General features: G+C 44.7%; 2 protein-coding genes across 4 annotated transcripts; one reads left to right on the top strand and one right to left on the bottom strand.

The window, feature by feature from the left end:
- Positions 1–66,499: 66,499 nt before the first annotated feature.
- On the top strand, positions 66,500–105,246 carry RAB4A (RAB4A, member RAS oncogene family). The gene is made up of 8 exons (XM_075924731.2): positions 66,500–66,761; positions 79,695–79,775; positions 84,240–84,354; positions 89,437–89,499; positions 93,351–93,505; positions 96,090–96,185; positions 98,556–98,717; positions 100,833–105,246. The coding sequence occupies exons 1-7, from the start codon at positions 66,731–66,733 to the stop codon at positions 98,669–98,671; spliced, it is 657 nt and encodes a 218-aa protein (XP_075780846.1). The 5' UTR covers positions 66,500–66,730; the 3' UTR covers positions 98,672–98,717; positions 100,833–105,246.
- A 3,761-nt stretch (positions 105,247–109,007) lies between these two features.
- Positions 109,008–130,336, bottom strand: CCSAP (centriole, cilia and spindle associated protein). 3 transcript variants are annotated; one of them, XR_012902785.2, is made up of 5 exons: positions 129,884–130,336; positions 118,163–118,431; positions 115,449–115,524; positions 114,740–114,853; positions 113,904–114,040 (listed from the first exon to the last, which is right to left on the bottom strand). XR_012902785.2 is itself a non-coding variant. In XM_075924730.2 (4 exons), exons 1-4 carry the CDS (start codon positions 130,212–130,214, stop codon positions 114,033–114,035), a joined length of 684 nt encoding a protein of 227 aa, XP_075780845.2. In that variant the 5' UTR covers positions 130,215–130,336; the 3' UTR covers positions 113,923–114,032. The 3 variants fall into 3 exon arrangements, 2 of the variants coding, with proteins under 2 accessions (XP_075780844.2, XP_075780845.2); XM_075924730.2 differs by lacking the exon at positions 114,740–114,853 and having other exon boundaries at positions 113,923–114,040; XM_075924729.2 differs by lacking the exons at positions 114,740–114,853; positions 115,449–115,524 and having other exon boundaries at positions 109,008–114,040; positions 129,884–130,335.
- Positions 130,337–144,179: the final 13,843 nt, after the last annotated feature.

Below are 144,179 nucleotides of genomic sequence, written 5' to 3'. Positions count from 1 at the left end.
AGCTAGCAGTTTGTTACATCTCTGCTAAGAGCCTGCATCAAGAACTTGGTGATTGATATATGTAATGTGCTCTCCTTGACAATCCTACTCTCAAGCTTTTCTTTCTTTTATTAATAAACCTATAGAGTCTAGATTCAAAAGGATTGGCCCAGCATGCTCTTTGGGTAAGATCTGAGGTATAATTGACCTGGGACTGCGGCAGGTCCTTTGGGTCTGGGAGAACCTGTTTGGAATTGGTGAGACTGGTTTTCATAACCTCTCAGCTGTGTATGGCATGGTGCTGGTTGTGTCATAGGTAAAGCTGGAGTGTCTAAGGGGATTGCTTCTGTAACTTCTTGCTGGCCAAAGTGGCAGCTGAAATGCTCTTTGTGACTGGTTTGGTGCCTTATAGAGGAGGACCCCAGTCCTGGGCTATAAGTAGCTCTGGTCTCAAGCAATTTGCCCTGATTTGACCCTCTCAACAGGGCCCCCAGACCACCTGTTATCTTACAACCCAGAAACCTCTGTACAGCCCTGGCAGCATCCTATGGTTTAGGTAGGCATTTAAAATTTGCCAAATCACAGGGCAATCTGGACAGCGAATACAAATTTAGATGAATTCTGACACCCTCATTCACTTAGGCTACGTCTAGATTGCATCCCTTTTTCGTACAAGCGATGTAAATTAGACGTATCGCAATTGCTAATGAAGCGGGGATTTAAATCTCACCCACTTCATTAGCATAAAAATGGCTGCCGCTTTTTTTTTGGCACGGAGCTTTGCCGGAAAAAAGCGCCAGTCTAGACGCGGATCTTTTGGAAAATAAAGCCTTTTCCAAAAGATCCCTTATCCCTCTTATTTTAAGGCTTTATTTTCCGAAAGATCCGCGTCTAGACTGGCGCTTTTTTCCGGCAAAGCTCCGTGCCGAAAAAAAGCGGCAGCCATTTTTATGCTAATGAAGCAGGGGAGATTTAAATCCCCACTTCATTAGCAATTGCGATACGTCTAATTTGCATCCCTTTTACGAAAAAGGGATGCAATCTAGACATAGCCATATTGTCTAACCTTATTCCTCTAGCCCACTGAAATCAACGAGACTGTTCATGCAGCAGTGCACAGGAGTAAAGGCATTAGAATCTGGTCCATTAGGACTCTGCTGTTTTTTGCAATGGACCCTCGGCCTGCTCTCAGTCCATCATAAGAAATGGCTCAGACAATGAACTAAATCTTCTGCTCCTTTTAAAGTAATGCAGTTGTCTAAGGTGCCAAAGCATCTTCTCTCCTGAAATGCTGCGTTATTATCTCTGTGCTGTTTGATTTAATTGCCATGGCTATGCGTGTAATTCTTCCTCCTCCTGCTTCCCCACTCCCTTTCCTCCTCTCCACCCACGAGAAGGGTCCAGTTGTGCTTTGCGATGAGCAGACGGTCTGCAAAGGTGAATCTTTCATTGTACTCTAAGATAAGGAGAGATTCTGCAGCACTCGTGTCACATCCCAGAAAAATTATTGCCTTCTTTCCATATTGCTTTTAGGGGCTGGGAGAATTCGATGCAACTCTAATGACATATTCTGAGCACCTAGACAGATGAGAGACAGAGAGAGACTAAGGAAAAAAACCAACTGACTTAAATGGTTTATGAGTTTTTCAAGCCATTTTTCCCCTTCATCACCCTTACTGTTAACAATTTGTGCCTAATTTCTAATTTAAATTTGTCTGGCTTCAGCTTTCAGCCATAGGTTCCTGTTAAGCCTTTCTCTGTGGGCTATACTAAAGCACCTTTACTACCTGGTATTTTCTCCCTGTGAATGAAAGTACTTACACACTGCCACCAAGTCACCTCTCAGTCTTCTTTTTCTTAAGCTAACACATTGAGCTCTTGACTTTTTTTTTCCCGGTATGACACGTTCTCCATCTCAAATAATTTTTATGGCTCTTTTCTGACTCCTCTCTAATTTTTCAACATCCTTTTTAAAGTGTGTACATCTTAGCTGGATGCAGCATCCCAGTGTTGGTCTCACCAATAGAAACAAATTCACCCATTGCTGCTACATACTGCTCCCTTATTTATATACATCCAAGGATCACTTACATCCTTTATGCTACAGCATTGCACAGAGAGTTCATCTTGAGTTGCTTATCCACTATGACCTCCTACATCCTTTTCAGAGTCACCATTTTCTTGGATAGAGTCCCCCATTCTCTTGTTATGATCCGATTTCTTTGTTCAGATGTATGTCTCTGTTAAAACACATTGGCTATGTCTACACTGCGCAATTATTTCAGAATAAGCTATTTCGGAATAGTTATTCCGAAATAGCATGTCTACACTGCAGGGAAGCCTCAAAATTAGTCTGAGGCAGGCTTCCCTAGAGTAGATGTGCTATCTCAATTTAGAGCGCCAGGAGGAATAACTTAGATTGGCCCTGGTAAGGAGCTATTTCAAAATAGCAGCAGTGGAGCGTCTCCATATGCCTTATTTCAAAATAACTATTTTGGAATAGGTGTTATTCCTCATAGGATCAGGTTTACGGAAGTCGGAATAAGCTGTCCATTATTTTGAAATTATTTTGAAATAACGGAATGGCTGTGTAGATGCTTACATTGTTATTTCAGAATAACGGCTGCTATTCTGAAATAACTTTGCTGTCTAGACACAGCCATTGTGTTTGAACAGGCCTAAGTTACCAAACATCCAGATTTCTGTATGTGACTTACCCTGTCCTCATCATTATTAACCAGTCCATCAATCTTCATGTCATCTGCAAAAATTTGATCAGCAGTGATGATGTATTTTATGTATTACCAGATCATTGATCAACATGCTGAATAGCATCAGGCCCAGTGCCCCTCATGAGCACTAGAACAATTTGTGCAATAGGGATGCTGAGAGCCACCCCCCAGCACTCTTAGTTCTGGCACGTAGGATGCCCCTCACTGTAGAATCCCACCAAAACCTTCCCCCCATTTGATGTGTTTTCCCATTGTTTTCCCAGAGAGTTAGCCTGCTCTTAATCCATTTCACGTGTGGTTTATCGATATTGTAGGGAGTTAATTTTGTAACTAGAATATCATGAAGTATTAAGTCAAACACCTCAAAAAAGGTTACTACATCTGTGCAGTTACTTCACCACACTGGTTCTCAATCAAGGTTACATGTATCCCTGGGGGGTACTCAAAGCTGTTTGGGAGTACGTCAACTCATCTAGATATTTGCCTCCTTTTACAATAGGCTAGGTAAAAAACACTAGCCAAGTCAGTACAAACTAAAATTTAACACACAATGATTTGTTTATACCATGGTATATGCTATACACTGAAATGTAAGCACCATATTTATATTTCAATTGATTTTTTTTATAATTATATGGTAAAAAAGAGAAAGAAAGCAATTTTTCAGTAATTGTGCAGTGACATTTTTGTATTTTTAAGCCTGATTTTGTGAGGTCAAACTTGGGAGTACACAAGATAAATCAGACTCTAGAAAGGGGTGAGAGCCACTTCTTTAGTAAATTTATAATCCCATCAAAGAATTAAATCGCATGTGTCTAACAAGCCCTGATTTCTATTAAACCATGTTGCCTGGCATTAATTATATTCCTATCCTTTAATTTTTATCCATTAAATTTCCTATCAGCTTTTCCATTATTTTGCTTTGGCTGGTGTCATACTAACCCAGGGCTATTCAACATGTGACCTGTGAGCCGCATGTGGCCCGCGGCCTGTTTGTTTGCAGCTTGCAGTGTGGTTTGGTTTTATAGTGTGGTTTGGGTTGATATGTGTTTTAGTAATTAAGTTCCTGAACTGTTGTGAAGCCAAAACAAAAAAGCAGTAAATGTAATGGTCTTCTGTTAATATACATTTTAGTAGTTATATTCCTGTCAGTGCTCATTAAGTTGATGTCATATGGGTGGAAATCGGGTAAATATTGCATTTTATTAATATCAGCAGAACTAACTTAAATGGAGCCTGCATGTTGTGTAGTCTTTCCTTAATCTTTGTATTCATGTCCCTCAGCGTGAAAGAAGCTATTTGCATATATTTGCATGTATATGCAACCCCACTTAAGTTGCGGCCCTCGGCATGTGCTGTGAATATCATTGTGGCCACTAGGGCTTCCAATGTTGAGTAGCCCTGCACTAACCAGTCTATAGTTATTGTCCTTTTGAATATTGGCATAACATGAGCACTCTTTCAATCATTTGGAATTTCCCTGGTATTCCAAAATGTATTAAAAATTAATGGCAGCAGACCAGAGATCTCCTCAAGCAGCTCTTTTGTACTCTAGGGTGCAAGTTATCTGGTGCCAAAAGATTTAAAAGTGTTTATTTCTTGTAGATATATCCTACTAGGGATAACGATTTGGCAAATACTAAATCATCCTGTTGTGATGAGAGTATATTATGCTGTTTCTTTCAAATACAAAAAAGAAATATTTATTGAACACTTCTACCTTGTCTGCATCATCATTAACAATTTTACCATCTGTCTCTAGTGATGGACCTTTACTACAGCTATGATTTCATTTGTCCCATATATTTTTAAAACTCCTCCTTAATTCCTTAGCCCTTCTGCTATGGATTTTTCCCTTAAGTCTTTAGCTTTCCTTATCAATTTTCTACATTTCATAACTTCTGATTTATTTTGATTGGTGTCTACTTCCCCCTTTTATATTTGTTAAATATTGCTTTTTTATTTCTAATTGATGTTTTTACTTGACCACTAAACCAGGGTGGGTTGTTAGAAGTTAATGGAGCTGAAATAGGGAGCAGAATCTGGACTAGAGAGTTTGGATTAAAAGTAATTCATACGCTGCTTCTGGAGCTGCAAGGACTAGTAATAACAATTATTATGACAGAGCCTAACAGAACATAGCCTTCCAAAATGTCATCCCTTGTTCTAGATATAGAACTTGTGGATTCTAAATTTGGAAAAACAACTCTCTTCATCTCTAATTTCTAATAATTCTGCACCCTGCTGATGTGGATGGGGTGTACTCATACAAGCGAAGAATCCCATTAAAAACACATGTGTGTAATACATGAGACGCGGCTTTCAGCATGGTTTTATATCTCCAGAGCATGAGATATTGTTTCCCCAAATTGCAGCCAGGTAACAAAATGGGAAAGGGATAGGTGCTGTATACAAACCTGAGATGATAGATGAGTTAGGCTAGGGATAAATGCTAGCACCTAGCTGCTTTGTCCAACCAATCTGCAATAATGTGTGGGAAAATAGAGCCTGCTACTGCTCCCATTCAAGCCAATGGAGAGTTTTGTAGCTGACTTCAAGGGGAGCAGCAATGTTTGTGTATCGGCCATAATGGAGACATTGTTGAAAAACTTGTAAAACTGTGAACAGTTGGAAATGTCCCACTTTCCCTCGCTGAAAGCCAAGAAACCATAGTAACAGCAGGGAAGGAAAGGAGCAGCAGCAGTACAATTTGTTTTCAGCAACTTGACAGATTTATTTCAACACAGTCTTTATCCTTTACCCAACACACTGTGCAAATACATCAAACTCTCCATTTTCTCTCATAGGGTCATTGTGCAGGAGCATTAAAAGCATCTGCCTTCTACAGGGCTGGAGCCAATTACTTGCTACATAGTCTGTAGGGAAGACATGTGTGGATCCCTAATATATTTATCAGCAAGAGTTGTTCACAGTAACGAATGGCTTGGCACAAACCCTGGAAGCAGTATGCCCTCCACACAGACAGGCACTGGACAACTGGGAGACTGGACCTTCCCTGAAATGGCCAGCAGGTTTAGAGGCTGATGAATAGGTGGTGAAATCCTTAAAGGAGCTATAGCAAATAGAGTGCATCTTAGCTGAACAAATAAAGGGTTGTTTACTCCATGGTATCTGCTCTCCTCTCCTCAGGGAGCATCATACAAGGGAGTACAGTCAAGCCTCCAGACACCAGGCTGCATGGATGTTAACAATCTGAGATCTAAGCATACTCCAGAGCTGGCAGAATATGCAAGCTCTGTAGTTTGGCTGGCAGCATGCTAGCCAGCCCTGAACACTAGATTGGAATTGTGCATTGGGACTGCTGAGCAGGAGGGGAGAAAAGAGGAAGGGAAGTGAGGAACTGCAGTTAATCACCAGCTTCCTGTCACCACTGCACTGGGCAGAGCTTGCCCCGCAAAGCGTGGCTCTCCTCTGCAAAGAGACTGTGGAAAAATAGCTCCTTCCTACTTACTGCTCTGCTCCGGGGTGAAAAGGACACTTACACAGCCAGATAGCACTAGGTCTATGTATCACAGATAAGTCCCACTTAAAGCCGTGTTTTGACCCTCAGAACTCCTCGGGGACCTTATGCCATGGGAGGGACAGATGTAGCCTACCTTTCTGCCATTCTCCCTCTCTTGCCCAGAGACGGCTCCTAGAGCACCCTGAACATCCTCTTCTTCCCCCGCACTGTGAGAGTGGGGGTTACATAGGAACCTCCATCACCAGTCAGTTCCCCTACAGTGCGAGAGGCTCCACTGGCTACACACAGTTACTCTCAGGCAAACCTACAGTACCCCGTAGACTAAATCCAGGCTCCTGGATGCTTCCATCTTGCCTGCTGCTCCCTCTGCAAACATCAGAGCAATCTGGCCCATGCTAGAACATGTCTGGCCTGCTGCTGCGGAATGATTCACAGCACGAATGGACGTGAGCTAGCTCAGCTCACATAAGCATGCTAAAATAACAGTGTGGACTTTGCGGCACTAGTGGCAGCTGTGGCTAGTCACCTGAACTCAGTCCCAGGGATTTGGGCAGGCTTGGACTCGGGCAGCTGGTCCATACTGCCTGCTGCCCATCCCACAACAGCAACACTGCTGCTGTTGCTATGGCAGCTGGTTAAATAACAGTCTTACATAGGAATCATGTCAGCCACAAAGTTCAGATCCAGATTCAAACTTCCCAAATCTCAGGAATGTTCAGATCCAGGGGTTTCGTTCAGGCTCACCTTTGATGTTTATGGTTTGAAAATATACATATTTGGCTGTTGTGGCCTGCGTGGTACAAAGGCCAAGACAATTGGATGCTTATCTATTCAGCTAATAGACTTGGTAGCAATTGTATCTTAGGGTATATAAAACCTAATGTATATTACTAATAATTATTATTAATAATATGAAATGAGTAATTAAGTAGTCCATTTTTAAATGAAAGAGAGAGAAAACCTATTGCAGTCACACACACACACACAAAATCCCTACTGTCATACTACTGAAAGAGACATAATTTTTAAAAATGGCATTTCTGCATTCCCACTGATCGAGATAATTTCATTTCAGTGTAATTGTGTTTAATCAGGCTGTTGATTAATTTGTTTAATTAGTCACCATCAGGAGAAGGACCTTTAATGTGAATTGATTTTATGGAGTCTTCTGTTGTACTGATTCAAGCATTAGCTTGCTTTAAATGTAGTCCAAGGGGCTTAATTACAGGAGTGGAAAGTGCAGTATAAGTTGATAAATATTCTAATTATTAGCTGCAAGGCCAGGTTTTGTTTCACGTATAGTAGTGTTAAATCTAAAGTAGCTGCAAGGACTTCAGAACAGAATCACAGTTTAATCAGGCTGATGAGCTTTTATTCATTTAAAGAAAGTGAGCTGATCCTCACCTCGTGTAAACTGATGTCATGCCATTAAAATCTGTCTTGTTGACATTACATCACTTTAGAATTAGTGAAAATAATGCCCCTAGGACCAAATTCAGAAGTGAGTCTTACCCCTTCTTCCAGTTCCTCCCCTATGTAATAAACACCAGCTTAGACTCTCTGCCCTTGCTTATCCTGTCAATTGTATGCAGTGTATACATGAAATCATTGGATGTTGCTCATGTAAAATTGATGGAATGGGGCTCTTTCAGCTTTAGCCTCCCACACACTTACCAATTTGCAACTTTATGCGCTCCATATACAAGACATGACTGCTAGAGAGTTTGCACATGGCCCGTAACACCAGAGTAAATCTGGAATAGCTGCTGAGTTACTCTGGATTTACGCTGGTGTAACTTAGACCAGAATTTGCCCCCATGAACAAATATGTTGTTTAAGACAGGGCCATTTTTACCCAGACTTTCCTGAGAGCAGAACTGCTTTGTGAATCAGATGAATGTTAGCATTTGAGCTGGCTGAAATTTTTCACACAGAGATCACTAAACAAATTTTCAAACAGAAATCTGGCTCCTCAAGGGGGAGCCCTGCAGCCTGAACCTGCTCAAGAGGCTGTCAGCTCTGGGAGGCATCACTAGCTCAGAACCGCTCAGCTGGTGAGGGGCTCCAATCCTTGGATAATCCTCACTCTCTCCCAGTCTGGCAGCCCACTCCTGCCAGTTTGCAGTGTTCAGAGCACTACCCGCTCAGCAGTCGCCCACTCATAAGGTCAGCCCTGCCAGAAAGTTTTGGACGTGCTACTTTCTCCATCACCTCACACATATGACACAAATTCTGCTCCCACATTGTTATTCCAGTGATACCCCTTTAATATTATTCCTGCCAATTATTATTGTATTTACGGTTCCCTGCAGTAGCACCCCTTGACAATGATGGAAAAACTCCCATAACTTCAATGGATTTGGGATTGTGGCAAGTGTTAGAGAGGCAGGATGAGTTCCAGAGGACCATATTCATTTTCACTAGAGTTGTTAAAATTAAATATATGTATCCAGTTAAAATAGCAGTGTGGTCCACTACTCTTCCTCTCCAGCAGCAGATGAGGAAAACTAACAAACCATATTCACTAGAGAAGAATCCTGAAACCCATGGCTGTGCAAATTGGTCTGAGTGTTTTGTTATGCATTTCCCTGTTGCTGAAATCCATCTTTTCATAGAAAAACAGAGATATACAGGATCCAATCCTGAAAATATTGATGACGAGTAATTCATCCTCAGATGACTAATCTCTGTGAAATCAATGGAACTACTCACATGAGTAAAGTTACTCATGTCTGTGTTCATTCAAAGTTGTTCATGTGTGTATGTACTTACAGCATTGATTTTTTAAATTTTGTACCACAATTGATAAATGCACAATTGATTGTTTATACAATATAATCCATATTTATTTAATACCTTTGCTAATGATGGGCAGCAGTGTCATTTGCAAGTGGGCCCAAATCAGTGGAAATATCTGAGGACTAAGAGGCTATTCAAAATGACGGGACGTATTGCTTTTTAGACAGGTTTGCATTACTATATATTGGTGATAGTCTGGTTAAACTATCATACAAATCTAGTTTAAAATATATAGCCCAGGTTATCATTAAATAAAAGAACCATGAAGTTTTTTGACCAAGACACTTTTGAAATACAGCTTTTTCAAAAGAGAGAATCTTTTTAAACAGCGAACGACACGTCATTTTGTCAAAGTTCCGTATCTCTGATTTTTTTCAAAATTTCCAAGGAAAATTTCTTTCCTGGTGAGAGATTGCACCTGAAAAATATCAGATGGGAAAGAGGGTTTTTCATTTGAAGAAAGAATTGGCGATGGTGAAAGGGGAAAAAAAAGAAAACAGGCCTGCAATAGTAATAGATATAACCACGTCTCCCTAATTTCTGTCCTAAAATATCTACCACCGCACAATGTGTGTTTCATTTATTCCTGTTCCTTAAAGCAATTCCTGGAGGAAATAAGATTCCCTGCACTTCTACAATAAATTATCTGTGTACCTACAACTTGGCCGTTGAGGGAGTGCAATGTCTCATTTTCCCTTCCTTGTATTTTAATAAAGAAAAATGGGCCTGATTCTCCACTGCCTTGCTGCTTGTATAGTCATCCACACCCGCACAGAAAGTGTTCAAAGTGAATGGAAGATGCTCCCATTCTTGTTGGGTATTATTTTACACCCAATTTGAACAGGTATAAATAACTACACCAGGGGAAGGAAGTGAAGAATCAGGCGTAATTTTTATTCCACAGACTCACTCTTATCGTGTGCTGCAGTCTGGATCCGTGCCAGGAACTATGGGCTGCATGCCTAGAAGTTATTGCAGCTAGCTAGTCCGGTACTGGTGTGGATATAGGGAGGTAAAAAGCAAATCCAGATCAACACATATGTGAGTTCAGCATATCAATGCGCTACATTGCATTAGCTTCCATCAAACTAAGTAATTTGAGTTGAGCTTAGTGGATATTGCTCTGCAGTCTAGAGGTACTCCAAGAGACCAAACGAGAGCAGAATGGATCAATAGCTTTGGCGTCAGTATATACACACCCCTTTTGCATTTTTTAACGGGATCATTTAGAACTAGCTCTGGAGGACTCCAAAGTGCCAAATGCATTCTTTATTTGCCTCAGTGATGTTATTCCTCGAACACGTGATTTGAACAAATAACATTTGCAGTATAGTACCAGCTCTAAAGCTGTTCAAATACTATTTGTTGAATAATTTATGAGACGAATAAAGGCAAAGTTCCTTAAATAATTTATGCAATGAATAATTGGTTCTAATATTTGACTAGCTCTAATTAGAACATTTTTTTTCCTGATAGCTTTCACAGAGTGAGGCTGATGCTGGCCTCCCACCAGATTTGCACCAGGGTAAAACAGTGGAGTTATTCCTGATTTACAGGGGAGAGTAGAGATTAGAATCAGGCCCACTGTAGATAGAATACAGATAAGCCTGAGTCACAAAGTTCCAAATGAGATCAGAACTAGCCTAATGTTCAGGGTGCCATTAACTTTGTCCTTCAATTCTGCAAAGTGTTTGACTAGTGAATCAGATAAGAGGGACACTGTTAATAGGGCTGATAATTTAGCCAGTTATAACTAAGCATTCATAACACAGGCTGAAGAAGGCAGAGAGCAGGAATAAATATAGACCAGTTCTGTCTCCTGCTCCTTACTCCTGTCTTTAACAGGGGGTACTGAAGAGAATATTCCATATAATTTTGATGCTTTTCTGACATGTCTTTTTTTTTTCTTTTTATAACTTTGCTTATGAATCTTGTGAGTTTGTAGGGGGAGAGGAAGTGAAGGCTATTTCATGGCAATAGAATAAATGTGCTGTGGATCTTAGGAGCAGTTGCCAGTGCAGACATTAGTCCCATATTGCCACTGAACAGTGCACTTTTCTGTGCAGCAAGAGATCTCTCCTCTCCAACACCCACACCCTGCTGAAGAATTTCCAATTTATGTTCCTAAAAATAAGCAGTTTTCCTGTCTTGGAAAGGTACATGCAAGCTCCCACGGAGAAGAAAAGCTTCACTGAACATTGTGATGCCTGATAAAGATGTGCTGGATCTCCAGTTGGCCACCTGATTTTTCACAAGTAATTTGTGGGTAGGTGTTAAGGTAAAGTGTCAGCTTTAATTCATAGGCCTCTCTCTTCAAAGCTATACTCACAGGAAGCCTAAATAACCTCTGGTACTCCAGGTCAGGGTTGAGGTCACCTGCAGGGCAATGGAAAGATTGTACTGACACTGCAGCTGTTTGCCCCATACCTGGCCACATGGATAAACAAAGGACTACAATTTGAACAAGATAGCCTTTGCGATGACCTTGCACGTGTTGATACAAACCATATGCCGGGTGAGACCCTCACAGTGCAATAATGTACCCACTTGTACGATGGTACTTCCCATAATACATAGAGATGGACTGTGCTTCAAAATTCAGATCTGGGTTTCAATCCCCTAAAATATAGGGAGTAGGGGGTAGGGAAGAGCTGCAAATAAAATAACGGACTTAACTGTCATAGTCCAACAGCAAATGTGTTTCACAGAAAGAGCTTTCTCCGAAGTGTTTGTTTTCAGGAGTTTATATTTAAAAGTTGAAGAAAATAAATAGATAGTTTTTAAAAAAGCAAAACAAAAGGTTCTGCTCGTGGTACAGCAAAAACAGTAACTGATCATCTCAGGGGTATAACAGAAGTTACCTCTTTTGAGCCTTCTGGGTTAGTTTGCTCCCTAATGATCACAGTTATTTTCCCTTCAGCTTCCATGTAATAGGGTTCCCTTTAGTTCTGATGGCCCTTGGGGTAGACGAAGGAGTAATGCAATTAATGTAGGATTTCTCAAACAGCTTCACCCCAATTTCCTAGAATATGAACAGGGAACCCAGAAGATGTCTCCAGGATGACATAATCTATATCAGGGGCTGCTGCTCAGGACTTCACACAGAAGTAACGCTGTCTCTAGACAAAGTCTGTCCATGCTTTTGGTTAATAAAAGCCGTTGTAGAAGTATTTCCTTTACATACATGTTTTTCTTGCTGCCCTGTACAGATGACATGTTAACATGCATTCAACTTAACCCATTTAATAATCCCCCTGTGGGCCTTGTGATTACACGAGGCATTGTTTTTACATAGGATTTAAGAAAACACTTCTCTCATTTTTCCCATATCTTATCTCTGCCTGCTAGCATTCTAAGAGCAATTTCCAGAGATGAAGGCTGATCCAATGATTTGGGTGCTAACTCAGTATGCCAAAGACTTGGGTTCAAGTCCTTGCTCTAGAGAATGATTAGGCAAGTTACTGGATCTCGTTGTGTGCCTTTTCCCCCATCTGGACAATGGGGATGTTCATCTTTCCTTACCTCATGGAGTGTTATGAGGATAAATACAGTAAAGCCTGTGATATGCTCAGGTACTATAGATGGGGCCCATATAAGTACCCAAGATAAGGAAGAGAAATTTGAAGAGGGAGGGAATCCTAACATGACCACCCTTGAAACGTGCTGATATGCTTCTCTATCAGTCTATGAGGATCAGGAAGTTACCTTGCATCCCGGGAAAACAGTTGGGTGAAACAGGGCTTGTCTGGCAGCAATGTAATTCATCTTTAATTTCCCATCTGCAAGTCAAACACTAAGCACTTGTGACAGTTGTCCTTTGTATCTACAGAAGCCTGCAATAACCCAGGATTTAAATAATAATCAAATTAGGGACTGGAAGGATTTTCCCCCCTCACCTAATATTGACAGCCACCTTTAGAGATTTTTGCTTCCCTCTGTAACACTAAGCAGGGATTATCTGTTAGCATCATTAGGACTTAACGTGACTGAATCACAGTTTCCTATGACTGCCAGGATTGGATATAGCAGACCAAAGTCTTTCCTATCTCCTGTGGCTTTTATGCTGTGTGGTTACGTTTTATGGCTCAGCTGTTCTCTGAGGGTAGTGCCAGGCTCAAGCTTAGTCCGGGTTTTGTGGTTGATTCACCACTGATCATGTGGCTGTTAAGTAAGAACTATGAACACTGCAGAACTGGTTGATGCAAAAATCACTTATAATAATAATAAAAAAAAACCCTGAGTTTATTTCTGAGACTGTCCAAAATGGAAATGACAGCGAGAGCAGCAAGTAAATTACCACTGACTAATTGGGCCTGAAGAAAGTTTAGGGTCTGAAATGTCTCCTTTTATTTCATGCAGGGAAAATGAGAAAGAAAAAGCATATTAGACCCACGTGCATTGATTTTTGCACTCCTTAAATCACTCGTATTTTCTCCTAGCCCCCGAAGAACAGGAAAGGGCTGGTTCACCACAGCTTCTTCTTCTGTTGCGGGAGGTTCTGTGGATTTATGGTTTGATATGTTTACTCTTCATTATTGACTGGAAAACAAACTTGACGGGACTCTTCTCCTCTTCCTGTGAACATTGTGTCAACACAGGAATTCTGCTGTTCAGTGATTCTTCTGTGCAGCTTTTTGGTGTATATTGATCCTGATGGTAAAAAAATATTCAAAACCACTAAGTGATGATTGTTGTGGTTATGAACACAGCTACATTATGGCTACGTCTACACTGGCCCCTCTTCCGGAAGGGGCATGTAAATTTCACTAGTCGTCGTAGGGAAATCCGCGGGGGATTTAAATATCCCCCGCGGCATTTAAATAAAAATGTCCGCCGCTTTTTTCCGGCTTTTAAAAAAGCCGGAAAAGAGCGTCTAGACTGGCCCCGATCCTCCGGAAAAAGTGCCCTTTTCCGGAGGCTCTTATTCTTACTTACTTTGAAGTAAGAATAAGAGCCTCCAGAAAAGGGCACTTTTTCCGGAGGATCGGGGCCAGTCTAGACGCTCTTTTCCGGCTTTTTTAAAAGCCGGAAAAAAGCGGCGGACATTTTTATTTAAATGCCGCGGGGGATATTTAAATCCCCCGCGGATTTCCCTACGACGACTAGTGAAATTTACATGCCCCTTCCGGAAGAGGGGCCAGTGTAGACGTAGCCTATATGTCAGTGACTGCCCCAAATCTTGAATTTATACTATTGAATCCTCGCAAAGCTGTCCTTCAGAATGGTTAGCATAGTCATAAAATTTGTGCGTTTGCCCTAGTGATTGATAATGATCGTTAAATATATAAATTTAACTCACCAGTCAAAAAATACACCAACTCTTTGATCTGGGTGAGGACAAAAAGAATTTTATGGGGCAGCAGAACTGTAGAGTGTAGCATTTTGGACCATTTGAATTTAATCACAATTTTGAAAGAACCTCTTTTAAAGAAGGAAGTTAGCAGATTTGTGGGCTGAAGGGAGATGATGTAAGTATAATTCAAATTATTTGAAGTTCTCTGGAAAAATATGAAACTTTTGGCTATTAAAGGTGTGGGCCCAACAGGAGATTAAATCTCCACTTAGGTTGAGGGGCTGGTTACAAAGAAATGGCCAGCTTGCCTAATAACTGTTGGGTCTACAGCTATACTTTTGGGGAGCTTTGGCGTGCCATGCAACAGAAGTTGCAGAGCCTCGCCTTTCTGGGGAATAAAGCTGTACAGAATTTCCAGTCCTACAGATCTTAGGAGTTCTGCATGTCTGAAGCTTTACCTTCGTGGAGGTCATTGGACTGAAGCTCAGTTCTAGTAGAGCTTAGGAGCTCTGAAATACCAAAGCTTTAATCAATCCCAGACAAAACTGGTGTAACCAGACAAAACCCTAGGCTCACAGGAGCACAGTTATTAAAGATTAGAAGGCAGACCATTTATGTCCACTAAGACTCACCTGAATTATAGTTCCTCAGTAATTCCAAGATAATGAAGTAAAAACAACTAAGCATTAGCACTATTAAAACTAAGGCAGTACAATTAAAGGAAGGGGGATCACATAATCAGACAGCATTGCTCACATTTCAACTTTTGCTTTAATTGTTCTTGTTCACATTTGTATTTTTTTTTTTTGATCCTGCAAAATTTTAATCCACCTGGCAGAGTTTTAAAACACAACTGGTTCTGCACTGTGATGGATAGGAGGAGGGTTGGCTAGCAGTTGGTCACCAAAGGGTTAAACTCAGGTGGAGAGGGGCTGTTAGCAGGGAACAAGGAGAGCCAATGGGAGAGGATGTTGAAATTTGAATTGAAAAGTTATACCTGCCTGCTGTTTTCTTTGTGAGAGTTTGAAGCTAAAAACTGGGGAAACAAGATAAATTAAACCAGGCAGAACTACCATGCCTACAAAGGACACTGGGAATGGAAATGGAATGGACCTTGAAGCACAGATTATAAGTAGATAGGAAAATATCTATTTAGTCGCAATCAGGTTATTTTCTTTGTTTTGTTGTTTGGTTAACTTCTCTGTCCTAAGTACATGTGCCCCCACCCCCTCCCCACCCCTCCATACACTGTATCTAACCTGTAGCCCAGAGATACCATTTTCTCTGAGTTTTATTTAGTCTGTTCTTTTTTCAGCTGCTCTGTACACCTAGCAACATCTAGTATAGCTTTTTGTTTTGATAATAAAATCATCTTTTTTAAGGTGATGATTTGATTCTTATGTCCTGGAAGGTAATAGGAGATCTATTTATGCATGTCTAAGACTGAGAGGCCAGCTATCAGAGATCGCAATTTGTTTTTCTTTTTATTCCCAGCTCTTTTGTGGTACACCTCTGGAAGAAGTCCAAGTGCTTTCTTCCTAGGTTCAAGAAGAAAGGGGTTTTTGGTTTACTTGGTGGTGGCAGCTACCTCCCAAGGCCAGGGAATCTGTAACTTTGGGAAGCTTTTTAAGCAGAAGCCTATAGAGGCAAGGTATTTAAGGTCTCTTGTGGGCCCCCACCTTCTGCACTCAGAGTGGGGAACAGCCTTGACATGTACGATGATCAAGGCCTAATACTAAGCACACAGGGGCTAAATTTGTATTGGTTTCTGTGGCAGTTGAACCCACTATCAGATAAAGTTACACAGCACCTGGCTCCTTCTTGAAGAAATGCAACATATAAATGAATAAGCAAGCAAGCAAACATGAGGAACATCATGGAGGAGCAAATGATAAGCCCCCGTGTCATGTTAATGTGGTGGATCTGGGACTGCCCTGAGATAATTTAGGAATTCTGCATGTTGGACTGGTTATTGGGGTGTTTTCTGTCTGACTATATTGGTTTAGCTCCACAGAAGTCTGTGTGGGAAAACGAGCACAAGGAAAAGAATAGCTCAAGATGAGCCATCTCTCAGCTACCTCTTAAGAGTTGTTAAGGGATGAGGCCTGAATTATTAGCGTTGATTATTGTACCCCCTCTCCAGCCAACCTACAATACGGGCTTGGACCAGGACTGAGAAGGTCTAAGGACACAGAAAAATAAGTGAACTATGATGGAATAAAAAGGAGTGTCGCGTGAATGAGGTCTTCCTAGATCACCGTGACAGGATGATAAAATGTTAGGTAAGCTTGGCATGCATATAGATTATTACTCTAAAATCCTTTCTCTCCTTACTTAAATAAGCAATACTCTGGTTTGAGATTGCTGTCGCATCACTGCACATCACTGGACACAGCCTACCAAAGTGAAGAACCACAGTTGCTGAACCCCAAGGTGATTACACTTAAAAGTTGTATCAGCATAGCAATGTCGGTCAGGGGTATGAAAAAGTCACACCCTTGGCTGAAGTAGCTATGTTGACAAGCCCCCTACCAATGTCCATGGAAGAATACTTCTGTCGTCATAACTAAACTAGCATCTGTTGGGGGGAGGCTAGTATTCCTACAACAAACAAAAAGCTTTGGTTGGTATAAGCCAGTGTTTCCCAATTTTATTTGGCCACGAAACCCTTTTCAGCTTGAAAGAATTTCAAGGAACCCCTAGGGTTGCCAGGGTAAAATTTGTCGAACAAAAAAATAAAAAAAGACCCACCGCAGTTTGTTGAGCAAAAAAAACTCCAACCCTGAGTCCCACCGCACTTTGTCTCTGTCTCTTTAAGAGGGGGTGGGGGAGTGCCAGGTTCTCACGGAACCCTTACTTTCGCTTCGTGGAACCCCGGGGTTCTGCGGAGCACCAATTGGGAAGCACTGGTATAAGCTGTGTCCACAGTGGGCAGGTCTATACTACAAAATTACGTTGGTGCCACTGCACCAATGCAGCTGTGCTGCTGTAGCACATGTGGTGAAATCACTCATCTAAGCCAATAGGCGAGAGCTCTCCCATCAGTTTAATAATAACTTTGCCTCCACGAGCGGCATTCCTTATATCAGTGAGAGTTCTCCCGCTGACACTGCACTGTCTACACAGGGGGTTATGGTTGATATAACAATGTTACTCAGAGGTGTGGATTTCATAGTAATACCAAAATAAGCGTGTACTGTAGACCAAGCCAGTAGGGGACTATGCCAGCGTAGATATGTTGGCATAGGCTTCATAATGTAGACATAACCCTAGTCATAGACGCTGACTTCCCCTCTATCCAGGACGTGCTCAGCCCCTCCCCCCGTTCCTACAAAAGCACCCCCTATTTCATCCCTTCCCTCAAGTCTCCACCTACCTCACTTTTCCCTCATCTCCTCCCCACAAGTGCGTGCCCTATCCAAACTCCTCCCCCTCTCTTCTTAAGCTTCCTGAATGCGGTAAATCAGCTGTTCATTATGCTCCATAATGGGAGGGTGAGAAGTTGGTCTGTGTGGCCACCAGCACACAGGAAGTGTGGAGGAAGTGTGGAACTTAGCTGTCGGCAGGTGCTGGGCACCCACTAATTTTTCCTCGTGGGTGCGTGAGCCCCAGAGCACCCATGGAGTGGACACCTATACCCCAGTAATATCTGTTGGATAAACACAGAGAACAGGGGTTCTGCAGCCCAGGGCACAGTTGAAGAAGGCATAAAATCTAACTTCTAAAGGGTGTTAGGACAGAGGCTCAAAAGGGACCCAAAAGGACTCAAAAGTACAGCTAACTCTGTATTTGTGACAATTAAATAATAATCTCAAAGTCCATTTTATCTTTTTCCTTCTTATCTCCAGGAAGTCTCCCACATTTTAAAAAGTTTGTAATGAAAGGGGAGGAATGAAGATTAAACACATGGAGAATGGAAAAAGATAACCCTGACCTGGTTATGATCATAATTTGAAAGAGAATGAGGTCAAAGAGGTAGCACAAAGAAGTCTAAGCATTTGCGAATAAGCAAGGGGGCTCTAAGCTTTAATGTTTGGGAGAATTGCAAGTAGGTTTCTGGAAAAATGTTCCAATGATGAACTAAAAAATTAGGTAATGTGAGCAAGAATCATTTCCCAAAAGTAAAGAACAGCTTCGAGATCCAAGTTTGTACAGGGAATCTAACTAGTGCAATTAACCTTTTTTTTCTGCTTTGCCAAAAGTGAACATTAATCCTCACAGCCAATAAAAGAAAAGCCTTGCAGAAATTCCCAAACCTCTTTCTGTGGGTGTTTTATCATGGAAGAGAGCCCATGACTTTGTTTTGTCAGTGTAGGCATGTTAAGAACTAAACTACAACTCTGAAAAGATAACTAGTAAAGTTCCTTTAATCTGATTAGAAGACAGACAAAATCAAATTGTGTTATAACTTAGTAGGACATATCTGTGTTACAACTTTGTTTCCCCGAAGGGTTGCAAATGAAATAGAAATAACTGTATAACGTTAATCCTTGTGTTAACATAACTTTTTGTAGCTAATTTCTGAGTTGAGAGAAAGAGAGAGAGGGAAAAAAAGAAGGACTCTGATAGAAAGTGTGTTTTTATAAAGCTAAATTCATCCTCTAAATTCAGAATGACTTTACTAGAAGTTTGGAGTAAGCATTCATGGGAGCAACGGCTGCTGCCTGTAAAGGACGGATTACAGTATTTGCCTGCATGGACAGATAACTTGTTCACGTGACAAACCCCATTTTGAAGCTGTATTTTTCCATAGAGAACAATGGGATTCCCTCAGCGTGGCCCAGGGCTACTCAACTTTGGAAGCCCTGGGGGCCACATTGATACTCATAGCACACACCAACGGCCACAACTTAAGTGTGGTTGCATATACATGAAAATTTATATGTAAATATATGCAAATATCTTATTTCATCCTGATGCGCATGAATACGAAGATTAAGCCGTAAGCCACAGCGCCAGACCAGAACATGGCCAGTGTGAGCCAGTCAGAACCTCTCAGGCTCCGACCACAAGGCTAAACAGCCAGCACTTCCCACAATGCCCCAGCGCTCCCGGCACCTCCCTGGGGGCTAGAAACGCTGGCACCCTGTACCTAGGGTTGCCAGGTGTCTGGTATTCACTGATATTTTCGGCTCCTGCCCAGTAAAAAAATTCAGAGAATACTGAACACCTGAGATGTCCGGTATTCTCTAAATTTTTCCCCGGCCAGGAGGCGAAAATGCTGGCACCTGGCAACCCTACAAACACTCTGCACCCGGCCTCCTCCCCACCCCCAGCCCCCATGCTTACCTGGTTCCCCAAGGCTTCCGGCACAAAATGGCTGCTGGCCAAAAGACCTAGGGGAAGCAAGCTTAATAAGTTCTTGGTGTCCTTTTTTTTTGATCAACAATTTTGGTCTCCCCCCCCCCCCCTTTCCCCCTTCAACAGAATTTTTTTCCCCAGTGTTTTTTTTTGGGGGGGGGGGGTTCTGTATTTTTGTTTCAACCATCTTGTAACCCTACCTGTACCCGTCTGTTCCAGCCAGCCCGTCCATTTGCATCTTTCAATGTTCATCCCGCCTGGGAGATGCCTTGCTGTTGTGGAGTGTGTTCCCAGGGGAGGCCATGTTCAAAGGATCCCACCCACAGGCCATGTGTTGAGCCCAGCATAAACCCAAACCGCACCACAGGCCACAAACAAACAGGCCACAGGCCGCATATTGAGTAGCCCAGGCCTAGAGTATAAAAAGAGCCCTGAAAGTTCCTCCATTTTGTTTGTTTTCATTTCAGCTTTTCACTTCTAGAGGATCTTTGCTATGAATTGAAGCTTTAACAAAGGACTGATGACCCATCCTAACAGCAGATGTACTCCAGAGAATTGAATTAAGATAGGAGATTATTCTACCTTGGCTGCAAGCCTACACCAAGAATTTTGCAATTTCTTTTCTTTTCTTTTCTTTTCTTTTCTTTTCTTTTCTTTTCTTTTCTTTTCTTTTCTTTTCTTTTCTTTTCTTTGCCTGGGCAGTTGGTAGGATACAGGAGTGGGATGAGGGTGTGGAGTCTGGGCAGGAGGTAGAGTGCAGAAGCAGGGTGCAGGCAGGAGGGTGTATGTGGAAGGGAGCTGAGGGTAGGGGTGCAGGGTCTGGGCAGGAGGGGGATTGGAGGGGGCGGGGGATGGGAGCCCCTACCTGGTGCAGCTCTTGGAAAGGGAGGTGCAGGTTGCTACACTCTGCCCTGGAGATTCCCAGCCAATGGGAGCAACAGGGATGGAGCCTGCAAGCCAGTGCATGGGACAGAGCTTCCCTGCTCTGCAGTTCCCAGCACAGAGGTGCTTCCTTCCCTGCCTGGCAGAGCCTGTGGGCCATGCAGCCCACAGCTTGCCTTGGTCTGGCCATGAAGCCGGGGGCTCCCCTGTGTGATTGGAGTGCCAGTGCAGGCTTGCCCCATTTTGGGAGGGGAGGAAGCCTGAGCCTTGCACCTTGCAGGCTGGATCAAAGCAAGCTGCAGGCCAGATCCATCCCTGATGTATACAGTGGGAAGGCATTCACAAGAAAATAAATCCATTCCAGTCATTGCTGCAGTAGTAACCACGTACGCCTGATGTGGGGCTATTATTTCAGACGTTCGACCATGCAATTGTTTCCTTTTCCTCAGATTAAAGACAGAAAAGAAAATGCTCTCTCTGCAGTCCAACGCAATGTGCATTCAGAGCCATTTCTGCCATGCAGACAGAACAGGCCTAGGGCTGCAGACCGTTTCGTGACTTCTCATTCCATCATTGGATGGGAGAGGTAAGGTCACCCTTTTCCATTTTGCCAGGGCAGTAAAAGCATCTGCATAAGAGCAATTGCATGTTCCTTGCTCTGACTCCCTATTCAGGCAACATTTGGTGTTGTTTCCTCTCACTCTCAGGCCTCCTGTAGGCTGAAGTCATCAGCGAAGCAGTGATTCCCACTGCCTGACACCAGCTAGCACATTGCACTTAATCAGTGAGGAGTGGCTCTAATATGAACTCCCAGGGCATTCATTTCAGCAGATGGGACCTGTGGGAGGAAGTGGAAAAAGGAGTAAGTGTTCCAGCCATGGTCCTTTGTTCTTTTTAAACCAGTGACTGTTTTTTCTCACGTATTGAAATAGTCTGGCAGACCCTTAAGTTAGGACCTATCCCTGTTTCCAGAGACATCAATGGGTATTTTGGAAGAAGCCCATAGTCTGTTTTTCTTCTCAGTTTTCTGATCATTCTCCTGCATCTGAGAAGCTGTTGTGCTACTAGCTTGCAGCAAGTTACAGCCAATAAGCCCGTCCAACACCTCATTCTCTCTCTCTCTGCCGTCTCACTATGGATGTCCAGTCATCAACTGAAATCATTTGCTAGATTTAAACATACACAGGCATAAGAAATAGGTTTAGAATATTCCAATCACCTATGCTTTGAGTAATTAGCTGCAGGTCAATGACGATCAGTTGCATCCCTGCCCAGGAATATCGTGTCAAGAAAGAGTATCTCAGAATAGCTTTAAGGAACTGCTCCAAGTGCCCTCTACAAGTTGAACTTCTCTAGTCCAGCACCCTTGGGACCTGACTGGTTCCGAACCAGAGAATTTTCCAGACCACAGAAAGTCATAGAATCATAGGGCTGGAAGAGACCTCAGGAGGTCATCGAGTCCAGCCCCCTGCCCAAAGAAGGATCAACCCTAACTAATGTTATCTAGCTGCATTACCAACACTTCCACTGCTTACTGGGCTGTTAGAAGACATTTAGGCTATGTCTACACTACTAAGTTATCTCGAAATAATAACTCCCAAAATAACTATTTCGAAACAAACTTATTCCTCCTCACAAGCTGCGTTATTATTTTGACATCACAAACCCTTTATTTCGAAATAACAGGCTTGATAGTGTGGATGCTCGCCTTATTTCGAAAGAAGGGGAGTTATTTCAAAACAACTTCCCAGTGTAGACATGCATTTAGGGGTAAATTAGAGCTCAATAAGAGCACAGAACACTGACAGCTATGACTGGGGGCTGTAAATAAACTTTATGGGGCCGCGGGAAACTTGGCCACACCTGTGAAAAGTGGACATCCAACTAACTAAAATCATTCTGGACCAGAGATGTTTCCAGACCAGAAAGCTCTGGACTAGAGAGTTTCAACCTGTATTACAGTGATAGGCAACTTAGGCTAGTCAGTCAATGGGCCGCAAGAGTGTTGTAACTGAGGTGGTCTCCTGTGACAAAATAGTTTTGCGAACTGCACTTGTGTACTTAGAATTGGTGGGATGTGCTGACTGATCCACAGCAGCGCTTTGATGGGATGCAGAGGGAGCACGTGGCTCTCACAGTCAATGATGTGTGCAATCAGCACGCAGCTCACGTCACGTGCAACTTGCTTTACGTGCATGTTGCTTTAGTAATACCGGTAGGAAAAAACTACGCAGACGGAAACCAGCAGAATCTGGCAACGCCACACATGTGCAGTAGTAAGGAAAATGTCTCGTGGGCTACACGTAGAATCCTGATGAGCCGCTCATAGCCCCTAGTTGCCCACTATTACTCTATAATTTGTCTGTTTTGTAACTAACTTTTGCAAAACACATAGATCATACTGACCCCCTACTGGGTCATCACTTCTCCTAAATTCAATAAAATACTTACCAGCAAACATTCCTAACAATATTAGTCACAATCAGTTCCCATATCAAAGATACCCAAATTCAAAGTTTTCATCCACTTATTTTCCTTCAGTCTCAATTTGCCTCCAGAAGCCCTACTTGTTCAAATTAACTTTTAACTGCGTGGTGTTCTGTTTTTTTTAATTCACGGTGGCTGGGCACATAATATGGTTACACTTAGCTTGATCCAAACCTGGGGTGCACATACTCTTCAAATCAGAGACAACAAAGACCATCTGGTCCTGATGACTTATTTTTTTAATGTATCAATTTGTTCCAAAACCTCCTCTATTGATACCTCAATTTGGAACAATTCCTCAGATTTGTCGCCTAACATGAATGGTTCAAGTGTGGGAATCTCCCTCACATCCTCCTCGGTGAAGATGGATACAAAGAATTCATTTAGCTTCTCCACAATAGCCTTATCTTCCTGAAGTGCTCCTTTACTACCTCCATCACCCAGTGGGGTCCCACTGATTGTTTGGCAGATTTCCTGCTTCTGATGTATTTTAAAAAATTTTGTTAATTTTTTAGTCTTTGTCTACTTGCTCTTCAAATTCTCTTTTGACCTTCCTCATAATACTTTTACCCTTGATTTGCCAGAGTTTATGCTCCTTTCCATTTTTCTCAATAGGACTTAACTTCCAATCTTTAGTAGGAGGCCTTTTAGTACTTAATTATTTAGCGATGGTAGCACATTTTGGTTCTTTCACTATTGTTTAAAATTTGGGGTTTACATTTAATTTGAGCCTTTATTAAGGAGGGTTTTTAAAGTTTCCATGCAGCTTGCAGGTAATTTACTCTTGTGACGGTACTTTTAAATTTCTGTTTAACTAGCTTCCTTATTGTATAGTTCCCCTTTCTGAAATTAAATTCTACTGTGGCAGGTTTCTTTGTTGTCCCTTGCTCGTATCTCCAGGATGTTTAATTTAATTATACTATGGTCACTGTTATCAAATGGCCCAGCTATATTTACCTGCTGGACCAGACCCTGTGCTCCACTTAGGGCTAAATTAAGAATTGTCTTTCCTCTTGTGAGTTCCCGGACTAGCTTCTCCAAGAAGCATTCAATTTTGATGTTGAGAAACTGTCTCTGCATCCCACCCAGATGAATCCAGTCAATATGGGGATAGTTAAAATCCCCATTTTTACTGAGATTTCTATTTTTATAGCCTCTTTAATCTCTTGGAGCATTTCACAGTCACTATCACCATCCTGGTCAGGTGCTGATAGTACATCCTCTATTATTATATTTTTATTTTTCAAGCATGGAATTTTTATCCAAATTTTAATTCTCTATGCATTTTTAATCCATAGAGATTCTATGGCACTGTTTGAGTCATTTAAGATTTTTACTATCTTTGACTCTATGTTTTCATTCACATATAGTTCCACTCCCCCACCAGCACAGCCTACCCTGTCATTCCTATATATTTTATAGCCTGGTATTACTGTGTCCCACTGATTATCATAATTCCACCAAGTTTCTGTGATGCCTATTATATCACTCTTCTTATTTAATACAGGAACTCAAGGTCACCATCATAGTATTTAGACTTCTATTTTTTTGTATTCAAGTCCTCATAAAATTTGCCACTCTTTAACTGTCTGCCTCCATGTGATGAAATTGAATGGGACTCTTTTCAGTTGACTGTTTCTCTTCAGTTCCTATCTGTACTTTAGTATCTTCCATCCTTGTCTGCTTACTAAGATACAAAGAATCTCCATTAATAGATCATCCCCTCAGAGAGGTATCTGTACAAGCCGTGTACTTCTCTGCACCTATTGGCTTTCTCTTAGAACAAAAACTCCTCTACAATTTTTTAAAATTTTTAATCTGGTTCCGTTTTGATTTAGGTGTAACCCATCCTTCCTCTAGTCTATAGGCTCTTCCTTTCTGAAAAGGTTGCCCAGTTCCTCCTCCTCCCTACCCCATCGTCTTATCCACTCTCTGACGGGGTATATCAACCCCACACTGGGGCTGAAGGGGTTAACCTGGCCCAACCCCACAGCCCTGCTGGGCATGCTCCAACGGGAGGCTGGCTATAAAGGCCTCTGGAGCTGCTCAGTCAGGACTGACTACTACAGGGGAAGGAGATGCTGCAGGAGCTCCCGGGAAGGAAGCACAGGCGGACCAAACAATGGCAGCCAGGCCAAGAGGGATTGCAGTAGAAGCCTCTGGACCAGAGTGTGAAGATGGAGAGGATTGCTTAAAGAACTGGGTAGGAAGTAGCCCGGGGTGGGGAATTGGTCCCCAAGAACTCGGCATGTTGCAGTGGGATTCCCTGCTGAGCTAGCAGTGAACTACGCCGCTGCTAACAGGGCCCTGGGCTGGGACCGGGTGGAAAGAGAGGGCCCAGGTCCCCTTACCTCCTCCTCAGATACCCCCCCACGGGGGAGCTCTGTCTATTGTTTATTTACTCTGTGGCCATTGGACCGTACTATCCTGATCCCAGAGGGAGTGTATATTGACTCTGAGGCCGCTGGGCCTACTGTGTATGATGTTGTGGCCGTTGGGCCATACTACCCTGACCCCATAGGGACTGCATGTTGACTCTGAGGCCGCTAGGCCGTACTGTGTAGGGATGTAATAGCTTATCAGTTAATGCTGTAGACTACATGCGTTTCACTCTCCACTCTTGCCAGTAAATATTTCAGCAGGCTGGCCAGCAGCCTGGCTCAGTCCTGGCTTGCGCAGCATCCAGGTTCAACCCCCACTGCAGCTCTGCATTTAAAGTGTATTAGAAGCTGGGCGGGCAGGCAGCCAGGCTCAATTCCAGCTCATGCCGGGCCTGGAAGCTTAGACCCCTCTTTCCCCCCGGACAGGGGCTGTTGCCACCCCATGCTGTTGCCTCTGTATCAGAGGCAGCAGTGTGGGGCACAGGCAGCCGGTCCACAAGGGAAGCTGGTTTCTAAACTCACTTCCCTCGCGAACCAGCTCCCACCTGGCACCCCAAGCTGCTGCCTCTGATACAGAGGCAGCAGCACGGAGTGACAAGGGGCTCCTCGGGAGTAGGACTGGAGCACACTAGGGCTGTGTCCAGACTCAAGGGTTTTTTCAAAAAAGTAGCCTTTTTTTGAAAAAACTTCTCCTGCGTCTAGACTACAGCCGCATTCTTTCGAAATTAAATCGAAAGAACACGGCTTTTCTTTCGACGGTGGAAAACCTCATTTCACGAGGAAGAACGCCTTTTTTCGAAAGTGCTCTTTCGAAAAAAGGCGTTCTTGAATGCAAACAGGGCTTTTTTGAAAGAGAGCATCCAGACTGCCTGGGTGCTTTCTTTCGAAAAAGCGGCTTGCTTTTTCGAAAGAACTGCTTGCAGTCTAGATGCTCTTTTTCGAAAGTATCTTTCGAAAAAGCCTCTTTCAAAAGAGGCTTGCAGTCTAGACGTAGCCTAGCTGCCAGTCCCACCCCTGGGAACTATAGAATAGTCGACTAACCAATAAAAATGAATGAGGTTAATAGACTATTAAATTAACCACTATTTAATATCTCTAGTACTGTGTATAAATGCTGGGCTGTACCGTGTATAGACTCTGTGGCCGCGGGGCCATACCATGTTGAATACAGGGGGATTGCATATTAGCTGTGCGGCCACTGGGCTGTGCTGCCCAGGACATAGGTTGCACTGCATGGACTCTGTGGCTGTTAGGCCACTCTACCCTGAGAGGGAGCTTGAGGGGCCTCCGAGGGCCTCTCGCCACCCTCACCACTGAATGGGCAAGGCGCCCCTCGACACGCTCATTGAGACCCTTCAGTTCTGCTTGTCTAACTGGCCCTGTGCATGGAACTAGAAGCATTTTGGAGAATGCTACCATAAAGGTCCTGGACTTCAATTCCTTATCTACCAACCTAAATTTGGCCCACTGGGATCACTCTACTTCTTTTCCCTTTGTCTTTGGTACCATACTGCAAACACAAGCGTCTCCCCAGAACTGCACAGGTGTAAAACTTTATATGAGATTCACACAAATATGCTTTTAAAAAAAACACCAGGATAATCCCTATTATTTTTGTGGGACATTGAGACTCCCTCCTCTTCCAAGCATGCGGTGGATATAGTGCATTGTTTGGGCTATGGATTGCTGCCAAAATGTGACATCAACAGCACAAAGATCACTTGCGATGTCATCTCATACTTTTTGCTGTACTTTGGTTCAGAGACTTTACTGATCCACCTTTGGCACCTGGGAAAGTCGTGGCTACAGGATCAATAGTTATAAGTAGCAGAGGTGCTAAGAACCTGCTGCTCTCCTTGAAGATAGATGCCTGTGTCAGAGATACACACATCTTGTGATTTCCTTGTGCTGCCCTAGTGGTCTGCCCGAAGCCATCTCTTGTCTCTTGTCTCTTATGCTTAGATTGTACGTTCCTGGGGCAGGGCCCAGGAGTGAAAGTAAGTGCTGGGATTTAATGGTATGCCAGGGTCCTGGGCACTGTGGTGGCTGGCTCTGGGCCCCCAGGAAGGGGCAGGGTCTTAGGTAGAAGGGGTGGGGTTAGGGAACCAGGCTCCCCAGCCAGCTCTTCATGGCGGCTGCTGCAGCAATGGCCAGGAGCCCCGGGGCTCTGGTGGTCATCTGAAGATCCTGGGGCTACCACTAGGGCTCCAGCTACCGCTGCTGCACTGAATGGAAGCCCCAGGACCTATTAAATTACTGGGCCCTGAGGCATCTGCCCCTTTTGCTCCCCCCGATGGCCGTGTAACTGAGCAAAAGGGGCAGCAATGTGAAAGCACTGCTGTGGCGGTGCTATAAGGAGGATCCTTAAAGAGCTGCCATGGCAGTCGCGTCTTACCAATATGCCACACCACCCATACAGACCCACATTCACCTTTGGCAGAGACTGTGTCTTTGTTCTGTGTTTATACAGTACCTAGTATCTTAGGGCCCTGTCCATGGGTGGGGCTCCCAGGCACTAAGGTTATACAGGTAATGACAATAAATCTGATGATGGGTGCACTAAAGAGGGTTTCTCAGTGCTTGGGATTGCTGCTTATGATTGACTGCCTGTTCCAGCTCTCTCTCCTCTCCCATACCACCTTAAATGCATCTAGTGCAAAACATCTTCGTTGTAATGTAATCTCACAGTGGCCCTAGGTTGAAATAAGCTACGCAAATTGGGTACCTTATTTCGAAATAGACCGCTATTCCAACAAATCCCTTAATCCTTGTGCAACGAGGTTTACCGGGATGTTGGAATAGCAAGCCCGTTATTTTGATTGCATTTCGAAATAATGTGCGTGCTGTTAAGACGCAGAAAAAGCTATTTCGGGATACTGGATGTATCCCGGAATAGCGCCACTGTGTAGACATACCCTCGGTGATTGGAATGGCCCAAACTCTTTCACTTGGCATTATGCACAGTGCTCAGCGACAGCTTTTCTGGCTAAAGGTCAACAACTGGCTACTCCTTTAAATCTAGCCTGAGTGGCACTCACCATCATGTCACACTATTCGAAAGAAAATATGTTTTGACTGACAAAGGGAGTTAAACGTCATGGGTAATGGCAGAGGACTCTGCACATTGTACTACTAACATTACCAGTACTTTGTCTTGCCAGCCAGCTTTTAGTACTATGTTATCAAACAATGACTTCCCAAACAAGGGGCAGTCCTGTGGCACCGTAGAGACACACACATATTATACCATGAGCTTTTGTCATCAGATGACTTGGAGTTTGTCAGATGAAATGGGTTTTATCCACAAAAGCTCATGATATATTATATTTGTGAGTCTCTACGGTGCCACAGGACTGCTCGTTGTTTTTAAAGTTACAGACTAACCCCAGCTATCCCGCAATGACTTGCGAGTATCTCTCTGGAGAATTCAGCACAGGGGGCACAACACAAAAACAGAGGGTCTGATTTGCCTAATTTCAACTCAAGTATAAATAAACAATAACTCCACTGAAATCAATGGAGTAACACTAGTGTAAAACCAGTATACATGGGAGGGGAATTGGTGCATGGAGTTTATATTCTGGGAGCAGGTGCATAGTGCCAGCATGAGTATCAATGCCCGTCAACCACTGCTGTTTGCAATGGCCCCATGACTGGCTAGCCTATTTTATAGTGCTGACAATTGTCTGTCCAGAAAAAACAATGCCAATGAACTGCTCGGTTACTGGCTAAAAGCATCAAATAACTTACAGCTTCAGGATAATTACATGGCCTCAGATTGCAAGGACTGTGGAAGTTCCTTTACCCCTGCTCTCATTTTTATCATGGAAATAAATCCTTGTTTTCCATCAGCCCTAAGCTGCACAATTGCTTTGCAAGGAGAAGCTGTAGAAAGAACCATGTAGCTGATGTGTATGATGTTCTTCTTCCCTAATATGCAGCCACTAAGGATCATTCAGGGCTTCTTAGTTACCACCTTCGGTATTACTGGCGATCTAGTGCTGCCAGCATATTAAAGCCTAAGGCTAGCAGTGGGAGAGGGAGTTTTCCTTCTCCCTCTGCCTTTACTGGAGAATGAAGCAAGCACATCCTGCCCTCAACCATCAAACCTTTTGGATTTGGGAGAGCAATGATTTTTACCTGGCAATGGGCTTACTCCAAGGAGCCATCCTCAATGCATTCCTCAATGCATGGAAACCCAGACAAGGGAGGTGGCAGCTGCAGGTGGCTCCCCTGAAGACATCAAGGGAAACACAGACAGTTTCTGAGTCCTGAGGTAAGGAGTAGCAGGTTCCTTTCCCAAATCTGAGCTGAGGCGCAAAGCCAGCACTAGAATCTGGACCTGCTCTAATTTCAGGTGCGTTCAGAAATATGTGCAAATCTTTCACACAGCCTGGCTGTGTCTACACTGGCATGAATTTCCATAAATGCTTAAAACGGAATACTATTCCGTTTTCAGTTTTTCCAGAAAAGGAGCATCTACATTGGCAGGCTGCTTTTCCAGAAAAGCCCTTTTTCCGGAAAAGCATCTGTGGCGAATGTAGATGCGCTTTTCCGGAAAAGAGCCCTGATTGCCATTTTCGCGATCGGGGCTTTTTTCCGGAAAAGACTACTGGGCTGTCTACACTGGCCCTTTTCCGGAACAGTGTTCTGGAATAAGGACTTATGCCCGAGGGGGAGCAGAATAGTTTTTCCGGAATAGCGGCTGATTTTGTACAGTAGAGCATCGTTGCTTTTCCGGAAATTCAAGGGCCAGTGTAGACAGCTCGCAGCTTATTCCGGAAAAGCGGCTGATTTTCCGGAATAAGTGGCCCAGTGTAGACACAGCCTCTATGTATTAAGATTGCATACCTACTTGTCCAGTCCACTTGAGTGCCAAGGGTGTAAATCAGGAGTAACTCTAGGGAAGTTAATGAACTTATTCCAATGTAAAACCAGTGTGAAATCAGAATCTGGCCCAACCTTGGCATTTATGGGTATTAAAAAGTCTGGTTCCTTCTCGCTATATTCTATTGTATCATTTGCCGGGTAGGATGCCACATTACCCAGTGACATATGATTAATGCCTATATAGTTTCAGTAAATCATACTAAGAATGTAGCAAACGCTGTCCCTGGAGAAATTGTGACAACTACAGAAGCCCTAAATGATTCTATTCTTCATCTTACCTTCACCAGACCTTTCTAACCCCTCCTCCTTTCCAAGGACTAAGATTTTTTTTCTTTTTTTGAAAGTGATTGCATTACTCAAGAGTGAACATTTTTATCAGCCAGCTACATATACAAGATACTGGAACATTCATTTTTTGCTATCTTGTTTCCCTAAAGGAATTCACCTTGAAATGTCACTTGCATTTGCTACTCTTCTGTTTGGTCATTTGCTGCTGTGCATAATGCATAAAACCTCGTCTCCTTTGCTTGGGCAGCCCACTTTGAGGCCTGGTCTGTACTAGGTTTATGGTTTGCAACTCCAGTTATGGTTTATGGTACGCAACTCCAGCTACGTAATATGCTGGAGATGGCTTACCTCGAGCCAAGGAGCTGGAGTCAGCTTACCTTGAGCCAACCAGTGACTGCGTCCACACAGCAGGGGGGCAAGGAGAGCACATGCTCCCATCGGCTTCCCTTACTCCTTGCAGAACGAGGAGTACTGGATGCTGGCAGAGCTGCCCTCAACATTCGATTTACGAGTCTACATTAGACCTGCTAAATCAAACACTAAAACAGGGGCGGGGAACCTCAGGCCCAGAGACTGGATCTGGCCCCCAGCATGCCTGGATCTGGCCCCCTAGGCTCAGGGCTCCCCCCAGCATTGGGAGCCCTTGCTGGCACTCCAGTTCCCCCCGCCAACTGCCCACGGGGCTGGATCACACCAAATCTACTAGCCTGGGCCCCCCAAGCTCTAGTTTGCGAGGGGAATGAGGGGAAGTCTTTCTCCTTCTCAATCAGTGAAGGTTTATTGTTTTTTTTCTTTCTTTGCTTCTCACTTATGTGTGACCCCGACTGATTTTTCTGTGGGTGACTGGCCCACAACCCAAAAAAGGTTCCCCACCCAAGCACTAGAAGATCGACCTCCAGAGGGCCGATCTCCTCGCAGTGGAGATGTGTCCTTACTAAATTATCTACACTACTAGGGTATGTCTACACTACCCTCCTAGTTCGAAATAGGAGGGTAATGTAGGCATACCGCACTTGCAAATGAAGCCCGGGATTTGAATTTCCCGGGCTTCATTTGCATAAGCGGGGAGCCACCATTTTTAAAACCCCGCTAGTTCGAACCCCGTGCAGCGCGGCTACATGGGGCACAAACTAGGTAGTTCGAACTAGGAAGCCTAGTTCGAACTACCTAGTTCGTGCCGCATGTAGCCGCGCTGCACGGGGTTCGAACGAGCGGGGATTTAAAAATGGCGGCACCCCGCTTATGCAAATGAAGCCCGGGAAATTCAAATCCCGGGCTTCATTTGCAAGTGCGGTATGCCTACATTACCCTCCTATTTCGAAATAGGAGGGTAGTGTAGACATACCCTTCTTTATACTAACATCCTTTTACACCACTTTGGTAGTGTACAGGAGCCTTTAAGTGAGTGTAATCATGTAAGACCTGTTTATACTCCCAGAGAATTGTAAGGGTATGTCTACACTGCAATAAAACATTCATAGATGGTCCAGATCAGCTGATCCAGGCTTCTGGGCTCTAGCTGCAGGGCCATACATTTACAGCATAGACATTTGGGTTCTGGATGGAGCTCAAGCTCTGGGACCCTCCTCCTCACAGGTGGGAAGGCAGGTTTGCAGAAATGTTGGTGATGACCAGAATTTCCAGAGCCTGCACCCTTCCCTAACTCAACCCTCCTTCCCCACCTGCTTACGGTTCTGAGAGGGCGTTTGCATGCTGGGTGAAGACTCTGGGTTGGAGCAGGAGATTGGGGAGCAGGAGGAAGTGCAGGCTCTGTGAGGAAGTTTGGATGCAGGAGGGGTGAGGGTGGGACTCTGGGGAGGTTTGGGTGCAGGTGGGGGGTCTGGAATGCAGGTTCTGGGATGGAGTCTGGGTGCTGTCTCTGGCCTGGAATAGAGAGGGGTCCCAGGGTACAGGCCCTGGGAGAGAGTTTGGGGACTGTAGGGGGGCAGGAGTTTGTGGGCAGGATGGGGGATGGGAGAGGATGCAGGCTGTGGAGGGAGTGGGGTGCACAATCGGGTGAGGGAGAGTGGGAGATGCAGGGCACAGCACCGGCAGGCAGTGAGTTTTGGTAGAATCCAACCCCAGGCCAGAAATATTCCTGGTGCTGGGGCACCAAGGGCCCATATAACTGTCCACCTATGCTCACAGGGCCTCAGAGTCAGAGCCTAAGCTGTAGCCGGAGCCTGAACGTCTGCACTGCAATACCATAGCCCCTCAGCCACAGCCTTGCAAGCCCAAATCAGCTGACCTGGGCCAGCTACCCGTGTTTTATTGCAGTGTAGACACACCCAAGGCTTTTGGTATAAAGGAGAAATCAAATTGCCAGGTGTCTTGTCTGATGAAGAACTACAGGGTTGGGCCTGTAATGTCTTTCATCCCAAGCACTTTACAATTGCTGGTACAAACCAAGTACAGGCAGTCCCCGGGTTACATGGATCCGACTTACATCGGATCCCTACTTACAAACAGGGTGAGGCAACCCCGCACTAGCTGCTTCCCCCCCGCAGACCAGGGAGATGCGAAGCTAGCGCCCCCCCAGCAGACCAGGGAGATGTGGAGCAGCTTTTCTCAGCAGACACCTCAGCTTGAGAATAAAGGACTGAGGGAAGTGAGGTGTGGAAGAATAAAATTGAGCTCTGGAGAAATGTTTGGCTAGAGTTTCCCCTACAATATGTACCAGTTCCGACTTACATACAAATTCAACTTAAGAACAAACCTACAGTCCCTATCTTGTACGTAACCCGGGGACTGCCTGTACACAGTAGGTCCAGGAAGCATGACACTCCCGGTTGATAGATAGCCACTACAGCGATGAAAAGTGGTAGCTATTTGACAGGAAGAGAAACACCACACAAGAGCTTAGGGCCAGGAAGTATAGAATATCCCTTCCCTTTGATTCTGCAGGGGCAGCTTTTGGTAGGCAGAATGTAGTTATTCAGGCTAACATTTACTGATGACTACAGGGAAGATATCCCTACTTTTACCAAAAGACCCTATGGCTCTATAATGATCAGATGAGGAGGATCTTTTTTATGTGCTTATTTTTTTAATATCCCTACAACAGCAAAGGGGCCCTCGGGAATTTGGGGAACTGGTTCAGAAAGAAAAGTACCACCTACTAGATAATCAGTACGTCTGCATACTGCATTTACTGCAAGTCTTCCATCTAAGCACTGATCCATTCTAACCTGATTTCACTTAAGAGAGCTGACAGGATCATAGCACAAGGAGGGGAGCAAGCTACATACATGAAAAGCAGCATGACGTTATTTATATGCTTGTTCGCATTTTTAGTGTATATAAGTATAATAAATTGTGTCATTAAAAATTATCATATGTGCATTAATCAAGTGTATCTTGACTTTACCTCAGTGTGGTGTCTTGCATATACTTAGAGAATCCTTTCTAATTGGCTCTTCTGACAGAAATTTGATAAAGCATTGTAGAAATTCTTACTGTAACTTCAGGACTAGCCATGTAGCTATTTTGGTGTAAAACTGGAGGAGCGGAGTGGTGAATTGGGCCCCCAAATTTTGGATGGATTTGGAAAAAAAATGGGATATATTCAGGCCATTAGCAACATTTGAAGTTATGTATGTCATAATAAAGATAATCAAATCCCTTTCGTTAGGACGTAGGTTGATCGCCTGCAAGGAACAAGAAGGAATTCTGTGTCCATGCATAGCACTGAATAATTGACTACATGAATTATGAGGTGGGGGTTGGGTTCCCTCAGTAGCACTGGATATTGTCCATTGTCAGAGGCAGAATACCAAATCTGATGGACCAATGGTCTGATATGAGATGCCAAATCCTTCTTTGCCATGGGGAAAACAGATATTTCAGTAACGAATAACATCTTTAATAGAATAGGACCTGCCCCATCCAGATCTAGCAGTCCTTATTAACAACCTGAGTAGACAATGGGACTTGGTTAGCATTTGTTTTTATAGACTTAATCAGGTAGAAGAACCAGAGACCTTGAAATTTTGCAGAGGTGAGTAGATTCCATATTGGTTAGTTTGAGGTTACCTTTGCAGTTACCTGGGGCAGAATTTCACCAGGCCAACAAGTGCTCTATGTCATTACTTTTGCTCTGACAGTAGTTGCTTTAGAAATTCTACATAGCTGGCAGTAATACAGGAAGTAGGAATAAGATCCTCCGGAAAAGGGCGCTTTTTCCGGAGGATCGGGGCCAGTGTAGACGCTCTTTTCCGGCTTTTCTAAAAGCCGGAAAAAAGCGGCGGACATTTTTATTTAAATGCCGCGGGGGATATTTAAATCCCCCGCGGATTTCCCTATTGCGATCGCTGAAATTAACATGCCCCTTCCGGAAAAGGGGCCAGTGTAGACGTAGCCTAGGACATGTTGCCTGACTCAGCCAAAATCAATTCCTGTCAGAGAAGCCATTTCCTGTATATATATTTTAACTGTTTTTATGATAAGCCAACACTTTTAAAAATAAGTATAGCATTTGTTATAATATATTGAAGTTTTGCTCTAAGCAGCTTGTATGATAACCTCCTGTTTATGTATAATTCAACCCTTCTTTAACCTAAGCATTTAAAAATCTTCATACTGGTCCCCTGGAACAAAAAACTTACCCATTTACTTCTGAATGGCATTGATAAACAAGTTACACTGCAATCAGATGTCCTAAGTAAGATAGCCCTGTACACAGTGCATGACTACAGGCAGTCCCCGACTTACGTCAGATCCGCACTTACGAACGGGGCTTTTCTTGCCCCGGAGCTGACGGGCGGCGGGTCGCCACCCGTGTCCTCTGGGGCGAGAAAAGCTTCTCCCGGTCTCCCTGGTCTGCTGGGGGGGTCCAGAAAAGCCGCTGGACCCCCTCCCCCCCAGCAGACCAGGGACACCCGAGCAAAGCCGCCCAGGCGGTAGGAGTCCCGCTGCCTGGGCGGCTTTGCTCATTTGCCCCGGAGCAAAGCCGCCCAGGCAGCGGGACTCCCGCCACCTGGGCGGCTTTGCTCCTGTCCCCCTGGTCTTCTGGGGGAGGTCCAGAAAAGCCACTGGACCCCCCCCCCCCCAGCAGACCAGGGACACCCAAGCAAAGCCACCGCCTGGGCGGCTTTGCTCCCGGGCAAACAAGCAAAGCCGCCCAGGCGGCGGCTTTGCTCTGGTGTCCCTGGTCTGCTGGGGGGGTCTAGCGGCTTTGCTGGACCCCCCCAGCAGACCAGGGGGACAGGAGCAAAGCCGCGGAGCACACCCGCAGCGGGACATCCCGGGCGCGCCTAGGCTGTCCCGCTGCGGGCGTGCTCAGCGGCTTTGCTCTCCGTCTCCCTGGTCTGCAGGGAGACGGGGAGCCAAGCCTTGGAGCACGCCCGCAGCGGGACAGCCTGGGCGCGCTTGGGCTGTCCTGCTGCGGGCGTGCTCTGCGGCTTTGCTCCTGTCCCCCTGTGCAGCTAGTGTCCCCCCCCAGCAGACCAGGCTTTTCTTGCCTACCCCTGGGGTAGAGCAGCTGGGGGCTTCCGGCTTGGTCCCACAGCGCCGCTCCGGACCAACCCGGCAGCACCCCAGCTGCTCTGCCCCAGGCGTCCTGATTCAGCCACTGCTGGTCAGTTTCAGCAGCGGCTGAATCAGGATGCCTGGGGCAGAGCAGCTGGGGTGCTGCTGGGTTGCTCCAGTAGCGCCGAGGAGCCGCGCTACTGGAGCAACCCAGCAGCACCCCAGCTGCTCTGCCCCAGGTGTCCCCAAGTCAGCCGCTGCAGAAACTGACCAGCGGCTGACTACAGGAAGCCCGAGGCAGAGTTGCTCTGCCCCAGGCTTCCTGGAATCAGCCGCTGATCAGTTTCAGCAGCAGCTGACTTGGGGACGCCTGGGTTTCTTAAGTTGAATCTGTATGTAAGTCAGAACTGGCATCCAGATTCAGCCGCGGTTGAAACTGATCAGTTTCAGCAGCGGCTGATGCCAGTTCCGACTTACATACAGATTCAACTTAAGAACAAACCTACAGTCCCTATCTTGTACATAACCCGGGGACTGCCTGTATATTCATGTTTTCTTGATTTTCCTCTTTTTTAGAGCATGAATATTCAGGTTAAAGTTTTACAAGGCCAGCAAATCTCACAGGAGGTTTTGTCTATTTACACGCTCTGCATGATACAGCAAAATAAGTCTCCACCTTTGTTTGATTGTGCTTCCTCACTGCAAACAAAGTCAAAACCTGTTATGGAATCCCAGGGCTTAGCTTTGCCGCACATCAGTGCCACGCACCTTGATCCCCTGAGGCTGTTTTCTGCCACTCTTAAAGTTGGATTAACTAGTTACATGGGGAATCCTCAGGTGGCAGAGAGCCAGCGTGATGCACCTCTTCCCATCCCAAGGTGCCAGAGCAGATTATGCCAACTCTATAGCCTCTGCATATTCCCCCATGCCAGAGAAATAGTGTGGTGGGGAGACCAGTTTCTGCTTCCTTTTTGCCAAGAGACCCAAGGATTATGGAAAAGACTGAAATAAATCTCTGCAGACTTCACTGCCACTGAAAATCTCTAGTTGCTGGCCGCCTGGCGGTCGCCATCTGTCCACACTATAGAATATTGTGATGTTAAATATCAGTTAATTTAATAGTTGATTAATCTCATGAATTCTTATTGGTTAGTCAACTATTCTATAATCTCTGGGGATGGGGCCAGCCGCCCGTGTGCTCCGGCCCCACTCCTGAGTAGCTCCCTGCCACTCTGCACTGCTGCCTCTGTATTCGAGACAGCAGCTTGGGATGCCACATGGGAGCTGATCCGTGAGGGGAGTCGGTTTAAAAACCAGCTCCCCTCGCGGACCGGCTGCCTGTCACCCCATGCTGCTGCTTCTGATACAAAGGCAGCAACGTGGGGTGGCAGCAGCCCCTATCCGGGGGGGCGGGCAGCGTGAGCTCTTGGACCCAGCACAAGCCAGAACTGAGCCGGGCTGCCTGCCCACCTAGCTCCTAATATGCTTTAAATGCAGAGCTGCAGCAGGAGTAGGTCCTGGACCCAGTGCAAGCCAGGATTGAGCTGGGCTGCTGGACAGAGTCTGCTAAAAAATTTACTGTTGAGGGAGGGGAAGAATGCATGTAGTATATAGCATTAACCAATAAGCTTTTACTTATCGGTTAATCAACGACACTATTACATCTCTAAGGGTATGTCTACACTTGCTCCCTAGTTCGAACTAGGGATGCAAATGTAGGCGACTGAAATTGCTAATGAAGCAGGGATTTAAATATCCCACGCTTCATTAGCACGATCTCGCCGGCACGTTACTCCGCTCAACAGCTGTTTTGAAAGTGAAAGTGTGCGCCGGGACATGTTAGTTCGAACTAATGTTACTCCTCATTTTTTGAGGCGTATTTAAATCCCTGCTTCATTAGCAATTTCGGTCGCCTACATTTGCATCCCTAGTTCGAACTAGGGAGCAAGTGTAGACGTACCTTAATAGAATACCGAACAGGAATGTCCCATGGACCTGCCCCCTTACAATTCTGCACACATTTAGGCTCCCAGAAGCTGCAAGTAACAGCTTCACAGGGCAAGATGACAGTAATAGCACAGCAGCAGTATACGACCAGAGAGAGTGAAAGGGCGTTTGACATTATTGCCCCCTTAGGAGAGGACTGAAACCACCCCACTTATTTCATTTTAATACCTTAGGTTTCATATAGAGTCCATTCCCAAAGGTGAGCAGCCAATTTCCTTCTCCATGAATAATTCAGCCTCCCAGTCTATTTGCTATTTCACGTATCATCTCCAGCTCTGTGTGTCACAGTTCATTTCTGACAGTATCTCCATACCGGGCTGGAAAATATTTTTACCTTTACTTGCTACACAAATATTTGCTAATTCTTCTGCTTGAAGATCAAAGCATTTGGACTTGCTCCAGGAAAGGATTTTCTAGCCCATGGCTGCATATCAACCACAGGTCTGGAAAGGTTCCAAGATCAAATGTTAGCATTGCTAGGGAAAGCTTTGCCTATGTTACTGAACATTTCAGCAGTGGAGTGAGAAAACAAAAGAGAACATTTCAATTTTCAAAACAAATCCAGGATCTGGAATTTTCAATAAGACAGAACCATTTTTTTTAACTTTTCCAAAACTATGATCCAAGGCACAAGGAAACAAATGGGAAATGTCTTTTCTAAGCATCTAATCCAACTCCAGTTAAAATCACTGAAAGGGGAAATGCCTGGATAGCTAAATAGAAGGCCAAGAATGCAAAAAGAATGTGTGGGGGGACAAATTTACAGATCAAAATTAGAGATGGATCTGATCTGCATCTGAACTCCCCCAAAATCAGGGGTGTTTGAATCCAGAGATTCAATTTTACCCCATTAAGGAGGAAAAGGTATCTACAAAGATTGAATTCAGATCCAAACTTCCTCCAGGTTCAGAGGTGTTTATATTTGGGATTTTGGCTCAATCCCATCTTTCCTGCAAATAAGAAGGCTTGCCAGAGACAGGTTCCTTCCCACAATTTATATACCGTTTGTACTCTTATCCCGCACATAAGAAAAAGTAGATTACAAATCTGGACCAGATCCCTATCTCAGTTGCATGGCTTGTAACTGCAATTCTCCCCTGTTGGGATTGGAATCTAGCCTTTCTAGTTAAAAATCTAGGTGAGCTGAGCAAACCCTTCTAACACCAGCTTGGTGCTAATGAAATCAAGAAGCTGTGTTATTAAAAGTTATGGCTGCTTTCCTTGTATTAGAAGTGCCCATTTATTTTATGTTCAGCATTGCTAAAAAACAAAGGCCACGATACCCTTTATTTCAGATGCTAACAAGGGTATTATGGGGGAGACCCTGTCCTCAAGGTCTATCTGTGCTTCTACCAAGAGCATCATGAATGATGTTCATAACCCCCCTATGTTAAAACTTGTGTGAACCTTCATCTGTCACCTGGATCAAACTTCAGCTCTTTTTTTTTTCTTCCAGTTCATACAAGTTCAGATAAGGATCTGAATATCTGATCATTCATGCTTTAAGCACAGAGCCAGCTGCTGTCAGTCTTGTCAGATGTGCAACATGCTCTAGAACTTGTACAAATGGAGGGCAAACATTGGCCCAGAGTACGGGAGCTCCATATGCCCTGAGAGAAGAAAATAAACCTTCCAACTGGGCATCTCTGAAAGTAGTAATAACAAGATACCGTTATCTCCCTTCCTCCCCATAAAATAAAGCAACACTAACAAAGGCTGCTGATGGCTAAGGTTTATGTTTAGCCAATGACTTGCACGCTGTTTACCCAATGTGGATAAATAAACTGATGTCAGCGTAAAGGTCAATGGCATATTTGTCCTAACCCTAAATTACACAATAGCGTGTCAGACTGCAGACATTACTTCATAATAACTCGCCCTTCTTTGTGGTCTAGGGATATTTTCCCGTATTGGCACAGATGCATGCTTTTGCTTTTTAATGGGGTAAAGAACAAGTTTCAGGAAGTCCTGCACCAAAATGTTGCCATGTTGTAGAAAAATGGCTGCCAACCATAAGTAATATCTTGTCAGGAACAAGTTAAAATATTAAGACAATAACATTTTAAAAAGGAAAAGCTTGGAGCCAAGGGATGCAGAAAAGAAAACATCAAATCCTGCAGCCTGGTCACATGTTTCTGGTGAGTTTCATCCAGCTATGTGAGCCCCGCTGTGTGTCCCACAGCGTTTACCCAACTGGAAAGCCGGGACATCATATCAATCTGCTCCTTCTGAGAGATACCTACCACTCTCCTGCAACATTGGGCATTTCTCTTCCTGGTTTTACGGTAATATCTTCTTGATGGATCAGAACCCTGAATGGAGGGTACAAATTAATATTATTACCCATTACTTATACAAGTTAAACCTCTAAAATCCAGGACTCTCTGGTGCTGGACCACAGATATTGCTGGACCAGAGAGCCTTGGCTGGCCAGATTCAGAATACTAGCCCATGCTGGGCTGGCAGTGGGGAACCAGTCCCCGGGGGGCCAGCATGGGGGAGAGCACAGACCTGGCCAGGGCTGGTGGTAAGGAGCTCAACCCCAGCCAAGGCTGGAGGTAACAGGGCCAGGAGTGCAGCTCCAGTTGGGGCTGGCATGTGGAAAGCGCAGCCTGAGCTGGGGCTGGCACAGTGTAGGAACACAGTCCCAGCTGTGGCTAGCAGCAAGGATCTCCGCCCCAGCCAGGGCTGGAGTCAGCTGGGTGTGCAGCCCAGACTGGTGCCGTGGGGGCAGGCACAGCCTCTGATGCAGCTGGAGGCAGCAGGGCCGGCCCCGTCCAGGGTTGGCGCAGTGGGGGATGCAGCCCTGGCCAGGCATTGCATGCTGTGGGGCTGGAGGCAGAGGCAGTGGCAGGTGGCAGGAAGTGTAGCCCCACCTGGAAGCATAATCTATAGCCAAGGGGGGAACCTTGACTTCCCCTCATCCGGCAAACTCCGTTGTTTGGGACCACTCAGGTCCCGAGAGTGCTGGACAAAGGAGGTCCGACCTGTATCATGCCACTGCTTTGAGATCCCAACTGAGAAAGGAACCGCACCGTGCTTGATGAAATACACTGCACCTCTTTGCACAAGCAGGATTCGCCTTACCCTGGGACATTCACCAATAGGGGAGGGGGTGAATGGTACGTTCACTGCAGCCCTCCCTCGGGGATTCCACCTGAGGTAAAATTCTTAAACTGTGATCTGGACATCTGCGGAACTCTACTGGCCGAGGATGACAGCAGGGAATGTGCTACCAATGCATCTTTTGGCCACGCTTCCCTTTTAACCATCACCACCTCCTACTTTCAAAGCCCTCCGTGGAAAAATCATGTCTCTGTAACTTCCCTCCATGGACTCACTGCCTCATATGGCTCTGTGCCTAGGATTACCTCACTGGAAGATGGGATAATCCAGGGCTGAAACTATTGCAATGTGTTATCATGACATTTTAGACAATACTTTTCAGACAGAGTCTAACCTCCACTCATCCTTGGGAGCCAGGGACCGGGAGCATTAGGAAACCCTGCTGCTGCATATGTGATTATAGAGACGTCTTGTGCAATTAAAAAATACATAAAAGAACTGTGATTCTTATTATAGGTGGGGAAAAATCTGAAACTTGAATCCAAACCCCTGCGGATTTTGGAAAATTGAGATTCAAATCCCATCTTGACACCCTATGCCTCTGGCCTTGATTCAGAGTTGTATTCAAACAGAAGGGCTCTGTTCTCTGGATGCAGCAGTATTGCAACCTAAATCTCTGAGGCTGTGTCTACACTCGTGGCTTCTTGCGCAAATATGGCCGTTCTTGTGCAAGAATTCGCAGAACGTCTACACTGCCCACCCGCTCTTGCGCAAGAAAATTTACAGTGCGGCGTGGTAAGGGAATGCTTCTTGCGCAACAGCTACGCTCTTTTTTAACAGGTGTAAGCCCTCTGGTGCAGGACCTCTTGCACAAGAGGGCAGTGTGGAGGCTCTGCAGGGATTTCTTGTGCAAGAAAGCCTTATGGCTAAAATGGCCATCAGAGCTTTCTTGGGCAAGAGAGCGTCCACACTGCTATGGATGCTCTTGCCCAAAAGCACAGCACGCACATGGCAGTGTGGACATGTTGCTGCGCAAGATTTCTTGCACAAGAAGCAGCCAGTGTAGACATAGCCTGAGATTTTGGACCAAGTCTCAGAAGGTAAAGAAGACCTACCTTTGACCTATCGTTATATCAGCGATTGGCTCATATACAGACAGGATGAGTGATCTTCTTCCACGTCCATCTTCACATATTCTTCCCTACATGGATTACAGTACACCCTTTCTGAGCCGGACTGTAAAACCACTATCCTCACTTATTAAGGACTCTATCCTACCACCACTATAGTCAATGGAATTTTTGTCATTGATTTAAACGAGCAGGCTCCAGACCATAAATCCCTTGTGAAGGCCTATTTCTTCCATTATACTTACAGGAACTAGCTAAGACACCTAACGGTTAAGTTCATATATTTATGCATGAAAGAATTACTCATACAGGCTTGTATGCAGGAATTTCTTTGGGGGGTGCTTTTTTGTAAATGTGGGCTGCAAGGGTGCAAACACTCCCCTCCCCTCCCATCATCCCTCAAGTAAGCATGCTCCCACTGGCCAGGGAAAAGCAGGAGTGGCACACTGCCCAAGTCTCCCTCCCCCACATGCTCCGGCCAACCAGGGAAAAGCTGGGGCTGATTTTCCCCCCTCTCACAGGAGCGAGGCCCATGGAGAACCGTGGGGGAGTACATTCACACACACCCTGCGTACGGACCTGTCATATATGTAAACAGAAGGATACAACATCACTAGAACTGAGGCAGGGAAATAATATGAGAGAAGATGAGTAGGCTAAATTGTGGAGGGATGTTATGACAATGTCCCGGTCACTCTCCTGATCATTTTCTCTGTATGTTCTACCCATTTTCCCAGCCTTCTGTCTGGTTGAGATTCTCGGTTCAAATCTTGAGAGAAAAATAGGAAATTCATTGTATGAATTATTCATCCAACTCTATTAAGGACGTTTTAACCCTAACTTTCAATTTTCAGACCTTAATATTGTTTTAATTATAGGTTAGCGATGATATATCTAAGAGTGCTGGGATTTCCTTCAAAAACACCCAATTGCCAGGACTATATAGCTCAGTGAAGCAAAACCCTCTCAGGTTGAAATGTGATACATTTAGTCCAGGAAGGCATTCTTTGCAGCATTTGGTAAAACAATCACCTAATCACATGCAAATGTAATCGCTGCCTCAGTTTGATGTACATGGTGCTACAGGTTAATAATGCATAGACGGTTTTTAAAATATTTTGCATTAAAATAAATTGCAGGATTTATTTTATACACAAAAAATAACTGAAAAACAGGGCATGTTAAATGTAAGAGGCTATTTTGTGTCACTTTAGTGCTTCTGATGTTCAAGCCTGACACTACGGAAGAACTGGATTCAACTCCTTGTTCCACCACTGGTTTTCTGTGTGGCCTTTGGCCATCATGAACATCCTTGACCATTATGATAAGCAGCTGCTCAAATGGTTCCCACTGCAGCTCTTACTCCCTCCGGGTATGTCTACACTACAAAGTTAATTCGAACTAACAGCCGTTAGTTTGAATTAACTTTGATAGGAGCTACACTTGCAAACCGCTAGTTCGAACTTAATTCGAACTAGCGGAGCACTTAATTCGAACTAGGTAATCCTCATTTCACGAGGACTAACGCCTACTTCGAATTAAGCAGTTCGAATTAAGGGCTGTGTAGCCACTTAATTCGAACTAGTGGGAGGCTAGCCCTCCCCAGCTTTCCCTGGTGGCCACTCTGGGCACCACCAGGGAAACTCGTCTGCCCCCCTCCCGGCCCCGAACCTCTTAAAGGGGCACGGGCTGGCTCCGGTGCCCGTGCCAGGTGCAAGCCTGCCAGCACCCAGCCAGCAGACCTTGCACCTGGCACGGCTCGAGCCAGCCATCCGCTGCCACCCAGACCTCCCCCTGTTTCCGGGACCAGGCTGGCGGCTCCCGGGAGCCTGCCCGGGTCCGCAAGAGGCGGGCGCCCGCCTGGTCTAGTGCGGACATCGTGGACCTCATCCATGACCTCCACACTAGGCACAGGAAAGTGGCCATCTAGGGCAGGAGAGCTGCCAGTCTGCCCACCCAGGAGCAGGTTTGCATGAAAATCAGGGTGGTCCAGGGAGACCCCCGACCCTGAACCCTGAGCTAAGAATGGCCGTACTGGGTCAGACCAAAGGTCCATCTAGCCCAATAGCTTGTCTGCCGACAGTGGCCAACACTAGGGACCCTGGAGGGGATGGACCGAAACAATGACCAAGCCATTTGTCTCGTGCCATCCATCTCCAGCCTTCCACAAACAGAGTCCAGGGACACCATTTCTACCCTCTGGCTAATAGCACTCCATGGACCCGGCCTCCATGACTTTATCTCACTTCTCTTTAAACTCTGTTCTAGTTCTAGCCTTTACAGCCTCCTGTAGCAAGGAGTTCCACAGGTTGACCATTTGCTTTGTGAAGAAGAACTTTCTGTTACTAGTTTGAAGCCGGCTACCCATTCATTTCCTTTGGTGTCCTCTAGTCCTTCTTTATGGGAACTAATGAAGAACTTTTCTGTATGAACCCTCTCCACCCAACTCCTGCTTTTGGAGACCTCTATCCTGTCCCCCCTCCGTCTCCTCTTTTCTAAGCTGAAAAGTCCCAGTCTCTTTAGCCTCTCTTCATATGGGACCTGTTCCAAACCCCTGATCATTTTTGTTGCCCTCTCCTCTCCCACCCTCTCTCTTCCCCTCTCCCACCTCCTTTTCCCAGTCTCCCCGAGTTTTGTTCAATAAAGACAGTTTCCATTTTGGAAGATACGTTTTCTTTATTTTGTACATCAGGAAGGGGGCTAGGGAAGGGTAAGTGGAAGGGGGTGAGGGAGGAATGGGGTACGAGCCCCCGATGGGGAGGACTGGGCTGGCTCTGCGGGCTCCTGGGGGTGGAAGCTCTCCTGCAGCCCCCCGATTGCTCCCCTCCCCAGATGGCAGCCTGCGGCAAGTGCAGCTGGGCTGATGGCCGAGTGCTGTGATGTGCCGAGTGTGGGCACTCAGGGCACTCCAAGCCAGGACTGCTTTGCAAGCGGGGAACCCCTGAGAACTGTCTGTCCGGGGTGGGAGTCGGGTCTCTTTAAGCACAGCCCTCGGCTAGCCTGAGACAGCAGCTCCACGCTCTAAGTCCTAATCTGATGCCCTGCCGGCACTGCTTCCGGCCATCCTTAACCCCGGTTCAGGATCCACTCAGTGTGGACATGCTAGTTTGAATTAGCAAAACGCTAATTCGAACTAGTTTTTAAGTCTAGATGCACTAATTCGAATTAGCTTAGTTCGAATTAACTAATTAGTTCGAATTAGCGCTGTAGTGTAGACCCGTGGTCCCCAACAGGTGCTCGGGGCTTGGCGGGGGGAGCGCCGACCCCGGGCGCGCGGCGCTTGGCGGGGGGGGCGCCAGCCCTGGGCGCGCAAGTGTCCCCGCCCCCTGGCGCCCAGCGGGCAAACGGCCACGCCCTCTGGCTCCCGACAACCTCAAAAGGTTGGGGACCACTGGTGTAGACATACCCTCCTTGTTCTGTCATGGCTGATGTATGACAACATCACATACTCCTTCCTCTCCCTTTCCATTTCCAAGAGCTGCTCTAATCTTTGTGGAAAGTCTCTATGGGTATGTCTACACTACAACGTTAATTCAAACTATCTTAGTTCGAATTAGTTAATTCGAACTAAGCTAATTCGAACTAATGGATCCAGACTAAAAAACTAGTTCGAATTAGCGTTTTGCTAATTCGAACTAGCATGTCCACATTAAGTGGATCCTGAAGCGGGGTTAAGGATGGCCGGAAGCAGTGCCGGCAGGGCATCAGAGGAGGACTTAGAGCGTGGAGATGCTGCCTCAGGCTAGCCGAGGGCTGTGCTTAAAGGGTCCCGACCCCCACCCCGGACAGACAGTTCTCAGGGGTGCCCCGCTTGCAAAGCAGTCCTGGCTTGCATTGCCCGGACTACCCACACTGGGCACATCACACCACTCAGCCATCAGCCCGGCTGCACTTACCGCAGGCTGCCATCTGGGGAGAGGGAGCAATTGGGGGGGCTGCAGGAGAGCTTCCACCCCCAGAAGCCCGCAGAGCCAGCCCAGTCCTCCCCATCGGGGGCTCGTGCCCCATTCCTCCCTCACCTCCTTCCACTTACCCTTCCCTAGCCCCTCTTCCTGATGTACAAAATAAAGATAACGTATCTTCCAAAATGGAATCTGTCTTTATTGAACAAAACTGGGGGAGACTGGGAAAAGGAGGTGGGAGAGGGGAAGAGAAAGGCTGGGAGAGGGGAGGGCAACTAACATGATCAGGGGTTGGGAACAGGTCCCATATGAAGAGAAGCTAAAGAGACTGGGACTTTTCAGCTTAGAAAAGAGGAGACGGAGGGGGGACAGGATAGAGGTCTCCAAAAGCAGGAGTTGGGTGGAGAGGGTGCATACAGAAAAGTTCTTCATTAGTTCCCATAAAGAAGGACTAGAGGACACCAAAGGAAAGGAATGGGTAGCAGGCTTCAAACTAGTAACAGAAAGTTGTTCTTCACAAAGCAAATAGTCAACCTGTGGAACTCCTTGCTGCAGGAGGCTGTGAAGGCTACAACTAGAACAGAGTTTAAAGGGAAGTGAGATCAAGTCATGGAGGTTGGGTCCGTGGAGTGGTATTAGCCAGGGGGTAGAAATGGTGTCTCTGCCCAAGGTTTGTGGAAGGCTGGAGAGGGATGGCATGAGACAAATGGCTTGGTCACTGTCTTCAGTCCATCCCCTCCAGGGTCCCTGGGGTTGGCCGCTGTCGGCAGACAGGCTACTGGGCTAGATGGACCTTTGGTCTGACCCAGGACGGCCATTGTAAGCTCAGGGCTCAGGGTCGGGGGTCTCAGTGGACCCCCTTGATTCTCTTGCACACCTGCTCCTGGGTGGGCAGACTGGCAGCTCTTCTGCCCTAGCCGGCCACTTTCCTGTGCCTAGTGCGGAGATCGTGGACGAGGTCCATGATGTCTGCACTAGCCCAGGCGGGTGCCCGCTCTTGCGGTCCCGGGCAAGTTCCCGGGAGCCGCCAGCCTGGTCCTGGGAAGAGGGGGAGGGCTGGGGGGCATCGGGTGGGTGGCTTGATCCATGCCAGGTGCAGGGTCTGCTGGCTGGGTGCTGGCAGGCTTGCACCTGGCGCGGGCACCGTAGCCAGCCCGTGCCCCTTTAAGGGATTCGGGGCCGGGAGGGGGGCAGACGAGTTTCCCTGGTGTTGGCCAGAGTGGCCACCAGGGAAACCTGGGGAGGGCTAGCCTCCCACTAGTTCGAACTAGGCTTAATCCTCGTAAAATGAGGTTTTCCTACTTCGAACTAAGCTCTCCGCTAGTTCGATTTAAATTCGAACTAGCGGAGCGCTAGTGTAGCGCCTATTAAAGTTAATTCGAACTAACATCTGTTAGTTCAAATTAACTTTGTAGTGTAGACATACCCTATGTGTGTCCTGAAGCAGGATGTTCCTAAGCCCTTTCTTTTTGGTCCCACTGGTTCAGGATCCTCTTCTCAATAGACTGCCTTGTACCATCTGAGGTAGAAGGTCCGGAAAAGCAATGCCGCATCCAAGGAACTCATCCGCTTTTCCGAAAAAAAATTCAGAAAAGCAGATGCATTCTTTCACCATCCCTGTAAACCTCATTATACCAGGAAGAAGGAATTACTCAAAAGAGCAGGTTTTTCCAAAATTTGGTGCTGTGTAGATGTGCCAAATTTTGGAAAAGCCTCTTTCATAAGAAAAGCAGAAAAAGATATGCAAATTGCAAATATTTTTTCCCGACTTTTCTTTGTAGTCTAGACGTAGCCTACGTCTCTCTCTGTGCCTCAGTTCCCCATCTGTAAAATGGGATTAGCACTTCCCTTCCTCACTGGAGTGTTATAAATACATTTGCGAGAGGCTCAGGGACTATGGTAATGGGGAGTCATAGGAGCACATTTGACTGACACTTTGGAATTAGGGCTGTCAGTCAACGCGCGTTAACACCTGCGATTAAGGCAGGGCAGAATGAATATGTTAAAAAAAATGTGCATTAATCTAGGGTTACCATATGTCCAGTTTTTCCCAGACATGTCCTTGTTTTCACTTGTTCAATCTCCGGCCAGCTGGCTTTTTACAATGGGGATTGGGGAGGAGGTGGTGGCATGTGCCTGTCAAATGGAAAGTTCAGAGCCATGAGCCCGGATTGTTCGCGGCCGTTCTGCACACGTGCCCCAGCGTCTGGAGGGAAAAGCACGTGGCTGCGGTGAGACCCAGGGCAGGTCCAATGTGGGGGGGTGTTGGCCCCTCCCACGGAATCACCACGTTATCCTCCAGCTGGTTAGGTTATGTTCCCGGTTCTGCGGGAGGGGTGGGGCTGTTTTCTTATTATTCTTATTATTGTTTTACAGAACGATTAATCACGATTAATTTGTTTAATTGCGGGATTAATCGCAATTAATTGTTTTAATCGCCTGACAGCCCTAATTGGAATGTTCTGTATTTTGCAAAAACTGATGCTTAGAATGATTAAAATAGTCACTGAAATTCTGAGCTGGCACTGTGCCAAAATATTGATAGGACTGTAGGCTAGGTGTGCATGTTTCTATTGAACATCAAAGATGGATGTGCCCCTCAGCTTGCCTGCTGGCTTGGAGTGCATTCCGATCCCTTCCCCCCAGTGGCTTTACTGGTTTCCTTTACTTGTGTTTAGTCCAATAGGAAGGAGTGGTCAGCATACATTGATTAGCTTATTACAAACATTTTGAGAATCCCCACATCCCCCGCGTAGCTTTGTGCTATAGGATGTCTTTACATTTGGAGCTGACTTCTAATCTTGACAAGTGCCTCCACAGCTGGTTTAATAAACAGCCTATCAAGACAAGAGTAAGGTATGTAAGATCATGAAGCCATCACTCATTTGCTTATACTGTATTTGGAAGTGCCATAAATGTTGTACTAAAAGGTATAGTCTGTGGAGCTGTATACCCTCAGAAATAAAGCTGAACCTGTGTTTTGTAACATCCTTTGCTCAACCCTGTCTCCAGTAACAGTGCCACAGAACAGGCACAGCAATGTCCTCCTGAGAGAAAACCATTTGAATGAGTCCGCATGGAATACACAGAGGCAGGAGTTAAAATTATCGTCCCTTCTTAGCTGAATCAATGTGAATCTCATTTCTGTGCATGGTGCTCAGATTCTGCCGTAACAGCTGTGTTACAAATGCATGGATAGGCGTATTATATCAATCACAGCTTTCACAGAAATAACTCCTGCAACCACTTTGGGAAGGAAACCCATGGGATTTATGACATTATAGGATTTTCCATTAAGAAGTATGCAGTTGATATTAGCTTTCTATGTAAGAACTTTATGCAGATCTAAATCTGATTTCTGGAGTTTCAACAGGGATTGCAGGGTTCAGCGGCTGTAGAGCTTTATCCTGATCCAAGAGCTAAAATTTACTGTACAGTCAGTTCATTGCAAATCTTAGGCAACTCTCCATCAATTAATCTATATCAAGAAGTCTCCCTTCACAAATAGGGAAGGTGACCTACACTGACTAGGTATGTTGTGCTGCTTTAATTGATCATGTTTATAAAAAGAATGTTGACACCAATATACAAGCAGGACTCTCTGAGCTAAATTAACAAAAATCCTGTGATCTGATCATGATGATCAGAGTCATTTGTGTTAACCTGCATAGGAGCTTGGAGAGGAACTTTCATTAGGTATTCTTATCTTTGACTGTGGCCCTCCTCAGCTAAGGTGGTTTCCTATAGTCCTGCAACACAGCCAAAAATCCATTGTGTTCTTTTGTCCTACGTAAAAGAGCATCATATATTTTTCTCCTGATCCTTATTTTGGTAATCCATTCCTCAGAGTATAGGCACCATTTCTGCATTGGGCTAAGCAGAATTTTCTCCTTTATTATTCAGCTTCTTTTTAGTGCCATTGACATGACCTTACAATGAACAACCTGGGCTTCTGTGCTGGCATATACATTCCTTATTTACTCAAACTGGGAGAAGGAGTAAAGGTTTCCAAGCTGCTACTGCAAGGCATAAGAACACAAAAATGGCCACGCTGGGTCAGAGTAATAGCCCATCTAGCCCAGTATCTTGTCTCTGACAATGGGCAGTGCCAGATGCTTCTAGGAGTTGTAACTTAAGGGGCACTCAGAGATTGGGTTTCATCCCTGAACATGTTGGCAAATAGTCATTGATAGACCTGCCTTCCGTGAATTTATCTCATTCTTCTCTGAACCTGCTTATAATTTTGGCCTTCATACTATCCCTTGGCAGCGAGTTCCATAGGTTGACTGTGTATTATATCAAGTACTTCCTATTGTTTGTTTTAAACCTGTTACCTATTTATTTCATTAGTTATTGTGTTATATGAAGAGGTAAATAATATTTCCTTCTTCACTTTCTCTATGCCATTCATTATTTTATCGACTTCTAGCATATCCCACCTTACTTGTCTCTTTTCTGAGAAGAACAGCCCAGTCCTTTAAATCTCTCCTCATATGAAATCTGTTCTGTCTCCCTAATCATTTTGGTTCCCCTCTTTGCACTTTCCAGTTCTAATATACTTGTTAAGATGGGGTGACTAGAGCTGCATTCAGACTTGAAGGTGTGGCCATAGCCATGGATTTACATAGAGACAATATGATTGATTGTTACTGAATTTCCTCTGGAGCATTTTTTAAAATTGGCATTGCTTTATCTACCCATTAGTCATTTGGTACAGAGGCTGATTTAAATGTTACATACCAGAATTACTGGTTGTGCAATTTAATATTTGAGTTTCTTCAGAACTCTTGGGAGAATACCATAGGATCCTAGTTACTTATCACTGGTTAGTTTATGCATTTGTTCCAAAATTTCCTCTACTAACACTTCTGTTTAGGTGACAAATCTGAGGAACAAATTGAATGGCTCAGGTGTGGAAATCACTGTATCTTATTTAGAAACTGCACATGTTCATGAGCCTTCTTTCCTCTGTAGCTTACACATTCATTTTATAACATGAAAGTCAACAAGTATGATCATGAGAAAAGAAGCATATGTAACCATTATACTTATACACACGCTGTGTGCAGAGATCTCCCTACAGTTACAATGGCACGTCCTAGGTTATGCAGGCCAGATATCTAAACCCACAGTTGCTTGGCACGTTTGTCCATGGCAAGGATCTGATCAGTTTATGTAGAGGCATACGGTCATTCTAATACATAGGCACATATGCAAGTATCCAATTATATGCACCAAATGTAGCTAATGAGGATAAGATGTCCAGCCAGGAACACCTAAACAGATGTCCAATCTGAATTTCTATGTTAATGGTTAAAGGAAAGAGCTATTGATATTGATACTCGGAACACAATATGAAATACGAGATGATTTCAAATTTGCATTAAGCCCCCTTTACACTACCAGAATGGTGCAAAGGGATCTTAGTGTAAAAGAGAATGAGACACATTGAGTGTGGAAAGTAAGACCATGACTGCTTTGAATCTGAAGGAGGGTGAGTTGTTGTGTTAGCAAAATGTGTTGCAGTGGCGTGTAAAGTAGTGATTCCCCTGATATTGTAGGGGCAATTTCCCCTTCTTGAAGGACTTTGCTGTACACGTAGAAAAAAGGATTGTTAAACATCTACACCCTTATTTAATGTACTTGGTAAGCATCGGTTTAGGCAAAATGGATCTAAAAGACTTCCCACATTCTCCACTTATCCACAGAACCAGAGGTGAGTGGTGAGGGGTGACATGGCCACCTGCCATGTGATCACCCCAGCCAGGGGAAGAGCTGGGACAACCCCCCTTAGCCTCAGGCCCCACCTCACCCCATCCCAATCTACTCTCTCCCTGCTTTTTCCTCCAACCAAGGCAGCCTGGGGAACTAGTAGGGCACAGGGGCCAGCACTGGCAGCATAGTTGCCCCCCCACCCCCAGCACTCGCCGGCAGGGGAAGCAGAGTAAGGCAGCCCCTGGCTCGCTTGGCTCCCCTGGCCGTGTCACTCCGCTTCCCGCTTGGAAGTGAGGAATGGTCCTGCCCTCCCCCAAAGTGGCGCACTAGGAAAGCAAAGTAGGTAAGCATCCCCCTAAGCCAAGTCCTAACCCTGCCCACACTGTGCCCACTCCCCCAAGTCCAGCAGCAGCTCATCCCTGTGGCACCTATAGTAATTGCTCAAATGGAAAAATATTAGGAAAGTTGTAATGTCTTTGAGCTTCTTATAGCAGCTGAAAACAAAGAAGAGAACCAGTAACATGACCAGCTAGTGCTCTGTGGATAACCAGCTATTGGTCTGCAGACCACCAATAGCCCATGGGTTTGAGAACCAAAGATCTAAACTGCACAAGATTTCTCTTTAATCAGATTTACTTGTACAGAAAAATAGACAAATATGAGGCTCCTGAGTTGGTCTAGATTCACCTGAGAGAGCCAATTCCAAAGACACTAAGGGTCAGATTTTTAAAGTTCCAGAGAGGCACTGACTGTCTGCCTATCCACCTCTTTAGGCACCTAAATACCTTTAAAACGTAGCCCTAAATCCTGAACTTGTGCAAAAAAATTGTACATTATGATTCTGATTTTATCAGGGTTGGGGAACTGCCAGCAGCAGGCCTTGAAATCCCAAAACAATTTGCCTTCAAGTGAATATGAAAAACATAATCATTGCTTAATAAGCAGAAAGTGAGATTAACTAGCATCACTTGACATCCGTAAGTGTGGCTTGAAAACTTGTCTCTCACTAACAGAAGTTGGTCCAATAAAAGATACGTCTTCCAGCCATCTTGTCATTCTAGTATGCTGGGACCGAAACAGCTAAAAGCACATTGCATGTATGCAAATCAATAAATGCTGAGAGAGTTGTGGAATGGAATCAAGACCATTACATCATATCTTTGAGGATATTTGTTCCAAAAACATGATCTAGTTGATCAGATTTCTGTCACATGGTCTGGCTCCGAGTTCCTTAGAGGAGACCTTCACCTTCCAGAAGTTAAACTGCAGGCTCTGTGTATTCCCTAATAATCTATTAGGAAGCCTTGTGTTTCAAGGATGTTATGATAAAAAGTAGCAAGGACTTCAGCCATTTCTTATGTTTATAATGAATAAATGCAGCTTGTTATGTCTCAATATGACTACATCACCAGCATAAGAATTAGTTAAGTGTCACCATTAGGCTATATTGACAAATACATGCTGATGCTCCCATAGAGTTGTTTTCACCATAATCACTGCACATATTTGTGTTCTTCATAATATAACACAAATTTTCAAAAGTGGCTAGTGATCATGGATGCTTCCATTTTTGGGTGCCCAGCTTGAGATACTTTAAAGGATTTTTAGGCAGAAGCTGCTTAGCACTTTCTGGTATTCAGGCCCTTTTGGTGAATCTCAGATGGGGTGCCCCAAAATTTAAGTCATGCAAAATCACCAGTCACTTTTGAAAGCAGAACCTATTTTCCTTGTAAACTGTTTTTATATACCAGTGCAGGGCAACCTAGGCTAGTAAGTGGACTGCATGAGCAGCCCAGCCCTCCTTTATCTCAGTAGGCTGCAAGATTGTTGTAACCAAGACAGTCTTCCAGGATAGGGTAGTTATGCTAACTACGCTTGCAAACCTAGAATTTGCAGGGTGTGCCAATTGAACCGTAGCAGCACTTTGCTTGGATGTAGAGGGAGCACACAGCTCTCAGGGTCAATGTTGTGTGCCATCAGTATGCACCCCACTTCACACGTGTCACTTTTGTAATAGCAATAGGAAAAAAACAACGGAGACAGAAACCAGTAGACCTGGCAACCCTGTGCGTGGACAATGGTAAACAAAATGCCTCATGGGCCACATAGAGAACCCTGATGGACTGTATAGAGCCCTTGGCCCACAGGTTGCCCACCACTGTCACGTGCTGTATATTTCTATTTGTGATACAGGGATTCTCTGCATATTTGTACCTTGTAACATCCCATGACCGTTTCATTATAACAAATAATTTAAAATGTTTATATAGTATTCTAGCGCACACAAAAAGATGAGGCCAGATGGTAGGCTGCATTAGGGCAATGTTGGACCATTCTACTGCCATAAAACGACCCTAAACCTAATTTATCCAACCACTAGAGGACACTCTCTGCATAGGCAGTTTCCTCAGATGACATAGAGCCACTGCAGAGGCTTCTGTGCTCTCTCTCCTCCATGCACGATTGGACCTTGACAAGCACTATCTACCAAAATAGTCCATGGCTAATAATGAGCATAATGTGAGAACTTCCTGGAATGGCTTGGAGCAGTTTCACTTATTCCAGAAGACCCTAGTGCAGAGTTACTGCACACCGGAGAGCACTCACAGGTAGATTAAAACCATTCCTCTTGCTCACTTACACCACTCTTTGGATTTGGTCCTTGGTATTTAAGTATCTGAAGCTTGAGGATAGTATATGGCACAACTTCTATTAGCTGTCAGTGTGGGTGTGTCTAGACTACATGCCTCCTTCGACGGAGGCATGTAGATTAGCCAGATCGGAAGAGGGAAATGAAGCCGCGATTAAAATAATCGCGGCTTCATTTAAATTTAAATGGCTGCCCCGATCTGCCGATCAGCTGTTTGTCGGCAGATCGGGGCAGTCTGGACGCGATGCGCCGACAAAGAAGCCTTTCTTCATCGGCACAGGTAAACCTGGTTTCACGAGGCTTACCTGTGCCGATGAAGAAAGGCTTCTTTGTCGGCGCGTCGCGTCCAGACTGCCCCGATCTGCCGACAAACAGCTGATCGGCAGATCGGGGCAGCCATTTAAATTTAAATGAAGCCGCGATTATTTTAATCGCGGCTTCATTTCCCTCTTCCGATCTGGCTAATCTACATGCCTCCGTCGAAGGAGGCATGTAGTCTAGACACACCCTGTGTGTGGATCAATGGCAGCATGTGGTCTTCAGTAGAAACCTAAAGGAGTTGGGGCCCAACTCCCAAATGATTTGGTGCTAGCAGGGTCATGTGCCTATCTCCTTTAGGTTTCTTTGAACATCAAAGCCATAACTATATATGTGTGTGTAATTTGGATTCTTTATCGCTGGTTCAATGGCACTTGAAGGCAATGACTTCCATCTGCAACAGATTCCCTCCGTCCTTCTGTGTCAAGTACCCATGAACTAGTAAAATATCACGAGAGAATAGGGTTGCCACCTAAAATGTCCGCTACTTTCTGATTTTTTCCCGGCCAGGAGGTGAAAATCCCGGGCTATCCAGCTCAATACGGAGGCAGCCTGGCAATCCTAGTGCTTACCGGGTTCCGCATGGGAGCTGTCCAGCCCAGCGAAGGGAGGCAAGATGGCAGGCAGCTGCTGGCAGCCTGTTAGGGCCAAAAAGCCTCACCACGCGGTTTTTAAAGGGGCCACGGTGGTGGTGGTGTTTTGCTTAACTCTTGGGGTCTTTTTTTTTGTTCGGTATTTTTTCTAAAACCATCTAGCAACCCTACGAGAGAAGAAGATTCCTGGCATCTTTCCTCCATTCCCTGAGCACCTGCGAGCTATGTGCAATACAGACCAGAATCATTAAAAGACAACACATAAACACACTTTTTGATTTCAGTGCCTTTTACTTGTGGCATTTTACTGCCACCTTCAGGTTAACCTTCAGATTACTCTGTGTGCTTTCATCTGAGAACGTTTGTCCTGCTGTTTTTCAAGACTACAAAGAAGCTATAGAATAGATCCTGAAGTAGATAATAGATCTGAACTTCAGATTCAGTTTGAATTTTGTATCCCTGTAACAGGCAGAAGCAAAACACCAAAATCTCATCAACTCCAATTTTGGGGATTTAAAAATCTAGATCCAGATTGGTACTTTACTACTGTCCCAATACTCAGGATATTTAACTTTGGAATATTATAGACAGAGGTTCCAGCTGCAATCTCACATTTGAATCCAGATCCCGGGTTCAGCTCTGAGGTTTTGATTCAAGAACATCTCCATTCATGAGGCATTATACACTCACATTTCTGGTAAACTGAAAATTTAAAATTTGTTGTACTGTAATTGTAAATGACCGAAGAAAAAAAGTCTAATGGGACGTCACACCTGACTTACCATTTTGTGCCTGCAATTTTGCACCCACAGTCAACTGCAGGCATAAAATTATGGTTGAAGTTAAATGTGTGCATAAATAACAGGATTTAAATGCTGTTGACCTGACAAGCCCTACCTTATATTTGCATGTTTACTTGCTATCTCATTCAAGCCTGCATATATTAGCAGGTGCAACTGGATATACGCACAAAATCAGAAGGCATTTTTAATTAGCTCATTTTTAATGGGCCTATAATTTCCTCATTATCGCACTCATGTTAGATGCTGATGAAGTTAGTTCTATGCAATTTTTTTTAAGATTAATCAAAAATAATGGCCTGTAGTAAGATACGTACTTCCCAGTTTATGTGAATCTTTTTTCTTGATTTCTAAGTTTTACTTCCTGTTCTTATTTAATCATAAAAGCAAAACTACTTAAATACCCAATTCTATTCCAGCTCACTCTTTTATTTACTCTTAACTCAGACTTTAAGGTCAGCAGGAATCATTGTGCTCTACTCTGACCTCCACAGAACCTCACTTGCACACTCCTGTAAAAGACAAATAATCTCTGTCTGAATTATTAAAGTCCTCAAATCATTTAAACACTTCAAGCTATACAGAATTCATCATTTACACTGTTTTAAACCTGCAAGTGATCGATGCCCCATGCTTCATAGGAAGGTGATGGCCCCCAACCCTCTCCATGGTTTCTACCAATATAACCCAGGGGAAAATTCCTTCCCAACCTCAAATATGATGATCAAACCCTGAGCATGTGGGCAAGACTCACCAGGCATATACCTTTAGATCCATTAGTGAATGCCAGGGCAAGTTAAAATGTTCCCCAACAGATTTCTGTGTGTTACCATTTCAAATATCTGATTTGTGTCCATTAATCCTTTGTTATAGAGACTGTCCAGTTTGGCCAATATACGTGGCAGAGTGTCTCTGCTGGCACTTAATGGCATAGATCACATTGGTGGATGTACAGTTATATGAGCCTCTGATGTGGTGGCTTATGTGGTTAGGTTCTGTGACGATGTCGCTTGTATAGATGTGTAGACAGAGTTAGCACCGGAGTTGACTGCAGAGGTGGGTTCCTGAATGAGTATGATGGATGTGTGCTGGTGGGTGCTGGAAAGAATTTGTTTGAGGCTAGGGGGTTGTTTGAACATGAGGATTAGCCTGTCGCATAAGGCCTGTGAGAGTGAGGGGTCATTTTCCAGGATAGGTTGTAGATTGTTAATAATGAGCAGGAGCAGTTTAAGTTGGGGGCTGTAGGTGATGACCAGTGGGATTCTGTTGTTTTCTTTGTTGGGCCCGTCTTGAAGAAGCTGAAGCCTGAGTACTCGTCTGGCTTTGTCAATCTGTTTTTTCTCTTCTCCGGGTGGGTATTTAAGTTTTAAGAATGCCTGATATATTTCCTTTAGGTGTTTGTCTCTGTCTTTGGGATTGGAGCAAATCTGGTTGTATCTCAGGGCCTGGCTGTATACCATTGATTGGGAAATGTGAGTTGGATAGAAGCTAGAGGCATGTAGGTAAATGTAACAGTCGGTAGGTTTCTGATATAAAGTGATGGAAATGTGGCTGTCATGTAATTGTAGTTGTACTGTAGTGTCAAGGAAGTGGATCTCTTGTTAGTGAAAATACTTCTGCTGTATTTCTGTGCATTTATCGATACTGGCGTAAAACCACTTATCTCTGACCAAGTGAATTCATTCTTTTTGTTTGATGGATATTGTAACTTTTTTATTTCACAAGGAAAAAGAAATCAATAGCCTCTATGCTGCAGGATTCTCTGACACAGGCTCCTTTGCCCAACCTTGCCCTCATAGAGTATGTCTACACTGCATGGTATCCCGAAATAGCTACCCCGCATCTTGACAAGTCGCCTGTTATTTTTAAATATTTTTTGAAATAATGGGCATGCTATTTCAGCATCCCTATAACCCTTGTTCCACAAGGGCTAAGGAATGTCTCAAAATAGTGCATTATTTTGAAATTTAGCGCTGTTTAGACACGCCAAATTTCAAAATAAGCTATTTTGAAATATAATCTAAATAAGGTATGCAATGTGTAGTGTATTTCAAGTTTAGCATGCTGTGTAGATGTACCCATGCTGAAGTAAAGCTGGCTCCTTTGATGTGCTGGTCCATGGTCCATGGCAGAGTAGCAAGCTCTGTACAAATTTCCTGCCTTCTGCTTTAGCCCCTGCAAAGCAGAACCATACCAAGGGACTTCTTAAATATTGTATTTTAGACCCTCATAAATGGTGCGTATCATGGACAGGGGAGAGGTATACAGAACTTCTTATGTACCGTTAAAAACAGTACAATTTCTAGTAATATGCGGGATACTGAGCAAGTTTGAATAATTGAGGTTTTTAGGTAAACAAGGCATTTTAATGAAATGACATTATAGGTATGTCTACACTACAATGTTAGTTCGAACTAACGGACGTTAGTTCGAACTAACATTCATAGGCACTACACTAGCGCTCCGCTAGTTCGAATTTAAATCGAACTAGCGGAGCGCTTAGTTCGAACTAGGAAAACCTCATTTTACGAGGATTAAGCCTAGTTCGAATTTACTAGTTCGAATTAAGGGGTGTGTAGTCCCTTAATTCGAACTAGTGGGAGGCTAGCCCTCCCCAGGTTTCCCTGGTGGCCACTCTGGCCAACACCAGGGAAACTCTATTGCCCCCCTCCCGGCCCCGGACTCCTTAAAGGGGCACGGGCTGGCTACGGTGCCCGTGCCAGGTGCAAGCCTGCCAGCACCCAGCCAGCAGACCCTGCACCTGGCACAGCACAGAGCCACCCACCCGATGTCCCCCAGCCCACCCCCTCTTCCCGGGACCAGGCTGGTGGCTCCCAGGAGCTTGCCCGGGACCGCAAGAGGCGGGCACCTTCCTGGGCTAGTGCAGACATCGTGGACCTCGTCCACGATCTCCACACTAGGCACAGGAAAGTGGCCGTCTAGGGCAGGAGAGCTGCCAGCCTGGCCACCCAGGAGCAGGTGTGCATGAAAATCAAGGGGGTCCACTGAGACCCCCGACCCTGAGCCCTGAGCTTACAATGGCCATCCTGGGTCAGACCAAAGGTCCATCTAGCCCAGTAGCCTGTCTGCCGACAGCGGCCAACCCTAGGGACCCTGGAGGGGATGGACCGAAGACAGTGACCAAGCCATTTGTCTCGTGCCATCCCTCTCCAGCCTTCCACAAACTTTGGGCAGGGACACCACTCCTACCCCCTGGCTAATACTACTCCACGGACCCAACCTCCATGACTTGATCTCACTTCCCTTTAAACTCTGTTCTAGTTGTAGCCTTCACAGCCTCCTGCAGCAAGGAGTTCCACAGGTTGACTATTTGCTTTCTGAAGAACAACTTTCTCTTACTAGTTTGAAGCCTGCTACCCATTCCTTTCCTTTGGTGTCCTCTAGTCCTTCTTTATGGGAACTCATGAAGAACTTTTCTGAATGCACCCTCTCCACCCAACCCCTGCTTTTAGAGACCTCTATCCTGTCCCCGCTCCATCTCCTCTTTTCTAAGCTGAACAGTCCCAGTCTCTGTAGCCTCTCTTCATCTGGGACCTGTTTCCAACCCCTGATCATGTTAGTTGCCCTCCCCTCTCCCAGCCTTTCTCTTCCCCTCTCCCACCTCCTTTTCCCAGTCTCCCCCAGTTTTGTTCAATAAAGACAGAGTCAATGTTGGAAGAAACGTTATCTTTATTTTGTACATCAGGAAGGGGGGCTAGGGAAGGGTAAGTGGAAGGAGGTGAGGGAGGAATGGGGTATGAGTCCCCGATGGGGAGGACTGGGCTGGCTCTGCGGGCTTCTGGGGGTGGAAGCTCTCCTGCAGCCCCCCAATTGCCCCCTCTCCCCAGATGGCAGCCTGCGGCAAGTGCAGCCGGGCTGATGGCCGAGTGCTGTGATGTGCCCAGTGTGGGCACTCAGGGCACTCCAAGCCAGGACTGGTTTGCAAGCGGGGCACCCCTGAGAACTGTCTGTCCGGGGTGGGGGTCGGGTCCCTTTAAGTGCAGCCCTCGGCTAGCCTGAGACAGCATCTCCACGCTCTAAGTCCTCCTCTGATGCCCTGCCGGCACTGCTTCCGGCCATCCTTAAGCCCTGTTCAGGGTCCACTCAATGTGGACATGCTAGTTCGAATTAGCAAAATGCTAATTCGAACTAGTTTTTAGTTCTAGACGTGTTAGTTCGAATTAGCTTAGTTCGAATTAACTAATTCGAACTAAGTTAGTTCGAACTAACTCTGTAGTGTAGACGTACCCTTAGAGATATGACCTGTTTTGGATAACAGAGATGATTAGATAATTAATGTTTGTCTAATCAGAGTCGCACCCTATTAAGAATGGGTTTAATTTCTTTATATAGGTAAACTGTTTACATCTCAGCACAAAAACATTTTTCTAAAGCTCAATAAATGCACTGATCAAAATAACACTGGCCTCTACAATATGGAGAATCTGGAGGGATTTTCTTGTCCAAGTTACCTTAGGGTAATTACCTGCTTGTCACATATTCAGAACTCGCACAGATTCCAGAGGGAATGTGGGCTGTGCAGGATCAGACCTTTATTATTATCTACCCAACAAAGCAGACTGTACTGACTGGTACTATGAACACCCACAAACATTATTTGAATCAGTATTGAATAATTAGCTATGTTCAAGCACGATCTTAAAATTCTACCTCTTCTCTCTTATGGAAAAGCCCTACATAATTTAAAAAAGATGAAAAAAGTAATATTCCATGGAAATGTAATACTTTTCTACAGAAGTGCTCTGAAAATGTGGATCTTTTCCACAGGTGATTTTTAAATTGTCTTCTACAAACCAGGAATAAAACAGTATACTGAACTGTATATAAATTCAAAAAAATTCACAAAACTTATCACTTCCTATTACATTATACAGGATTTTTATGAGATTGAGTTCTACGGGACTTTTTCATAAGGATTACCTCATACACTATTGCTATCTTTCAGACATTATTGAAAACTCCTTTCTAAGCACGCTTTTCCAATTTCAACATTTGAGTTATTATTTATGTCCCTCTCCACTGTTGCCTTTTCAAGGCAACCTGCTTTTCCATGTAGCCCTGAAATAAATTCTTCAGATGGTTAGATAAAGAGATCAAGCAATATATCAACCATAACCATCAGGAGACTATTGATAATGGAAAGAAGATACGAATGTTGATTCGTTAAAGGGAAATGCAATTTAAAAATCAACATGAATGAGTGTGTGTTTTGTTACAAGTAACATCTAAGATTTACAACACCTGAATGGAAATGGACAAAAAAATTGATGCCCCCGCAACAGTTTGTTTACTTTGTGCATATTAAGTGTCTGTTTCACTATTTTATCCTATATAATCAATTAGCTATTCAGTCAGTTTCTTCTACAGATTGAACCTTTTTAGTTCAGCACTCTCTGGTCCAGCAACATCCATTGTCCAGCATGATTTTAGTTTGCCAGATGTCCACTTATCATGGGCGTGGCTGTTTCCTGCAGTCCCATAAAGTTTGTTTACCGCCACCTCTCCTGGCTTTCAGTGTTCTGTGCTGTTATTTACCTCTAATTTATCCTTAAATGTCTTCTAAGACCCCAGTAAGCAGTGAAAGTGTTGATAATGCTGCTAGATAATATTGACCTCCGATCGTTTGGCAAATTCTCTGGTTTGGCACTGGTCAACTCTAGGGATGTGAACAACTAGTCAACAACTAGTCAACACACTAGTTGATTAGTCGCTTCCCCCCCCCCCCCCTTGCTGCCTCTATCAGAAAGAGGCAATAAATGGGGGAAGAAAAAGAGGGGGCTTCAATGGGGCAGCGCTGCATAGAGCCCGGGGCCAGAACCTGGGCTCCACGCAGCGTTGCTGGTTTGAAATGCCTTGTGCAGCCCGGGGCAAGGCTCGTTTCAAAGTGGCAGAGTTGCATGGAGCCCGGGGTCAGCTGGGGACTCAAGAGTTCCCAGCTGACCTGGGTCTCCATGTGACGCTGCTGCTTTGAAATGCTGTGCGGCGCACGGGGCCAGTGAAGGACTGCTGGAGTAACTTCCTGACCCTGTGCTCACAGCGTTTTCACCTTTGAAGTGCAACAACAGCCCTGGGTTGCTTGACTGGTCATCTGAAAAAGTCAGCTGTGCCCACGAAAGCGCATGATACCATCTACAAGTTTTGTTAGTCTTTAAAGTGCTACTAGACTATTTGTTGTTTTTTAAGTTTATCCTGTACAGACTAACTTAGCTACCCCTCTGATACATCACTTAAGTCATTTGTGACAGGATGAGGTCACATAAGACCCTTTGGGATTGTTCCTTGTGTGCTCACCATGCCACTGAAATCTGCCTTGTTGCTCTCTTGGGCTCCCTGCCACCCTGCCCTGCTGGACCTGATCCTCTAGTCTCCACCAAGGCACAGAGTTGGAGTTACCACCCCCCTGAAGAGCAATGTAGACACTGAACCACTTCCATTCTGGGAGAATGCAATTCTAGGGCACAGTATCCAGGAAACCAAGCTCCAAACGGGATCAAAATCCCAAATAAATCTGCCTTCTCTGTGTAAAAGTTTTACCCAAGTAAGGCTCATGAGGATGTTTGCCCTCTTTATCAATGAAAGAGAAATATGAAAACTGAAAGTCCTCCCTCCCCCAGGAAACAATTATTTACACCAAGCCTGATAGTAAACAAAGTGTTTTTATTAAGTACAAACAGGAGTTAAGTGGTTGCAAGTGAAAACAGACAGATTAAAATTACTAAATTAAAATAAAAGAAAACATATAGCTAGTGCTAATTCACTAAAAAACTTATTGCACGTGGATTCTTACCCTAAAGAGTTGTTCTTTTTCTAAGCATAATCTTCAAGTCAGAGACTCTTTTATCCTGAAGTGGGTCCCCAGTCCTCTATGGAGGGTGTCATGCCAGCAGAAGACAAAGGAACAATGCTTCCCCAGGGCTGGAACCTTTTGTTCTACCGCCCCTCCCCCTTCCATGGAAACCTACCAGCATCCAAATGGAATCCCTATACCAGGCGGTATTGTCACATGTCTTACTAGGTCACTCACCTTTGGATTTACAGGACAAACAAGGCTGTTTACAAGTCATTAAGTTGATCACCCAGTGGCTAATTCTTTGGGATGGGGAGGAAGCACTAGTAATGGCTCTCATTAGCACAATAAAAACTATAAAGTCTCATATTTCATATTTCTTACTTTACATACAAAAATGATACATGCACCAAAATAAGATATACAGATCCAGCTGTTTGTAACATTAAAATAGAGACATTACATGAGGAATTTTGACCAAAGCATCTCCAACTTATGCATATATATATTTATAAGCCAGTCTTCATAAAGCATGGGGGAAGGGGAAACCATCATATCACTTTGCTGGGGTGGGGATGAGAGTTTCAGTAGGCAGGCTTCCCTGGGGGGCGAGGAGTATACTAGCCCTCTCTCATCGCAGCAGCTTAGGGACTGGTGAGAAGTGCTTCTCCACAGCCCTGAAGCTCAAGATGGCAAGGCCAGGGGAGAGGTACATGTCCCTTGGGGGAGAGGAACATGCCCCCTGGCTGGAGCAGGTCCAGGTTTATCTGCCTTCTGCACCCCTTAGCCAGAGTGAGGTATGCAGCAAATTATGCACTTTTCCTGTCTCTGTGATAAAGGGGAACAGCCAGCAATGTCTCCCTTTGAATGGGAGAAGGGGGGAGGGGTTCATTCCCCATGCCCAGCCTTCCTTAAGGGTCCTGGGGGGGGGGGGGAGAGTAGAAGGCTCAGGGACTGGGACAGTCCCAGATGCAGGGGGGAGCATCAATGTTTTAATTTTTTCCATCCATGTGTAGAATAAATGTTGTGTGCGCTAAGGCAGGTACATATGTGCACCACCAATCAAATACATGCTGCTGGCTGTAGGTGCTCTGCTATCAGCTGGACAGCATTGAAATCTCTCCTACATAGCTTCCCAAATGATTTTGTGTGTCCCTGTACAAATTAGGTGGGGAGCGCTAGCTCCCCCAAAGGATGCCTGAGAAATGGGAGTCACACCCCAGCCAGCCCCTTTCACCTGCCTGGTGATTGTATCTTTTCTGTATTATTTTCTGAGAAGTAATCGCATTTCAGGCACATCCCATTTTCCTGGCACAATCAAACCCTTACCTTTAAATTATGATCAGAGGAAGCTGTATACTGAATTTTGTGGTCCTACCTCAGAGGTAGGCAATAGTTTTTGAAAGGGGACCACTTCAGAAATTTCTGAAATGGCCCCGGGACACCCTGGAAGGGGCGGAGCGCTTTGGGTGGAAGGGGTGAGGCCAGAAGCCTTCTTGTGCTCCCACCCCACCCTATTGGCCTGGGGTGAAGGAATGAGATGAATCTTCCTCCCCCGCCCCCTAGAAACACCAGCTGTTTTTAAATAGCTGGCCATTCCCACTAGGCACCCTGCGGGAGGAGACCTCGCATGCACCTCCTACCCCCAGACCAATCAGGGCTTGAGGGTGGGGGAGCGTGCAAAGTCCCCTCACTCCCCACCTCCAGACCCTGATTGGCCTGGGGATGGAGGAGCAGCAGCAGGGCAGCCCTGGGCTGGATCCACCAGTTTGGTGGGCTGGATCCAACCTGCGGAGGGCCCTTTGCCCACCCTGTCCTAGCTTCTACTGTTTAGGAGTTCTTAAATAAATGGACTCACAGATGGATGGACAAACAGAAAGACAAAGTTTCTACAATACATAGTAAGACAATTAAATGACAAATATATTTAAAAAGAACATACTGTAGTTTAGGAATGCAGGAATTGCCATACAGGATAAGACTCAAGGTCCATTTCTGACAATGGACAGTACTAACCAGATGCTTGAGAAAGGCGTAAGAACCCTATTATAGGCAAGCATGGAATAATCTGCCTCCTGCAGAGGTCTCATGGGCTGTATCTAGACTGCATCCCTTTTCCGTAAAAGGGATGCAGATTAGACACATCGCAATTGCAAATGAAGCAGGGATTTAAATCCCCCCTGCTTCATTTGCATAAACATGGCTGCCGCTTTTTTCTGGCTCAGAGCTTTGCCGGAAAAAAGCACCAGTCTAGACACGGATCTTTCGGAAAATAAAGCCTTTTCCGAAAGATCCCTTAAATAAGGAATAAGGGGGGATTGCAATTGCGATGTGTCTAATTTGCATCCCTTTTATGGAAAAGGGATGCAGTCTAGACACAGCCATTGTGATCTCTAATAGGGAATGACTTAGTTCTTGAAGCACAAGATTTAATATCCCTTCCAACATTTTTGCTGTATATTAAATCAGTTTGTAAACAAGCAGAATGATTTTTACTAATCAAATGTTATGAACTAGATTATGCCATAATTTGATCTTTTGATCAGATGTCACCAGCCTTTCGTATGGGATTTTAGCCATTCATCCAAGCACTAGTTTGAGGTACAAATTTGCAGGATGCTCCTACACACTTTGTGGACCTCTTGAACTCCATTCATCTGAAGAAGTGGGTTGTGCCCACAAAAGCTCATGTTACCATCTACATTTTTTGTTAGTTTCTAATGTGCTGCAAGACTATCCCTTGTTTTTTTTAAGTTTTTCCAGTTACAGACTAACTTGGCTACCCCTCTGAAATTTTGCACAATGGGGGGGGGGGGGGCAGAAAAAGGATGGGTTGGAGACTAATTATCAAGGATCTTCAGGATCTCCTAAATCTAACCATTTCCAAAACTCATCCCCTTAGTGTGCCTTGCATATAAATCCTTCCCCCTCAGAGACAGGAAAGTCCTTTGAGGTCATCTGCTCTTTCAGACAGCAGCCAAGAAAATCATTTAAAAGAGTGTGTGACAGGACCCAGCACAGGCAGCAAGAAGCACCCAAGGGTGGGCTGCATCCCCTAGAATCAAATATGATTTGGGGGGCACTGCTGGCAGCCCAGAGGTCCCCTAGGCAGCCCGGCCTTAGGCTGAGCAAAAGGGAGAAGGAGAAGCAAAAGCTAGAGCAAGACACAAGGAGCCACAATGCCCACACCTCAGCGCCCAGGAGCCACGTGCCCTGGCCAGCACACGAGGCTATGGGAGGCGCCCAGGCTTGATGCGGTGACACCGCCCACCCGCCTCACGTGCCTCGCGCAGAGCGATTGGCCCTGCAGCAGCCCCACCCTGCGTCCCCATGCGCGGCTAGCCACGCCCCCGTCACGTAGCCAGCTGGTCCCGCGACTCCTCCCAACGAGCTCCGCGGCTCGTTCTAAAGCCGCGCACGTGCGCTTTGTTTTGGGCAGAGCCGTTGGGGGCGGGGGTGAGGAGTGCGCGGGGGTGGAAGAGCTGACGACGCGCATGTGCGAAGGAGAGACCACGCCCCGGGAGGTTGGGGGGAGAGAGGGGGAAGAGCTGCGCGCGCGTGCGTAGAAGGGCCAAGTGCGTGGCCGTTCCAAGCCAGTTACCGCTGCGGCGCCTTCTCGGGTCTGGGGGGGGGGAGGGTTTGTAGCGGCGGCCGCTGCTGGGAGTCGCCCCCCGCCCCTCGTACCAGGCGTCCTGAGGCGCCCCCGCCACGCTCCAGCCGCAGGCGTGGGAGGAGGAGGAGGAGGCCGCGGCTCGCAAAATGTCGCAGACAGCCATGTCCGAGACCTACGGTAGGGGCCGGGCCGCGGCTCTGCGCGCGGGGGCCGGGCGGGGCGGGCGGGGCGAGCGGCGCTCGGGGGACTCTGTGGAGGCGAGTGTGGCTCAAGAGGCATCGACTCCCCGGGCCCGCCTGTGCGGGCAGGAGCTGCCTCTTCGCCGGCGGGCTGCTGAGCTGCGCGCTCATCGCTGGGGTGAGACCCGCAGCCTTGTGCCTTGCCCAGCGCTGCCCCCACCTGGAGTCGTGTGTCTAGTTCGCCCCCCCCCCCATAGAAAGGGTGTGGACGCAGTGGAGAGGGTCCAGCGCAGGGCAACCAAAATGATGAGGGGGCTGGAGCACATGACCTACGAGGGGCGGCTGAGGGATTTGGGTTTGTTTAGTCTGCAGAAGAGAAGTGAGGGGGGATTTGATAGCAGCCTTCAACTTCCTCAAGGGAGGTTCCAGAGAGGGTGGAGAGAGGCTGTTCACAGTAGGGAGACAGGGCAGAACAAGGAGCAATGGCCTCAAGTTACAGTGGGGTAGGTCTAGGTTGGACATTAGGAAAAACTATTTCACTAGGAGGCCGGTGACGCACAGGAATGGGTTACCTAGGGAGGTGATAGAATCTGCATCCCTAGAGGTGTTTCAAGTCTCAGCTGGACAAAGCCCTGGCTGGGTTGATTTAGTTGGGATTGGTCCTGCTTTGGTTAGAGGGCTGGACTTGATGACCTCCTGAGCTCTCTTCCCGCCCTGTGATTCTAAGCCTGGCCTAGTCTGGCAGATCCCCTCAGGTCATCAACTGCAGCAGGCCTCTGCCCTTCGCCAGACTCTTACGTTTGTACTTCAGGTGTTTTTGCATCATCTGCGTCTTCAGCTTCCCGGATTTTGCCTGGTCCTTCCCTTTGATGCTCAGTGCAGGCCGCCTAAACTTAGAACGCCTTGTTTAATACATGCATTTGATGAAGTGGGTCTTTGGCCATGAAATCTTATGCTCCGACACATCTGTTAGTCTATAAGGTGCCACAGGACTCCTTGTCGCTTTTTGTTTAATACTGATATCGCTGTTGAGAGTTGATGAGCTATTTGGCTTGGGGAAGTTCAAGCCATGAATCTTAAGAAGAAACTTCCGTTTCTTTGTATTTTAAATGGCTTCAGAAGGAATATTGGCATTTCATTGGCTTAGCAGGAGTTGATGTATAATTTGATGGCAATGCTCAGAGGTTTTAATTAGTATTAGAGCAGGGCTGGGAAAAATTAGGCTCAGGGGCCAGATCCCGCCCACCAAGCCAGCCTGCTGGGACCCTCAGTTATACAGCAGCTATGGTTTAAAGCACAGTCTATGCATCTCTTTGCTACGGAGGGAGGGAGAGACTTCATGTGATCTCCCCATCGACAGCCCAATCCTCAGTTCTTGTTGGCTGGAGACCCCCAGAGATTGGCCTGGGGGATGGGTGCAGTGCATGCCTCTTCCCTGCTCAGGAAGCTGAGGTGGAGGGAACAGCCTGCAGTTTAAAGTGATCTGGGGCTGCAGCAGGTAGAAGCCCAGCCTACCTTGAAGATGCTGCAAGGCTGCTGGATGGGAGACACTTAAGTAAATGCCTCTCAGCCAGAGCCTGCCTCTAGCACCCCAGTCCCTCCTGCACCCCAACTCTCTCCCCCAGGTGGTATCCAAACCATCTGCTTTCTTCTCCTCTCCCCCCCCCCCCCCCACGCCCCAGGTCACAATTCCCTCCAAGAACCTGTACCCCCCCCACACACACACACACACACCTTCCCCAGGCCGGACTCCTCTTCTGCACCCAGACATTCTCACAGACCCTGAACCCCACTCCCCTACCCCAAGTCACCACCCAAACCCTCCTCAATCTGAACCCCTTTTCCCCTTCTCTCGGGTCACAATTCTCTCCCAGACTTTACACCCCCTCCTAGTTCCCTCTCCCAGGCCAGAATCCTCTCTTGCACCCATACTCCCTCCCTTACCCTACACCCAACCCCCCTGACTGAGGTCACAACCCCCTCCTTTGCCCAAACTCCCTCTCAGAAATCACTCCATCTCCTGCACCCAAGTCCCTTACCCTATATACCCTTCCACACCCAACCTTCATTCTAGACCCCGCAGCTGCTCTACAGAAAAGTGTGGCCCTTGACCACTTTCCAAAACCTTGGCGTGGCCCCCCCCCCCAAAAAAATATTATTGCCCACTCTATCATAGTCTTGTGCTAGAGCACGTGTTTATAGTTCAAGTTTGTATGGAGCCTATCTCCAAAAAGCTTAAAATCAAAGATAATGTATGCAAGTCTAGCAAACCATAGGAGGGAATGGAGAAAAAGGACAAGGTAAAAGTGATAGCTTGGCTACCTAAGTATATGTTAGAGAGGCCCAGTTAAGCTAATCGTTACCAATTGCTACCACATGGTCCCCACTCCACACTACAACTGAGGGTGGTAGGGCTCTTCTCCCATCCTAGAGAGGTGAGAGCACAGTTCATGGATGTATTTGTAGTTACCCTTACAATGATGTAAGGAGGGGATCCTCAACTTACAGGACAAATATCTGAATTAGGGATACTAAATCCTGTTTAAAAAGTTAACCAGTTAACTGGCATCCTGCAGGTGAGGAGCTTGGCTGGGCTGGAGCAGGCGTCAGGACGCAAGCAAATGTCTGCTCCAGCCCAAGCCTGCTGTGGACAGAAGGCTGCTCCAGCCCAGCCAGAGCTCTGGTTAACCACTACTGGGTAATAGTGGTATTAGAGTGTAACTGGTTAACCATTTATCCGTTAAGCTGATGCTCATTGGTTAATTGTCATGGTTATACAACTAACTTCTGGGGAAGTAGCTTTGCTGCTGCAGGGCCAGCAGAGGCTGATGAGCCCCACTCCAAGGGAGGCTTCACTACAATGTGGGACCATGTAACTGATGAAAATCTCAGCAGTTATGTGGTTACCTATTTAGCAAACTTAATGTCACACTAAGACAGCACTCTAGGAAAAGCTTCAGGGAGTAGCCAAGTTAGTCTGTAACTGGAAAATATCTTTCATCCCATATGAAAATCAGTATGGTGTCATTTGAACAGTTTCATTTAGGAATTCCGATCAGGGCATTCACAGCTAATACTTGCTTTTGGTATCTTGTTTACGTATATTGATGCCCGTCTCTCTCAGTCAGTTACTAGTTTACAAACTAAGCATGGCCGTGTCTTAAGTCTTCTGTGCAAAGTACACTAATTCTAGCTAGGCTGAGAGAAATTATTTGCAATGGAATGCTTCTTGCAAGCATGTAATAGACTTTCTAGACTGGTATAATATAAAAGAAATAATTGACTAGAAATGGAATTGAGAGCATTAGCTTTCACAGGTACTTTTGGCAGCCAATAAAACACATGGTATTTGTTTTGGTGTCTTATGAATTTTTGTGGCTGTGGTACTTACTTTGGAACTCTCCACTTGTCACAAATTAGTCTATAGGATATAGCAGCGTTTTTCAAACTGTGGGTTGCAACCCCAGGGCGGTCACGAGCATCTTGGGGGGGGGGGGTTGCAGCTAGATTCAGTTTTTTACTTGCAACCCCTCTCTCCCGGGCTGCAAAGAGTGGCGGGGCGGCGGAAGGTAGCCGCTGGCAAGCCATGCACCGTGGCTGGGGCCACGGGACTCCAGGAGCACAGCTCACCTGCAGCAAGAAGCTAGACAGCGGGAGAGTGAGGCAGAGGCCGGCACAGGAGCGGACGTGCGAGGAGCAGGCTGGGGCACGGTTGCTGGGCGACTGAACGCTTACCCGGCTGGGATAGGGCGGGGTCACTCAGGCATTGGGCTGGGGGATTGGGTTGGGGCAGAGGACCCAGAGGTAAATAAGAGCATGTGGGGGTCAGAGGAGGAGGCAGAGGAGATATGGGAGAGGAGAGGAGGAACCAAAGGGACATGGAGCAGAAAAGGGGCACCGAGGAGAAAAAGATGGGGGGGAGGGAGGAGCCTGCATGGGGGAAGTGCGTTGAGGACCACAAACGCTGTGAAGGAACCCCAGGAGGGCAAGGAGTCTGGTGAGAAGGGGGGAGGAAGTAACCCAGGGCAGTGAGGGTGGGGAAGGTGACACACATTCATCTAGCATTTTAGGGGGTCATGATATCACACAGTTTGTGATCCCCTGGGATATAGGTTTTCCTTATTTTAAAAAAAAAAAGAGAAAGGAACTTAAAATGTTTTTCTGAGCATGTAGATGTCTTTCTAATAGTCTGAAATACAGTAATTCCTCACTTAACACATGCCCGCTTAGCATGTTTTCATGATAGCACGATTTTTTTTAAGTAACATTTTTAAACAACATGACACCATCCCTGCAATAATGCTATTTCCTCTAGGACCGGCTGGTGGCCAGCAGCTGCTCAAGGCTTCCCCTGCCGCCCTGCAGAGCTGTGGAGGTTTGCCACTCGCAACACCGTTCCCTGGTGACCCCCTCTGGCCGGACGCAAGGCATCTGTCCAGAGGGGATCCGCGAGTGGCAAACCTCCGCTGCTTTGTAAGGAGGCAGAGGAAGCCCCATGCAGCTGCTGGTAACGGGCCATCTGGGGAAACCCAGCTGCCGGTTGCAAGCCTCCTTCCCTTTCCTTCTCCAGAGCCAAACACATCCCCTCCTTGCTATAACCCAGTCCCCTTTCTCCCCCAACCTTATGTCCTAACAAGTGCAGGCTGGAGCTGCTAGCTCATGTGCACTTGAAACACAACCCCCACCTTTTCTGTTATTTTCAATGGGAAAATTGACCCTGCATAACACGTTTTCACTTAGCACGATCATTTTCTGAAATGTATCTACCATGTTAAATGAGGAGTTACTGTACCATTTTTGAGAAGTAAGGTGGGTGAGGTAATATCTCTTATTGGTCCAACTACTGTTGGAAAGAGACAAACTGTTGAGACCCACACAACTTTTTTTTGTTTGAAAACTTGTCTTGTCAATTGAAATGGGTCTTACTGCAAGCTCCTTGTCTCATATCCTTGTACTGATACCTCTCGACTTAACACTGCATACAACAACTAAAACCATCACCAATGATATATTTAAACAGATGGCCAGCTAACTTGTCTGTCTACTGATTCCAAACTAGTTCCTATGCTTTGAAGTTTCAAAAGTTTTGTTTCCTATCTAGCAATCAGAACCTTCAGATTCTCATTACCTTTTGAATTGCAGGTTGTGCAAAGATCTATGATGCAGAAAAATGAAAATATGGGGAATAGCATATAATGTGATTTCACTATTAAAACAGCACAAAGCTTACTGTACTGACTGTTTTCTTATTAAATTCAGTTTTCAATTTTAAATGAAGCTACTGCAGGATTGTTTCACCAGTACCACAGAAAAGTGCCATTTTGCAGACTCTGAAATCTAGCTTACCATGGTGTATGCAAGGCCTCAGTTTGATCCTGCTTCGGGTGAAATCTTCTTCCTTATGCTGCATTTTGGTCATAACTCAGAAGTATGTGGGAGGCCGCCCCATGTATACTTCTACTGGATTCACTATTGCAAAGAGCCAGGTCCATGGAAAGTGCCTATATTTCAAAACACACACCCCTGATTGTGTTTTGCAGGTTAAAAGTACAGGAGAAATAACATTTTTTGTTTCTGTATATTCAGTAAGGTTCATGTTGCATCATCATAGCTGGAACAATTGTGCTTCTGAACCTTTGAAATGTTAAACTAATGTCACCAATATTATATTTGAGCACTTCTGTAATATAGCAAGTGTTCTATACAGCATAAGAAAAGACTGTCCTAGCCTTTACAATAGGGGTGGGCAATTTTTTACTGTGGGCCGCTTCCAGAATTTTTGAAGTGGCCCACGCATGCCGTGGAAGGGGGCAGAGTCAGGATGCTTCCATGATTCCCCATCCACAGACTGGGGATTGGTCTGGGGATGGAGGAGCATGTGAAGTCTTTGCCCCTGCCCGGTGCCTGTGTCCCTGGTGGTGGGAGGAGATTTTGCTTGCTGCCCCCTACCTTCACATCAAGCAGGGCCTGGGAGCAGGGGGAGCATGCAAAGTCCACCTCTGCCCTGCAAGGGAGCGTTGGACTTAAGCAGCAGCTGGCAGTTGACTGAGTGCTGAGCCCCTTGCAGGGTGGGAGGAGACTTTACATGCTCCCCCAGGCCAGCAGGGCTTACAGGAAGGGGAGCATGCAAAGTCTCCTCCCATCCTACCCCTGTCCTGCAAGGGGCAGGGCAGGAGGAGATATCACACACTTTCCCCTGCCCTTTGGCCCTGATTGGCCTGGGCACAAGGGGAGCGCAAAGTCTCTCACTCCCTGCCCTCCGGTTTGTGGCGCTTAGTCAACCGTCAATGTTGATTCTAAGCACCCCATGCTTCCCCATCCCTAGGCCCTGATTGGCCTGGGGGCAGGGGAGAGCAGCAGGACCTCCACGGGCTGGATCAGTTCCCGTGGTGGGCCGAATTCGGCCCACACAGGCCCTTTTGCCCACTTCTGCTCTACAGAGTACCCATGCTAATTTAACCACGATGTCCCATGATATCTGGAAACATTCAGGACCGGTCTCCATTACAAATACTTACCAAAACAGATGTGCTGGTAAAGCTATTTTGGATTCCCTTAGTGGAGACTCATACCAGCAAAAGGAAGTCTTGTAGGTATAGCTAATCCAATTCTCAGAATGACATAAGGTAACTAGCGAAGGAGTTATTTTTGTCATAGTGACATCTCTCTGCCAGCCAAATGGCCTGTGTACATGAACCCTGCCCCACTACACCCCCCACATCTGACAGGCATAGCTTTTCAACACAACATTGCAGTGTAGAAGTAATCCTACATTTTTCAGATTGGTTCTTGGACTCTAACAACAGCAAATTAATTATATTGGGATGTTCTCTTCCAGCTAACTTTGCTGCTGATAGCATTTTGAAAAAAGGAAGGTAGCTGTTTTGCTAAGGAGATGGTGTTAGTTCGTCTCACAGTCAGAGTAGTTCTAGTAACCTTAATGATTCATGTGTCGGTAACATATCCAGATGAACTTGAAATTAGGGATGTCAATGAGTAGTCGACTAGATGATTAATCGATAAGCCTATGTTTATTGGTTAATCTTGTTGACTACTCGCATCCCTTCCCCTCCCCCCCCCACTGCAACTGTGCTGGGGGCGGGGGAAGAGCTGGCTTAAAAGCTGGGTTTCCTCCCCAGCACTGGCTCTGTGGTGGGTTTCTCTGCCCCTCCCCTCCACACACACACCCTGCGAAGCAGCCTCTGTCTGCAATGGGTAGCAGCCCCTCTGTGTGGGTGGGGCTCCAAGCTCCCTGCAGACAGCAGCTGCTGTGCATCTCCCATACATCTCACAGAGGCAGCAGTGCAGGGAGGCAGGAGCTGGCTTAAAAGTTGGCTCCCTGCAAGCACCGACACCACCTCTTCCGCCCTCCCACAGTGAGTAAACATGTATCTGCTGAAATTTTTCATCAGATACACATTTATACAAACACTCTTTAACATCTCTAGTCCCTAGTAATGTTTAAAAAACATGATTGAAATCATAGAATACTAGGACTAGAAGGGACCTTGAGAGGTCATCGAGTCCAGTCCCCTGCCCTCATGGCAGGACCAAATACCGGCTAGACCATCCCTAATAGACATTTATCTAACCTACTCTTAAATATTTCCGGAGAGAGTTTCCACAACCTCCCTGAGCAATTTATTACAGTGTTTGACTACCCTGACAGTTAGGAACTTTTTCGTAATGTCCAACTTAAATCTCCCTTGATGCAGTTTAATCCCATTGCTTCTTGTTCTATCTTCAGAGGCCAAGATGAACAAGTTTTCTCCCTCCTCCTTATGACACCCTTTTAGATACTTGAAAACTGCTATCATGTCTCCCCTCAATCTTCTCTTTTCTAAACTAAACAAACCCAGTTCTTTCAGCCTTCCTTCTCTAGACCTTTAATCATTCTTGTTGCTCTTCTCTGGACCCTCTCCAATTTCTCCACATCTTTCTTGAAATGTGGTGCCCAGAACTGGAGACAATACTCCAACTGAGGCCTAACCAGTGCAGAGTAGAGCGGAAGAATGCCTTCTCATGTCTTTCTCACAATACACCTGTTAATGCATCCTAAAATCATATTTGCTTTTTTTGCAACAGCATCACACTGCTGACTCATATTCAGCTTGTATTCCACTATAACCCCTAGATCCCTGTCTTCCATACTCCTTCCTAGACAGTCGCTTCCCATTCTGTATGTGTGAAACTGATTGTTCCTCACTAAGTGGAGCACTTTGCATTTGTCTTTATTAAACTTCATCCTGTTTACCTCAGACCATTTCTCCAATTTGTCCAGATCATTTTGAATTATGACCCTATTCTCCAGAGCAGTCGCAACCCCTCCCAGCTTGGTATCGTCTGCAAACTTAATAATCGTACTTTCTATGCCAATATCTAAATCGTTGAGGAAGATATTGAACAGAGCCGGTCCCAAAACGGATCTCTGCGGAACCCCACTTCCTATACCTTTCCAGCAGGATTGTGAACAGTTAACTACTCTCTGAGTACGGTTATCCAGCCAGTTATGCACCCACCTTTTAGTAGCCCCGTCTAAGTTGTATGTGCCTAGTTTATTTATCATGCGAGACCGTATCAAATGCCTTACTAAAGACTAGGTATACCACATCCACTGCTTCTCCCTTATCCACAAGACTAGTTATTCTATCAAAGAAAGCTATTAGATTGGTGTGACATGATTTGTTCTTTACAAATCCATGCTGGCTGTTCCCTATCACCTTGCCACCTTCCAAGTGTTTCAGATGATACCCTTAATTACTTGGTCCATTATCTTCCCTGGCACAGAAGTTAAACTAACTTTTCTGGGTTGTTCTTATTTCCCTTTTTATAAATGGACACTATATTTGCCCTTTTCCAGTCTTCTGGAATCTCTCCTGTCTCCTATGATTTTCCAAAGATGATAGCTAGAGGCTCAGATACCTCCTCTATCAGCTCCTTGAGTATTCTAAGATGCATTTCATCAGGCCCTGGTGACTTGCAGGCATCTAACTTTTCTAGGTGATTTTTAACTTGTTCTTTTTTTATTTTTATCTTCTAAACCTACCCCCTTCCCATTAGCATTCACTGTTAGGCATTCCTTCAGACTTCTCGGAGAAGACTGAAACAAAAGTCATTAAGCATCTCTGCCATTTCCAAGATTCCTATTACTATTTCTCCTTTCTCACTTACCAGTGGGCCTACCCTGTCCTTGGTCTTCCTCTTGCTTCTAATGTATTTATAGAAAGTCGTCTTGTTTCCCTTTATTTCCGTGGCTAGTTTGAGCTTATTTTGTGCTTTTGCCTTTCTAATCTTGCCCCTGCATTCCTGTGCTGTTCGCCTAAATTTATCCTTTGTAATTTGTCCTACTTTCCATTTTTTATATGACTCCTTTTTTATTTTTAGATCATGCAAGATCTCATGGTTAAGCCAAGGCGGTCTTTTGCCGTATTTTCCATCTTTCTGACGCAGTGGAATAGCTTCCTTTTGGGCCCTTAACAATGTCCCTTTGAAAAACTGCCAACTCCCCTCAGTTTTTTTTCCCCTCAGTCTTGATTCCCATTGGACCTTACCTATTAGCTCTCTGAGCTTACCAAAATCCACCTTCCTGAAATCCATTGTCTCTATTTTGCTGTTCTCCCTTCTACTGTTTCTTAGAATTATGAACTCTATGGTTTCATGATCACTTTCACCCAAGCTGCCTTCCACTTTCAAATTCTCAACCAGTTCCTTCCTATTTGTTAGGATCAAATCTAAAACAGCTTCCCCCGGTAGCTTTTTCAACCTTCTGAAATAAAAAGTTGTCTCCAATGCAGTCCAAAAACTTATTGGATAGTCTGTGCCCCGCTGTGTTAGTTTCCCAACATATATCCGGATAATTGAAGTGCCCCATCACCACCAAATCTTGGGCTTTGAAGGATTTTGTTAGTTGTTTAAAAAAAAAAAAAAAAAAAGCCTCATCCACTTCTTCCACCTGGGTTGGTGGCCTGTAGTAGACTCCTAGCATGACATCACCCTTGTTTTTAACCCCTTTTAGCCTAACCCAGAGACTCTCAACACTTCCGTCTCCTATGTCCATCTCCACCTCACTCCAAGTGTTCATTTTTAATATATAAAGCAACACCTCCTCCCTTTTTTCCCTGTATATCCTTCCGGAGCAAGCTGTACCCTTCCATGCAAACTTTCCAATCGTGTGTATTATCCCACCAAGTTTCTGTGATGCCAACAATGTCATAATTGTACTTATTAGCACTTCCAGTTTTTCCTGCTTATTACCCATACTTCTCACTTGTATATAGGCATCTAAAATACTGATTTGACCTTGCCTCCAAGTTTTGCTCTGACCCTCTTTCTCTCTGCTATTATAGTCCACGCTCCCTCCAATTTCCGTCCCATCTCCCAGGTCTCCAAGTTCTCCACTTTCCTGTGGGCTTTGCTCTCCTGTCCCTATCGAACCTAGTTTAAAGCCCTCCTCACTAGGTTAGCCAGTCTGTGTCCAAATGGGGTCTTCCCCCTCCTTGAAAGGTGAATGCAATCTCTGCCCAGCAGTCCTTCCTGGAATAGCATCCCATGGTCGAGGAAGCCAAAGCCCTCCTGGTGACACCATTCTCTCACTCAGGCATTCACCTCCAGGATGCACCTGTCTCTGCCCGGGCCTCTACCTTCAACAGGAAGGATTGAAGAGAATACCACCTGCGCTCCAGACTCCTTCACCCGTACTCCCAGAGCCCTGTAGTCACTCTTGATCTGCTCAGGGTCACACCTCGCAGTATTATTTGTGCCCACATGGATGAGTAGCATGGGGTAGTAGTCAGAGGGCCGGATAATCCTCGACAATGCCTCCGTAACATCTCTGATACGGGCAGACATCATACGTCCCGAGATGAAATGTCAGGAGGACAGATGGGTGCCTCCGTCCCCCTCAGAAGAGAGTCTCTGACCACCACTACCCTATGTTTCTTAATGTAGTGGTGGGAGCAGATCTCCCAGCCTTGGGTGTACGAGGCTTCTCCTCCTCCGTTGTAGGGGGTGATTCCTTATCTCCTATATAAAGAAGAGCATAACGGTTTCCTAGTACAGTAAAACTCCTTTGGTCTGGCATCCAATGCTCCGGCACTCCTGATGGTCCGGCACCATCAGGAACCTGGAAGTGCTCTGGCTGCCAGACAGTTGGAGCTGCTCTGCTCCGGCTTCCCCGACTCAGCCGCTGCTGAAACTGACCAGCAGCTGAATCGGGAAAGCTGGGGGTGCTGCGGGTTGGTCCCGTAGTGCTGCCCCTCGGGACTGCGGGACCAACCCGGCAGCACCCCGGCTGTCCTGTCCCAGGCGTCCCCAAGTCAGATGCTGCTGAAACTGATCAGTGGCTGACTTCAGGAAGCCCGGGGCAGAGCTGCTCTGCCCTGGGCTTCTTGGAGTCAGCTGCTGATCAGTTTTGGCAGCAGCTGACTTGGGGACACCTGGGGCAGAGAAGCTGGGGTGCTGCCGGGTGGTCCGGTAGCGCCGCCCTTCGGCACTGCGAGACCAACCCGGCAGCACCCCAGCTGCTCTTGGGGACGCCTGGGACAGAGCAGCTGGGGTGCTGCCGGGTTGGTCTCGCAGTGCCGAAGGGCGGCGCTACCGGACCAACCTGGCTGCACCCCGGCTGCTCTGCCCCAGGCGTCCCCAAGTCAGCTGTTGCTGAAACTGACCAGCAGCAGCTGAATCGGGAACGCCTGGAGCAGAGCTGGACTATTGGAAGGGGGGACTATCTGATAATCTGTCACTCTCTGGGTCCTAAAGGTGCCGGATTATCAGAAGATTACTGTACTGTTTTTAAGAACTGAGTTTTTCTTAATTTATCATTGTAGGTGACGTTATTATACTAGAAACTTATTTATTCCCTACAAATTGACTTATATATTTGGTTAAATGCATCTTACTTGAATTCAGCCGTTTTATTTGTGCTGTTTATGCCACAGTGTTTTCTGGACTCTAACAATCATTTTGTGAAACAGTACATCTGGAATTGAATATACATTTAGTCCAGCATGCTAGTGAATTTCTTGTTAGTTACAAATCACAATGCTTCATTTTCTCTTGACTGTCTTAAAATTGGCTTTTTCTGTGTTCTCTGGATGTAAGAACTAGTGAAGCTGATCAGTTTTCATTTGTTTAAAATAAATCCTCTCTTGTGCTATGGGGTGTGAAAATGTTACTAATTCTAAGTAATATCACTTCTGCATTTAATAAGAACTAATTCCCAGATCTTTGAGTATATGACTTTCGTTCTGACTTTAAAAAAAGTCCTCACATGTAAGAACTGTGTTGTAATGTCCAAGCAACTTAAAATGACTCCATCCCCTATTTATTTTGGAACTGGACTTTTAATAACTCCATACATCTGAAGAAGTGGGTTATACCCAAGAAATCTAATGATTCCATCTACATGTTTTGTTAGTCTGTAACTGGAAAAAACTTTAAAAAATTGAATAGTTTAGCAGCACCTTAAAGACTAACTCGGCTAACCCTTGGAAGCTTTTCAAAATAGTGTTAGGGCTCTCATTGAGAGAAATGAGGATTCCGGAAAAACAAGAACATAGCTTTGTGGAATACTAAAAGACCACCTACCTTTGGTGTTGGTTTGTTTTCTCCCTGCCTCCCCGCCCTTCTTCGCAACGGCCCTCTTAATCCAGCTCTTCTGCTTTTTAACGTATCTATCCTTGTAGCTCCATAAACAGTGCTCTAGCTTTAACTCCTTTATAGATACTCTTTTCCTTACGTTTATGGCCGTTTTTCTAAGTTTCCTATCTATTCTTCCTCTTTAGAATAACAGCTGTTGGCTGACTGAAGACTTTTCTCCTTACCATTACTTTTTCTGTTTACAATACAAAAAGTGGATCCTAAAGCAGTAGTAAATGTCTCATAGTTGGTTCTTTCAGTGTTCATATTTGTCTTTTTTTTTATTATTCTTCAGATTTCCTGTTTAAATTCTTAGTTATTGGAAATGCTGGAACGGGCAAGTCCTGTTTACTTCATCAGTTTATTGAGAAGAAATGTAAGTAATTTATATCTGGTCATAGTGATGTCTGTTTCACCGTATGGTAGTTTTAAAGCTCTGTCCACACTGGCACCTACTTTTTCCTACTAGCAACATTTCTTTAACCTGTGCAGATAATGTTTTGTCTGAGAATTGTGTTCAGAACCATGTTCTAAAACTGCGCTGTAGTCTACAGCAGGAGATAATCTATGCTCTAATGCACAGTAATTCATGTTCACACTGTCCAAGTAAGCCATACTAGGGCATGCTAGTAGTGAGCATTTAAGCAAAGTAAAGCTACCAAGTTTCTGATGCCAGAATGGACTGCGCTAACACTTGTTAATACAATAGACAGATATACACTCATTTATGTTCAGTGGCAAAAAATTGCTTTAATACAGAGTTAAAGTTGCTTGTTGGCATGTCATTCCTGTGCAGAATATTGAGTTCTGAAAACCAGCAATGCTGCCATACGCCCCATTAACATGCATATATTTACTCTGCCAACTCCAGTTGCTGAGCTCTTTGCTTCCTTTTACAGCCTCTGTTTTCCCCCAGGATTCCACTTAACGGTATTATAGAACAAAAGGGAAGAACAGATTGTCCATATCCTCTTCAAGCAATGTCTTATTATGCACAGTGGCTCTTGGCATGGGGGAGGGATAGCTCAGTGGTTTGAGCATTGGCCTGCTAAACCCAAGGTTATGAGTTCAATCCTTGCGGAGGCCATTTGGAAAAAAAAATTTGTCAGGGATGGTACTTGGTCCTGCTGTGAAGGCAGGGGACTGGACATAATGACCTTTCAAAGTCCCTTCCAATTCTAGGAGATAAGTAATCTCCATTAATTAAGGTTCAGGAGGATCTAGATCCTGACATACATTCACACTTAGCCAGCTCCTCAGAAAGAATAGCCTACATATTTCAGGGGGCTGAGAGTTATGTCTTCCTCACTTAAGCCCCGGATCTCTCACCACCCCTACCATCCCATCTTCATATTTCCCCTCCCTTCAGTGCAGCCCCAATCCTGCACTGTTCCTTTGTAGCCTTCACACATTCAACACCTCTCCCCCAGTAGTTTGATCCCCTCCAAAATGAAACTGCTTCCCTTATTGTCAGGTCTTGTCTAGTCTTAAAATGCTGCAGCAGTGAAGAAACTACCTACACCAACGGGAGGACTTCTCCCCTTGGAATAGATCAGGGTGGGCAATAATTTTTGGTCAGGGGCCACTCCAAGATTTTGTAAAGTGGTGAAGGGCTGCACTTCCCTGTAGAGTTGGTGCAGGGTCTAGGATGGAGGCTGGGGCGCAGAAGGGTGCATGAGTTAAGGGACTGGTGTGAGGTCTGAAAGGGAGTTTGAGCAAAGGAGGAGGTTGTGATCTAGGTTAGGAGATTGGAGTGTAGGATCAGGGAGGGAGTATGGGTGCAGGAGAGGATTCTGGGCCAGGAAAGAAGTGTGTGGGGGGGGGGAGAAATAGGGTCTTGGGTGGGAGTTGTGACCTGGGGGGCAGAGCAGAGGGCTTGGATGGTGATCTGGGGAGGGAATTGGGGTGCAGGAGGGGTGGGGGGCCAGAGGCAGGCTCTGGCTGGGAGGAGCTTACCTAAGTGTCTGCAGGCAGGCTGGGCTACCTAACTGCTGCAACTCCAGATCACTTTAAATTGCAGGCTTCTCCCTCCGTGTGGCTCTCTTCCCCATCTGGGAGCTGAGTCTTGCACTGCCGCATCCCCCAGGCCAATCTCTCAGTTCCTATTGGCTGGTTGTTTCCAGCCAATAGGAGTTGAGGATTGGGCTCTCAGTGGGAAAATCACATGAAGCCTCCCCCTCCTTCTGTAGGAAAGAGCTGCACGAACAGTGCTTTAAACTGCAGCAGCTGTATGAGGGTCCCAAGAGAGTGGCTTGGCAGGCTGGATATGACCCCCAGGCCATGTTTTGCCCAGCCCTGGCATAGCTACATGTAGAGGGGTGGGGGGTGGATTATCTATGTCAACAGGAGAAGTGCTTTCATCAACATAGTGTTGTTTACACTTAGAATTAGGTACATAAAACCCTGCTGGCTCAGGAGTATTGATTTTATAGATGTTTTCCTTTTATACAATCCCTGAACAACATAGTTATAGTGGTACAAGTTGCTACTGTAGAACAAAGATATGTCTACATTAGTAGATTTAATTTACACTGGCATACAGCTTCTGCAGCAATTGCATCATTTGTGTGTCTACGCTTTGCTCGTTGTGTCAGCAAGCATATGCTCACCAGGAGCTTTCCTACTGTCTATGTAGGTGTTGTGGGATATTTTTGCAAAGGCAGTCAGTGTCAGTGTAAGCAGTGCAGTGTCTAGCTTGGCACTACTTTGCTCTGACATGAGCTTTAACTCTCTGTGCCTTTCACGGAGATGGAGTGAAGCTGACAAAGTGGGTCAGATACAATGGTGGATGAAACTTTAGTGTAGACGCTTATTAAAGTTAAATCAACATAAGCCACCTATAGTGTAGGCCAGGCCCAAGCCTCAAATTGCAGCAACTTCCAGCCTCTCAGTTCAAAACTCTTTTGTATTAAGTGGGGAGTTATGATTATGTTAATTGAATGGTGAGTTCACAGGCATTGAGGTCTGTGACTCATCCATTTCTAATATCTCTGTTTAAGGGTATAAGGCAGCAGAAGTAACCATTTTGTTAGGGTGCTATAACGTGGGAACCTCTTGGTCAAATGACCCCAAATTTGGATCACAAACACTATCGTGTGTCCCCATGAAGCATACCAGATTTTAGAGTAATCTAATTAATTTTTAGAGTACTTACAAGAGACCAGTTTAAAGCATATGGGTGATAGCTATGGAAATTCTGATGATTTACAGTGTACATGTTCCAATACAGAAAAAACAGAAGTTTGATCTCTAGCTCAGGACATTTAAAAAAAAAAAAACACCCACTTTTCTTTAAAAAAAAAAAAATCACTCTTTGGGGAGTGAAATCTCTGGAACTCTAGGCTAAAATTACTCCAGATTTGTGTGTCCAATCTTACCTGCTCGTGCACACCAGAATTCAGAGGAATCTTCTTCTTCTTCTTTTTTTTTTTTTTTTTTGCACAGATGTCGAGTCAGCCTTAGCTATAAAGGCACTCTTATGCCACTATGAGGGAAGGTAATGCATAATGCTCTCGAAGCATTTTACAAAGATGAGAAGGTTTTATTGCTATTTATCTAGATGGGCAGCCAAAGCAGAAAGAATTTAGTTTCCCAAGGACACCTAGAAAGTCTCAATATTTAGTCTCTTGCTGTGACTGATAGACAACCCTACCTTTCATGTTAAGTAGCTGGCAGATATTTTGACGCTTGTTGTGGGGCCAAATGTTTCACTGGTTTATCTTACATTTATCGGTTTGAGTCTTGCATTCCTTATCACAGGGGTGGGGAACCATCCGGCCCTTGGCTTGCCTGGATCCAGCCCACAAGGCTTGGGGCTTCCCTTCCCCCAGCATTGAAGAGCTTGTGCTGGCACTCCAGCCCTTCTGCTGTCCCTCTGCGGCCTGGCACGCACAAAATCTACTAGTCCAGGCCTCTCCAGGCTCTGGTGTGCAAAGGGAATGTGGAAAGTGTCTTTCTACTCCTCAGTTGGGGGCCACATCAGTGAAGTGGATTGTGTGTTTTTTTGTGGTTTTTTTTTTTAAACTTCTCCCTTGTGTGTGGCCACTGACTGTTTTTTTTTTTTAAAATTTTTTTTTTCCTGTTGGTCAGCAGCCTCCGATCCAAAAAAGGTTCCCCTCCCCTGCCTTATGATGTTTAAACAAAAGAATTGAGATTCTGAAACATAGAAGTATGCATCATGTACTGTTTATTTTGGCTAGTTAATGAACTGTTTTACTTCCTGTGTGACCCATACAGCACTCATATGGACCCATAATTATGCACTGGGGCGTGGTCCTATGCTTAAGCTTTTACTTTATGGCAAAAGAGAGCCTGCGTATTTGTGGACAAGACTGAGTCCTTTCTGTTCTACTATTGCAGTGAATTGCTCAGTTTTTAAAATGTAGAGCCTTAGTAAACAGACATTAAAATTATTCAAAAAATTGCTAGTGAATTCAGTATTACAAAGTGGCTTTCTTTTAAAAAAGAACCTTTCCTGCAGTGGTATTTTGAATTGAGCAGTGCATTCAAAAATGTTGAGGGGAAAATGTGTTGCTGACACTGAATATGTGCTGGATTATAGGTAATTCATCTGGTCCTTTGATCAATTTGTAACTTCATGGCTACATCTGAAGAGTTTTGATCCAGCCTATAGAGAGAGCATATGCTTCATGGAAGGGGATTTATTTAGTATTTGCAGTAAATGGTAGACATCTATTTTTAATGGCACTTTTGCTGTCTCTGCTCTTGCCTTCACAATGAATGAATATGTATTGAAATGTTTCCAAGTTCAGTAAAAGCATCTAATCATAAACATGAAATGTTCTCAAAATACTAAATCTGTTTTTTCTTTCTATTTTAGTCAAAGATGACTCAAATCATACTATAGGAGTGGAATTTGGTTCAAAGATAATAAATGTAGGGGGTAAATATGTAAAGTTACAGATATGGGACACAGCAGGACAAGAGAGATTCAGGTATTTTTTTAATTTACTTTATTACAGAATATTTAATACTAAATTGGAGATGTAGGTATTATGGACCAAATTCAGCCCTTATGTAAATGGGTACAGTTAATACCTGAGTTTTTGGAGTTGTATCTGCTTATGTCATGACTCGATCTGTTCCACTGAGCCAGATCCACAACTTTTTTAAACTGGCATAGCTCCATTACCTTCAGTAGAATTATGTTTACTTGCATCATCTAAGGTTCTGGCCTTTTGTTTTTGATACAGATTTGTGACGCTGTGAAACGTCACTCACATGGTCAATTGTAAGTGTGCTAACTAAATTCAAATATGCTATCAAATTTTGAGTACTCGGATTTGTGTAGAAAACCTCTGACTGGAACAAGGAAATGCCAGCCACACTATGCCAATCAAAATGTACAAGAAAATAATTTGTATTCCTTTAATCTGTCATGAAAATAGTTCTAGTCCAGTTGTCAAATATGTTCATAGTCTGCAGAATACACTTCTAGAGAAACTGAATCATTTAAGTGAGTAGAGCGAAGTAATACCCTTCACTTGTCAAAACCAAAGCACTAACGTGCCTTTTACAATATATTGTACCTATATCAGCATGTCTAGGGCAAAAATCAGAGTTATTTATTATCTAGTACACTGTTTCTCAACCTTTTTTATAAAGTACCCCTTTAAAAAAAAAAAAGGTACCGCCATTACGTACAGTTTTCAGACACACAGCATTTTTTGTCTACCATTGCAACACATCTGTTTAAACAACTTAACAGGCAGGCAATGACATTTTTGGGTGTAAAAAGTACAAAAATAATAAAGCACTGTAAAACTTAAAACAAAAATGCAGCTTTCTCCAAATTTTAGTTGTGTTGACGTACCCCCAGACTTCTCTTGAGTACCCCTAAGGGTACTTGTACCACTAGTTGAGAAACACTGATCTAGTATATTCCAGGATCCCAATGGAAATGTAGGTCCTGAAAGCTTTGATGCAAATTTTTGAATGAACCTCTGTCTAAAACTACTGAACAATGAGTTGCATCTACTACAGTATTCTTTAAATAGAATGGTTGATAAAAACTCCAGTTAGAAATTCTTTTAGTTGTTCAGGGCTAAACTATAGCTGAGCTACATCTGGATGACTTTATTTATCTGGTGATATTGCAACTTTTTTTAATGTCCGAATCAGTGGACTTGCATTGTAGTGTGGAGGGTTAGTGGAACTCTGGTTAGCAGACCCTGGTTTGTAACTTCAAGTTGGAATTATTGAATTCTTGGACTCCAATATCTCCACTGAATAAAGCAGGCCCAAGTCCAACCACCCAAATCCCGGATTTTGTAGCACCCTCACAAAATGTGGCTGCTTTAGCCTGTGTATGATACAACTTTGGGGAACTTCCCTACCCACCAAATTTGATTGTCTAGAGCAGGGGTCGGCAACCTTTTCGAACCAGAGCACCAAACTACATCAAAAATCAGAACAAGTGGTCAACAAAAGAAAATATACAATGTAATATTATTGATAATTGACCTAATCGTTAATAGCATAAATTAAACATTGTACTCATAGACTTTATTTAATGGGACTTCTGCAGCGGCATCTTTTCACACATTTCTTTGTTCATGCACTCAGGCTGTCTTCTGTCAATATTATGTCAGGAGGCTGGTGATGTGGGGGTGCAGAAGACTGGGTTAGTGTGTACAAAGGCCTGAGGGCAGGAGATTGAGTGTATGATGGACTCAGGGCACAAGGTTGGGATGTGTGGAGGTACAGGAGTGTTATGGCAAGGGACTGGGGATGTGGAGATATGGGGAGGTTCAGGTTAGGGATGTTAAATATAGGTTAATTGAATAGTTGAGTAACCTTATGAATTCTTATTGGTTAAAGTTGACTACAGGCAGTCCCCGGGTTACGTACAAGATAGGGACTGTAGGTTTGTTCTTAAGTTGAATCTGTACGTAAGTCGGAACTGGCATCCAGATTCAGCTGCTGCTGAAACTGACCAGCGGCTGACTACAGGAAGCCCGAGGCAGAGTTGCTCTGCCCCGGGCTTCCTGGAATCAGCCGCTGATCAGTTTCAACAGGCTGAATCTGGACGCCAGTTCTTACATACAGATTCAACTTAAGAACCCCAGGCGTCCCCAAGTCAGCTGCTGCTGAAACTGATCAGCAGCTGATTCCAGGAAGCCCGGGGCAGAGCAACTCTGCCTCGGGCTTCCTGTAGTCAGCCGCTGGTCAGTTTCAGCAGCGGCTGAATCTGGATGCCAGTTCTGACTTACGTATGTCGGATCCACAGTTACGAACGGGGTTTGCTGCCCGTCTCCCTGGTCTGCTGGAGACCAGCAGACCAGGGAGACAAGGAGCAAAGCCGCGGAGCATGCCGGCAGCGGGACAGCCGCAGCGCGTCTGGGCTGTCCGCTGCCCGTGTGCTCCCCGGCTTTGCTTCCCGTCTCCCTGGTCTGCTGGTCTCCAGCAGACCAGGGAGACGGGCAGCAAACCCCGTTCGTAACTGTGGATCCGACATAAGTCGGATCCACGTAACTCAGGGACTGCCTGTATTCTATAGTCCCCGGGTGTGGGGCCAGCAGCCACTGTATCAGGGGCAACAGCGTGGGTTGTCAGGCAGGAGCTGGCCTGCGAGGGGAACCAGTTTAAAAACCAGCTCCCCTCACGGACTGGCTGCTTATTGCCCAATGCTGCTGCCTTGGATAGAGGCAGCAGCACGGGGTGGCAGCAGCCCCTGCTTAGGGAGGGTCTGAGCTCCTGGACCTGGCATGAGTTAGAACTGAGCTGGGCTGCCTGCCTGCCCCATTCCTAATACAGTTTAAATGCAAGGCTGCAGCATGAGCCAGGACTGAGCTGGACTTCTGACTAGCCTGCTAAAAAAATTTACTGGTGCAGGGAGGGAGGAGAGGGAAATGCGTTTAGTCTATAACATTAACCTATAAGCTTTCACTTACCAGTTAAGCAACTACACTGTTACATCTCTAATTTAGGTGTATGATGGACTCAGGGTTGGTGTGTGCAAGAGTGTTATGACACTGTGGCCAGATGGGATCTGGGTCGCTATTGTGGGCTTGTTGGCCAGGCTTCATTCTAAAGTGAAATATTATGGCCAACAGTTTCAACATTGTCCTGATTTATGGCAAGGGTGGGGAACCTTTTTTGGGCCAAGGGCCACTGACCCATAGAAAAATCAATAGTGGACCACACAGTGAGAAGCAAAAAAATCCTCGAAAAATCTCCTGCCCTCACTGATGTGACTCCCACCTGAAACAACACCTCTCTCCCCTGGTGCTCCAGCCTCATAGTGGGGGCAGGGAGGATTGACACTCAAGGCCCCAGGCCAGATATACTCTTCTGGGGTTCCAGGGTTGGGCCAAAAATGAACAGTTAAGTGTGTGGGACAGGGCTATCAGTGAATGGGATAGGGATGGGAGTGCAGGATCTGGGCAGGAGGAGGTGGTATGTAGGAGAGGGTGAGGGTTATGAAGTCTGGCCAGAGGGCAGGGAGCAGGATCAGGAAGGGGGTGTCCAGCCAGGGGGCTGAGGATAAGGAGGATTGAGGACAGGGAGTGCCTGGCCAGGATGCTGGGGGATTTTGGCCCGGGGCAGGGGCTGTCTGTCCGGGGGGTGGGGAGGGGGAGGGGCGCACTTGTTTGCACACTGTGTGGCAGGCACTGTGTAACATCCAGGAAGGATTTGCAGGGGAAGTCTCCAGGGAAGTGTTTCCAAAAGGGACGAAAAAGGGTGGTGTGCATGGAGCCATTTTGGCTGCTTGTTTCCCACATGTGGAGGGAAGGAAAAGAGCAGAGCGGAGACTGACTTTTTTTGCTCTGCTTGTTCCCTGCATGCTGGATCCAGTGCAGAACCTTGGGGCTTTCTTCCCCTGTCCCCCCACCTCAGGAAGCTGGCTGACACTCCAGTCTTGTGAGGGGAGTATAAATTTGTAGCACCAGCATGGGTTTCCTGCTCCAGGAGGAATAAGGGGGACTGAGTTGGGCTCCCAAAGAGTCATATCAGGCTCCCTAGAGAGCCATATTTAGATCTGAGCCATAGGTTGCTGACTCTTGGTCTAGAGGGCAAAGAAGGTTGGTCCATGGGATTGTGAAATATTTTTGGCAGACTCCCAGGCTACGTCTAGACTTTTTGCAGAAAAAAGCACTTTTTGCGGAAAAGCATCCTTACCAATCTAGACGCAGTTTTGCACAAGAAAGCCCCGATCACCATTTTCGCCATCGGGGCTTTTTTGCGCCAAACAATACCGCATTGTCTACACTGGCCCTCTTGCGCAAAAGCATTTGCGCAAGAGGGCTTTTGCCCGAACGGGAGCAGCATAGCATTTCCGCAAGAAGCACTGATTTCAGACAGTAGGAAGTCAGTGTTCTTGCGGAAATTCAAGTGGCCGGTGCAGACAGCTGGCAAGTTTTTCCGCAAAAGCAGCTGCTTTTGCAGAAAAACTTGCCAGTCTAGACGCAGCCCCAATGTCTGATGGGGCTGTGCCTTCCCTGCATAGCAATAGGGCTTGATCTGTAGGGTCCTAACTGGGTTAGTGCTATTTGTATGTATGCAACAGAGGAAGTTAGGCTTGAGCCAGCATTCAGAACCTGGATTTCCTTGCAGACAGTGTAAATTATTATAGCCACTAAGAGCCTCTTAGGAATTCCTCCACTGAAGGTCATACAAGACAGATCAAAAAGTAAGAGAAATTAATTTTAAAGCTGAAGCCTCCTGAGAATGTCCCACTCCAGGGCAATTGTGATAATCTGAGGTGCATGAACAGTTTCCTAGTTTAAACAGGCAATGCCCTACAGTAGAGCAATCTTCCATGGAGCCACATCCCAAAGAATTTGGGGCTCCATTGGTCAAACCAACAGTTCACAATCTAGTTGGAAATAACTCGGTAATCCGTGCAGATCCAAAACGCAAGGGAAAGGGCTTCCTTTAAGAAAGTGCTTAATTAATAGCTTAAGTGTCTGATTTGTTTGAAAATTAGCCCTGTGTAGAACACATCATGGTAACCCAGATGTGAGATGACAGAGCATTCTGGGAGCATAATTGTGTAATTTAAAATTCCCTTTCAGGTCTGTAACAAGAAGTTACTACAGAGGTGCAGCAGGTGCTTTGCTTGTCTATGACATTACCAGGTAATAAAAATTAATCATTTCTGGCTTCTTCTTTAGGATTTTATAATTCATTTGGTAATAGATGCAGTTAATTATTCAAATGTTTTTCTTTAAATTCAATATCTGGTGGCTTATCAATAGAAGTGACAGGAGGAGAAAGACCTAGTTTGTTGGTCAGTCACAGGATGATTTAATGTGGAATGGTTTTGAAATAAGGCGAATGTGCTCCTAATATATATCAGGAAAGCTATTTCCAGAGCAACAGAAGTATTAATGCTATTGTGCAAAACTTTTCCATTAAAAGCATTTGCGGAAAATCATGCCAGTCTAGACGTAGCCTAGTTTACCAAGCCCAGGGTGTCAGAAGTAAAGAGCAAAATTTAACCCTTTGACTGGAGGAAACAAATTTCTTTCCTGGAAATCTGACTAATCCGTGTGCTGGCATGGAAACTCCCCTTGTTCTCTCTGGAGAAAGTGAAGTGTTTGGCTGGATCCCCCAGATTTGGAAGATACAGCTCCTGATGTAGTACTACAATTACTTCTGTTCTTGGCTTTGCCTTTTTTAATTTTAGGGTTCACTGAGATTTCTTGGCTGGTAATGAAACCCAGTTCCCAACAGTGAGTCAAATAGCTATGTTAACTTTTATAGGCATTGAGTTTTTAGGATTGAATGTCTTCTCCCTGGTGATGCTCTGTAACTAAATTCTTGTGGCACACCAGTCTGATCAGACTGTAACTTGACTGTTGTATATCGTTGAAAATCTTTAGGTGTTCTTGCTTAATATGGCAGTCAGTAGGTCCTGTAAAAACAACACTAAACTAGATAGCTAATCAAAATGTTTAGCTAGATGAATTTGTATTGCTATAAAAATGAGAACATATATCAAATGTTTTATTTCATTATACTTGACTAGCAGTTTACTGGTGTACATGTGAGTTTCCCCCTTCCCTCCAAAAAAAAATACTACTAGCCTAAAGCTCTTGTGCCAAACTTCATTCCAAAGTGAACTCTTATTACTGAATTATAAACACTGGTAAAAATTTTCACAAAAATAAATACTGATATGACTAGTGTACAAAACGACTAGATGACTCAAAGCAGTAACTTTGTTGTGTGTGAAATATGGATATATAATTGGAGTGAACTGCCACTTTTATTTCACAATACCCACAAGCAAGGATATGTTGGTAAGCACCCATTGTTAAAGCAAGCATCCTACCCTGATAGGAGGTATGAAATAAAGCTTTGAATGAGAAATTGACTAGACTGCTGTACACCTCCTGTGCTTAAATGGCAAATCTAATGTAATCCTCCTGAGCATTATCCTGACACTTAGTTTCTTCATATAGTGAGACTGCAAAGGGAGATCTGGCTTATTGGCTCCAAAGATTCTGGATGGCTACGTCTACATTGGCCCCTTTTCCGGAAGGGGCATGTTAATTTCACGAGTCGTAATAGGGAAATCCGCGGGGGATTTAAATATCCCCCGCGGCATTTAAATAAAAATGTCCGCCGCTTTTTTCCGGCTTTTGAAGTAGGAATAAGATCCTCTGGAAAAGGGCGCTTTTTCCGGAGGATCGGGGCCAGTGTAGACGCTCTTTTCCGGCTTTTCTAAAAGCCGGAAAAAAGCGGCCGACAGTTAGTGGCAAAACAGTGATTAAGAGCAGCATTTATTCCTCTGCATTGATTCCAAGGGCAGAGCTTCAGCAATTTTTTAAACATCACACTCTGCTCAGTCTTGAAGAACCTTCAGTCTGAATAGGGGCTAGCTTGTTCTCCACTAACACAAAGGATACTATGTTCACTACTATGTCCTTGTGAGCATACCAACCTCCCAAAGGACGCCTCGGGTAAGTCTTTAGGTAATGGAGACAAAAATATCCAACTTCATCTGCTTCCTCCTGTTTTAATCAAAGACAGCAATACCAACACTAACAGGTTCTCCTTTGGTGTTGGAAAGGAGGATACTATAAGCCACAAATAAAGATCAGGAAGACCAAATTATTTTCTGGATTGGACCTAAGGCCACAGATTCGATCTGAGGTCCAAGAATTATGAACCAATAAGAAACCATATCTCCCTTTAACACTTCATTTTGATCCCACCTATATTATATTTAGAATGTTGTCTGCTTATCCCATTCCAAAGTGGGCATTTGGAAATAAAGTGGATGTGTGAGTCAATTCAAATACTTCACACCCTCCTTTCCTAGTCACATAGCAAGAGAGACTTGTTTTGATAGAAGTGGTTTAGTTTGTTTTTGTTTGGTTGGTTTTTTTAAAAGACATTCCACTTCACACTAGGGATGTGACCGGTTAGCAATTACTCAGGAGCAGTCCATTGCCTGCTGTGGGCAGAGAGCTGCTCCGACCCCACGGGGCTGCTTGCTCCCAGCCCACATAGGCTTGGAATTGGTAGTGTTGCATGGGAGAGAGGAAGCAGCAGCGGGGGAGGGCTGCTGCCTTCCGGACTTGGAGCTTGCCACACCCCTTTCCCCCCCCCAACTGCTGTTTCTGCCAAATGTGAGCCTGTTGACTCCCAGCCCACAAGCCTGTGTGGGATGGGAACCAGCAGCCTCTACCCATACACACATGCTATTGCTGGTTTCCACTCCATGCAGGCTCGGGGCCAGCAGCCCCTTGGGCTGGAGCAGTTTCTGCCCACAGCCCAGGAGCCACTCCCTCCCCACCCATCCCCATTTAATCGTTAACCAATTAAGCTTATGGTTTAAGCCATTAACTAATTAAACGGGATTTCACGTCCCTACTTCACATGCTTTTCCTTGGACAGGATGCCAGAACCAACAAGAAGTGACAGGTGTCACGTTGCTTAATGCACTATCACTTACTACAGTGATAATACCTTCTTGATTATGACAATCTTGCTGCCCACTGAGCTGGAGGGTCACTCATGCAGCCCACTCGCTAGACTAGGTTGCCCATTATTGGACCTAAGTCTCCGTCAGAAAGTTTCTGTTCTGGGTTTTAACCCTAGCATCTATTCTATCTTCCTTTGTCCTTCAACATTGGTTTGGAGTGCTTAGTCTCAAGGATGTATGTTTCATATGCACAGAAAATATCTTCATTTTGTAGTGAGGAGAAAGAACATTCCAGTACAATGTCCTCCCATGTGTTCACTGTCTGTAGTGGCAGCACATTTACAGAAGTAAGAAATTCATGCATACCTGTGCTTAGACAATTGGCTAATCAAAGCAGTCTCAAAAGTAAGCCTTTCCAGAGCTATATCCTACACAACCTGTCTGCCTTCTCAGCAGACTAAAATTCATGACACAAAATCACTTTTGCTTTCCACTCAAAGCATCCTTTGCCTAAGAGTGATTCTGGAAGACTGTTCCTACCTGAGGCTTCAAAGGACAATTTTTTAAAAATTCTTTCAGCTATTAATTTCTGTTCTTCCTTGAAGGTCTGACTATTATTCTGGACTTCAGGAGGTAGTAGAAGTCATGGCCCCTTTTATAGTCTGACTCATTGTTGAGAAACAATTAAAATAGTAGAAGGGGGTGAGTGAGAGCTCTGACAGGTTCTATCAAATTCCACGATCAGAACTGCACCATTGGCAAGTCTCACAAGAGTGAATATATGGAATCTATCTCAAAACTCTTACGACCGTAAATAATGTCTAGTAATGCTTTTCATCTGTAGATCTCAACGTGCTTTACAAAGGAGATCAATTTGAACTCCATTTTGCAAATGGTGAAACTGAGGTGAAGTGACTTGTCTGAGGTCACTTTGCATATTAATGGCAGAGACAGAACTGGAAACTAGGTCTGAGTTCTAACCTCTAGACCACCCTGGTCCAAAGGTTAATACAATATTTATAATCGTATATTAAATGTTTTTGTGTTATGCAGCCGAGAAACCTACAACGCACTTACTAATTGGTTGACAGATGCAAGGATGCTAGCAAGTCAAAATATTGTGATCATTCTGTGTGGGAACAAAAAGGATCTTGATGCAGATCGTGAAGTTACTTTTTTAGAAGCATCCAGGTTTGCACAAGAAAATGGTAGGTGGCAGTACAATGTCTAAACTAGTAGTGAAGATATTTTACTTCACATTATTCAGCTCTTGTCTAAGGAACTAATGTGTTTACCCATTTTGTATTTAATACTAAATTAAGGGGAATTCAACACTATTAGGATTTTAACAGATGGCTTTGCTGAAAGCAGGAGGAGAAAGGAAATGTGATTATTTGAGGCTCCCATTATGTTTTTTCCTGAGAGTTTTGTTCACTGGTTCCCTTCCCCAGCAAAGACCAATGGAGGTGGCCCAAGAAGTCCCCTTGTTCCCAAGAATCCATAGGAGGTTAGAACAATCCACTTAAGGACTGTGTACCTCAGCTGCTTCCTGTCCTTTGTTTCCTAATAGTACAGCTTCATTGAATCCACACTACCAACTATTCCTCCTACACATTACTATTCTCTGGGTCCCCTTAAAGGAAGATTCCTGATTATAGAGAAGATCTGCTGAGGAAATACAGCAGCCATATGGGCAATGCAGCTCTAGGCTATATTTCCATAGGATTAAGGAAAGTATGATAAATAGGATTTTCTAGCTCCCACTCCTTGCCCCTGTGAGGATCCCTCTTTCGTGGAGATCCCTTTGCAGATTCTTGGGGTAGAATGATGTCACAGACATCTTCCATGTGGGAGGGGTGAGATCCAAGCATGGAGGTTCACCTACCTATATAGATCTGGAAGAGCACTACCTGGGTTGAAAATATTAAAGTTTTAGGCCAGCTGATCCTTTTCTGAGATATTAGGGGGGAAAGGGAGAGAAAAAGACAGTTTAAAGAAAAAATCTAAACTGTTCAGTCTCTTGCATGATTTTGCTGTGATCCAAAAATTGCAGGCAATGCAGTGGTGTTCTGTGAGGATTGGTAATTTTGCTCTGTTAACTGGTGGTAAGATATAGTACAGGTACTTGCATTAAGCCACTGTGGAGCAATATTGATTAACCTTGTCAAGGGAAGTTAAGCTTGCTGCTGTAAATGTAACCTGAATGTTGTTGGTTGGCAGGCAGGCAACATGATAGGCTTCCTGTGACGAGCAGGAGTGACGAAGGCAGCCTAGCAATGCCTGTAAAATGACAGTCCTCTAGCCACTAGATCAAGTCAAGCTGGTATTGTCTTTCCAAAATGAAAATATGCCCTTGGTTTGGATAGTGGGAGAAGGCATCTTAGTGCTATTCTTTTCAGCAATAGACTGTTTCCCTGCCCCCCTTTCCTCCTAATTTAACTACTCCCTGTCCACCTTTAAAACTAATCTTTCCTAAGTAGTATAATATATTTGTTAGTCTCTAAGGTGCCACAGGACTGCTTGTTGTTTTTAAAGTTACAGACTAACATGGCTACCTCTCTGAGACTTTTTATTGAGGACTGAAGTTTTTGAATGGGTCTCTGAAATCTTAAAACCGAATTTTATAACTGAAAGGGGAAGGAAGGATTTTACCAAGTAAACTTAAGATATGATAGCAAGGCAATTATTTGGCTTCTAAATAAAGTAGTCAAATGAATTTTCATTCAAGAAGTAGTTCATCATGCTATAGAGTCCATATGCAGACTTTTGTAGTCCAGAACAACATTTTTAGTTTGTAATGCTCAAATATGTTTGGTGAAAGTAATGTTATTTGTGATCTGTTTGGAAAATATTAGCCGTTTATTTATCTCTTCTTTAAAGTTTTAAATTGCTCAAAATAACTATTTTAGGTTTGTCTTGGAGCTGCTTCATAGTTTGGTATTCACATCAGTTTCCTTTGTCACTAAGTTTGCAGCTTTTATGGCATTCTTTTAAACTAATCACAAGAAAACACTTGTGCTGAATAACAGCACGGTGAGTTACAGGGATGTAGAACACAATCAGAGAATCTATATCTGTATTATTGAAACCTCTTAAATCTGGATGAGTATGTGCAGTTGGCTGTATATTTTGGTTGCTATGCACTATCACAATGCTATTGTTTGGGTTTGGGATTTCAGCACTTGAAGGAGAATGTTTAAATCTAAGTGTTTCAGTTGCATACAATCATGAATGTCATTATTCAGTAGAACTAGAACTACAGGCAGTCCCCGGGTTACATACAAGATAGGGACTGTAGGTTTGTTCTTAAGTTGAATTTGTATGCAAGTCGGAACTGGTACATATTATAGGGGAAACTCTAGCCAAACATTTCTCCAGAGCTCAGTTTTATTCTCCCACACCTCACTTCCCTCAGTCCTTTATTCTCAAGCTGAGGTGTCTGCTGAGAAAAGCCGCTCCACATCTCCCTGGTCTGCTGGGAGAGGAAGGGGGGGGCACACTAGCTTCGCGTCTCCCTGGTCTGCTGGAGGGAAGCAGCTAGTGTGGGGTTGCCTCACCCCGTTTGTAAGTAGGGATCTGATGTAAGTCGGATCCATGTAACCCGGGGACTGCCTGTACTACCTTCATAACCTAATTTATGGGAGGAAAGGGGAGCTAAACTGCTTCAGTCTCACTTTAAAAATAGCTTCTCTTTAAAATAAATTCTTACCATTCTGACAAACTTTGTTTCAAATACTACAACAGAGCATTTCAAAATGTTAATGACTTGAGATTTTATTTTTCTGGCATCAGAACTGATGTTTTTGGAAACAAGTGCACTAACCGGAGAGAATGTCGAAGAGGCCTTTGTACAGTGCGCAAGAAAAATACTAAATAAAATTGAATCAGGTAAATAGCACTATTATGATTAAGTTAGAATGTGTTGTCTCTTCTTGCACCCACAGTGAAAACTATAGTATCTTGCTGCTTTGCAATTGCCTGATCAGCTGTTTGTCGGCTCAGCGCGGCAGCCATGTAAATTTAAATGAAGCGGCGATTATTTAAATCGCCGCTTCATTTTCCTATGTCTGGTAGCCTAATCTACGTGCCTCTGGCGACAGAGGCATGTAGTCTAGACGTACCCTAAGTTTTTACTATATCAACAATTACGTGTAATAGATTATATGTATAAATAGATTAAATATGTACATTCTCTTGGATAAACAAAGATCTTTTTCTAAAACTTCTTACCACCCCATATGTGCTAATGAGAATGAATATTAATCAAAAGGAAAATGTTCACCCTCAGCATTTCTTAATGTTAGACTTAATATTTAGCTCTGATTGCAGGCTGCATGCTCTGTGGCCTTCTTTGTCTCCACAACCATGGAGCTTCTGAATTAAGAAGACTTTAAAAGTTTTAGCAACTTTCTGTGCTGTATCACTATCAGGGCAGACATGACTTCAGATCACTTTTGCACCTGCTTTTATATAGAGAGAGAATCATATCAAGGTGATGTAATAGATCATATACTAAGCACAGGAGACTTTCCCCTCCCAGAAGTGTTCTGATTGACCTACCTGGCTTCTTCTTGGGGTTAACTTTATTTTTACAGGCTCCAGATAACACAAGGTGCCTCCCAGTGCAATAGTGATAGAAATGTAGCCGTGTTAGTCTGGGGCAGTTGAAGCAAAATGCAGGACAATGTAGCACTTTAAAGACTAACAAGATGGTTTATTAGATGATGAGCTTTCGTGGGCCAGACCCACTTCCTCAGATCAAATAGTGGAAGAAAGTAGTCACAACCATATATACTTGATTGTGGTTTTAGTCATTGCAACAAATCCACTTTAAAACTTTATGGAGGCACCAGACAGACTAGAAAGTCAGCAGAATCAGGAAACTCAGTGTAGTATGGAGCCAGTTTCCATGTTTTGAATTCTAAGGACTTATTTTGAATGTCCAGGAACTCTGTATTGCAAATTACTCATCTTTTAAACTCAGTCAAGGTTGCCAAAACTCAGTTATTTTCATTTAAAATACGCATAAAAAGCCAAAACAGAGCTCATGGCTAGTGTATCAGACTGATCTATCTGTCCCAGGTTTGTTATGGAACTCTTAAGCCTTCCTTATTGGTTTGAAAGTGGTCTTTAAAACTGGGTAGCTTTTTTTTTTTTTTCAGAATGAAATTAGAACTATAAAGCAAATATTAGTTATTTTGGAATTTAATTACCTCTTTATAAGGGGGGGAAATCGTACTGTAGTCAAAAAGCTTGTCTGCACAAGGAAGTTAATGCACAGTAAGGTAGGTGGTGAGTTGAAAGGGCACCAGCTGCTTTGCACCAATCTCCCCATGTGGACGTACTTCTGCATGCTAACATTCCGTCTAAACTACGTACCATTTTGTGGCATGTAGGGTACGTGTAGCTAAATGCCACTGAAAGAGGCCAATCTGCTGTATGTAGCTACTCTGGGGGAGGAGAGGCTGCGAGGAAAGGTTTCAGCTGCTCCGAGCTGCCAGAACATTTCCTTGCTATCTCCGCCCTGCCAAAGCCTTTTCCCACTATGAAAGCCTGAGTACCTCCTCTCCCTACCTGCCACTTACCCTGAACCTTTTTCTGCTTCCAGTGCCTTTCCCCACAGAAGGGAAGTGCTCTGGGCCACAGGAGTTGGCAGCCTTTCCCTGCCAAGTGACCACTGCTGTAGTCTTGTACTGCAGAGGGAAAGGCTCCAGCAGCAGCAGGATGCAGCACTGCTAAAAGTAGCAGTGAAGATGGGAGGCATGGCTTGGGCCACTAGAGGACATATGTATGTTCTCTGGTACATAGTGCCTGTACTCTACTACTGGCTTAATCCATATCTCACCATCTACACTGCTGTTTATACCCATGTTAAAGGGCTGTGCAAATATGCCCACTGCCAAAAAAAACCCTGCAGTGTAGAGACATTTGTACCTGTTCAAAGTGCAGTAAGCTACTGTGCACAAAGGCCTAGTGTGCATTGTAAGTAGTCACACAGGGAGCTAGTGCACACCAGCCACTGAGGGCTTGTCTACTTGGGAACAAAAGCCAAACTCACTTGTAAGATGCACCATTTTAGTTGTGTTCAGGAGCTGGACAATTTGAAACTGCTGTGGAAAATGAGAGGTGGATGATCCACTTCCTTAAGTGTGGGATAGGGAAACATAAATGCTAACAACTTTTAGTGTTAACAGTTTTTACTTGTAATGTGTATTTATAAATGAGAACAGCTTATATGGCAATTTTATTTCTCATCAGGAGAACTGGATCCAGAACGGATGGGCTCAGGAATTCAGTATGGAGATGCTGCCTTGAGACAGCTGAGATCACCACGTAGAGCACAAGCTCAAAGTGCTCAAGAATGTGGCTGTTAAAAAAAGCAAAACAAAACAAACTGACCACTTATTCTAGAAACAAAAGGTAAGCTATATAAAGTGAGACTAAGCATCTTTGGTAGGTTGCTCTACCTCACTATGGTCCTGGAGCCCTGCACCCCAGCTGCCCCTGGCGGCGCACCCACCTCCAAGTTTAAAATTATTGAATTTCTTGTTTTGGAGAGCTAAGAAGTTTTCCTAATAGGGATAGATTTTTAAGTTGATAGGAGCACTTGTTCTTGCTATTGGAATTTATGCAGAAGTTGAAAGACAGAAGTATAAAACCCTTGAAAGTGCCTTTCTAGCCCCAGCAATTATTCTAATACTCTTGGGCATTGTAATGTTTCTTGTATCCTTTGTGGGTGTATTGGCTTATTTAAGGAGACAACTTATGCCTTCTTCAAGCATTCATGTACATCCTTAGTATTTGTCTCTTCATTGAATTGATTGGAGGAGCTGTGGCACTGATCTTCAGAAATCTAGACAATTGATTTTTTTAAATGACAGTATCCAAAGAGGAATTCAGAATTACTATGATGATCTCGACTTCAAAAACATAATGGATTTTGTTCAGAAGCAGATCAGCTACTAGAAGTGGGCCTCATCCTCCCTGATTCGATCCACATCGTCATCTCTAGCCTGATTCTGGCCTGCGTATTTATACCTGCCTCTGGAAATTTCCACTACATGCATCTAACGAAGTGGGTCTTTGCCCACGAAAGCTTTATGCTCCAACACTTCGGTTAGTCTATAAGGTGCCACAGGATTCCTTGCCGCTTTTGCAGATTCAGACTAACACAACTACCCCTCTGATACTCACTAGTTTTGTGTATTGATATCACAAAACATAAAGGCATGTGTATTGTGGTGATGGATTTTTTTTCCACAGCTACACTGTTTGATGGTTTTTGGGAACCCAAGGTGGGATATTGTCACATTTTACCCCCTTGCCTCCAGCATGAGAGATGCTTGTGCTTAGCTGGCAAGCACCACCAGCCTATTACTCACCCGAGTATACTTCTCTGGGGTATACCAGCCTTTTCCACAATTCCTCAAGGTCATTAAGTCCAAAGCTGATGGCAGAGTTGTACAGAGATCTTGCTGAACTGAGTGACTGGGCAAGAAATGACAGATTAAATTAGATGTAGATACATGCAAAGTTTCTGTAAACAACTGAGATCCTGGTTTAAAGTGAATTTGAAGTCAAGGGACAAGATAGTGTATATTAAAAATAAATCTGGTCTTTGAAGCCCAATAACTGGATTATTTTCTCTATCCATTTTGTCCTGAGTGTGATACAGTATGAGGAGGAGATATCCTCTTCATCCAAGCTGTTAACAGAAACCTGAGCAAAGGAGGGTGAAACTTAAAATTTAAATCTGCAGATACTGATTTCTTAAATAAACAATCTATTCTGTGTGTGATCTGTGGATTGGTAATCCCTTGGGCAAAGGGTTTTGTGTCCTAAAAATGAAGGAAAACTCAGGGGATGCATCTTTGAAGGATCTTGAGTTTCAAATGGCTTAAAGCAGGGGTTGGGAACCTTTTTTGGGTCAGGGGCCACTGACCCATGGAGAAATCAGTCAGGGGCTGCACACAAGTGAGAAGCAAAACAAAAGCAAACTCTCATTGATGTGGCCCCTGACTGAGGAGGAGAAAGACACTCCCTGCATTCCCCTCCTACCAGAGCCTAGGGGAGCCTTGGCTAGGGATGTTAGATTAACTAATCAAATAGTCGATGGGATTTCCATTGACTAGTCTATAAGGATGCCTCTACCTTTGAACTGTAGCAAGAGCCCTGCAGTGAGCATGGAGCTTCCTTTTGAAATATACAAGAGCCCCAGTGAGAATCTTGTACATTTCAAAAGGAAGTCCTGTAGGGAGTGGGGGACCCCTGTGCTTCCTGTGGTGTCCCAGCCTTTGTAAGCCTGCTGGGGTTCTTGTACAGTGCAGGCTCAATACTGGGGGGCAGCCCTGAGCCAGCCCCTGGGCCTTAGATTCCCCACCCCTGGCTTAAAGAATGCATCCAAGGACTACGAATGTCAATGGGGCTCCACATAGGTGCATGTTCATAGGCTCAAATCCTGCAATTGGATCTTTTTACAAAATTTAATCTAAATCTAGAATTAATGTTTACAGCAATGATTTGTTTATTTTTCAGATGTCCATGCACTTGGTGTTTGTAGCAACAACTGACACAGCTTGAAGGTGGTGCAGTTTTTTAAAACATCTTTACTACTGTATGAACAGAAAAGCCACTGCTGGAAAAACTGTACTGTAAGGTGACAGGCAAGAATGTGCATATGACACACTACAAAACAAACCTGACTATTCAGTGGACAATACTGAGACTCTCACCTATATGTAAACATTCTTCTGTTTAATATTTGTCACCTTTAGTTTAAAGTATTGCTGTATACTGTATATAATGTAACAGTTTCCAAAGCATGATAGACTTATGTTTGATACAATAAATGTTGCACTAAAAGCAATTATTTTATTTTTTTAATCATTAACTAAAACTTGTTAACTGGGTTAGGTTTTATCATGTTTGTGTTAATTGCACATTAGGTTGCGTTCATGACCTGAAATACAAGCCACTGGCACTGTCAGTGATTTTCCTACTTAACTACACTTGCCACATTCTATGAGGTGTTTACATGACATTAAGTACAGTTAAGACATTACTTGTCAAATTTGGCAGGGGCATTTTTACTGAAGTGCATCTATCCTGTTTTCTGACATTCTTAAATAATTTTCTCTCAAATGTATTTTTCCTACCTTTTAGGTTAAAAATGCTGCTGCTAAGTTTCTGAAATGACTACTGTCTGATTGTGGAAATTTCCTCTAGATCTCTTCTTTCCCCTTTTTTTACTTCTGTTATATAGAAGTAGGTCAGTTGGGTTGATTTGACAAAACTGTATCTTCTACTTTAATAAATCTAGTGCTACATGAGATCATGATTTCTTGTGAGAGCCATGTCTGTAAGGTATTAACTTAGTCTTGTTATAGTGCACTTCTAACAAAATCCTTTAACTACTACTAAAGTAATCTTACAGAAAGCAGTGGATGCTGCTAAAATACATATCTGTTCAATGAGACCGAGTGTTTCAAATGTACATTAAGAGGAAATGCAATCACCTATGCTGAATGTAATTTAATTATTACAGTATTTAGGTTTTGATGGTCCTAATTGGAGGGTCTATTCATGCAAGCCACCCACTCCAAGGAATACTCCTCTCTGCTGTCAGACCCTACTGAAGGTATTCATGGTGTTGGGATTTATATACATGAGAAAATGGGATAAAGGTGGCCCATTTCCATGTTCTTTTCACCCCCTGGAAACCATTAGGTGATATTTGCTTTAGTGCAGAGTTGTTTAGGATGTTAGCACCACCCTCCAGTCCTATTGATTGGGGGGGTGAAACAGCCAGCCCAGGAAATCCCATTGTCATGAATCCATTAGAACTATACTAAGGAAGTGGGGGAGAATCAAATGACAGCATGAAGCCTAGGTGTCTCAATCACATCACTGGAGTGGTGGGGAAATCTACTTAAGTTTTGTATTGCCACTTTTGTGGAGTAGGGACACTTCTATCACATTCCTGTCAGAAAGGCTTCTCATGAATGTAAGTCCCGAATAACTACTTTGAGCTTACACTACATTCTAACTGAACAGGATTTGGTCCTAGAAACCTAGCAGCATAGAAAATTACTTCAGTTAAACATCTGTATTACAATTTCCTGGGCTAAAACTGCACTATGTAGGCTACCTAAATCCTCATTTGTTAAAGGAAATGAGCATAATGTGTCAGAACTAAAAAAACCTGATTTATGGTGCTATATTTCCAGAAGGCATTAATACACAGCACAGCTAGAGTGCTTGAGGTAGATAAGATACTAAGGCCCCTCAATGGAGTTTTAATCATACATTTAAAAATATCCTGTGGGGAGGCTTGGTTCTGTTTTTTCCCCCAAAGTTGTGGCTCTGAGTCTAAACAATGTAAAAGCAAAAGGATTAAACTGAATCGCTTTATATCATAGTATAGGAAAATCTACCTTTGAAGTCTTGCATGCCATTACAAAGTTACTTGGGTTATAAGGTCTCTCTCAAATTGGTCACATGAAATACTGGATTTACCTAATGTGTAGAAAAGAGGCTCATATTACTCGAGGAATTCTGCATGACAATTCTACATGCAATATTTTATAATTCTGCATATTTTGTCAGAGCAGCTTCAATTGTTGAGATATTTATTTCGAGATACCCACTGCAACTACCTGTATCAATGCAGATGACAAAACAAGATTCAGGAAATGATGACAGATTTCTTAATGGGTATATTAATAGAGCATAGTGAATAATTCATTTAAACTACAGCACACCCATACTTCTTGCGTGAGTCAGGAGTAATGGCAGAGCTGAGGGAGACAAGTAATTACAGGGAAGGATCTGGATGTGAACACTAGAGTTGAGTGGCTTTTTGGAGGGTGTGCAGAGGGACCACTGACTCCTCTCAGACATCCTCCTTTCCATGTGGGCCTGTGCCTCCACTTCCAGTCTGTCCTCCCCTGCTGTGCCTTATGAGCACCCCTGTCTAACCACTCCAGCCGCCCCCATACTGACTCTTACCATATCCTGACCTGTAGTGAAGATGATAGGCTCTTTCTCTTCCCTATACTGGCTGGGGCTGGCCAGGAACAGCAACTGTTCTACTGCAACAGTGCTCCCTAGTGGGCAAAAGGCAGAACTGAAGCAACTTTTTCAGCAGATGCTATCTGTATATGAAACATGCACAGTGGTGCAGCATTCCCCCAAGGAATATTATGACAAATGTGTTATGCCTCACTAGCCCTGGGCTGAACACAGCATTTCAAAGCAGCAGTGCAGCATGGCACTTAAGGTCTCCCCCGCTGACCTTAGGCTCCATATGGCACTGCTACTTTGAAATGCCATGGGGGAAGCATGGGGCCAGTAAGGGCCCTGTGCTCCCTGCCATGCTTTTGCCTTTCAAGTGTAGCAACACCCCTGGACTGTTGCTACACTTGAAAGTCAGAAGCCCCCTTATTGACACATTGCATTGACTGACTAGTCTATTAACCAAATTGAATTTTCGCATCCCTAAAATAGAGAAAACTGCCGCCCTGATACTGCATTTCAAAGTCTAAAATAATGCCAACAAACTCAAATATCACCCTTGATCCCAATTCCTGGGTTGTCTTCCAATGCATAATGTGGGAGTGCTTTCTACCACTGCCCCTCTGTTTCTCCTCCCCACAAGAGAATGTAGTCAAGGAGTTTAATATAGCATACTTGGAAGAAACTGCTAAAGACTTTGCCTGCCTTTTGATCCCAAACACTACTGATGGTAGTTCAGTGGGATACATTATCATCTTACCCTGCTTCTCAACTTTAGCATTTGTATCCTGCTTTCCACAACACCAAACAGCAGCTAACTGTGAAGTGTCTATCCCATTTTCACCTTTATGCCTTCTATTCAACTTTTTGGTTGATGGTGGGAAAAGGAGAAGGCTGCCTGACCTAGTTTTGAAATGTAGTGTAAGCCATGATATCTCTTTCATGGCAGGTGAAACTTTAATGGAGTAGCTTCCTATTATCAGCACCCTTAACTCGGTTTGCATAATTCCAAGGTTCTCTAACTATTGCTAATTGTATTGTGGCCTCAGGTAACTTTCTCTGCCCTCATTTTCCTTTACTCTGTAACAGGAAGAAAAGAGTGGCAGTTACCTTCACTGTTAAGGACCAAGATTCTTGTTCTTTCCAACTAAGACTGAAACTAACTGATCCAGCTTTGGTTTGAGTGACAAAACTAGTGCCCTGCCATTTATGTACAAAACTGATAGTACTAATAGAGTTTACTTGAATAGTTGGGTCAATTTTCTGGAACTAAAAATAAGCTAAGCACAACTTTTTTCCTGTAATCAATTATCTTAAGCTTCCAGACTCCCTTGCTGTAATAAGCTACTTATTCTACAGTAAGCCTTAGTATATATGCTTGATTTAACATCTAAGTGTTTCTAAAAATAAGGTATTCAGACAGTGCACATTAACACAGTTAAAGTGCATGACATAAGATTAACTGTGGTGCATATTTCATTTTAGCGACCAGTTGGTACTGGGAAGCTTTGGGAAAAATTTAATCATGACAGAGGGTAGCTCTCCAGAGCATGTAGAGTAAATATTTATTATGCCACAGTGCTAGACTTGAAGTTGTTAAATGTTGTTCCAGGAACATCGCAAAGATTAGTTCAGGTTTGGCTCTAAAATGTTAACCATATGTGTTACAAACCAGATTCATAGGTAAAGACTACATTTGTCAGACCCCTTACCTTTCCTATACATAATGGCATGCATTCCATGTACAGTGAAGCTTATCAAAGCTTTCCTACCACACTGGGACATCTGAAATCTGTAATTCATTGTTCATGGACATTTTAGCTAAACCTCCAAACTTTAAATATTTTATAAAAGTCCTATGTTCAGTGTGTTGCTGCACTATGCCATTATATTTGATGCTTGTATCTAATCTTGAATAAAGTTTTCTGAAGAGTCATAGGTGTTCTGTAGTAAGTTTCTTATTTCGTACCTCTAAGTGCAGAGCTGGTTTAACTCTGTTAACAGTTGCTCTCAATGTGATTAAACAGACCCTGTTGAGGACCACTCACTTTTTTCAGGGGGCAGGAAGGGATTTGTGGTGGAGAGCCAGTGTATAAAATCCATTTACATTTTTATTTTAAGTAGCACTCTAAAAATGCACAATTAAATAGACCTTCACTTGTCAGTTTCATAAACTTTAATGCATTAATATTTAAATACAAAAAAATATTAAATAATGGCTTGCTAACAATGCTTAAGAAAAATCAGATCACTGATCTGGAGAAAGCCACTGGCCAAATACCTGGTACCAGCATCTGAAATGCTAAACCAGTTTTTGATACAGCAAAAAAAAGTCATTTCAGTTTATTCAACTAGTACAGCAAAAAAAAGTCATTTCAGTTTATTCAACTAGTTCAGCTCAAAGAAGAGTTTAAAGTTAATCAACTGGGAGCTGAAAAACCAAGAAAGCTTTATTTCTAAACCAGAAGCCGCAGGGGGAGGGGGGGCGGGAGAAAGAGAGACACAGTAGGTGTGAGAAATCTACTGCAGGTTGAACCTGCACTAGATTTCAGTTCAGTGCCAAACCAGAAAATTTGCAGAACCATAGGAGGTCAATATTGTTTAGGAGCATTTCCAACACTTCCACTGCTTACTGGGCTTTTAGCTGTAAATTAGAGATAAATAAATGGTAGAGCCAGGATGGGTGTCTGAACAAGCTTTATGGAATGATAGGAAACTTGGCCATACCAATAAGTGGACATCTGGTTAATTAAAACCCTGTCAGACCAGAGATTCAACCTGTAGTTCTAAAATCTTAGACACTGATGATCAGGTCACTAATTACAACTAATATTTGATTTGATTAATATCATTTTATAAACTTCAAGAAATTTTCCTAAATAATGTTTATTTACCCAATACAAATAAGCAAATCTAACATTTTCTACTGTAAAATATCTAAAGGTAAACTAAGCTTAAGGAATGAGGCAGAACAGCAGTGAAAATGGTCTAATGATCCAGCAGCTGAATGTTATCCTGGGGAATTAGATGCTGTTTGTCAGGGTTCCTCTACCATGTTCAGCAATTCAAACCAAACTTTGCCAGAAGCCAGAGCTGTCCCAAATTTTCTGGGTATCCAGCTTGATATGCTGGGAGTGGATTCCCAGAATAGTTCTGCACTCATCTACAATGGAGGTCTAAACAGTGGTATACCACATATTGGGGCACAGGGGAAAAAAGCCCTTTAGGCATCTCAAATTGGGCACCTCAAAGTAGAGATGTTTAGATATGTGGTTACAGGACTATTCAACTACATGACATCTTAGTGCAGTGGTTCCCAACCTTTTCACTAGTGCAGACCCCCAATAATCACCTCCCCCCAACTGTTTAGGCCCTCCAAGCCAATTCTAGCATGTCATTAAATGAAAAAGGAAACAAACATTTAACACAATACATACCTATTTCCAACATCACAACAATTCGATTGCACATCTCATAACAAAGTACCACAACTAGTAGGCCTACATAGCAACAAAAACTTTTGGCTTACCTAGTGAGATTCCTGGTGTTGTTTCACTGACTTCAAAGACTGGATGTCAGGTTGGATCCATAGTCTCAGTCACTGTCTGATTCAACACACAGCCAACTCTGGTATTTGGTTTTTATTGCCACGAGCTGAGAAAGCTGCTTTGCACATATGTTGTGGCAAAGGGCATCAAATTGTGTGGCCATCTTGGACAGCTCTGGGTACTCGGCAGCAACATGAAGCCAATACTCAGTGAGGAACTTGTGAGAAGACCAGCTTTAAAGTAGTGTCACAAGACATTTCAATTAGACTGTTTTGCTCTTTTGATGTTAAACTAGCTAGGGTATCAGCACATTCAAAGGGATTTCTAATCCAGTCGGTTTTGGTCTTGAACCTGAAAGTACTCGCATCTGTGTTTTCAGGCTTTGCAGATGCTCCTTGACTGTATATTTAACATCATTGAGGAGCTGCATTTCAAATGTAATCAAAAAGTCAGAAAGATTGAGTTGGTCAACTGATCCATTTGACTAGACCACAGTTCTAATTTATCATTGCTTCAGTTTTGTCTTGAAAACATGTCACTGCTTTCCCCTGCAGATTCACGTTAAGACCATTAAGATGGCCAAAAACATCATCTAAGTAAGCCAACTTAGCCAGCCAATTAAAATCATGAAAGCAATGGGCAAACTCTAACTTTGTCCCCATCAGAATTCTCACTTTGCGTCTCAGCTCAAAAATACTGGACAGCCAGCAGATCTCCACATGCAGCAACAGTTGATGGTGATCACTGTCCATCTCATCACATAGAACTGCAAACAATCTTGAAGTGAGAGGACAGGCCTTGATATAGGTTAACTACCTTCACAGATTCATACAATATGCTCTTTACATCAGCAGGGATTATCTTAGTGGCTAGGACCTCCCTGTGAATGCTACATTGCATATGGAGTAATTGATTTAATATAAGTGATAACTCCACAGTGTTGACCAGACAGCAAGAGCCCCATCTGTACTAACCCCAACATGTTCTCCAATCAATATTTTTCCCAACAAAAAAGAGTTCAGATCAAAAGTTGCCTTTTCAGCTGTGCATGTGGGAAGTGGTTTGCTTGTAAGTCCTTGTTTAGCTGCCCGCTGTGTTCATTCTGACAAAGACAAGTTGTGCCAGGTTTGTGAGGTCAGTGGTTTCATCCTTTTGTAGTGCACAGAAGCAGGTCTGGTATATGCTATTCATCAACTGTTCCCTCATGTTCTTGGCCATTTCCTCAATTTTGCACTGAACTGTATTATTCGACAATGGGATCAGACTGGTTTGTATTTCCTCTTCAAGCATAGTATTTAAAATTGTCTTGGCTGCCGGCAATATTAGCTCCCTTACCGATTATGTCTGGCTTTCTCATCTTGGTTTTTAGGTGGGCTACCCCGTAGGAGGCCTCTGTTGCCCTTGTATTGTCACTACCCATTACAATTATGATTTTTGCTTTTGTCTAACTCAGTAAACTTGGGGAAAAAAAAATCGAGAGGCTTGGACTCTCAAACGCCATGCTTCTGTGTTAGGTAACAGCGAAGGCTGGCTGGTTTTAGGCTCTCATTGGCTAACACCTCATAGCACAGGACGCACATGGATTGCGGTTCATCCTCACTGCCAGAACAAGTAAATCTAAATTAAGTGGTCAGTGGAATATTTTCTCACCTTTCATTTACTTATTCCACTTGAGGAATGTCTCCTCTCTCTTCAGCAAGCCTGCTTTCAGCCACAGATCCACGTTGAATGTATGGCTAATGTTTGTATGCTTCTAACCATCAATTGTTTCGTCACACAAAGGTGCCACAACATTTGGACAGCAATTAGCATTACTGGAAAATATTTAATTTAAAAATACTGAATTGTAACTTTGCAATTTACTTAACTTCTCTTCTATGCTCATTTTTATTTTTTATATTTTCCCCCATAGATCCCTTGCAATATGCTTGTAGACCCCGGGTTGGGCACCACTGTCTTAGTGGTTACATGACTACCAGAGGCAGCAGCGTAGGGTGGCTGGTGGAAGCCTGTTTAAAAAAAAAAAAAAAACCAAGCAGCTCTGGCCTGCTGTGGACAGAGGCTCCTTTGGGGGCAGCCACCCCTCCCCACCTCCGCTGCTGCCTCTAATAGATTATTCATCACGATTTAAGTCAAGAGTCTAAGGCAGTTAAGAGTCACTCAAATTTTATTCACATGTACAAGATGACCCCACAGAGTGTTAAATACAAATACAGAAGCTTTAAAAACAAAATACTATTTAAAAACATTCTAAAAAAGTCACATATTGCTTCAAGCTTAGATGGTATTTTCCCTAAAACTTTTTTAAAGTGAATTCAGTGCTCACAGAAGCTAACAAAACAGCATGAGGCAGCTTTCCCCCTTTTACCCCTATTTTTAGAGGAGCCAACTAGCGTTGAGAGTCAAGCTCCATTTATGGCTTTGCTGCTGAGTGATCTAGGAATGGACTGAAAACTCATTGCACATAGATCCTCAAATTAACTTTTGGTCACTATAACCATGTGCCAATCTCAAAAAGGCTTTTTCAGTGCCAGTGAATTACATTATAAAATATTTCAAGGCAGGTGTACTTTCCCCAGAAGAAACAATTGGATTGTGTGCATCTGCTGCCTCCGAAGTAGATCAACACAAATTATTAGGAATACAAGACAAATAAGTCAAATTTGGCTCCACATCAAAACAAGCATCTTTCAGCATCTGAAACTTTGTTATACTGAAAGCTAATTCTGTGATGCAAGGAAAATGTGACAGCATGATTGAACACAAGCATGCTACTCTATTATACAAAGACTTTTTTCTTTTTTTAAATACAGTTTTCATTGCAACACTGTACACCAAGTACACCAAACCAGTCTTCATAGAACTTGTGTAGTTGACAAACTACAGCATGATATTAGTGAAATTCATAAAGTTTCACTCATGGAGAGTGCTGTTAAGTATCGAGTGAATGAAGAGACACCCTTCAATTTTAGTGAAGACTTAGCAAAACTGAAGTATTACCACAAAGTTTTGTAAGTGTAACAAAACAAGTATGGTCTTTAAAAATAGACTTCATAAAGCTAGTAGATTTAGTTCTCTTTAAAATCAACACAGTGCAAGACAAGCTTCTGTCTCCTCTAAACTGACAGGGCTGTGATATTTAGTCTAATTGTTTTTAATGTTTCTCATTGTCAAAGAGGCCTGCTGCTTCATTCAGTGAATTAATCTCTAAATCACAGTAGCTGTAGTTAGCTAAACCATTAGAGATAGGTTCCTGCTCGCCAAGGTAGCTTGCTTTTGCATCAAGACTCCTCCAATACCATATTACCCAAGTTTACTTTAAAAGTGGTTGAACTATAAAACCAATGCATTCAGAAACTGCCTTTAGGCAGTCATGACCCCATGTTCGGGTAGGTCTACACTTACGGTGGCATGTGGAGTACAGTCACTGCTAGCACAGGTCTGACCAGCAATGCAGATAGTGAGGCACAACAGGAGCAAGGAAAGTGTCCTACACATCTCTACCTGCCCAAGCCAACCTCTCATATCTACACTGCTATTTTTAACAGCATAGTATCTCAGGATGTAGAAATGCATTAAGACAGTTAATGGTTCAATGAGGGACTGCTTCCTGCTGGTGGCCACTGTGGGTCCAGCTGGAGCTGTTCCAGCTGGCTGGTTAACAAAATTACCTTGTAAGAAGGCCAATAAGCCTACTACTTACCAGGTAACCTCTTCCATCCCGGATAGTGTCCTGCTGCCTTCCCTGCTGCTGTGAAAGGCTCCAGCAGTGAGAGGCTGTCTCAGGAGAAGGCGCCAGCGGCTGCCCATGCTTAAGCCTTTCCCCACCTCCGTGAAAGGCTCCAGCAGCGAAGGGGCTGCAGGAAAAGGCTTCACAAGCATCATGCAGCCTGAGCCTTTCAGCTGCCTCCCCCACCAGCACATTGCATTATGGTAACTCAGTACACCTCATCAGTCAGGATGCAGCCTGCCCTTCACTGCAACAGGAAGCGGTGTCATCTAAACACCACCACAAGCTCTTCAGAGGTCACTGCTTAAAAGCACCCACAATTGATGGCAAGCTCAAAGCAGTCAGAGTTGGGGCCATATTTTTAAACTCCTATCCGTGAGGGTTTATTTTCAAAAGGTTACTGATGAGGATAAGGATCAGCAGCTTTTCCAATTTAAAAAAAGTCTTCCAAAAACCTTGCCTCAATGCAGACTTTACCTGAGTTAACTCACTTTTTTGGATGTTTTGGTAATGCAAGTCATTCAATGAGGCTTTTAGCCACAGCTTAGGGAGGCAGAACAATCTCACTGACAGACATAGGACCCGATTGGTGACACTATTGTTGTTTAGCAAGTTAATTTTGACAGGAACAGCTATTGATTAACTTGACCAGAGTGAAAACAGAACAGCCCCTTTAAAAGGCAGTTGTTGGAGAAACTCTGATGCTGTAGCTCAGATAGGACATAAGCCTCACAAGGGTATTTAGACAAACCTGCTAGATGTTTGAATACTAGAAGCCCAAGGAAGTAATTTGGCTGATTGGATATCTGAATTGAAAGTATGGCATAAAAAAACCCTACACAATTAGGTACTTCAAAACAGCCCTGAAAATATTCTGGAAATGCATCAAATTTTCAAAGTAAAAACAGTTTTAGTATAATGGCAGCAGAGAAACAGGCATCACCACTTTTGTTTTTATCCAATACAGTTAGTAGTATCTTGCAACTGCAGTTCCTGTGCTGCAGTCTGAGGGAGACAAACCAACCCAGAGAACAGAAAAGGGCATTTAGAAACTAGACCACATTTAGAGCAGACGTATCTTATGTGAGCGTAAGCTAGGCCCCAAATAATAGACAGAAGTCTCACATAGGTTTAAAAAATGACCTGCAATGGACTAGGATGTTTACCTGCAATTACAAGGCCATTGATCTGGAAGAAGGGAGATCTACTAAGATTCTCAATTTAGTCAATATTACTAGTCACAAAACTACAGAATATTTTCAAATGTAGACAGAAATTTGATCCTAAAGACAAGTTGTCTCTTGTCTATTAAAAATCTCTGGTGACTAGTTTTTGAAGGTTAGGCTTATAGAAAGTTGAACAAAACCTAATATTCAATGTTTTGATTCTTTTGTATAATTGTAAGTGAAACTTTTTTAAAGCCAGAAAGTGAGGTCTATCTTAAGTATTATTAAAATACAGGATTTAATTAGTTTTAATTCTCTGGCCTCAGTGACATACAACTTTTAAAATATAAACTAATAGTATCCCTTTAAACACATATAAAAGCCATGTTTGCTCAGTCAATTTAGCTAGTTCCAGTCAGCCTTTCATTGAGGAAAACCTGACTATTCTAGACTTAGTCACATCAACTAATACATTACTGCTAACCTTAGATTTTTGGATTCCAGTTTACTTATTGCCATTTGTTTACTTTCTGCATTTCACTAAAATGCAGCTAAGAAGACTGGTCAAATGCACTAAACACAATTACTATACCTCCAGTAACAGGGGAACATTTTTTTTGCAGTTGTATGTAAAAAAAGTCAGAAATGTCAAGTGTGATCAAGCTATGTTGAAGGCAGATAGTGCTTCTAAAGCAGTCTGAAAGAATGAATCGCAAAACTATTACATTGCAACCATCACACTTCAAAGATCTCAAAAAGCACACAATTATTGCACAGATCTGCTTAAGCTCACATTTTCTACAAGAATTAAGAGAATTCCACTTAGAACGGCAGAAATAAATAGATGATCCAACATCAATTAGTGGCAGTCGTACTTTGTACAAACACAGACCCTACCAATTAAAAATAGCCAAAGATTTCATTAGTCTCCTATTTCTAAGTGGTTTATTTTCTTTCCCTTTGGCAGGGAGTTATGAACACACCTCCAGGACAACTATGACCATACGAAAACTTCATTTGCAAATGTTTATCAAAATTGTTCTGCAAGTCTAAAACCTTTAGCCAAGTATAACCATACTAAACCAAATGGAATGCACGCGAGGTAAAATACACTCTCCAGATACAAACTTTAAAAATAAACTGGACTTTACTGACCAGACACCAGCTGATTCATTAAAGCAGATTTTTAAATATATACAGTTTTCATTGAGAGCTTGGTGTCTAAATGATTAAGCACAAAATGGGTGTTTTTAACTACTTCAGTATGATGGTGTCAGGCCAAGACAGGCACAAGCACCTGTGTTGACCAACAGCCATCAGATAATGATTGTCTACATCAGTCATTTGGTGTAATAGTCATAGTAATCAAATTAACCCTGTGACTTCTTGCTTGGAAAATAAATTGCCACATCTATTGGGATATTAAATTTATTCCACTCACATTTTAAAAGAGCAATGAAACTCAGTTGAAGAATATCTGCATGATTCACTAATTACTTCAAGTTTTGAGAAATATTACCAAGTTTTTAAAAGTCTCTAGTATATAACCAAACAACCCCTAACATCAGTCTTCCTGAGGCCAGTATTTAGTGTGGCTCAAATTATCTTGTACCAGAGCCACCAGCTTCTAGGTTAGACATTGTAATCTATGTGGTATTTTGAAGCCTTGAATCAAGTATTTTAAATAATGCAATGGCACATACACTGCACCTTATGAAAAGTTTCCAATACACCACCACGGTCCCCTGATCTGGAAGCTAAATTTGGTTTTTTGGAAGGAGCAGTTGAATGTTTGTGAAATGAACCAATTCTTAAAAAGATTTTGTAAAAATGTACTTAGACTTTCAGTATTTTGAAGTCAAAAAGGTCCCTAGAAATACCTCTTTAAAAGACTTCAGAAAAAAAGGAGAAGTATTTAAAACGTAAGTAACTATATTTAAAAATGTTATGGCTCTAGCTCTATTCCCTACAGATGAGGTAGGTAGCCAAAATACAAACATTAACAGACTGCTGGAAACCCCTTATAAAAACCTTGCATAAGTAATTTGCACCAATGTCCTGACTGAATATAAATATTTTAAGTTAGAGAAAGATTTCCAAGTCAGCCGTGATTCACCGAGCTCTTGCTGAGTAGCATCTCATGTACTCAGTCATCCAGGGATTATCTGGTGGGGAAGACTTTGCTTTCCAGGTTCGGTCCACATCTGCAGAGCGCACTCGCCTCTGAGACAATTTCCTTTTCTCCACTTGCCGTCTGTTCTTTGCTCGCAGTGCAGACTCATGGATCTAGCAAGAATTTAGAATTACTCAATTATGTGGGGAGAGAAAAATTCACCCTCAACCTTCACTCCCCAAGCCAACAAAGGGAACAATTTGATTCCACATAACCATAGGATTCCAAATAGATGAATTATGGAACACACGTTGGGGCCACTAATCATGAAAGGGAGACATTTCAGTATTTGTGGTCTCAAATTAGAGGACACTAAACTTTACCAACATTTGGGGTTTCCACCCCCCACTGTGTTTCTCCCTTTTTGGTTTCACTTCAAGATAGAGTTGAGGTTGTTTGGGAGCTTGGAGTTCGCATTCCAATATCTCACCATGTTTGAATCGGCCAACTGTAACCCTAACTCACTTTCATGCATTTGAAGGGCAACATCCCTGTAATTTTCATCTTACCCTTAAAGTAGAGGGACATACCCAACTGTACCTCCATCTTAATGTCCTTCCTCTTGGAATTTGTGATTTTTAAAACATTAAAAAAATTCACACATGAACACTCAGTCCCACAGACTACAGAAGTTTTACCATTTTGGAGTAACAAGTTTGTGTTCTGACATAACAGTATACCAGCCAGCAACACTATCAGGCACAAGATTTACAACTTCATAATGTTACTCAGCTTCCAAGGGACTGATGCAGAGGAATTCGCTCCTCAATAGCTGAGCCACTTGGGTCACTGCTAGACTTGAGCTCATCTACCTGTCTGCCTGCATTAGGACACTTGCTGCTAACTGCCCGCTTCTGACAGACTCTTTCATGGAGTTCAGACCGTGGGGATACATTTACTTCATCCATTTTTGTCTTATTTCAGCGCTACCGGGGAAAAAAGAAAAAAGCTATGCATTAATCAGGGGCTGCAGCAACAGGTCATTTAGTCTGGAACCTTTAGAAATTAGTCAGCTTTGCCTTAGCTTACATTTAAAATATCTACTTGCACACCTATAAAAACACCAATTGACACAGCTATGTAGACAAATACCCCAGTACAGACACAGCTGTACTGACAGAAGAGTGATTCTGTTAGCATAATTATCATGGTGTGGGGGGAGCATAATTATCATGGTGTGGGGAAGGAGGAGGGAGGGTGTGTTCCTACAGTGGCAGAAAAAACTTGTCAGCATAGGCCATGTCTACACTCAGGAGCTATGTAGCCATAGGCTCTGTAGTGTGGACTAACCATAGTAGTATTCTTAGCTCCAAACAAAGCCAGCTATAGACTATTCACTGTTCCATTCTTACAACAGAAGACACAGAAGTAATCAGTGCACTTGAAGAAAAAAAAAAAAGAGTGCTAGGACCAAGTATTGGTCCTAGTTCTCAGATTCTTCAGACAAGAGATTGATTCATCAAACTAGTTGCTCCTCCAACCCCCCCAAGCCTCCACACTACCTATAACACAAGACATTACCATGTCCAATCACAACTGGGTAAGTGGCATTTACATAGGTAACAGGACCAATCTTCAGCATCTCACAGGAGCAGGCCTTTAATGAAGAGGAGAGAGGAAGATTGGGATGTGCCTTCACTAAACTATTGGTCTAGTAAGAAGTTCCTACAATTATGTATTGCCGATAAAGTAGTACCACCACACCAATTAAGACTAAGGCATTTTAGTTTGTGTAGTCCAGTGGTCCCCAACCTTTTGAGGTTGTCGGGCGCCAGGGGGCGTGGCCGTTCGCCCGCTGGGTGCCCGGGGCCAGCGCTCTCCCCCCCCCCCCCCGCTCCCTGTGCGCCATGTGCCCGGGGCCAGGCCAGCCCCGAGCACCTGGCGGGTGCATGCAAATGCCCCCGCGGGCGCCATGGCGCCCGCGGGCACCGTGTTGGGGACCACAGGAGTAGTCATTACTAGGGATGTCAAATAGCAGTTAGTAAGCTAATTGAATAGTTGATGGAATTTCCATCAACTACTTGATAAGGGGGTTAGCCGAGCCTCTGCTTTTTAAAGGTAGTAAGAGCCTAGTGGCTCTTACTACTTTTAAAAAGCAGAGGCATAGCATCTGGGACCCAGCATGAGCTGGGACTGAGCAGTCCCAGCTTGCACCAGGTGCCCCGCTTGCACCTCTGCCTCCTCTCCACCCTCTCCCCCTGGGGGAGGGGAGGAGAGGAGAATAGCTTTTAAGCTGGCTCTCCCTGGCTTCTGCTCCTCCCACTTGCTGCCCCTAATACAGTGCAAGGGGTGGGGAAGCAACTAGTGAAGCAGTGACTCAACTAGTCACTTACATCCCTAGTCATTACTAAAATGAAGGTTTGATTGAATCTGATTTTCTTCAGGGTAGAATTAAGCTAGGATGTGTTTCTCATTTGAAGAGTGCAACCTTAACTGAATTTCCTGAAGCGTTTTTTAATTCTAACATTCTTGAAAGGAACCACCATGGATACAGATTTCAGCAGCGGTCTGAATTGAAATGGGTATAAGGAATCTATGCATTTATACACTGGGACAGAGCGAGACACAATGAAAGGAAAGGTATCTATTAGAAGAGCCATTCTGGTATCTTCAGGGCAAGAAATTCCTAAAGTGATGCTTCTGTTTTTAGATGGCCAGCTCAGTGGTTTGAGCATTGGCCTGCTAAACCCAGGGTTGTGAGTTCAACCCTTGCGAAGGCCATTAGGGATTTGGGGCAAAAATTTGTCAGGGATGGTACTTAGTCCTGCTGTGAAGGCAGGGGACTGGACTCGATGACCTTTCAAGGTCCCTTCCAGTTCTAGGAGATAGGCAATCTCCATTAATTTAAAATTTATTTTAACCCAAGTTTGAGGGTGGGTACTTAGCACAACCTGAAAGTCAGGCCTGCAGTCTATCAAAGTGGGCACCCCCAACATTTTCAGGAAGTGACTTTTTTTTGGCTGTTTAAGTCTTTGCTTTACGTGCATAGGGCAAAAGACAACTACTATTTAAATGAAACTCTGCCAGGAACTCTGTTTTCCCCCAAACTTGTAAAAGTTAAGCCAAGTGAGTCCTATTGGATTCAGGCCTGGAGCTCTAGAGCAGGGGTTCCCAAACTTTTTACTTTAGTTGGAACCCTTTTTTTCCCCAGTACTGTTTTTTGCAGCCCAAAAATATAAACACATAAAAAGCAAACTGAGAAAATACCAGACACCTAATGAGAAAATACCAGACATGTTATATAAGTTTTATTATTACTAGATGTATCAGTTTGTAGTTTCGAACTGCGTGGCTGGTAAATGTGCTCAGGCTGCATGAGTGTGTCTACCAGCCAGCCAGTTCGCAACTACTCAAGGGTGGAGGGAGGGGGGGGACGACGACAACAGAATCCCTGGGCCGGACTAACTCGTGCTTTGCGGGGAGGAGAGATGGGGGGGAAGGGGGGCAGCGCCCTGAGATCTACATATGGCAGGGTCAGTTCCCCATACTCCTCTGGCCAGCCCCGCTTCCCCCAACCCCCTCCCGGACAGCCAGTTCTCCCCAGCTTCTCCGCCCAATCTTCCTTGGCCAGCCCCGCTGCCCGCATCCAGCCCTGCTTCCGGCGGCCGCTTCTCCCCTCCCGCATCTTCCCCAGCCAGCTCCTACCCCCGACCTCGTGCCCCCCAGCAGCCTTGCTTCCACCAGCCCCTCAATCTCTCCAGCCCGCCCTGCCCCGATTCCCCCGTCCAGTGCTGCTTCCAGTGGCCGGCTCTCCCCTCCTCCTCCCCCCACCGCCCTTCCCTAGCTAGGACTCTGCCGGGAGCCGGAACATCCAGCTGCAGATTCCGCCCAGGCCAGCAGAGGGTTTGGGGGACCCGGCGCCACACGGGCACCCCGGGAGCATGGAACACCCCGGCAACCACACTGAGGCCCGGTAGTTTTTTCCTGCGGCCCGGTACCAGGCCAAGGCCCATAGTTTGGGAAACGCTGCTCTAGAGAATTTAGTGTTTCAAACCTAATGCCTCCCAGTCCACCACTCCCAAAATGTCATTTCTCCTGACTAATATGGAGTGGCAAAAATCACATAGCAGGACTATGGTAGGAAAACTAAGATATTAATGCCCCAAAGTAGTCCTGGACGCAGGTTAAAGAACATTAGAACATTAACAAGTAATAAGAGTAAATTTTATAATATTAACCTTCTTTCCCTATAGATGTGGGGAGGGACTTTAAAAAATATTCCAGTATTTACTTACTTCATGCACTGAGGCAGAAGCACAGACGTTGTGAGTTTTCTGGCTCCCTGTATCTGTATGTTTTTCTCCCCAGCCATATAAAGCAAATGGATGTTTATGCTCCTTTGCCACATCTGTCCTTTGAGGACTTTTGGCTGATCTTCGATCATTCCGACTGGACAAGGCACTTTGACTTGGATGTTGTCCTGTACGGCTGGTTGACTTGTCAGTTTGTTTTACTGAACTCCATTCTGCAGCTTTTCCTTGATTGTCTTTCTTGACTTCTTTTTCTAAAGGGAATGGAAACAACCAGTTTGGTTTTAAAACTTTTAAGAACAAAGACTGTATATGTACATATGTAGTGTTGTTGAAAGAGAAACAGCACTTAGATAAACAGCGCCCAGGTGCATGACAGATGCACTCCATCAAGTCTCATTTATACAAAACATTTTCCCATGCTTAGTGTCAGAGTTGCATAAGTAGAGATGTGAATGGTTAACTGGTAGGCATCACTAAACAGGTGATGCTTACCAGTTCTATTTAACCAGGGGGGTGCTGGAGCACCCCCTGTCCATGGCAGGCCTGATTCAAGAGCTGCTCCTGCCCACCCTCCCTTTGATCAATTAACTAGTTAAATATTTACATTACACCAGTTAGACAGGATTTTACATCTCTAATAAGGAGTATAAGAAGTCATTTTGGACATCAAGTATCCTTGATGGCTCTCACGGTACTCAGTCCATCAGCAGCATTTCCAACACCACTCTAGCCCAGTGTTTCTCAACCTTCCCCCAACCCCATAAAGTATCCCTTTTTCAAAACAAAAAATAAGTACTTCCTGTATCTAAAGTTTTCAGACAATTTTTTTCCTACCATTGCACCACATTTGTTTAAACAACTTAATTGTAGCCAGTTGATGACATTTTTGGGTGTAAAAAGTAAAAAAATAAAATAAAGCGCTGTAAAACTTAACAAAAAATTCAGTTTTCTCCAAATTTCAGTTCTGTTGACGTACTCCTAGACTTCTCTCGAATACCCTTAAGAGTACTCGAACCACTCGTTGAGAAACACTGCTCTAGCCTATCTAATTCTATCCCCTTCTTGCAACTTTTTCCATGTAGTCAACACACTGACATACAGCAATTAGTCCTGGCCTGGCATACTGAAGATAGCGACAGACTTCTTCACTCTATAGGAGCATCTAGCCTTACAAAAAATGACTTTGAATTCTGACTTCCTCTGTGAAAGCTTTCATGTTTCCTAAGTTTACACACTGCTGACATTTGACCTCATGAATTTTGGGAAGTGTGTTATGTCTAAGTGTCAAACTTAACACTATGCTTGGCCCAGTCTGTAATACTGCACACTGCAGATTCCCGTCAAAACACCAAAAGCCAACAGAGTTATATTGTTTTCCAGGTATCTTGATGCTGTTTGAAGGAAGTAGTTTTCTACAAGTGTATTTAAAATATACAATGAAAGCTTGGTTAGTAACTCAACTGTCCAGCACTGTAGGACTTCATTGTTCAAGATCCACCTTGCTCCTAAAAATGTCAAGTTTTGTTTCACAACCACGTCTATTCTGCATTTGTGAGCAAAAATTAGACTGTTGCTTGCCTTCAGATTACCGGAGCTTAGTCAAAAAGCCTCTACTCATTCTCCCTTGCATCAGATCAATAGATGAGCCCCACCACTCAACATACCCAGCTATGTGCACAGCTCCCAAAGCATCACTTTTGACTATTCTCCATCATATGCCACTCTACTGGCAGGAGCACTCTGTTTGATCTTCCACCACAGCTGTTTATTGTGCTTCCTCTCAGCCTTTTCAGACATCCTTTACTCAGACTAGCAACTCATCACCCCTGCCCCTGATGTTAGTCACCCTGCCCAGAAGGAAGGGAAAGTGACACTTTACCTAACTGCACTTCTACTTGGTCTGAGTGGACACTAAGATTTTTCCTCCAGTTTGATCAGCACAATTCCAAGGACTGTTCTCCATGCATTCAAGAACCACCTTGACAGGGCCTTCCCCCCCCCCCCCCCCCCCGGACACCAACCCCTGGCTCTCACCACAGTCAATTAGCTGTTCCAAAGTTTCCTCAAATGCCTGAAGGCTTCACTCCTTTTTGTAAAAACAAAACATTTCCCAACCCTGAAGATGAAACACTGAAGTTTAAAAAAAAGTGCACAGCATAGCTCTCCCTGCCCTGAATTGTTATATTTTTGCCCATCCAGACTGGTAACAAGTTATGCAAGGGAAATTTTCCTTTGAAATGTACAAAGTGCTTTAAAAGTTTGTGACAAAAATATCAGGGCACAAGAAGTTATTATGGGAAAGCCCTCAGAATAAACTAGCCCTGCAGGTTCTTCTTTAAAGAAAACCCATCTTTCTGTTATGAAGACACAGTCACCACAATGTAGATCAAAGTTCTGCTACCCTAAGTGCTCTGTGCTCCAATGCAAGGCTACCCCCAAGCATCCAGTTTTGATACTCCACCATGGTACCTGGTGGGCAGCACCACCCCTTCTAGGGATGCAAATGGTTAACCGGTACGCATCCCTCCTTAACAGGAGAGGCTTACTGGTTCAGGTTAACCAGTGGGGGGCAGGGGGAGATAAGGGGACAAGCTGCTCAAATTGATTAACCAATTAAATAAAACATTTAACCAGTTAAGCAGGATTTCACATCCCTAAACCCCACCCCAAGACTCATGTGAAGTTCATACTGTTGCTCAGGTCTGCTCTACATGTGGCCCAGGGGCTAGATCCAACCCACCTAAAACTTTGATCTGACCCACAGACTGCATCTGGTCACTTTATGTTTATATCCTGGCTGCCCATTTCCAGGCCCTACCTCAGGCAGGAGGATCCTGTTTTATTTAAATGGCTCCCAGCTCCTGGTTTCGATACTACCCCGGCAGAGGCCAGAGCCATGGGCTTTTTAACTAGCCGCACCAAACCCACGCAGCTGCCAGACAATGCAGCAGTGGCCGTGAGCCCTACACTGTATTTTTAATTCAAAGCTTCTGGCCCAGATTAGCCTCCTCCCAGGGTTGTCTACTGCCCTGCCCAACCCCTTTTTCTCCAGGCCCCACCTCTTCCAAAGGTGAAGCTGGTCTGTGACCATACACCAAAATTCATTAAGTGGCCCCTCTCCAAAAATTATTGCCCACCCCTGCTGTACAGTATATTGGGAGCTGACTTAGGGATGTTAAATGTAGATTAATAGGCTAATCAAATAGTCGATGCAAATTACATCGACTATTTAGTCAATAAGTGCTCCTCCGCCTTTGAAGTATAGCATTGGCCCCAGAGATGTTGCTACATTTCAGAGGTGAAAGCTCTGTGGGGAGCACAGGGCCAGCAGGGGGCTCAAGTAGTTGCCCGCTGGCTCCGTGCTCCCCACGACATTTCAAAGCGGCAGCGCCACATGGAGCTCAGGGTCAGTGGGGGAGACCCCAGCTAACCGCAGGCTTCATGTGGTGCTGCCGCTTTGAAACACCACATGCAGCCCAGCACCAGCTGGGGACTCCATGCAGCACTGGATCTGGCCCCGGGCTCCACACAGCGCTGCCGCTTTAAAGCACCCCCTCCTCTTCCTGCCTCGGATAGAGGCAGCAAGGGGGCAGAGGAAGCAACTAGCTGACTAATCGATAAACATTTACTTATCCAATAGTCAACAAGTCATTCACATCCCTACCCTGACTTTCCACTCCCTCTATCAGGACACCAACAGTATGCACAGCAATATACCCTCAATGAGGAAGCAAAAGCAAACTAATAAATTCCTCAAGAATGGAAAATTTGATTAAGCTACAATAAAACCAAAATAAAGAGCTATATGGATGAAGGTAAAAAAAAAAATACCCATACCTTATATAGAGCTCCTACTGGATCCACTTTTCAAGAGCATGCTTATGATTTCACTGAGCATGGAAACTCTAGCACAGTTTGCTAGCACAAGAGGAAATAGTCAATTTTTAGGCTTGGTGGTTTTGGTCATAGGCGGTCATAAGACATCTGCCCACTGTGGCAACTAAGAACAAACTCACTCTGTAGCCAAGAGAGATGGACTGCCCCTGGAAAATAGGACAGTATATAACTGAATTGGTGTCCCATTATTCTGAATTCTTAGTACCTTGAAGCTATGGGATGTGGGGAAATTCATCTCTTTTGAGGTTTAAGTAGCTAGTGGCCTGAAGAGATCAATAGGAGGAAGACTGTTTAAGCACATTATAAAAACACACAGATTCAGTAATATAATTGGCCTCCAAAGCTCCAGAAACAAAAGGGCATCTTGGAAGGCTACAAGAATTTAGGTGCGAGAAAAAATATCCTCTATATAAATCAAGCACAAGATGAAGAGTCTGTAGAGTGCATGCAATTCCAGTCAACATTTCTTTAAGCCACTTGACTCTGGATTGGTTCAAGCTAGTAACATAACATTTGAATAATTTTCTAGCACAGGCCTTGTCTGCACAAGAACATGCAACCAGCAAAAAAATTACACTTAATAAAACCAGGTTGAGTCCAATCATTGGAGTTTTTAAAGGAACAAGATAGACAGATACCAGTCAGAGACACTCTAGGTATATTCTCATGGCAAGGAGCGGGACTAAATGACTGAGATCCCTTCCAGCTACACATCTATGAGCCTATAAACGTGTAATGTGGACGCACCAGGTTAAGAAAAGAAAGAGTTTAAGTTAATTGACAAAAGCCACATGGATTATTTGGCACTCTGCAACTTTGTCTGTTAAGGGGTTCCCTTGCAAACGAACATAAGCCTGTGAGAACTTTCTGTTGCGGTAAGTCTTAAATATGTGCACTAACCATCCAGCACTGAAATCTAAATAGGACTTTTATTTCTTTGGGAAAGACTGCTACACAAAAGGCTCAAGGAAGGAAGAAGCAGTAGTCCATTAACGTTGCTGCAGTGGTGAAATATAATAAAAGCTTTAGCGTAAAAAAACAAATGGTCTGGTAGCACACTATAGACTAACAAAACATGTAGCTGGTATCATAAGCTTTGTTGTTTTTTATGTTTATCCTGTACAGACTAACTCGGCTACCCCCGAAGCAATAAAAGCTTTGTTATCCAACATGAGACTACAAGGGATGCTGGTTACCCAGCATTCAGGGCAGAGCAAGAGCAGCACATGCCCAGCTCTCCTCCCCCATGGCCATCCCTCTCCGGAGCAGCGGGCATGGAGCCAGCCAGCCCTCTGTCACTCAAAAGAAATGCCGGTTTATAGAGCTTTCCGGATTATACAGGGCCAGATAGCACCGCTTGCCCTGTGTTCCTAAATTAGAACAAGAAGTGCTAGCAAAAAAAGTAGAGACAAGACTTCAAGTACAATACTAACCTAATGAATGCAGCCTTGGCTCTTAAAAAGAAATTCATAGTGCAGGATAACAAACAAGCCCATCTCTGGGTAAGACCCTATCAGATAACTGCAGTGTGTGGGTGGATGTCAGTCACAAAGCTTGGAGGAGCTAAAGAAAATGCTATTGCACTGAGCTGATATTTAGCTACCCACACATCACTTCTAACTGTAATTAAATTTTTCAAAAGCAGTGGCTGGAAAGCACAGATACTGCCTCTTCATAAATGCTCATTTTTCTTTCCTCGTGCTTTGAAAATTATAGGCACTGGACAAAGAATAAAATTGCGGGATGAGGTGTTTAACTGAGTAACCAATAGGGATTCTCAGCTAACGCGTGTAATACCCAGCACAACTGTTTGCAATAGGACCAGAGGAGAGGGACTTTTCCTAAAAAAACAAAACAAAAATAACTTTGTTCTGTAATTGTGTACAATCTAAATCTCATGGCACAAAGAACAAAAAGACAGACCCCCTACCCCCAGAGAGCTCTTTCCCAGAAGCCTTTGCTGATTAGGGAATTCTTGTTGCCATGCAGAGCTCTGAGGGCAGGATGGTCTTTTTATTCTCCATTTATCCTAGACGTTCCTGCAATGCAATTAAAGAGGACACTCAGGATCTTTTATCAATAGAGTTGCAGTGTGGAGCATATTAATATAATACGCTATTATATAGCAATTTCACTTCACATGTCCCTGCCTAGGATAGGGACAAGCATAGATACAGCCCATGGGCCAAATCCAGTGCACCACGATACTCTGGGCCACCAGGGTCCTGGAGGGCTGCAGGACCATCAGGAAGTTTCCCTCCCTGCCACACCCCCACACATTGCTCAAAGTAGCTGGCCGCTGGGATCAAAATGTGTCTCTCTGAATGGTGAGAGTTTCCATGCGCTGACCATGCCCCCAGCACAATCCTCCCAGCTCTTGTTGGATGGAAACCCCATCAAAAATTACCGCCCACCCCAGCGTAGAAGGCCAACTTTCGCAGAACAGCCACGGTCTGCCTTAAGCAAGGAACACTATAACTAATCTAGCCTGGAAGCATCAAAAGCAGCACAGACCACTATGTCTGCATCTAAGCAACATAAGGAGTGTGATACTCTTGCTGAAGAGCTAAGATTAGGCTACAACTTTGCCCTGGACTAGGTTCTAGACCTAGATGCTAATGACTTCTCAGTTATGTCACAAGCAGATATCTACATTTAACTGCTGCACCCACCCTCTCATCTTAAATTGTACCACTCTTCCAATTCCTGTCAGCAGCCCGTTTAGCCTCGGCCAAGACCCGCACCCTAGACTGCGAGCATACTGAGGGTAAAATACAACTTCTGAAGTCAGCCAGCCTGCCAGAGGGTGGGGAACCCCGATGGGCCAGCGTTTATTCGACCTTAATTCCGCGGCCCGTCGGGGACATCAGTTGGCGGCTCCTTCACGGGGCCGTGAGCACGGGCGTGTACTTGGCGCGGTTCACCCCTATCCCAGACACCTGCCCCTTTTGCGGCGTGAGGGAGAACCTGGCGCACGCCTACCTTGAATGCGCCAGGTTGCAGCCCCTATTCCGGCTCCTCCAGAACCTCTTATTGAGGTTCTGGCTGCACTTTTCCCCTCACCTTTTTATTTATGCACACCCAATCCGTGGCCCCACAAAGTCGCGAGACCTCCTCGTCCAACTCCTCCTGGCTTTGGCGAAAGCTGCCATCTACAACAGCAGGAGGAGGATGCTAGACGAGGGGGTTCTCTGCGACTGTGGGGCCTATTTCCGCTCCTCCCTCGTGTCACGAATCCGGGCAGAGTTCCTCTGGGCGGCGTCCACTGGCTCCATCGACAGCTTTGAGGAGCAGTGGGCGCTGTCCGGGGTTCTCTGCTCGGTGTCCCCATCCGGCTCCCTTATTTTGAACCTCTAGCCCGCACTTCTTGATCCTTTAGTCATTATTTGTCCCAAGAAATCAATTGAACATGGGTCCAGTGTCCCTCCCATAAGGTTGGGGAGGGGCTTTTAGAAGGTGGGCGGGCTCCGCCCGCCCACCATCCCATGATTTCAAATAGGTCCTCTGGATGCCAGACTTGCTGCTTCCTGTGCCATTGTTCATCCAAGACTGGCACTGAGTGGGAAACACTGATGTGCATAAACAGCTGCCACAAAAGAATGTTGTGCCATCAGTCTTGGCAAGTCAGCAGGAGCCACAGGCATTTGTGGAGGTGGTTTTTTTTTGGGGGGGGGGGGGGGAGAAGGGGAAAGAGTTTCTCTTATTTGCACCCATTGGCAACACTGTCAGCCTCACATGGGGCAGGTTGTTTTCAGTCAGTCAAAGCCCTCCATACAGTTTTAAGATGATGTCACTTCAGTGTTGCTCCCCAAAACAGAAGTTATATGTTAGTGTGGCTAAAGCAACCACTTATGCTACAGGCAGTGGTGTGCCAACTCCTGAGCTACACTACTGCAAAGCATCCCACTGGAAAAACCATCAGCACTGGGACGGATGTTAGTAGAACGTTTGCCTCTTCTCGCTTCCCTCCCCCCCGAGGCTCCTACTAATTTCTGCTCCACACAGATTGTAAAGGGCTGATCTACCAAGTACCCAGGTGGAAAGTTCTGGCCACCATCTTAGATTTCCTTAACGTATGTGGCCAGAGTTTGTCTCTCCTTGGTAAGTGATACTTAGATAAATGCAGTCAACCACCCACATCAGCAAAATAAATCATCTGCATATATGTACTTATTGTCAGGTCATCAGTATACAGTCTGAAAAGGAAAGGAGCATAAATGCATGTAGGGAACTTATGGAGATGCTATACAGTATCTTCCATAACTGAGTTGCTACAGAGGAAGCCAACCATGATTTCTGTCATTTCCCCTGATCACCAGAATCAGTGCTATAGTACAAAGATTGAAACATGAGCTACAAGTCTCCATCCACGTTCTTATTTTTGCTACTCATTAGGGCATCTGAAGAACAGTAATGTCTAATCCAGCTGGTGGAAGAGATGTAACCATGTAAACACACAGTCAGCACTTGAACACAGAGCTGCTCATGATACCCACCAGTAGTTTTCTTTCACTGATAAAGGGGGGGAACAAAAGAGGATGGATCTCTATAGGATCCTATTCATGAGGTCTCCCACTGAAAATGAGCAATTATCAAGATCATCTGATACCAGCACTTTTCCTCACACCAGAGTCTCTCTCAGTCATGTGTAATTACACAACACATAGCTACAAATACTCTACATGCCATCAGTGGTGTGCCACATAGACATACTCTAAACATGCAATGTTTTCAAAACTCCAGTAACAGGCCCGGAGCCTTCCTTGCCGCTACTGCTTTTTGCCAGAGAACCTGCTTATGTAATTATGATGCTACACGGATACCATAGCAACAATTTACATAAGTAACTGTGACTCACAATGAGAATTGTTGCCACAGTTTGTCTCTTTAAAGATGCTCCACAAATACTGCGGTTACAGCTCCCCAGGTCATGACAATTCAGGATTTAGTCATGAATGTACACAGTATTTCAATACCGCCTTCGTTTTTACAGAAGTGCTACAAGAAAGGTGTTAAAAGGAACACACAGAACTTCAGTGGTTAAAGTGTTTTGCTTCATGAGGCACTACCTAGCACAGATCCCCTAATACATTCAGGCAAGGGGGTTGACAGGATTGCCAAGCCCTTGAGCAATGTGGGAAGGGGTAGCTCCATGTTCCCAGAAGGGGCAAAGCTGGGACAGCCAGCCCTCAGCACCACCCAGACCACACCATGTTCCCCCTCCACCAACCCTCTGAGCCACCTTGAGCGTGCTGCACAGGGTTCTGCAGTCTGTTATGCCATGCTCCCAAAGCAATTTAAAGGGCCCGAGGCTCCAGCAGAGCCCTTTAGAATTGCTGAGCGCTGAGGCAATTGCTGCCTTTGCCCACCCCTCCTGTTGCTTGAGCCAGAATACATGGTATGACTGGTTATCATTGAGGTTTTTTGCAACACATCTTCCATTTTGAGTTCTGCATTTTTACTTAACTGACTCGTGTTAGTATAAAGCCTGACTTCCAGGTATTGTAGATGCCACACACCCATTCATGGCAATGGGTGACTCAAATGCTCAGGAACTCCCTCCCCAAGGATTAGGCCATATGGGGTCCACACAAATCACTTGTTCCTAATCACCTGTGTGACTGGCTATAACTCAATACAATTCAGTGATAAACTGAAAGTAATTACTATACAATGCTGGGTGACAAGAACACGTTATGATAACTAGCACTTGTGTTGGTAGTCTTGACAGAAGATAAAGAACGAACGAGCATGAGAATCAGATGCACTGTCCTTAGAGTAGCCTATCCGAGGTATGAAAGGCACATGAGCAGCGCAGCCCAGGAAAACGTGCACAAGTGCTGCCCATATGGTACATAATTTCCGTTTCCAAGGTTATTGTGTTTATGAAACCTGCTAGCATTCACTTAACCTGGAATTATTTGACTCCCTCAGCTACAAATGTACCACAAAGTAGAATTCAGCATCTCATTCTGTTGTTTTTAATAGCCTTATTATTGCTAGGATAACCCAGAGGATGGTCTATACTTCAGTTACAGATAGGACTCAAAGAAGGGTCTTTTCTTTAAGATGATTATTTACAGTGCCAATAACACCAAGAATCATTTTCACAGATTAAAATATTTATTCTGTATATAAAGACATTTAATGAAATCGGTCTACATTTCCAGTTCTGAAGTTCTCTAAATATATCCATCATCTAAGCACTGAAAATAAGGTAAAATGAAAAGTAAGGGACTCAAGTGGACCAGAGCCTAGGGGATAGTCACTTGTACTTGCACTTCCCCATTCCACCTCAAGTCACCACTTCTGTTATCACAAATAAACTTCAACATTTCATTCTGCATCAGGTTATGAAGGCAGGAAGATTAGAATACAATCTTAGTACACACTCGTGAAACAGTTTGCCAAACACTTAAAATACATTGTCTCTAGCCACCAGTAGCATCACTCTGGGTTCTTCCAGTTCTACATGCCTGATAACAGAGAGGTGTTGGTGGAAGATTGGGCACTTGGGGATGTTGAAATGTGTTTAAATATGTAACCACTGAAATTCAGGGATTACCCGCAGGGCAGCAATTGGCTCCCCAGGAACTGGTTTCTAAGCCAAATCCCTGCACATACAGTATGATCCTTCCTACCTGCACTGCTGCCGCTGATACAGAGGCAGCAGCACACAGATGCGGAGAGGTCCCTCCCCAGGAGCCAGTGCACTTGTCCAGGAGCCTGCATGTAACCACTTTAAACTGTTGCACAGTTACACTAATCTCTACTGAGAACCAAGTGGCAGGCACGGAGTCTTTTTGGTCCAAGCTCTTCAAGAATTCTAATGGGACCAGGACCTTTAGTTGAACTCAGAAGCAACTGGAAAAGTAATCAAGAAGATGAGGGGGAATTGTGCTCTGTAGTTAGCCTTGTTCAGGTAAAGAGTACTGAATTATAAAAATAGAACTCAACTGCTAGCCTCCAAGCAAACAATAAGATACTAGGCTGCAAGTAAACAGAAACAGGTTGAGCCAGGAGGCTTTAAAACATTATTTACATTTCAGCCTTGGCAAGCAGGAAAGTGATCATGTCAAATAAGGAGACCTACATAGGTCCTGCAGAATTTAAACCTTATTAAAATATAATCCTATATGTTTCTGTGTAAGTCGGGGGGGGGGGGGGAGGAGAGGGAGAAAGCCTTCCAAATGGAAACTGAGCAGAACCGAAGCAGGGTTATCTTTCTAGGCCTGCAGGCATGTCCTCCTAACAGGCAACAGCTTTAAGAAAAGTGAAATTAACAAGACCTTCGCAGGGCATGTTTTCAGGGACTGTGCTTTAGGCACCAAGTCATCACATTCACAAGCGGGTTGAGTTTGGTGCGTTACCTTTTGGGTGGGGCACTGAAAACGCTTACTGCCCTGGGGGACAGACCTGGGACCATCCCTGGATCCTCACCCATTTCCGAGAGGCTTTGTGGGCATCAGCCAAGCCGAGCTGTCAGGAATCACATGACTCTGCTGCTGCGGAGAGCGACAGAGGCTGGAAGGCCCCACCGCGAGAGAGAAGCAGAGGGGCCAGCGGGGCAGACGGTCCTGTCCCCCACCCAGGGCCACGCAGGCAGCGGCCTTCGCCCTGCCCCACCCAGCCTTGGGGGCAGCGATGGGGGGGGGGGGTAAATCAAGGGACCCGCTCGCTGGAGGCTGCCACGGGCGATGGGGAACCGAGCGGTGTCATGGCCGCTACCTCCCACCCTGCCTCTCCCAGCCCCACGCCACGGCCCAGCCCCTCGGAAGCCGGGTTCTCGGCCCGCCTGCTACCTACCCGCTGCACGCGGGGGCTCCGCCGGGCTCGCCCTCCCCGCTGCGCCCGGCTCCCCAGCGTGGCTGCTGCCGCCAGCGGCGGGACCGGGCGCTGCCTCTTGCTGCTGCGCGGCCGGGGGGCTGGCGCTGGGGGGCGAGGGGGAGCCGGCGCTGCTGCCGCTGCTGTCCGGCTCCCAGCCGTCCCAGAGCCAGGGCCGGTGCGCCTGCTCCAGCAGGCGGCGGCTGAGGCGGTAGCGCAGCAGCTCCCGGTAGCAGGGGCCGCACGCCTCCCACTGGGGCTCCTTGAAGCGCTTCATGTACTCGCTCTTCACGCGGGGCCGCGCGGGCACCATGCCGGGGCCGCTGCCAGCAACCTGCCGCGCCGAGACCCCGCTCAGCGCCGCCTCCCCCGCCCGCACTGCCCGGGATCTAGGCCCGCCCCTCCCGCTGGAACGTTTAAACCCAAACAGCGACGTTCTGCGCCCGCCCCTACTCTGTTCTGGCCAATCACCGCGGCCGGCAGGGACGCTAGCGCGTCTCCCCCCCCGACTTACGTCACAAAGGAGCCCTGTAACGCGGAGATGGGAAGCGGACGCGCTGCGGTTCCTCCCGGGGGGCCGCTCTGCCCGCGGTCCCGGCATCGTGGGGAGCGGACCCGCAGAGGCTGGAGCAGCGCGCCCCGTCCCCCTCCCAAGCGGGAGCTGCCGCGCCCCAGTGATGCCAGCAGGGCCCACTGGTGCCTGCAGGCGAGAGGGGGAACAGGAGCGGCAAGTGGGGGCACCCCATTTAGCAATTAAAATTTTGGCCGGGCCTGAAGCATAGAGGGGCTGCACCTCCTGACAGCCGCCCCACGCCACCTATGGCTGCCAGGGTGGGGCCTAGCCCCTAAACTCGAAGGGACAACCAGGGGGACACTAGCAGGTGTTACTGCTTGATAACAAGGAGGGGGGAATAGGTGGAGCCCAGAGCCAGGTTGATGGGTGCAGGAGACCAAAGTGCAAGAGGCAGCCTGGCTCTTCCCTAACCTGATCCTGAGCCATGGGTACAATGTGCAGCCTCCCTCTGTTGTATCACCCCATCATTCCTCTTAATATACTCTTCAATTTTCACTAGGCCAAAGGATGGAATTAGGCCAGGTCAGCAGGATTTTTTTTTTTTTTTAAATGATGCCAACTTTTTCTCCAGAATTTCAAATAATAATGAAACCCCCTATCCCTTGTGATTATAATACAAATATTTACAGCTTGAACATCCATTAAAGGATGTGGCGATGTCTGCCTGAATCTCCAGGCAACTTGAAGCCATCATTCTGGGATGTTTAAGCTGCCCTCTTCACCATTCTGAAATGGTAACTGAGATGCCTTGTCTTTAAACGTCAACGTAACTGGCTATTTCACTGCTGCTAAAAGCATGAAGAACTGCACAATATACAACTCAGTTTGGGGCCATGAATGAGTGGCCGCTATTCTGAAAGAAGGGCAAAATGTACACAGCGTAAGACATAGAATCATAGAAAACAAGACTGGAAGGGACCTAGAGAGGTCATCGAGTCCAGACCCCTGCCCTCATGGCAGGACCAAATACTGTCAAAACCATCTCTGATAGACATTTATTTAACCTACTCCTAAATAGCTCCAGAGATGGAGATTCCACAACCTCCCTGAGCAATTTATTCCAATGTTTATTCCTAATGTCCAACCTCGTTTGATGCAGTTTAAGCCCATTGCTTCTTGTTCTATCACTAGAGGCTAAGATGAACATGTTTTCTCCCTCTTCCTTATGTCACTTTTTTGGATACATGAAAACTGCTATCATGTCCCGCCTCAATCTTCTCTTTTCTAAACTAAACAAACCCAATTCTTTCAGCCTTCCTTCATAGGTCATGTTCTCTAGACCTTTAATCATTCTTTTTGCTCTTCTCTGGACCCTCTCCAATTTCTCCACATCTTTCTTGAAATGCGGTGCCCAGAACTGAACACAGTACTCCAAGGCTATGTCTACACTCTTTTTGCGCAAGAACATCTTGCGCAAGAAAACGTCCACACTGCCATGTGCACGCTGTGCTTTCACACAAGAGCTCCCATAGCAGTGTGGACGCTCTCCTGCACAAAAAAGCTCCGACAGCCATTTTAGCCATAGGGCTTTCTTGCGCAAGAAATCCCTGCCGAGCATCCACACTGCCCTCTTGCACAAGAGCTCCTGCACAAGAGGGCTTACACCTGTTGAAAAAGAGCATAGCTCTTGCACAAGAAGCCCTCTCTTACCACACCATACTGTAAATTTCCGTGCGCAAGAGCGGGCAGGCAGAGTAGACGCTCTGTGGATTCTTGTGCAAGAACGGCCATGCTTGCACAAGAAGCCGCGAGTGTAGACATAGCCCAACTGAGGCCTAACCAGCACAGAGTAGAGCGGAAGAATGACTTCGTGTCTTGCTCACAACACACCTGTTGTTGCATCCCAGAATCATGTTTGCTTTTTTTGCAACAGCACCACACTGCTGACTCATATTCAGCTTGTATTCCACTATAACCCCTAGATCCCTTTCTGTCATACTCCTTCCTAGACAGTCGCTTCCCATTCTGTATGTATGGAACTGATTGTTCCTCACTAAGTGGAGCACTTTGCATTTGTCTTTATTAAACTTCATCCCGTTTACCTCAGACTATTTCTCCAATATGTCCAGATCATTTTGAATTATGACCCTATCCTCCAGAGCAGTCGCAACTCCTTCCAGCTTGGTATCGTCTGCAAACTTAATAAGCGTACTTTGTTTGCCAATATCTAAATCATTGATGAAGATATTGAACAGAGCCAGTCCCAAAACAGATCTCTGCGGAACCCCACTTCTTATACCTTTCCAGCAGGATTGTGAACCATTAATAACTACTCTCTGAGTACGGTTATCCAGCCAGTTATGCACCCACCTTATAGTAGCCCTATCTAAGTTGCATGTGCCTAGTTTATTGATAAGACTATCATGCGAGACTGTATCAAATGCCTTACTAAAGTCTAGGTATACCACACCCACTGTTTCTCCCTTATCTAAAAGGCTCAGTAGCCTATCAAAGAAAGCTATCAGATTGATTTGACATGATTTATTCTTTACAAATCCCTGCTGGCTGTTCCCTATCACCTTGCCACCTTCCAAGTGTTTACAGATGATTTACCTAATTACTTGCTCCATTTTCTTCCCTGGCATAGAAGTTAAACAAACTGCTCTATAGTTTCCTGGGTTGTTCTTGTTTCCCTTTTTATAGATGGGCACTATATTTGCCCTCTTCCAGTCTTCTGGAATCTCTCCTGTCTCCCATGATTTTCCAAAGATGATAGAGGAGGTACCTGAGCCTCCAGCTATCAGCTCCTTGAGCGTTCTAGGATGCATTTCATCAGGCCCTGGTGACTTGCAGGCATCTAACTTTTCTAGGTGATTTTTAACTTGTTCTTTTTTTATTTTTATATTCTAAACCTACCCCCTTCCCACTAGCATTTACTATGTTAGGCATTCCTTCAGACTTCTCGGTGAAGACCGAAACAAAGAAGTCATTAAGCATCTCTGCCATTTCTAAGTTTCCTGTTACTGCTTCTCCCTCCGCACTGACCAGTGGGCCTACCCTGTCTTTCGTCTCCCTCTTGCTTCTAATGTATTTATAAAAAGTCATCTTGTTTCCCTTTATTCCCGTAGCTAGTTTTAGCTCATTTTGTGCCTTTGCCTTTCTAATCTTGCCCCTGCATTCCTGTGCTGTTGGATTTATATAGGATGAATATAAGCTAAGTAATTTGGCCTACTTTCCATTTTTTACATGACTCCTTTTTTATGTTTAGATCATGCAAGATCTCTTGGTTAAGCCAAGGCAGTCTTTTGCCATATTTTCTATCTTTCTGACACAGCAGAATAGCTTGCTTTTGGGCCCTTAATAATGTCCCTTTGAAAAACTGCCAACTCTCTTCAGTTGTTTTTCCCCTCAGTCTTGATTCCCATGGAAACCTATCCATTCTCTGAGCTTACCAAAATCCACCTTCCTGAAATCCATTGTCTCTATTTTGCTGTTCTCCTCACTACCGTTTTAGAATTATGAACTCTGATTTCATGATCACTTTCACCCAAGCTGCCTTCCACTTTCAAATTCTCAACCAGTTCCTCCTTATTTGTTAGGATCAAATCTAAAACAGCTTCCCCCCAGTAGCTTTTTCAACCTTCTGAAATAAAAAGTTGTCTCCAATGCAGTTCAAGAACTTATTGGATGGTCTGTGCCCCACTGTGTTAGTTTCCCAACATATATCTGGATAATTGAAGTCCCCCATCACCACCAAATCTTGGGCTTTGGATGATAGTTGTTTAAAAATAAGCCTCGTCCACTTCTTCCACCTGGGTAGGTGGCCTGTAGTAGACTCCTAGCATGACATCACCCTTGTTTTTAACCCCTATTAGCCTAACCCAGAGACTCTCAACACTTCCGTTCCCTATGTCCATCTCCACCTCACTCCAAGTGTTCATTTTTAATATATAAGGCAACACCTCCTCCCTTTTTTCCCCTGTCTATCCCTCCTGAGCAAGCTGTACCCTTCTATAGAAACATTCCAATCATGTGTATTATCCCACCAAGTTTCTGTGATGCCAACAATGTCATAATTGTACTTATTTATTAGCACTTCCAGTTCTTCATGCTTATTACCCATATTTCTCAAATTTGTATATAGACATCTAAGATGCTGATTTGACCTTTCCTCCCATAACTGGAAGGGAATACTTGAGTCATTAAGTCTAGTCCCCATTATCACATAACTGTTATATTGATAATTTGCAAGCACAAACGTGGGCATCTACTAGCAGATTGCTCAGGGATGCAGATGAAGGGGTATGCCGGAACCAGCCACAAAGCCATGTGAAAGCCAAGAAACTGTAGCAGGTACGCCAGAGGGGCCAGAAACTGAGCTGGTGCCAGCCCACAGATCTACCGCTTTCACAACAAGCTGCATGCCATACTTGTCAGAAACCCCACCACTGCCCTACACACAACCAGCAATATCTACAGGGAACTCAGGTCACAGGTGCCTGCCATCAACAGTGAAGGCGAGAGAGGGTGGAAAAGGAGGAGGAGGGACAAGCAACTGAGCAATCCTGCTGTGTAGCAAGCCAAGAGCTGGTTTTAACTTCACTACAGTCCAGCCTGTCCCACCTCTGGATCACAGGTGAGCCTGATGCAGCAGAAGGAACCTCAGGTAAATGTATGAATACATTTCCCATTATAGGGATAATATCCCCAAATTAGCAGGACACATTTTGACTTTTCATTAATTTACTAGTACTGTACTGAGGAAGTGGGTCTGGCCCACGAAAGCTCATCATCTAATAAACCATCTTGTTAGTCTTTAAAGTGCTACATTGTCCTGCATTTTGCTTGTACTAGAAAAGGATACCAATGCTAACTGCTTATTTCCCTCCAGAGTTAGGCCAGCAGGGGGTGCATGCAGGACAGTTTATGTACACAGGGATTTCCCTTAAATCAAGATCTCTCAGGAGGAACAGTTTAATCTCTTGTAGGGATGGCAGCCTTATTTCTTCCTTCAAAGTAAGGCACTTTCCTGTGCCAGGCAGTGATAACTCCCACGGGCATTATTGCAGCACACAGGTTAGCAGCTTTTCCAGGTGGCTTCAGGACGCCAGCAGCAGCTGTGCTCTTTGTGCCCTCGTTACTCTCAGGAGTACAATATCAGCTAACATCACCACCACATGTGGCGAATGGTGCCAGTATTTGGTGACACTGCCCTATGCGCATAGTTTCATGGATTGGAGCAATTCCCTAACCATTTCCTTCACCCCCTGGTGGATCACACTCACCATGGGCTGAGCTGAGAGTGGCACCTGGGATCAGGAATTCAAAGCAGAAGTGTCAATAAAGCTTCTGTTTCAAACTTTAAGTGAGCAAGGGAAGGAGCAAGTTCCAGAAACAACTGCTGGGGGAAGACACAAGGAGTATCAGCCACCTGATTGCTCCCTGCACCACTCCAAGCTGGGGGGGTGGGCTGTCCCTAGGAGGGTGTGGGGTAAGGGACAACCCACCTCTGCTCCTTCCCACCCCCACCTTGCCCCCTCCATCCCTTTCCCAACCCCTGCCCCCCCTCCACCTTTTCCTCTAAGACCCCTCCCCAAGTAACAGTCTGGGAGATTTTCAGGAGACCTGGCATTGGCAGCAGGGGTTGGGCCCCCTTCCCTGCACTCACATGTGATGGCAGGAGGAAAGTTTGAGGTGACAGTTGGAAATAGGAACATGGTGGCAGAGGCCGGGATAGAATCCAGCTCTGCAGAGTGGCATTCAGCTACTCTAAAAAGTGGCTGTAAAAATAGCGGTGAAGGTTTTATTTGAATTTTACTGCTTCCATATAAAATTTACACTGTATACAAATAAAACGGAGTTTTTCTCCTTCACTATTAGGCTTATCAATTTGGTTTGAGATGGAGCACCAAGCTGGATTTATTGCTTTTTTATGCACCATCCCCAGTAATAAAGATGATACAGTGATTCCCCCAGTGACTTCTGGGCAAATCCCATTGTTTTCAGATCATGTCCCTGATTGCACCTGTGCAATCCCATTGTCTTCCAGCTCTGCCCTCAGTCATATCTTTTTCAACAGAAGGCATTTGCTGGAAAAGAATGAGGCTGCACAGCTGTATCTGAAAGCATAATGTGGCCTCCAGCATCTTTATAATTGAGCAAACACAGATATAACTGAGAGAATAATCAGTGATTTAATAATGAAATAAGTTTGCAGTAACCTCCATAGGCTTAGGGGACAAGAGACTCTTTTAATTGATTAAGAATTATGGCATATTGCAGGACAGTGACCTTCTGTGACATTTCCTTGGATCCAGTATTACTAGCATCTTTCATGTAAGAGGACATGCTCCCAAGTTGGTAATTTTATTTTATTTGTGAATCGAAAAGTTGTTCAGTCTATGAACAGAAAAATACCAAATATCTCTGGGCAGCTGTGACTCAGAGAAAGCCATTCAATCAAATACATTATTTTAGAAATGTTGATCACCCTTTTCCTTAAGAGAAAGTTCCCACCAATTTGTGAGGAGCTGGTAAGCTGTAAGGTGCAAAGAAGCTGTCAGGTGACTTATGGCCGACATTTTGCAAATCAGATATGCCTCTTGTATAACTCGGTTGACTTCAGTAAACTGCCTACTGAAAACACATATCTTAGAAGAAGCCCTATATGTGTTAATACTTATGGGCATTGGGTGAAGTTAGAGCTGGAGAAGACAAGCCCCTAGCCCCACCCCTGTGAAAACCAAGCCACCCCATCCCCCAGCACCACAACAAGGTAAGAGGGCATGCAACCTCAGCCTCTCCAGCCCCAGAGCACAGGGAGGGAGAAGGGTGTGTGGCTCCAGCCTCCCCAGCCCCAGACCACGGGAAGGGCAGGCACTCGAATGCAGCAATATTCTGCCCCCAGAATGTCTACAGTAGGCATTCTGGGGGCAGAGAATGGGTGGGACCAAGCTGGTGGTTTGGGCTGTGCCTTCCCCCCACCTTTTATACCGGCTGCCCCAGCTACTTCTTCCCTCTACATCATTTTTAAAAACGAATTATTTAAAACAAGTCATCAGACCAAACAGGTAAGAACAAGTTCTGTCACTTCCATTGTATTGCTTCCCATTCCATGTCCTTCTGTATGTTGCAGATTTTTTGCTAGCTGCTTTCATGAATCCTTTTCCATCATGTACTATTTGCCTTTTAGTAGTTTTTCCTGGGCAACATGAGAATCCGGATTCATACCCCACTGTACACCTTAAAAAGTTGTGGTTTCACTCTAAGACCAAAGAGTCCTCACTCATCTATACACCTATGGGTTTCCCAATTAACAGTTTGCATGTCGATACCACACTGTTGGTTTCTTAGAAAAACCTAAACTAGCACATCTTCAGCTAATAACAGAACACAAAAACTTGGGTGCTGGAGACCTAAGCTACTAAACTTAGCTGAGCAAAAAGAGCAGTTTTGTTAGCTCAGCTTGGGAAGGGACTGGAGGTACAAATGAGCAAGCATGTCTAATATATTCCACCCAGTAGATGGCAGCAATAATCATGCACAAGCCACTACATACCATATTGTCCCTTATAGAAAACATAGTAAATCATAGGACCATAGAACTGGAAGGGACCTCAGGACTAAGTATAGTACTTGATCAGGGCAGAAAAAATATATTAAACTTTGAGATATTATTTGAATAGCTCCTTGTGCACCTTACAAAAATATATGTTCACTTGACAGCAGTAACCCAGATACACAGCCCAACATGCTTGTATCTACAGCCCCCAAGAAGTTCCAGATGAAAGAAGAAGGATGTTAGGAGAGGATGGGTACATTTTGACCTTCATACATGTAGGCTGCATCTAGACTGACAAGTTTTTCGGCAAAATCAGCTGCTTCTGCAGAAAAACTTGCCAGCTGTCTACACTGCCCGCTTGAATTTCCGCAAGAACACTGACTTCCTACTATCTGTAATCAGTGCTTCTTGCGGAAATACTATGCTGCTCCCGTTCGGGCAAACGTCCCTTTTGCATAAAGCTTTTGCGCAAAAGGGCCAGTGTAGACAGCTCAGATTTGTTTTGCGCAAAAAAGCCCCAATCCCGAAAATGGCAATCGGGGCTTTTTTGCGGAAAAGCGCGTCTAGATTGGCACGGATGCTTTTCCGCAAAAAGTGCTTTCTAGACGCTCTGTTCCAAAAATGCTTTTAACAGAAAACTTTTCCGTTACAAGCATTTGTGGAAAATCATGCCAGTCTAGACGTCGCCATAAGGTAGAGCAGCTTTCAGATACTGATCTTTGAGATGTGTGACAAACTTCTTGAGATAAAGGCATATCTATCGAAGTCTAACTAATTAAAGTGTTTTTGCTTTCTTGCCCACTTTCAAGGGGAATATACTTTAGATTTCAATATTGTTTTCACTGTTTCTGCAACCTGTATATTGGAGACACAAGAAAGTGGGTAAGGTGATATTTGTATTAGACTAACTTCTGTTGGTGAAAGAGACATACTCGTGAGCTGAGCAGACTGAAGAAGAGCTCTGTGTAGCTTAAAAACTTGGGTCTTTCATGAGCAGAAAAACATCTAACACAAAACATTACCTCAGCCCCTTTTGTTATCAATATTTCAGTAGTCATCAATCTTAAGAACAAAGGAATTGCCAGACTGGATATCAGATCCAAGGCCCATCTAATCCAGTGTCCTGTCAGACAGTGGCCAGCACCGATTACTTCAGAGGAAGGGTCAAGAAACCCCACAGTTGGCAGTTATGGAACACCTTACTCAACAGAAGGTTTCTTTTGGAACCCCCTCAGAGTTGATGCTTCAATGAGTGTCCACATGCTGTCCAATATCTGTTTTTGCATCCTTGCTGTTGTAATTCTGGATATTCTCATTTATTCATATAACTGTCCAATTTTTTTTTAATCCTGATGAGCTCAGTGATATCTTGTGGCAACAAGATCCACAGGCTAATTATATCAAACTCTTAAATAACTCCAGCTGTATGGTTTCTAGAAATGATGATCCTTCCAAAGCTACTGTTAAGATGTCCCTGAAATCGCCATGGTGCAAATGAATAATTAACAAGATACAGGCAGTCCCCGGGTTACGTACAAGATAGGGACTGTAGGTTTGTTCTTAAGTTGAATTTGTATGTAAGTCGGAACTGGTACATATTGTAGGGGAAACTCTAGCCAAACATTTCTCCAGAGCTCAGTTTTATTCTCCCACATCTCACTTCCCTCAGTCCTTTATTCTCAAGCTGAGGTGTCTTCTGAGAAAAGCTGTTCCGCGTCTCCCTGGTCTGTTGGGGGGAAGCAGCTAGTGCGGGGTTGCCTCACCCCATTTGTAAGTAGGGATCCGATGTAAGTCGGATCCATGTAACCCGGGGATGGCCTGTAATTAGAATTATAATATTAGAATTATAATAATACTCTGCACTTTTAGGGCATGCTTCATTTGAAGATTTTAAATCACTTTACAGACACTAATTAAGCTTTACAATATCCTTCTACCCTATGTTGCAAGTGGGGAAAAAAAAAGTCCAGGTAAGTTAAGTGCCTTATTAGTGTAGCCCACACACCTACTGGGTGTGGAGAAGATTTTAGATTTCACTTGTAGCGCCAACAGGCAGAACCCGGGACCTCTGGAGCTTAGTACATGAGCTTCTACAGCTTGAGGTATAAAGCCAGCTGACTACCAGCTAAGGCTGTAGAGCAAACTCATTCGCTCTCACTCACACACACTGACTGTAAGTGGTATAAATGCCATTACATGGCACCATGAACCACACCCAGTAGGTGTGTGGATTACACTGGATTTGCACACCACGCCAGCAGCAGAGTTGGGAACATAACCAAAGAGCCACATCTCCCATTCCTGTCCTACTCTAACAAGGATACTGTTTCTCATTACAAAAGGAAGATAGACAAAAAAGCTACATGGACTGGAAACAGTACTTATTTACATTTGGAACAATCATTAGGGCTGCATCTACATTGGCAGCTTCTTGCGCAAGAACAGTCGTTCTTCCGCAAAAACTTGCCTGCTGTCTACACTGCACGACTGTTCTTCCAGAAGTAAATTTACAGCACAGCGTTGTAAAATAGGGCTTCTTCCAGAAGAGTTATTCCTCTCCCCACGAGGAATAAGCCCTCTTGTGCAAGAGCTCTTCCAGAAGAGGCCAGTGTAGATAGGCAACATGAATTTCTTGTGCAAGAAGCCCCTATTGTTAAAATGGCCATCAGAGCTTTCTTGTGCAAGACAGCATCTACACTGCCATGGATGCTCTTGCGCAAAAGCACATGGCAGTGTAGACGTGCTCTTATGGAAGAGTTTTTGCACAAGAACTCTTCCACAAAAGAGTTCTTGCACAAGAAGCTGCCAGTGTAGACATAGCGCTATAGTAGATCAGTAAATCAGGTGCAAGGAAGATAAGATGATTGTTCGTCTGAAAGGAGGAAATAACAAAAGTAAACACTAGTCTCTTTTCTCCCCATGAAACTTCTAGGAAAAGTAATTATAATCATGTATACTATATGCCAAAGTGCTTATTTGCAATTCAAAGTGATAAGAGAGGCTAGCAGCTGCACTATATGTAGTAGAGGTGGAAAATTATGTGTCAACATAGCTTTTCAAGCTGCAGTCTGGCCCTAGGCCAAAATGGGAATGGTGATGATCTGAAATGGGACTGCTGAACAAGCCTTTTGGATAATGGCTGGGTGAGTGTGAACCACAGAGGGAGAAAAGCAGGTTGTTTCTTAGTCCTGGTCTACAGTAGGGAGTTATTTTGAAATAACTCCCCCTTATTTCAAAATAACAGGCTGGTTATTTTGAAATCTGTACTCTAGCATATTCCCCAAGGACAGCAGATTTCAAAATAGTTATTTCAGGAGTTATTATTTCAAATTTAGTTATTTCAAAATAATTTCCTAGTGTAGACATGCTCTTAGAGAGACACAGGTACTTTAGTACCTGCGGGTATGTCTACACTACCCCCCTAATTCGAAGTGGGAAGGGGTAATGTAGTCATACGGAGTTGCAAATGAAGCCCGGGATTTGAATTTCCCGGGCTTCATTTGCATGAAGCCGGCTGGCGCCATTTTTAAATGCCGGCTAGTTCGGACTGCGTGCCGCGCGGCTACACGTGGCACAAACTAGCTAGTTCGGATTAGGCTTCCTAATCCGAACTAGCTGTATGCCTCGTGGAACATTAGGAAGCCTAATCCGAACTAGCTAGTTTGTGCCGTGTGTAGCCGCGCAGCACGCAGTCCGAACTAACCGGCATTTAAAAATGGCGCCGGCCAGCTTCATGCAAATGAAGTCTGGGAAATTCAAATCCCGGGCTTCATTTGCAACTCCGTATGACTACATTACCCCCGCTAGTTCGAACTAGGGGGGTAGTGTAGACATACCCTGCCTGATTCACTAAGCAAATTAAGCAGCAGGAAAATCCAACAAATGGGCAAAATAAGGCCAGTAGGTGATAAATTGCCCAGACCTGCATCCACCAATTAAATGATGCAAAAAACTAGAGCAAACTGTCTCGAGCCTAGATAATCATACTTGTAACAGAAGGCCAGTTAATCCAGCAATTACTGGGTTTTTTATTTCATTGGATGTTATCCCTTTAGGCTGACACCAACTGTGCAAAGAGTAATGCTGCCCTGGGGGAAAGATCAAAGGAGCTGGTGCAGATGCTATACAAAGCAGTTTAGCAGAAAGCAATCTATTTTGCTGCAAAAAGTACCCTAGTCACAAGGCTGGTTCTAGAGGCGGGTGAGCAGGGTAGACTCTAGGGTTGCCAGTTTTGGTTCAATGTATTATTTCTGGAAGTCTCACCACATGGCATAACTCCAGGGCAATCCTGGTGGGTTGGCAACATCAATGCATGGCCAACTGCCAAGGGATGTTCAACTGCTATCAGGTTAATGCTCTTTTGTGTGTGTGTTCTGCTCATAAGTGGTTGGCTTTTTTTGTTTGTTTTGTTTTTGGCTCAACTGCTGGCGGGAGCGGTGTTCTGAAAATCTCTTTCCCGATCTCAAGTGATTTACACTGGTATTACATGTGAAGGGAACTGAAAAGGCTGCATTTTGGACCATCTAAATTGCTCTAGTTTATAGCATCCAAGCCACCCTTTGATCCTCTGGGACATGGCTTCCAAACTATAACCTTTGAAACAGCTTGTGTTTCTATAGCAACTGCCACAGCCATGTCTCACACCAGGACATCTTACTATTGATGGTAACAGAATGATGAAAAATAATTCAGTTTCTTGATAACTCCCTTTACAATTACTTGGTGGATAGGCATCAGGCCCATATGCAGGAATTTCTGGGGGCGGGGAGGGAATGCTTTTTTTGTAAATGTGGACTGCAATTTTTTGTTAAATATAAAGGAGTTCAAAATAGTCATGCAATGAGTGTGCGTGAGAGAGGTTAATGAAAAATTTGGAAAAAGTGATTGGTAAAAATGATTGTTATACTAAAATTCTATACAGTAATAAAAGGTTTTATAAATTCTAAATCATAATTATAATTTATCATTTTGGCCAAAACCCTTTGGATGCGAGAAGCGATCAATTATAAATCCCGCAGGGATTTTGATGCGGGACAGGGCTGGGAAGGGTTGGTGATTGTCACCAGCTGAGGGGAGCATTATCAAATTGCACATTTTAGACCCATCAACACCTCTGGGGTGGCCACAGGTCTGAGCTCTCCTCACACCGCCAGCAAGACAGTGACTGCTCCCGGTTCAGATCTGTGCATTCATCAGGGATTTCCCTTCAGTTCCCTGCCCATACGAGCTCAAATCCAGGCAGGTAACTGCTCCTGCCTCAGCTGCCTCCATCCGGATTGGGCCCCGCAGCCTATTAATCTTTGCTCTGAGCAGCTTTGGAACTGTGGCTGCGGGGGAGCAGGGACCTGAGATGGGACGGGTGAAATCCTAGCCCTGAGCCAATCCCACCCTGGGACTTCTGTGAGGTCCAGATTTCACTGGCAATCTGGCAAGGGCCTGTGAGGCTCCGGGTGCCCTAGCAGAGTGCCCTGGTGCTCCAGTCGAGCCCCAGTACAGACCCAAGGGGAAAGGGCCCTCTCCCAGTGACATGGCCCAGCGCTGTGCCCCGCTTGGCACCCTGGAAAAGCCAGAGCACTCCAAACCCCACGGGGCTGTGGTCATGGATGGTGCTGTTGTGTGGGGCAGGTGGACCATGGGGAGTGCATTTGCAACCCCCCCCCAAATCGTACGGGCGTGGGTGTCTCCTTTACCTACCCCCATATCTCCTTGCTCCACAGATTGCCTCTTATTGTCTCTCTGATTTTCTCTTTCTATCCTCCCATCCCCCTAGTTCATTCCCCTGGGTCTTGGCTCTTGGCTCCCTCAGTCACTAGAGGGCTGTCAACTACCTGCTGCCTTCCTCACAGCAGCACAATGTGGGGGGAGACAATGGGCATAGTTTGTGGCAGGATAAGGAGCTGTCCCCCCCCCCCCCCCCAAACTGCAAGACTCAGGCATTTGCTCCTCCTCCTTCTCCTCCCCTGGATAGCCCCAGGCCTAACTAGAACTGCCTGCCCAGACCCCCACCACAGAAATAAAGAAGCCCAATTCTGCCTGGGGGGGGAACTAAAGTGGATCCAAGGTTCTCCACACCCACACTGCTCCTCTCCTTCACCCGCCTTGTCCTCTCCTGGACTGGTCTGCCATCACACCATCCGGAAAACACTGACTCAAAGTCCAGTCATAGGAATCATGGGATGAATTCTCTGCCCTGCTCTGCTCCA

The sequence above is a fragment of the Pelodiscus sinensis genome, chromosome 3, assembly GCF_052426305.1.
Source record: "Pelodiscus sinensis isolate ZL-2025 chromosome 3, ASM5242630v1, whole genome shotgun sequence".
Lineage (NCBI taxonomy): Eukaryota > Metazoa > Chordata > Testudines > Trionychidae > Pelodiscus > Pelodiscus sinensis.
Note: the sequence above shows the minus strand (reverse complement) of the source record. Positions and strands in the feature narration are given on the sequence as shown.

Bases quoted from the DNA above. Each gene is read 5' to 3' on its own strand.
- CCSAP (XM_075924729.2), bottom strand. From the start codon at position 130,214: ATGGTGCCCGCGCGGCCCCGCGTGAAGAGCGAGTACATGAAGCGCTTC. The intron at 118,432-129,883 runs GTAGGTAGCAGG...CATTCCCTTTAG, and splicing joins GGAGCCCCCGCGTGCAGCGG to AAAAAGAAGTCAAGAAAGAC. The intron at 114,041-118,162 runs GTAAGTAAATAC...AATTCTTGCTAG, and splicing joins CTTCTGCCTCAGTGCATGAA to ATCCATGAGTCTGCACTGCG.
- RAB4A (XM_075924731.2), top strand. From the start codon at position 66,731: ATGTCGCAGACAGCCATGTCCGAGACCTACG. The intron at 66,762-79,694 runs GTAGGGGCCGGG...ATTATTCTTCAG, and splicing joins AGCCATGTCCGAGACCTACG to ATTTCCTGTTTAAATTCTTA. The intron at 79,776-84,239 runs GTAAGTAATTTA...TTTCTATTTTAG, and splicing joins TCAGTTTATTGAGAAGAAAT to TCAAAGATGACTCAAATCAT.